We start from the raw sequence: 144,179 nt of genomic DNA, 5'->3' as shown, positions 1-144,179 counted from the left end.
CAGAATGAGCTACCCGAAGTCAAGCATCCCACCAGCATCCTAGGCCTTGTGCAGTAAATGGCGGGGTTGAGATTCTCACTGGCTTCTCAGAATCCAAGGCACAAACCCACCCCCCTCCTTCCTTCTATGGCTACATCATGTTTAATTCCAGGTGTCAGGGGCTGTGACTGGGGCTCAATTTCCTAAAGTATCTCTGGGTTGTGAAGTTTGAACTGGACTTCTCTGGAGACCCTGAGGCCGTCTCTGTTAAGTGCTTGCCTGGTAGGCCCTAAGAAAAGTTGGCTTCCCTGCTTGGACAGAATTGCTTTCTCATTGCCCCAGCATCTGGCAGGCAGACTGATGGAGAGGCAGGCCGTGAGCATGCTCTGTGAGCCAGTGTGTTGCTAGAGGCTGCCAGGATAGACTCAGCTCTCGGGGGAGAAGACTCCTAGTAGACAGTCATGCCAAAAGTCAATGCCATGCTATGCAGATGCGACACTCCAGCTAACTAGCTTAGGTTTTGGGCCCTGACTTCCTTTGTGGCTTTTGGGTGGAGCTCTTCAGAATCCGGAAACACATCTAGGAGCCCGAGGGAGGGCTGGTGTTAGCACTTGACACCAATGAGTTCAAATCCCAGTTGTCTCTACCACTGGGAAACCGTGAAGTTTTGAGCAATCACTTTACCTCCTGAGATGTTCTCAACATATAATAGGAGCTGACTCCAGCCTGAGTCCCAAGAGGGCTGGCTACAAGAGATAAATAAGGCTCCACTCGCGTCTGCGCAGCAGGTGCAGAATGCATGAATTCTCTAAGTCCCAGAAGAATGCAGAGGGGGAAGAATTTAGCCCCTGTCCCCAAGAAGAACGTGTGTTAGAAAGATGGAGGAGGACCCATGAGTGTCAACAGATTAAGGTTCTCAAAAGCTCTAGGACAGCACTCAAAGGGAGGGGTGTGGACAAATGAGGAGGAAAAGGCTTCGTCCTGGAGGAGAGGGAAAAGATATGTGAAGGAACCATTTAGAAAATGTAGACAAAGGAGGGATGTCGTGCCAACCCAACCACTTGCGTGCAGGCCCAGAAAAGAAGCTGCCAGATTGTGCAGGGGACACAGTGTGGAAGGTCCCAGAGCAAGGACGCTGGATGCATCCCTGCCCGGTGCACAGTGTAGTGGAGCAGGCTGCGGGAAATTCGGCGCGTGTGGGGTCTGATGACTTCCCGGAAGCTTTCCCCCACCACACACAAGGCCCAATGGAGCTGGGTCATGTGAGCCTTCTCCTAGCATGGAGGTCTGACTATGAAACGTTCCTCAGAGCTGAACAGCGTGAGGAGGAGGAGCTTGAGGCGCCCTCTGGGAACCGAGGCTCTGACCACCATGCTGACCATGCTCTGTGTGTTTGTTTCCAGGAGATCTGCGCTGACCCCCAGTTCATTATTGGAGGAGCCACCCGCACAGACATCTGCCAAGGAGCCCTGGGTAAGTAGTGAGATCTGGAGCAAGCTCTGCTGTGTCAGCTGCAAGTTCTGTGTCTTCTGTCCCCAAGCTGTGTGGTGACTTCCATTCCCAGAAGCTCTCTGGATTTCTTGTTTCCTGGGAATGCCCCTTGGCCAGTCATCACTTTAAAGTGGAAGATCTGTGAGGTCCAAGATGGGTCTGAGAGGAGGCAGTGACTCAGGGTGAAGGAAGGGGAATCCTTTCACTGCTGAGAGGAAGTGGGAAGCACCAGGGTCAGCTCTCTGCAGGAGCTCCCCAGGGAAATGTTATTCAAACTAACCCAAGCAACAATCAGGCCCTGTCTGAGAATTAGCGCTCTGGGGTCCCCCATTTCTGAAACTCCTCAGGCTTCTGGTGAGTCTCAGCTATGAGAATCCACCTTCACCTTTTCTTCCACACAATCAACATGACCCTATAATTATTTGGCGGCAGATTACTTGCTTTGATAAACCAGACACCTGCTATCTGCCTCAGTGGGCTTCCCAGACAAGTCCACTATAACAAAACTGGCTCTCAAGAATTCACCACCTTCCCATGCCCACTTCGTAGAGGCTCTGGTCTCATACTGATGGTGGCCACTATTTAGTAAGCCAGTCATTAAAACCATCTAAGCTACCCCTGATCACTCTCATTTTACAGACAATCATCGCTGTACCATACTCAGAGAAGAGGCCTGGTGGACAGACACATTTGTCTGACCCCAGCACTGATGGATTAAGTGCCAAGATGGCCTCCCAAGAAAGAGGCCTGTAGAAAGAGGCCTGCAAAAGTACCACCCTGTGGGGGATGCAACCTCTAGAGAGAACAGGACCCTGTTGGAACATGATTTTGCTGAGTGAGGATTCCTAAAATTCCATAGTGTTTTCTCACCTGCAGAAAACAGGCCTTCCCCCTCTGCCCTCTCTCCCCAGGAAGAGAGCAGACGAGGCATCCTAGGGTACCTAAGACCAGTGTCCTATGGGGTCAAGCCACTAGTTAGAGGAAACTGAGATGACAGGGTAGGAAGTTGATTGAGATTTTGACCAACCTGGGAGCATTTGAAGGATCTAGGAAAATGCAGCAGTTGCTGAGTGCTAAGGAAGACCTCACAGCTATCTCAAAAATCTGCCCACATCCTAAGGGCCAAGCCGCACAGAACAAGTTCCTGACTTAAGACCCACATCCATTCCACCAGGCAGTTTGGGAGGGGCCACAAGGGTTAAACTCCTGTGAGAAATTGATTGCTATATGTCCATAACCGAATGGGAAATAGAAATGTAAACCTTCCTAAACTTTCTCAGTAATTGGTCTAATGTTTAAAGTTTCTGGAAGTACCAGCTATGCCATTTTATTTTCCTTTGGCATTTTGTTCTAGAAGATTCCAGTGAGATCATGGGTGGTGAAATGTGGCTTACTGAACTCTCACCCTTACTTTGACACTTGGGCATGAGATCCTGAAGGGGAGGTACCATCACCAAGTCCCACAAGGCACAGAGGCAATAGAAGGGTTGTGGTAGAGACACAGGCTCAGTAGGGTTGGTAACGACATCCCCAAATCCCAAAAGGCTGAGAAGCAACAGAACAGGGCTGCAGTAAAGACCCAGGATTCAGTAGTTGGGAGATCTTAGCCCAGGCGTCCCTGGGGACCTCAGTTTCCCCAAACTTCAGAAGGAAGGAAGAAGGACCCACTGATAAGCGGTGTTCAGCCCTCTGAAGCTATCCTTGCTGTGGGGTGGGGTAGTGGTAGTGTTTGACCAGCGTGCGTAAATGAGGTCCTAGGTTCAATCCCTGCGGCAGCAGCTCACTCCTCAATAACCTCAAGTCTGTCCACAGCCAGCTGCTTCCCATTCCTTGGTCCTGTGGGTGAGCAGAGGTATCGCCCGAGAAACAGAGCATGACTCAGAAGGCATTTGGTTTTGTTTGGTTTGGTTGTACTGTAGCATCCCAAATCCCAAGTAGATAGTTTTATGCATACTATACAGAAAAACTGAAGCACAGAGGCAGGAGGGCCCATGTAAGGCTGCACCCTAGCCACTGTGAGAGCCCTGGTCTGATGTGAAGTCCTGCACTCATTTTATAACCCGACAAGGTCTGAATCCTCAGTGCTGAGCTGGGTGAGGATGTTTCATTTTCTCCCTTTGCACCTCCTACCCAAATGCGTTCACTGACCCAGTGAGCCTGGGCACACGGCCTCCGTGGGTTTGCACACCTCCGTGGGCTTGCACATGTTCCTGCGTCTGTCCACACCCTCCCACACCTCTCCATGCTGCCCTCAAGTGCTTTACTCAGTCCCTCACCTGCATTCCTGGAAGGCTTGGCTTCCGGCCTTCCCTCAAATGGTTCTCTCTACCTCGTGTGTGTGTGTGTGTGTGTGTGTGTGTGTGTGTGACACACAGAGGCACAGAGGTGCTGCCACCATGAGCCACCTGCATTGCAGAACGTGGTTGGGCAAGGCATGGACTCAGCAAAATGGAAAAACAAAAACAAAAACCCTGCCCTTCTTCAACAAAGGCTGGAAAGGAAAGGCTGAGGCTCCCTCAGTGAGGCCGGCCCAGAGGCTGCCACTCTGCACTCTGCAGCTGCTGATGGGGATGGATCCTGTGCCCAGCAGGCATCTGAGGGCCAGGCGAGGGCATAAGGTTTCCGGTGCTGACACAGCTGTTCAAATGGCCTGTGCTCTCCTTGCAGTGAGCCACCTTTATTTGGCTTCCAGAACACCTACCAGGAGGCCTTGGGCCACAGGGTGCCTTCTGTAAGTCTCCTCTTGTTTCTCTCATCAGAGATGCAGCAGGGAGGCAGCCCCGTGGGAACTGTGCCCCTGAAAGTGGAGTTTCTGGTCTTCCCCACTCCACACTGAGTATCCCTTGTCTTTTGTGACCCTTTGCTTTCCCTCTGTAATAGGCTTTGCTTTCTTTCTTTTTTTTTCATTTTAATAAATAAAACTTTGTGCTTTTAGAATAATTGTAGATTTACAGAAAAACCAAGGCAGTGTTGCATAGAATCAGAACAAGTTTCCAGTCTTATGACCATCGTGCATGAGTAAGGTACATTTGCTACCATAGACGAACCAGGATCAGTGCGCTCGCCTAAGGTCCACTCTTCATGGAGACTCCTCAGGTTAACCCTCTGCCTCTCAGAGTCTCTCTAGAATGTCACACTGCATCGCCATCATGGCCCCCAGGGCACCTCTTGACTGTGACAGCTTCTCAGTCCTGTCTTGCTCTTGTTAAATGAGCCAGTTTCAAAGAACACCAGCCAAGAATGGTGTATGATGCTCTTCTCTTAGGATTTGCAGGCATCACCTTTAATGTAGTATATAAAGATGTCGTGCACAGTGGTGCATGCCTGTAATCCCAGCATCAGGAGGCTGAGACAGGAGGATTGCTACCAGGCAAACCTGATCTAGGTCGCAAGACCTTATCTCAGAAACACCAAGTTTAATGATGATAATAATAGTAGACAGAAAGAGGAGGAGGGGGAGGAAGAAGAAGAAGAAGATGAGGAGGAGGAGGAGGAGGAGGAGGAGGAGGAGAAGAAGAAGAAGAAGAAGAAGAAGAAGAAGAAGAAGAAGAAGAAGAAGAAGAAGAAGAAGAAGAAGAAGAAGAAGAAGAAGAGAAAACAGCAGCAGTTACCTGGAGAGAGAGAGAGAGAGAGAGAGAGAGAGAGAGAGAGAGAATGAGAATGACAGAAACTGGTGTTTAATGAAGAAAGTGAACCCATCCTTCTCTCCTCTCGGTCCTTCTACCAGCCCCACCCCCAGCCCTATCTCTCATCCTGCCCTGCCCCATGGAGGCCCCTCCCGGAGCACTTTAGCATCTGTGAGTCATGGCTTCCGCAGCTTCCTTTCTGCTGCAAACACTTGCACAGCTGCCGTCAGCCTCCTGGCTGCTTTTCCTGCTGCAGCTAAGGCAGCAGAAACCGGACTCTGGTGAAGGGCTAAGCTGCTGGTTTGCTCAAGGCCTTGTCTTGTCCTGGCTGGCCCCAGCCTTGACCATCAGACAGCAGGCTACAGCCCTGCCTGGCCTCCAGCTCTGTGCTTGACTGTGGTAGCAGAAGTGGTGGGTAGCCACCAGAGCTTCCAGCTCCCCGTGGACTCTCCTCTGAAGCGGTGGCATGCCCAGCAGGCAGCAGCGTGACAGGGTGACAGGGCTGCAGGTCTGTGGATCAGGATGTGATCTTTGGCTTGTCTGGGTACTCCCTCGACCTTGCCACCAGCTGTCTGTGACTAGGAGCCACGCCACACCCCTGTATCGACCCAGTCACCATGTCTGAGAAGAAAAGGTTGGGTCAGATTTTCCTAAGGCCCACAACTTGCAACATTCTGTGACTTTAAAATCTGTCAGCTCAACTATGCCTAAGAGCAGAGTCCTAAGTCAGTGGAGCCTTGCTCAGCCTCAGTATTAGCTCTGTGGAAGCTCCTTTCCAGGGCTCTAGCAGTAAGGACTTCATGTCCTGTGAGGTCCTGGCCACAACACTGTGTGGATGATGAGTCCCAGGATGAGGTAACCTAGAAGGCAGGTGTCTAATGAAGCAGGCTAGACCAGCTCTGTCCCCACAGATCACTTAGCAATGATGTAAATGTCCAGGTACGCTGCTACCCAGTATGCTAACCGCCAGCCATGTCGCTGAGTGACACTCAAAGTGTGAGATATGCAACCAAGGAACTGACCTTGGTGTTTTGTTTTCTAAAGTGAAGTCTCACTCCATAGCTCACTCTCTGAATTCAAGGAGCTCTTCTTGCCTCAGTTTCCCACTTACAGGGATTATAGCTGTGCACTGCCATGACGGGTGGAGGAACTGAACTTGTAGGTTTCATTTAAATGCCACTAAATGTGACTATGGCGGTGGATAGTGCAGCAGAGGGTGGGGCTCTAGTGCCCGGTGATCAGAGGCTAGCTCCTTAGCTCCGTCACTTTGAACAGCGAGAGTGCTCTTCCTTATGCTGGGTATAACAATCCTAAGATGAAATGGAATGACTTACAGCGTACAAAAGGCTGAGGCGTGGAAAAAGTTTAATAAGATCTTTGCAGACAGAGTGTCAGAGAGGAGCATGCTCAGAAGAGGTTCCATCACCCCGCCCATCTTCCATGCCTGGGTAGGACCAGCCTCAGCACCTAGTGTGGTGGCCCCGTCCATCTTCCATGCCTGGGTAGGACCAGCCTCAGCACCTAGTGTGGTGACCATGGTGTTGTCAGAGAGAGATGTGACAGAGAGGTGTAGTACTGGGGAAAGTTCCAGATTCCTCTGCTCCTGTGCATTGGAGTTGTGATGGTCACTACTTCCAGATGTTTCCTCCGCAGAGCCAGAGGCCATCAGTGCCTCACAGCCTGGGCTCCTACACCGCACAGCCTGGGCTACTACACCACACAACCTGGGCTCCTGCATTGCACACCCTGGGCCTTGCCTCCAGCACCCAGGAATATTAGCCTTCAGATTTCAATTTCCCATCTGTGAAATGGAAACCGTGAGGACATTTGAAATCCCTTTTCCTTGTCCCACACAATAGGGCATCTTGAGACTTCTGACTCTAAGGTGCTCTTGAGACCCAGGGTCTCTGGGGGTTCTTCTCTCCCTCTGGAGATCAGAGAGAACCCCTCCCCCACTGTTCCTTGTCAAGTCAACCTTCAGCCTGGTGTTACTCCTGCTTCTAGTCGCCTCCTCTCGGTCCCTTGGCATCCCTCTGGGTCCTGCAGGAGGGGAGGAAGGATGGCTTCTAGAGAACAGAAGCCTCGGTGGACAACAAGACCCCCCCTCTTCTGTGGGTGTGGAAGGCAGTAAGCTGGGGAGGGGGTGTGAGGCCCTGCAGCCTCCCCTCACCCCACTGCCTCTTTCAGGGAGTCCCCACAGCAGGAGAAAGACAGGGGATGAATTGGGGTCTTTCTCTTGCACAAGAGACTAAAGACCTTTATGTTGTGGAGGAGGGGTTGCACTACGGTCGGTCCGGCTCCGGCCCTCCCCAAGCCAGATGGAAATGATAAGATTGCACGTAGGTTGGGAACTCCCATTAGGGGGAGCCTCTTCTGGCTGACAGGCTGTGGAATGAGTAGCAGGAGGCCAGGCCCGAGTGACTTTATCATCACCCCCTCACAGGCCTGGCTCTGGGCTGGATGTTTCCTCTGGGCTTCCCTCCCTCTCTGGGCTGCCTAGGACAGGAGATTGGCTTGTCCCCTCCCCCACAAGGCGCCAGGTGGGCTGCAGACTGAAGGTAGCGGTGAAGGCAGGATTGCAGCTAGGAGCCGCTTCCATGTTCCTTATTAGCCGCCCAGCCGTGGACCCGTGAGGGAAGGAAGGGCGCTGCACAGGCCTGAGCCTCAGAACCAGCAGGGCTGGAAGCAGGCTTTCTCCTGCGTGCCATTCTTGACATTTGGGACAGAGAATTCTTGGATGGTGAAGGAGTTGGGAGTCCCTTCAGAGTCTGTACAGGACACACCCAGCCACCAAATTCTCAGCACAAAGGAGGCTTATTACCGTGGAGGGACTTCGGTGGGAGGGGGTCTGGGGGAGGGGGCAGAGCTGCCTCTGGATTGGGAAAAAGCAGACAGCCAGAAGCATCAGGTGGCTTTTGCAGGGGTGGATTTTCAAGGAGAAAAAGGGGTAGCCTGTGCTAGGATGGACTGGTAAATCCTGATTGGACAGATTGGCCTGTGTCACCAAATAGTGATTGTTGGACTTTGGTGTTTAGTCTCTGGAATGAGTCAGTGGCTAAATAAGGGAACAGACCTTGGGGGTTAGCTTTAGGGATGTAATCTAACTGTCTAGGCAGGGAGAAGGAAAGAGGGGGGCAAGACCTGCCTTCATTGCTTAGGCCTGCTAGAGAGCCCTTCAGTGGGGGCAGGAGAGGGTGGGTGGAGGGGGGGTGTTCTTATGAAGTCAGCAGCATTATGGGCCTCTATAGGGGAGTTGCCAGGAACACTCCCTCAGATGGGTTGAGATGTTCCCAGTGTGGGGAGGATGGAAACGCCCCAGTCGGAACCACTAGCAAAGGGGAAAGGGAAAAGCTGTGGATAACTAAAGTATCACAGGGTCTCGGGCACAAGGCCGCAGAGGGTCACACTATGCTGGGGTGGCCAGCGAGGAGGAGGGTTCCCCGATGGGTGGCAGAGATCGATGGTACATGGCGGAACACAGCCCCACCCCCACCCCCATGTCCCCGCCCCCGTACTGCGGCTGTTAACTGAGGCAAGATTAAGGTTACAGCAACATTGCAGGCATGGCCAGCTTGCAGGGGCGTGGCGTTCAGCGTCGTTTGGATATTTGAGCACGTGGGAGAGGGGTTACCAGGCTTCCCACCAGCACCAGGAGGAGCTCCGGGGAGGAGGAGGGGGGCAGGACTTCTCTGAGTCAGGCCTGTCTATCTGTTCCCTCAGTTTCCCAGCTCCGGGTCCCCTTCCAAAGCACTCATTGGAAGTGTGTGGGAAAGCATCTCCAGACCAGGGTTCCCTGTGACCCGCAGAGTGCCCGGATGTCCTGGACATCCCGATAATAGCATCTTTATCTGTTTTCTGAAACCCTTAGACTGTCAGCTGGTGCAGCTAAAATATATGTGACTTTGCCGCGCCTGGAGAAGCTGACGGGCTGGGACAGGCTGGGACAGGCTGGGACCAGCTAGTATCCGAAAGCAAAACATTAAGAAAAAACCTCGGTCTCCATCCCCCCCCTCACGCCCTGCCCCCATCCGGACGGGCCGGGGCAAGTCAGATTTCAAACCTACTGACCTTTCTCCCCTGAGCTGAGCCTGTTCTCCATGCCTTTGGCCCTTCCCACTCTCCCATTCTCCTAACTCAGTCCCAGCTGCCCCTCTGCTAAGCCCACCCCATCACCCACTCTTTTTTTTTTAAAAGATTTATTTATTTATTATATGTAAGTACACTGTAGCTGTCTTCAGACACACCAGAAGAGGGTGTCAGATCTCTTTACAGATGGTTGTGAGCTACCATGTGGTTGCTGGGATTTGAACTCAGGACCTCCAGAAGAGCAGTCGGTGCTCTTAACCATTGAGCCATCTCTCCAGCCCCCCATCACCTGACTTTCCCTGTCCAGGCCAGTGTTCCCCACAACCATTGAGAATCAAGTCACCATGGCTGTCCTTACCAAGGTTTAACTAGCTGCCCAAGTGCCTTGGCATAGCCTAAGGCTACACTGGAGGGTGATAGTGCCCGCCTGTCTGAATGCCCAGGGGAGGGGGCAAAAGAACCTCAGAAAGTTAAACACAAATGAGAAAAGTAACCATCAAAACTTGCGAGGCACAGGAGGCCTTTCAGGAGTGACGGATCCGGCTGAGCTGTGCCCTGTTTCCTTTCCAAAGCTTAAACACCACCTCGGCCCAGGTGTGAAGTTTCTGAACGATGGATGATATCTTCCTCCTTTGTATTTGTAACTCACTCATAGCCACGGCAGGGCTTAGCCGCAGCAGTGCATGGTTTATCCACAGGCCCTCTGGTGTGGTAAAGCTGTCAGAGCCCAGTATGTCCTAGGTGCTTCTCCTTCTTCCTGTTTGTTGATGGCTGGAGGAAATGAAAGAGAAAACACCCAACAAATATTCCATCTTCCCCTTAGCAACCTACAAGCAGCTGCAAATATGAGTAACCCGGCCACAGACATTCCCCTGCAGTGGTACAGGTGACCCTGGCCTGGACATGGGGCTGCCACACGGGGTGCAGAGACCAGGAGCACAGCTCTGGAAATTTACCGACCTAGTCCTGAATAAATTTATCTTTTCAGAAGAGAGCCCTGAAGATGAAAGGAACCATTCATAAGGCCCGTTCTACCAAAGGCAGGGTCTGGGGTGCCAACAGGGACCTGTCTGCAGACTTGGGTGTGGTAGGAAGGCTGTGGGGTCTAGGGATGCTTACAGGGGCCAGGGCAACTGGAAATAATTAGCCTTTTCATCCAGGAACGCTAAGTGAGTCTCCAAGGCTGAGTCCAAGGTGCGGAAAAGCCCAGACTCTGGCTTTAACTGGCTTTGGCCAAGCAAATTAAAATGTGGGAAAGTCTAACTTTGTAGAGCCCCCCAGGGGCTGTGGATAAAAGGTCTCCTCAGTTACTCCAGGCAAGAGAGAATATCACTGAATAGTTGAGGAATAGATAAATCAAGAAGCAGATGCTGGTCTGTCAAGGCAGGAGTCTCTGGGAGAACCCCTCAGGGGAAGAAACCGGTACCATAGCCATAGACTCAGGAAGAGGCCAGCTCCTGGGAGCCTTGCAGCCTTCTGCTCTGCCAAGGAACCAAGCAGAGAAGGGACCCCAGAGGGCCTGTGATTCTCAGGCCCAGGGCACAGCTCTAGATGGAGAAAAGAGACACTATGATTTCCCTGAAAATTTGGTCTCGTGAAGCAGGGTGTGGGGCTTTCTCTGTGGGGGCCAAGAGTGGCTCTTAAGTAATTGTGCAAACATGGCTTTGACCTCAGTGCTGACCTTGACCTACGTATTGACCTTGACCTCCATAGTAACCTTGACCTCTGTGTTGACCTTAACCTCCATAGTGACTTTGACCTCTGTGTTGACCTTGACCTCCTTTGTTCAGAGGGCAGCACTTTCTGCAACTTTGGAAGCACTTCCAAAGGCTCAGCCTCAATCATGAGACAGAGCTAGGGGCACAGCAGTCCCCTCCCCCTCTCACTCCCACCTCAGTGACAATCCCTCCCCCTCCTCCCCAAGCCCTATGCCAGCTTCACACCTCCCAGAACAAAACTGCCAAAGGTGACTAAAGCTTTCACAGGGCGAAAAGAAAGGCAAAGTTCACCGGAAGTTAAGTGGCAGCAGCATCAGGACCAGACCTAGGTTTCTAACCACAATTGTGTGTATCTGTCTGGCCTCTGGGGGGCCTCCTGGGTCTCGCTTAGCTTCTCACCACCCAGGCTGGGCCAGTGCCCCTGCCCAAAGTGACTGCTGCCCTCCAGCCTTGGTGTCCAAGGCTCCAGGGCCACGGGCTCAATGGGCAACTGTCATGTCCGTTTTGTTTGCCTCCTGTTTAGCAGATGCAGAGGGGTGCCTGGGACAATGTAAGAAGGGTGGGTCACACCCAGGGAAGGAAAGGCCGCAGGAAGGGAGAGCCTGGGCTGAGGAACAGAGTGAACTGAAGCTACAGGGGGCTGAGAGGGTAAAGAACACAGGGTTCTTTATCCTAGAGGAGTCTGGGAGTGTGGTGTTGAGGTTTACGGTGCCTTCTGGCACTGGAAGACAAACGGGTGTGTGGAACGTGCCGGAGGAATGAAGAACTGGGTAGGCCAGGTCTCTGGAAAGAGGCATGAACTCTGCCTGCAGCAAGACACACCTTGGATGGGAACCCTGGAGGACCGCACAGAGGAAGGCAGGATTTCTCCGTGTGTCCCCAAGCAAAAGATGAAGGGGCCAGGCTGACTGCGAGACCCTCGGCCACTTCCCCCTGGCCACAGTAATGTCCTTTCAGTGCTGGCTCTAGACTCCAGAATCCTTCCTCCCCCCACCTTCCTCAACTGTCAGTCATTTTACCTCAGAGTTTTATCATCCAAAGCTTCCCTCTCTGTAGGTATGTGGAGCCCAAGTCTGGTCTCTCTATTTGGATTGAGATATTCTGTCTCTTTATTTTATCATAGAAACGAAGTCCAGTGGGAGGAGGTGACAGAGAGGGCACAGGAGGCCCCTGTGCAGTTCCTGGATGATGTTTGCTGATGTGAGACAGCCTGGGTGACAGATAGGCATTCTGTGGACAGTGGTCACAGACGGCGCAGTAACCTTTGGGCTAACCATGGGCATGTCAGCAGCTGCCAGCTCCCACCCTGGGGAGGCACAGTCTTGGGGACTCTCATGAGTGATAAGTGCGACTGTGACCCGTCTCTGACCCTTGTTCCTGCCCTTGTCCCCGGTGCTGGACAGACGCCAGTATGAGGTTCCCCAGGGAAGAAAGGCAAACTAGAGATGCTATGTCACAGTTGAACAGCAGCCAAGGCAGAATTTATATATACATGTGCCTCTCCTCATTCCCAGGGTACACGGCCAGCAGTGTAAATATAGACAGTACAAAACATGATAGCCTTTAATGAAAACCAAGCAGCTATAAAGAAGAAGCAGCCCAGAGTGACAATCATAGACACCTGTAATCTCTGCACTTGGGAGACTGAGGCAGAAGGACAGCTGTAAATCTGAGACCAGTCTGGACTATTAGTGAGTTCTAGGCCAGCCTGAGCTACAGACTTACAGACTGAGACCCTGTCTTAATAGAGAAAGAGAGATGTCCAGGAGGAAGAGGAAGCCCCAACCCAGAGAGAAAAACACAGGTACTGTCAAGGGCACTCCACTGTAGCAGACAGCCCTGGGCTGAGGGCGCAGAGGGTCTGTGGCTCCCTGGCCAGCCTGCCTAGCCTAAGTAGTCCAGTGAGAAAGACTGTGGACAGCACCTGAGGCTGAACTACACACACATACACACACACACATACACACAGGCACACTCTCCTGCTCTTGTGTATATGCACACACATGAATGCTCATGTTCTCTTGTATGCACACAGTGTACACACATACACACAAGCACAATCTCCTAGCCTTCTGTATGTCACATAACACATACACACATGCACACACGTGCACACACACAAACATACACAGAAGGCAGAGCCTTCTGCTCTCATGTATATGCACACACATGAACACCCACACATACCCAGGTGTGGATAGCTTCCTGTTCATATGTATGCACACGCAAGAACACACGAACATCAGTTTTCCCTTTTTCTATTCACTGTATCTTTATTTTTCTAGTAAGCTTGGCCTTTTTCTCTTTATATACTGAAAAAACAAATGTGACCTGTGGTCTAGGTCTGAATGACATTCATTTTTCATGTATTTTATATTCTCTTTACTTTGATTTTACTTATTGTGACTTTTACCGTGCAATTTCTTTAATGTAGCTAGATTTATTACTTTAGATTTAAACATTTTAACTTATGTTTTTTTAAAACTTCATGACTTCTAAATTACAATTAGATAGCTGATTTCCATTCTGAGATTGTAATAGACTTCTGCTTTTTCTAGAACTTTTATAGGCTCATATACCATGTCAAATATTACCCTACTATAAGATATCCAAATACATACCTAAGAGGACAGATTGTACAAATGGATAGCTTATTGTAGTTATGGGTGTACACATAGTATGTGTAAATACAAATTTAAGCTGGATAATACGATTGCTTATCTATGAATATCAAACCATTTCTCGTTCTTTTGTGTGTGACCTCCACAAGTGTGGCTTGCTGGAGTCGGTTCTCTCCTTCTGCCACGTGAGGTCTGGGGCTCAAACCCAGGTCTTAGGGGCAGGAGCCTCTGCCTGCAGAGCCATCCCACGGCCCATGGTTTTGCTCATGGTTTTAGACATTTTGATTCATGGTCACTTTGTCACTTAGCTCTGTTGTTTAGGGTGATTTGGGGGGAAGGCATCGTGAAGTGGAGCTTTTGCTAGGCGTGCATCCAAGGGCAGGGAGGGGGGGACGACTCTTCATAACTAAGTTCCAACATGCTAGACTCACAGGCTGCACCGTGACTCTTGGCCTCTTAGATATTACTCTCCAGCTGGGCCTCGTGTTTAATTTCCCTTATAAACTTAGGTGTTGACTAGATTCCAGTTTTTAAAACTCTTTTGCTGTTTTTATTGGGATCACATTGTTTATAGGCCAATTTTAAGAGGAAAAGGCATTTTTATGACAATCTTTGTAGCTGAGAATATGGCTACTTAAAAAAAAAAACAAAAACAAAAACAAAAAAACAAACCAGGGTAGACAATTGTCTCAGTCCCCACAGGCTCCTGTGCAACTTTATGGATATACGTCAACAGCCACCCAGGGGCTCTTCTCTGGGTCTCCTACTGCAGGTTGGGGGCAATTGACAGAATTCTAGGACTTGTACAGTGCCACCAAGAGAGAGCCACCATCAGAGGAACCAGGGACAACATACCCCTGGCCTTCAGTCTCCAAGTCCCCCACTGGCTAAACCACACCAGCAGCCATAGCCCCTGGGTCACCGGTCAGGGAGCTTCTAAGCAGTGACCAGGTTGGAGGCTACGAACTAAATACAAAGGCAAGCAGAGAGGACTGACCAGGCTCCTAACCTCAGCTCACCACAGCCAGAGCTCAGGCTCCGCAGACAAGTGTTTCTGGTTGAGGTAAATAATTTGGGAACCCAAAAATAGTCTGCAGAAGATGAAGCACAAAAAAGCTTAGTACCTGTGTGACAACAGTGATGACTGCCATGAGAGGAGGACGGGAGTTTGAGTAATTCAAGCTATGACACAGACAGTCCTTTCCCCCCAGAGTGGGCCAAGGTCTGAGTGACCATCTCACCCTCCCTCCCTCCCTTCTTCCCTCCTTCCCTTCCTCTCTCCCTCTCTCCTCTCCCTCACCCCCACCAGAGCTGTCCTGTCCGGAGAGCAGAGCCAAAAGCATGCGGGCCGGAAACACAGAGTTCAAATCTTGAATCTCTTACAGGCACAGGTTAAAACCTGTACATTTTGTCCCAAGCTACACCCACAAGGCCACATTCCAGAGCCTCCGCCCCTGGACCCTAAAGGCATCCTTTAGAGCTGTCTTGCTGGAGCTAAAACAGCTTAGTTGAATCCCTTTGTAATAGTTGAGAGAGTCCACATATCAGACCCTCCCAAACTAGCCAGCTGACTTATTAGCAGCCCAGGCTGTAACTGCCCCAAGCAGGTTCTGCTGAGAGGGAACCCCAGAGGCATCTCCCAACTAGGGTTCCTGCCCAGGAACAGGTCATCAACCTTATCCTGAAGGGAAGTACTCCCATAAAATGCTACAGAGGAGGTGGGGGTGGGAGTAAATCAAGGATGGGTGGGGCTGAGGGAGGAGGCCGCAGCTTATAGAGTCGTACGGCAGGTGTCATGGGAGAAGCCGTCCCATGCATATGGCTTACTGGAGGAGAGAGCACTCACTCTGCAGAGACGTCTCAGGTCACCTCTCGAAGACCCAAGTCTCCCAACACTGCTGCTCTGCGTCGGGTGAATCCAGAAGAGGCACCAACCTATCTGTAAAGCAGGGTGTGTTTAAATTAACAGACAACTGTGGTGGGTGTTCAGTAGCAGGGACTGCGCCCACGGAAACTGCTTTCTACCATGAAGTAGGCACTGTTTAGTAACCATGAGGGGACCCAGGAAAGAATGTGGTACTGTGAAGATGCATGCAGATGCTTACGCAGGCCTGGCGCATGGCAAGCCTTTGAGAGTGTCAGCTGCACCGTCACTGCGTAGAGATTGGTGCCGATACATTCTGTATGAATCGATATTTAAAAAAAAAATTGGGTAATAGCACTTCCCTACTTATCTCTAAATATTCTGCTGATTGGGGTGAGGGAAAACGTGAAGAAATCACACATGAAATGTGATTTCAAGTGGTTTCACCTTATTAAAAAACAAAATATTCTCCTGCCTCTAAGGCCTCCTGGCTGGTTCGAGAGTTCGAAGAGTTGAAGGTGTGACTGTAGATGTGAATGAATATGTGTACGGCTCGAGTGGAGTGTGTTGGGGCACACCTGGGGTCCCAGCACATGGGAGTCCTGGGTAGGAATTTTTTTTGAGTTTTTGGCTAGCCTATGCTACACAGTGGGACCTTGTTTCAACACACCAAGTCCAAAGTGCACCTAGTTCATTGCTTCCTGCCTTGGCTTTGATTGTTGTGTTGGCTTGGCTGTGCATTGCTAATGCTGTCTTGGTGAACTACCTTGCGTTGAAGAGATTATAGGCTTTAATGTTTCATAAATGTGGCAGTTTGCATACTAACGACCACCGTGGGCTCATATATGTGATTATATTGGGATGCTTAGTTGCTGTTTGAAAGGATTACAAAGACCAGGAGGTGTGGCCTTGTTAGAGGAAGTGACTCTATTGAAACTATTGAAAACGGTTGACTGTTAGTGTAGTCTTCCAAAGTGTTGAATTCAGACTTATAGTTGAGTGTTCCTACTGGGAAATGGTTACTCTTGATCAAAAGAAATTACTATCGTGGCGTTATTCTGAAACAAAACCCAAGATCTGACTGAGTACAATAGCACATGCCTTGAATTACAGCACTAGAGAGGCAGAGGCAGGCAGAAAGCTCTATGAGTTCAAAACCTGCCTGGTCTACACAGTGAGTTCCAAACCAGCCAGAGCGCCATGGTGAAACTGTATCTCAAGAAAACAAAGCAAGAAATGTCCCAGGGTTTGGACTCAGAGACTGTGTGTGAAACCTGCCAAATGTCTACCCCATGACCTCCTGACCTTTGGAGACCTAGAGTGATGGTGGGTGTGGCCTGCACGCTATGAGAAGCCTGAGAAAAATGCAGACTATTCTTTGTCAGCGTTAAAGTATTGTACAAGTGTTAGATGCCTGCTAGTTTTTAAATTCCTGATGGTAGGAAGAACGCAGACTAGAAGTGGAGATGTCTGGGCTGTGCCCCTTCCAGGACGCAGGAGCTAAGCCTAGTTTAGAGTCACTGTCCTCGCCGCCCAGGGGACTCTCTAGCATCGTGACCCTTTCAGAAGAAGCTGGACAGCAAATGGTAAGGAGAGCCGTCCTCTCCAAAGAGGCCTGAGAAGAGGCCTACGCTAATTCTTACCTGTCTAAGGTGGATATGTGCTTCTGGGACATGAGGGCAGACCACCAGAAGCTGCGAAGCATGGCCACTGATTTCCAGGACGTGGCAAGAGCACCGCAGACTGCTAGTGGTCATGTGAGACGGGTGTGGTGACCTAATAGGAACTACAAATACAGAAATACAAACAGTGTCACTTTACAAGACCAGTCCTTCGGGCACGCAGTCATTGTTCCCTGAACAATAGCGTGCTGGTCCACAGTGACATCTGAGACTGTAAAGGCCTGGCCCTGCACACATGCCTGTGCTTCCGTGTGCACACTGACGTAAAAGCACTGATCGCTGGGGCTGAGGTAATCAGAAGGGAGGGAGGACATCGGGATGGTCACCGACCGCCTCACACCGTACCAGGCATCCCCTAAGCAGATGCTCAAGATTTGATGGGACCTTACGCAGACTCCACGGAAGCTCCTGCTCGGGTCTGACTCCACACAGTGGCTCATTTTCACACCCCAGGTTCATGTCTTCCAAATGCCATGGAGCGTCTCAGATCTCCACAGTTTGCAAGAGTCCTGGAAAATGTAATAAGTTCGAAGTAATCTAGAGTCACAACCATTGCCAGGCTCCTAAAGAGGCCTAAAGGAGAGAGGAGATTAAAAAAAAAAAAAGGAGGGGGCAGTGCCCCCATCACCCCAGGAGCAGCCGGCAAACTAGTCCTTCAGTTATGGAGAGTTGGAATGGCTTGGATAGGTGAGTGGCAATCTCAGGAAACTGAAGGTCTTTCTGAACTGCATCCACAGTGGGTCCAAGGGACCACGTGGAGTTAGGGAGGAAAAGCACTCCCAGACAGGTACCCATCCATCCTTACAGATCCTCAGGACCACCTGCTATCGGGAAAGGACCACTACCAAATTTCTCCGGCTCCCTAGCCCCCATGCGTCAGTCTCCAGTTTGGGCTGTATAGTGGCCTCAGTGAACCAAAAGGTTGGAGCCTTTGGACGTCTGACAGCCAATAAAATGTGGGCCTGCGGCTGTTTGACCATGCACAGTGGACTGAGGCTTGCTAAGCTTTGTTAGTCTTTAGCGTGGAGACAGCGGGTGCACTGCATGCCTCCTGGAGCTGCTGTGAGGAGCAGTGACAAGAATTTGAATCTCCCGGAGCAGTGGGCAGCGTGCAGGAGGCCTTGCACGGCTCTTGTCCACCTTCTCCCAGCAGTAAGCCGCAGGGACTTGTAACCCAGTGAGCTGGGTCAGGAAATGGGGAAATGATCAGTTCGTGTGAGGGGAACACTTCAAGCCAGGTCTGGCTCCAGGAACGGCTCGAGTCCCGGACCTAGCTTCCGCATCTCTCAGCCCTTCTTCATCAGCACTGGCAGAGTTTCATGGAGGTAGGATGAGGTCAACCTTCAGTCTGCACACATCCTTACAGACGCAATGCAGAGGCCGCCTGCCCCCCCCCCCAGCTCAACTGGGGGTCATTACTCTTTGTTCCTGAGGTCAGGCAATGCCCCAGTGTTCCAGTCATCTGGAATTAGGGACAGTGCCATCGCTACTGAACCTTGGAGACAGAGTCCCCGGGAAGGCCCTGATGTCACATGGAGAACAAACAACAAATGGTACAGTGGAAAACTACAAACTCTGCAGTGCTTCGCCACCCACCCAATTTCAGAAGCCGCAGATTTGCTGTCTTTAGGTTGCCTGCTGGCTAATTAGGGAGGGTCTGTGTTCACTCACCACCCACTGCCACCATTTGTCACAACACCACAGGAAGAACTGAGTGCAGTCCTGTCAGAGGGATCGCCTAGCTTAGGCTCCGTCAGGATTTGCCCAGCAGCCACCAGAATTCCGAACTCCATAAATGTTTTAAGTATTCTAATTAGCCAAGCTATTCCCTGTGGTTGCCGTGGAAACTTTTACTGTAGTAAACATTTTCATTCTCTTCCTAGTTCCTTGTTGTCGGTTTTGTGTTTTGGTTTGGTTTGGTTTGGTTTGGTGTTCAGCAATATCCCTGTCTGCAAACTGTCTGGAGCTGGTGCCGACCCGGGTTATTTGTAACTGCAGGATTGACCGTGGTGCTTCCCACACGACACTCCTGCAGTGGGCACCAATGGGGACTGCATGCTTTAGACAGACACACATCCTGCTTCACAAAGAATGGGCCGGGGGATCAGAGAGCCTCTTCTGGTTGTCTTTGTCCCCATCTAGTCCTTTCCATGTCCATATCCCAGAAGTGAGCTCTTCCTCTACCCGGGAACCTCAGAGTCAGCCCAGGCTCATGCAGACTGGCTCGTGACTGTTCTGTCTGCGGTGTTGCACACTCCTGTGATCACACTGCCCCTCCGCCCTCCTTCCCCTGGCATCTCCTTGTCTCTGAATCCTCGTAAGAGTTGTAGTGTCCAGCCCCTCCCCATCTATTGCTGCATTTTCTTCTTCTCATCCAAACTCCCGTCGAAAACCTCTTTTCATTGAAGCCTCTGTTGCCCAGTCAAGTTCAGTTCGTCCATAGATGGCTGTAGCTCCTGTGTATCAGGCACACAGCTGGGCTCCAAGGACAGAGCTGAGTCACCACAGAGTTCTGAGTTTCTCAGAGAATGAACCTCTCTTGTATCCAGCCACCCACCCAACATGGCATTTCTCCTTTAGTGGGTCCATCAAAATACCCACCAGACCAGGCGACCCATCTCACCAGACCAGGTGACCCATCCCACCAGACCAGGCGACACATCCCACCAGACCAGGCGACCCATCCCACCAGACCAGGTGCCCTATCCCACCAGACCAGGTGCCCTATCCCACCAGACCAGGTGACCTATCCCACCAGACCAGGCGACCCATCCCACCAGACCAGGTGACCCATCCCACCAGACCAGGCGACCCATCCCACCAGACCAGGTGCCCTATCCCACCAGACCAGGCGACCTATCCCACCAGACCAGGCGACCCATCCCACCAGACCAGGTGACCTACCCCACCAGACCAGGTGACCCATCCCACCAGACCAGGCGACCCATCCCACCAGACCAGGTGACCTACCCCACCAGACCAGGTGACCCATCCCACCAGACCAGGCGACCTATCCCACCAGACCAGGTGACCTATCCCACCAGACCAGGCGGCCTATCCCGTAGCTGAGGAGTGTCTGAAACACCACTCCATCTACTCCAGGGTATCATTGGGTTCCAAGCACCCAGCTGCAGGATCAAGACTTCACATCCTCCGAGAGCTTAGACCTGACTGGAACTTTTTGTGTTCTCAGGGGACTGCTGGCTGCTGGCTGCCATCGCCTCCCTCACCTTGAATGAAGAAATCCTGGCTCGGGTTGTGCCTCTAGATCAGAGCTTCCAGGAAAACTATGCGGGCATCTTCCACTTCCAGGTACCTTCATAGTCGACTGAAGCACCTCCTCACCCTGGCCCGGGGGCTCAGCAGATTCCTCCGGCTTGGCTTGCCCCTGGGTTCTCGAGTCCCTGGTGGTTTGAAAGCTCCGGAGAGCAGTTCTGTTCTGCAAAGGATGCTGGGAGAGAGAGACAAGATTTTCCCAACCTGCCCACCATGTGGGGTCCCACCAGAATGTCTGGGAGTTGGGATGGGGGTGGTGCATGGAGGTAGATTGCGGTGGGCAGGGGTAGTGTGTTCAGGAAGTAACCCCCTAGGGTTTTTCTTTTAAGTTTATTATTTGAGATTTTTGAGATAAAAGGTTAAAAATTCTTTTTATGGTAGCAAATGAGAGATGATATATTTAAAAGTGTGTGTGGTTTGGAGACTCAGGTGAGCTCCGCTGGCTTCTTGCTTGGTGAGGGGCACACTTAACACAGGACTCTGAAGAGCATCATGGGAACCCAGAGCAAGCACCTGGGCCTGGGAGATCGGATGAGGCCGAGGCTCCGAGTCCCAGTGCCGCCCTCTCTTGTCCCCCTGGCCCTGCAGTTCTGGCAGTATGGCGAATGGGTGGAGGTGGTGGTGGACGACAGGCTGCCCACCAAGGACGGGGAGCTGCTCTTCGTGCATTCAGCTGAGGGGAGCGAGTTCTGGAGTGCCCTTCTGGAGAAGGCCTACGCCAAGTGAGTAACCACGCCCTCCCTCCCCCAACACCCCATCTTGCCCCTGCTGTCCCGGACTCCAAAACAGTGGGAGCTATTTCGGGGACTGTTTTGAGTAGCTGTTCTGTTCTATAAAAGGATGACTTTGGCCCCAATCGGGCTCTTTATCCAAGGAGGTAATGTGGGCCTGGTGGCTGTTCACATGATGTACTGGTATGGGACAGTCATTGCTGCTTTTGAGCAAGTGAACCGGAACATTCTGGAATGACTGTTTTGGCCCTGAGGAGAGAACTCTGCTTCTTTGGTGGGCCCCATTGCCTCTTAACTGCAAAGACCAAAAGCTTCTGCCAGTGGGCAAAGCTACCCAGAATCAATCAGGTGGCTGGGTAAGAATGGTTTCCTGGTTCTAATCCTAGCTGTGTCTCTCAATCAGCTGGCCCCGAGTTGTGCTGGGTGCACCCAGGATGTCAGCTCTCTGCAGTGGTGGGCTCACTCCATTAAGATGGGAGCTAGAGGGTTTAGGATCTCTACAACCCCAGGTCAGAAATGGGGGTGGGGGGAGCTTCATATTCTTAACCACGAGAACTTGGGGCATAGAGCTCAGGGCATGATGACAGGAACCTGCTGTGTGCTTCTCGGGGTTCATCACTGAAGTGTCTCTAGCTAACCTCTGTGTCCGGGCTAGAGTCAGCACTACAGGCTGGAGCAGAGCGACACTGGGTCCTTCCTGCTCCAGGGTTCGGTACAAATTCTAAAACATGTCATATCCACAGAGGACCAGTAACCAGTGAGATAGTGCCTTGCCTTCCTGGGCACCCCGATTTGGAGACAAAGAGGGGGATGAAAGCAGAGGACCCCCGGGGGCTCCCACGAGGGGGATCTGAGTTGGGGTAGGGTGGCATTTCCAGGGATGAAGGAAGGCTCACTGCCGCAGCGTCCAGGGCCGTGAGTGGCAGCGCGAATTCCCTCCTCCAGGATCAACGGGTGCTATGAGGCTCTCTCGGGGGGTGCCACCACGGAGGGCTTTGAAGACTTCACAGGAGGCATTGCCGAGTGGTATGAGCTAAGGAAGCCACCTCCCAACTTGTTCAAGATCATCCAGAAGGCTTTGGAGAAAGGTTCTCTGCTTGGCTGCTCTATTGATGTAAGTCTCCATCACCCGTCCCAAGCACTGCAGTCTCCCCTTGCTCAGGGGAGCCCTGACAGGGCGCAGAAGCTATTTCAGACATCCGGTGTATCCCAGGCAATAGCTCTCTAGGGGGCGCATTTGATACGGTAACAGTGCCTCCAACCCACTTTCCATTCTAAGTGTGCTGAACCACTCCATTCACAGAACACAGGTTACAGAAAGTCCACCACACCCCTTCCGCTGGTCTTGACACCTTGTCCCCACCTGCAAGGCTGTTTGAGCAGCCCCGGGAGCCTGTCCTCTCTCTGTCCCAGTGCTCGGGAGTCCTGGGAGTACCAGAAGGAATTGCTTCTTCAAAATAGCTTTGCAGGCAAACCTCACCAGGGAGATTTAAAGTGAGCCTCGTTCAGGCCCCAGAAGCTTCCCCAAGCTGTGCCCAAAGGATGGGCTTTTAGGAGTTGGCAACCCAATACATGGATTCTGAAGTGAGGGCAAAAATAAAGAACCGCTGTCATGTGCAACTGAGCTGGGCGGGGCGGGGTGCGGAATCAGAGCATCTTGCTACAGTTGCCGGTTGGGTGTCTGTCATTAGACCTCCCACAGACTCTTGTCTCGAAGGTGAATCCCTACCCGCCCTCCCCATCCAGAAGATGACTCATGGGGGGCGAGGGACGTGCGCCACCTTGCTTCCTGGTGATCAGCAACTGAAAGTTGCTCCTCCAGGATGCGGGATGGATGCGCAGAGTTCCCCAGACTGGGCCCGGCTGCCTTGTGCGTGATTCTGGGCCGTTTGTATCCGGGCTGGAGCAGCCGCTGCTTACTGTCCTTGTGTTTGCAGATCACCAGCGCTGCGGATTCTGAGGCCGTTACATACCAGAAGTTGGTGAAAGGACATGCGTACTCCGTCACCGGAGCCGAGGAGGTACGGCCCCTGCAAGCACGTGGCTGTCCCGGGTGGGGCCACCAGGCCGGCAGCTGCCCGGCGCGCGCTGCCCCCTGCTGGTCACAGCGACGGCTGCAGGCGTGCATCTGTTACCCTTTGAATCAGCTTGAAAAACAAATCCCAAACCCAGCACTTCCTGTTTTATAATCTTCAAATTACTGCTCGTGGGGCGTGGTGGCTCACACCTGAAATCCTAGCCTCTGTTTCTCAAGTGCTAGGATTTTTTTAAAAGATTCTTTTCTTTTAAATGTATATTTTAACTTGGCTAAGTTTTACTGTACATGCTGTCTCCATATAAGTGGCAGGTTTTTTTTTAAAGATTTATTTATTTTATGTATATGAGTACACTATAGCTGTCTTCAGACACACCAGAAGAGGGCATAAGATCCCATTACAGATGGTTGTGAGCCACCATGTGGTTTCTGGGAATTGAACTCGGGACCTCTGGAAGAACAGTCACTGCTCTTAACTACTGAGCCATCACTCCAGCCCAAGTGCTTGGGTTTTAATTAGGATTTTCCAAAGAGGGTCAGCAGGGATCTGAGGGTCAAGCCCTTTCCAGCTTCCAAGATCCTCCTCCACACACTTGTCTGAAGGTGGGGAGGTCCAAGCCCCTCCAAGTCTGCAGGGCTCTCAGCCCCTCCCTCCTTTCTTACTTTGGATCCTTCAGGTTGAAAGTTCAGGAAGCCTGCAGAAATTGATCCGCATCAGGAATCCCTGGGGACAAGTGGAGTGGACCGGGAAGTGGAATGACAAGTGAGAAGGGAATGGGGCTGGGGGGTGGGGGGAGTGGGGGGGGAGCGCGCATTCTTCAGGGAGGGCAGAGGAGGGCCAGGGAGTGCACATCTGCATTCCACCGGGAGGACTGAGGAAGGCTGGCTGAAGCTCAGAGAGGAGGCACTGTGGGCAGTGCCGAGAAATGAGGTTCTGAGGTCACTCACTCCTCACACCGCATGGACCCCAGGGCTGTGGCTCGCTAAAGGGTTTTGCAAACAGATCACTACTCTACAGGAATGTGCGCCTCCAGCGGGGCACATTCACGGTCTATGGTCCGTCAGTCCTTTTCCAGCTCACGCTCACTCTGCTACTGGGCCCTTTGGGGAAAATGCACCCCATAGGCTAGTGAGATGGCTTAGCAGGCAAGGTGCTTGGTGCCAAGCCTGGTGCCACGAGGTTTTGATCCCTGGGACCCCATGGGAGGAATAAAAGAACCGGCTATCCACAAGTTATCCTCTGACCTTCCCAAAGGCACTGTGGCGGAGCATACCATCACCCTGCTGGAATATTCCAGCGAGCTCACAATCACGCACTGCACGTGCGCGCGCGCGCGCGCGCGCGCGCGCACACACACAAAATAAATAAGTGTAAGCAGAAAAAGAAAGAAAGAAAAGGCATCGTCATCCTAATAAATCAAGGGCATGAACTGCGCGCCAAGAGCAGAGATCTGGAGCCTGTTGATCCCCAATGGCTGTCCGGTAGCCTGTCCTGTAGCCTTAAACTTCAACCCTCTGGGCAGATGCTCTATTGAGCCTCTCTGCTGGGTCCGCAGACTCCTTCCCAGATGCACTTCCCCTCCCTCTGCCCCTTTTCTGGCTTGTTCCAGGCAGCCCTGGCCTCAGCAGAGGAGCACTGTGGTCAGACTTCCTTCCGGGTTGCTCTGGGGGGGCGCTCCTTGGTGGATTTCCGGTTGCCCCTAAAAGAGCTGCCAGGAGCATTTCCCTGACACAGCAGTGCTCCTTCATCCCCTGATGGTGGGCCTCGCTCATTTCCTCCTCTTCTACCCGCCGTGTTCCAGGAGAGCGTGGCCCCCCTAGTTCCCCATACAAGGTTCTGTGCTTCTTAGCTTATGCTCTGTGTTTCTCCGTGGGGTCTGGATCCGGGTGGGAGAAGCCCTTCCTTTCAGAGGCCCGGGCCCTCGGGCGGTAGTAGAGGTGGGTGTGTTCCATACCTCAGCATAGGACTGTGGAGAGAAATGGTCATTACCACACACTCCTTCCTGAGGTCTCTCTTCTCGCTTTGCTTCCCAGCTGCCCCAGCTGGAACACGGTTGACCCGGAAGTAAGGGCGAATCTAACAGAACGGCAGGAGGACGGAGAATTCTGGTAAGGCAGTGGGGGCTCCAGGGAAAAGCCCCTGACCAGAGCATCAGTCAGAAATGCATTCGACACGCTGAGGGCGTGTGGTAGGACACCCTGGCTTTGCTGCTTTTTATGCCTCTAAGTCCCAAGCAGATGATGCCCCTCTGTAATCGTAGCTCTCTAGAAATTGAGGAAGAGGGCTCTTAAACTGGAAACCGAGCTGCATAGCCTCTGCTATTCAGAAAGAACCTGTTTCCAACAAAGAAAAAAAAAATTCCACATGATCCTAAACAGCTTTTAAACCTCTTCAACGTGTCCATCTCAGCTGTGGGGTTGACATTCTGAGTAATGTCACAAGGGCTGAGAGGAATTCCTTCAGAAATGTTCAGACCCCAAGAGAAAACACAGAGAAAGATGGGACCTTTCTGCCCATCAGTCTCTAAAGAGACATCCTGACTCATAAAGAAACCAACTCAAAGGAAGGGATGGCACAGTGGTGAAGGGTGCTCTCTGTTCATGCAAACCTGAGTTCAGTCCCCAACCCCACATGGTAGCTCTCAGTAACTCTAATTGCCTGCAATTCTAATTCAGACTCTGACCGTAGTGGCCACCAGTGGGTCTTAGACAGTCCCTCATCAACCAGGTAGAGGTTTAAGGCTGACCCTGTGTCTTCTGCGACTCAGGACGCCCTGTCTCTGCTCTGCTAGGATGTCCTTCAGTGACTTCCTGAGGCACTACTCCCGCCTGGAGATCTGTAACCTGACCCCAGACACCCTCACCTGTGACTCCTACAAGAAGTGGAAACTCACCAAGATGGACGGGAACTGGAGGCGAGGCTCCACCGCAGGGGGCTGCAGGAATTACCCAAGTAAGGGCTGTGACCTGTGTGGCTGCGGTCCCACAGCCTCCTACCTGCATAGATGCGTCACATCAGCCTGGAAGCCCAGGGGAGTTGGCTCCCACTCACCCAGACCCTCATTCTCTTCCATCACCACCAGCCTGTGTCTCAACATCTTTGCTGTTTTCTCAGCCTTACTACTTCCTGCCTTCGTTTGCTGTGATGCCCTTTGGACCCCACATGCCCTGGTGGCTGGGACCTTCATCCAGCGTATGGAGGCAGTGCTACGTCCTAGTTTGTGACAAGCCACCCCAGGCCTTCGTGCACTGCCTCCTGGGGCATGCCAGCCTCTCGTGGCAGTCTGCCATCCTCTTGTGTGTCAAGTTCATTTATAAAGTGTTTACATATGGGTGCTGGTAGCCCCACACCTTTAGTCCCAGCACTCGGGAGGCAGAGACAGGCAGATCTCAGAGGTGGAGGCCATTGTGCTGTACAGAGTGAGTTCTAGGACAGCCAGGGCTACACAGAGAAACGCTGTCTCAAAAAGACTGAAAGAAAGGAAGGAAGGAAGGAAGGAAGGAAGGAAGGAAGGAAGGAAGGAAGGGAGGAAGGAAAGATGGAGGAAGGAAGGAAAGAAGGAAAGAAAAAACAAATGGAAAGAAAGGAAGGAAGGAAGGAAAAGGGAAGGAAGGAAAGAAGGGAGGGAGGGAGGAAGGAAGGAGGGAAATGTTGACTGAGCCCAGCTCATGTCAGGAGAGGGCTTCTCCTCTGCTCTGCTCTGTTGATTCCTTCGCTGATCTCTTCTGTTGTCTTGACATCTCAGTCCTCTCTCCTCCTTGTCCCCGAGACACTGTCTGATCTTGATGACACTGTCAGTTATGGGGCAGAGTGTACACAGAGTACTGGGAACTGTCCCAAAGAGCTTCATCTGTGTATTAATCTTCTTGAAGAAGTCACCTATTTTCATTTCCAACTTGGGGATGACGGGGCTAGGACATGGGAAGTGGCTGGCCTGAGGCCACAGAGCCTGGGGTTCGAACCCAGGCAGTATGACTATGAAGTCACTCTTGCTCTGAAGGCAGGCCAAGGTCATTTTGACTCTCTATTCCAAATGAGGAAGCACAGGCTCTAGGTCGTATACCAGGCCAACAGAGCAAGTAGACTAGCCAGCCAGTCCCTCTAGTCCCAGCATGCAGTCACCAAGTGGCAGTTCTGGAGAAGCCCTTCTGCCACCACAGAAATACCCTGTACCCATTAGATAAAATTCTGCACAGTCTCTCAAGGACCTCAGAGTGAATGCTCTCGGCCTTGGGGATGCTCTGCCTCAACGGTACTTACTCGGTGCCACTGAGGTACCCTAGAGCTTCCTACACAAGTGAGTGTGTGCCAACACAACTGAGATTAAAGAAGCAGTTGTGACATGGCCGCCAACACTGCGAGACCGTGCTTCTAATTCTACTCCAGAGGTCACTGCGCGAGGGATGGGAGGCACGCAGATGGGGGACTCAGTGTCTTCCTGCAGATGGGCTTTGGAAGTACGGGTGGTACAGGCACCATGAGGATGAGTAAGAGACAGATGCTTTCTCGCTTTTGTATTTGCAGAGGGGTGGGGGCCAAAAGACAGGCGCCCTGTGGGAAGATGTCCTCAGGGAGCACCAAGGCAAGCCAGCATAAGGGCAAAAGAGATCAATTCCTGATTTAGGTCCTTCTGAGATTCACTGTGGCAGGAGCCCAGTGCCCCCTCCCCCATGTGCTATGACCTGGGTGATAAGCCTTTGTGAAGACTTTGTAATGAGACCAAGAACGGAACCCTGATGGACTGATCACCTAGCATGCCGGGAGCCCTGGTTTCAGTCCCTAGTACTTACAATCCCTGCACCGAGGAGGTAGAGTCAGGAGGATCAGAAACTGAAGCTCATCCTCAGAGACATAAGCAAGTTTGAGGCCAGCTTGAGCTGTAAGAACCCCGTGCCAGAGGAGAGAGCCGGAGGAAGCAGTCCCCTCGCGACAGCAGCAGACAGATCCCACCTCTGTCAGTAGCTACTCCTTCTAAGGGGTTGCCTTTGGCCTCTTCTGGGCTTCCTCGGCTCCCACTGGCTCCTTTTTTCTCATCCTTGACCGACCACCTCCAGCCACGCCCACCCCAGGTCTCAGCTCCAGGCACAAGGCCACGCCCACCCCAGTTCTCAGCTCCTGGACATTTATTCAGGGCTGGCTTCCTTTGACCCTGTTCCACAGATACCTTCTGGATGAACCCTCAGTACCTAATCAAGCTGGAGGAGGAAGATGAAGATGAGGAGGACGGGGAGAGGGGCTGTACCTTCCTGGTGGGTCTCATCCAGAAGCACCGGCGGCGGCAGAGGAAGATGGGCGAGGACATGCACACCATTGGCTTTGGCATCTATGAGGTGGGCAGAGGAGGGGATGGGCGGAGCTCTGCTTTCCCTCCCTCCCCTTGCGTCCCCTCTCCCAGCCCCAGCCACACAGACCCCAGAGGCAAGACTTGGAACAAGACAAGAGGACCGGGAACTTAGGCCAAAATAGAGATGCCAGCACAGCCAGACTTAGCAGTAGCTGACCCAGTGTCTGGACAGCTGTTTGTGTCCCCGGGGACTCCTGACCCCTCTTTGGGTTCCCATAGCTACGCTCTTGGGAGTCCGTGCTTGGAAAAGACCTCTGTGTCCCTGTTCCCATCCCCTAGTCCTGGAATTCTGGTTGGGCCAGCAAACTCAAAAGAATAGAAAAGACTTAAGCTAGAACAGAATATTCCAGAGCACACACAGTGAGGACTGGGCTAAGCCAACAGGTCCTAATGGTCAGAGACCAGCCAAGTCTTTGGCCTGGATGGGCAAGAGCCCACAACAGGATAAAGAAGGGTCACTGTGCTCCCCAGGGGCCTGCTGGCTACAGCTCTGGTCCCACAGGCCCCTTACTGCTCAAGGGGTCCTCTGTCATTTCACGCCAAAGCCCCACCTGCTCGACTGCGCCAGAGGGACAGCCTTGTCGAGGCCATCTCTCTTCTTCAAGCTAAGAGCTACAGCCAGGAGACCTGATTCCATGTGAGGGCTCAGCGGCAGAAAACAGGGCCTTGCTTGGCAGATGAGAGGAGCGTGGAAGACCTCAGGGTGGCTGCACAGGTGCCTTTTTGTTTAGTGAGTGAAATCCTGCAATTTGCTGGACTCTTCCTAGTTCTGCAAGGCCAGCATTCCCTCAGCCCCGTATTTATCAAGGTCACGTGGTAGGCTGAACACGACTTTGGGAAATGGTAAATATTACCAAGCCTGGCCTCTGCCCACATACTCCAGGTACACTCCTAGCACACTGGGAAACCAAACTAGGCATCAGGGAAGAGGTCCCGCTCCTGTGCGCATCACCTGCAACGTAGCTGCTCCTGATTGGCTGCTTATCTGAGCCCCACCCACCAACCTGAGCCATGGGGTTGGACAGAAACCATCAGTTACAAAGTATTCACAGTCCCTGGACTCTCAGCCTCTGAAACAGAAGCTGAGGACTTGGGCGGAATAGCTCAAAAATGCAAAGTCTGCTATGTACTTGGAAGTCCAGGCATGAGCTTTCAGAGTTGGGCAGGATGTTATCCATGTTTGACATGTTAGAAAACTAAGGCCAGTGAGGGAAAGTGGCTTAGTGGAGGAGATACATACAGACCGGATGGGACTGGTTTCCTTCATCTCCACCCAACCCTACTTTCCCTGAGCAAGAAGTAAGTGCGGGTTTCCACACAGCCAGCTGGTGACCAAAGCAAGTCACCACACGCATGAATGGTGGGTGGTAAGGGCCCATCCACCAGACCACTGGCCCTAGGAGGGTTTCCTTCCAATGTGGCCTACGTACTTTGAGTTGCAGTGGTGACCTAGTTAACAGCGCCGGAGCTACCTAGGAAACACTCGGTGAAGAGTGGGGGCACAGTGCTAATGTGTTCATACTCTGCTCCCCAAATCTGAACCCGGCCTCCTTTTTTTTTTTTTTGTTTTTCAGGTCCCAGAGGAGGTACGTCTGGCACATGTCATTCCCCGACCCCAGGCCTCCGCCTGCCAACAAGATTGAGGCTTAGCCAACCTGAACTTAAGGAGTAGTGGGAGCTTCGGAGGGGGCTGGCGGCTGAGGAATGAGCCCTTGGCCCTTGCAGAGGCCCCGTGGAGGCCCCGTGCAGGTGGCTTCAACTCCGGGGCCAGCGGGACCAAGCTCAGGGCTACCTATCTAGAGTTCATTAGTGCTTGCTGTTCCCTCATGACCCTAGAGCAGCCGTGAGAACGAGCAGGGTGGGGGAGGGGAGCAGAAGCAACTCCCGGACTGTGTGACCTTCCACGCATGACATATTCTCTCTGAACTTTGCTTTCTTTTCCAGTGTAAGTAATCAGCCGCCACCCCCCGGGCACTGTGGGCATGAACTGGGCTACAGAAGGCCACAGTTAACAGTAATAAAGTGCATAGCAGTCAGGTGACTCATTTAATAAATGGCCAGCCCGGTGCCCTGACCCATCCGTGGGCACTCAGATAGACAGCTGAGCGTTACTGAGTTGGGGGCTCAGCCTTGGGCTACATCTAGTTTGACAGCTGGGCTCCTTTCTCTGCCTTGTCTTTCCTTTTGCTGGCGTGTGAAACACAACACGGAACTGACCTGGACCCTTTTGTGAGGGAGGGGCCTCTGGCACCCGATTGTCACCTAGAGCGAGGTGGATGGGAAAGGGGTGTTCCTGTCACAGTTGGTCATGCCTGAGCTCCTTACCAGTCATGTGATGCTCGGGGTGGAAATTTCGATTCCCATCTAAAATGATCCAGGCATCGTCTCCATTGTCCCTCGGGGGGGGGGGGGGGGGACGAACGTGACAAGCTTGTGAGCTCCTTCCTCACTGCTTTGTTTAACCATCAGCTAACAGGCCAGACCAACATCCACCTCGGCAAGAACTTTTTCCTCACAACCCGCGCCAGGGAGCGGTCAGATACCTTCATCAACCTCCGGGAGGTCCTCAACCGCTTCAAGCTGCCCCCGGGAGAGTATGTCCTCGTTCCTTCCACCTTCGAGCCCCACAAGGATGGCGACTTCTGCATCCGAGTCTTCTCGGAGAAGAAGGCTGACTACCAGTAGGTTCCGCTCCCTCTCCCTGACCCGCCCTGGTCTGCCCTGCGCCTTTCTTTTTCTCTAATACCAGCAGCACTTGGCAGGTCAGTGTAGGGCTGGAGAGCTCTGAAGGCTCTTCTCAAGGGAAAAGCCATGCAGCACATGCTACGTTGGGACAGGGGCAGCTGGGAAGTGAGTGGCTTGCAGTCCAGTTTCACAGTCTGCCTATGAATTACCAGTTGTTAATATTATCATAATGGCCCATGTATACCCTCTAGGAGCCCACACCCAGCATAACCCTTGCTTTCCCAGGTTATGTGTAATTGACAATGTTGATGTCTGAAACCTTCCCAGTTTTAGTCAAGAAGTCTCTGGTGGAGCCTTTTAGGTAGATATCACAAGCTCCCACTATTGTCCCTGTGCCCTCAGCTCACAGAAGCATCTGCTACCCTGTCACTGTGTCAGTCATTTAACCAGCAGACAGAACCACCCCTGGACAGTGTAAGCCAAAGCAAGATCACTGAAAGGCTGGGGGGGGACCCCGGCACTGTTGGGGGGACCAGGGACAAAATGGGAAGGACAGGAACAAGGACGTTCTGGGGAACCATAGTTGGGACAACCTTTGCCAAAGACCCAAAGGTCCCATAGATTGTGTCTGAGGAGTAGGCACAGGCCAGCCTCTACCCATCACCTCCTGTGAAAGGGAAGAGATGGAGGGAGAGGGACCAGGGAACCTTTGCTTCAAGACAATACACAAGACAGAAAGAGCTTCAGTTCCCAGCTGTGAACCAATCAATGCCACTTGAGCATGGCAGTGGCTCCTGCCATGTCTGGTCCTCTTGTTTGATTGAAGCCTGCTGCGGGGAAAGGGCCTATTGGGTCATCTCACTGCGGGAATCCCAGTGTGTCCAGCTTCGTCTCCACCGATGAGATGGAGTCAGGCCCTAATATCATTGTGAAGGCACCACTCGTGGTCAAACCCTATCCTGCCCTTCTCCCAGGGAAGGGTAAGCTTCCTGCCACTCAAAGCTGCTGCCCTGAGCTAGCATAGCCAACCTACTGCAGATCCCAGCTAGCAGCTCTTCTAAGTCCCTTTACCTTCTCGTGACGCTTCAGGCCTGCAGGTGGGGTTCCTAGTAACCTAGTTTAAGATTACAGGCACCCAAGGAGAGCTCTCTGGGCTTAAGTACCCTCACCAAAGGACCCAGCTGTGTAAGAGACGGTGTGAGAGGAAGCTAACTTTGTCATCAGGTTCCACATGGCTTGCTCCAGCCCAATGAGGGATGGAGTCAGAGGTTCCCACAAGCAAATATGACAGGTTTTTCCTGGCAAAGGTTTTAGATAGAACTTCAAAGTTGTCCTTTGAGACTAGAGATGTCCCTCAGTGGTAGGGTGCTTACGCAGCATTGCGAGGCCCCCAGCACTTAAAAAAAAAACAAAGCAAAGAAACAGGTGTCAAGAAACTGCCCAGCCAGCTAAGTGAGTACCAGAGCCCTTGCTCTATACCAACCACACAGGAAGATGCTTGGTAAAGACCCCAAACCAATGAAGTATCTCTGCCCTGGCTACTGCTGCCATGGAGCCGTGTTATCACAGAAACTCGGGGTACAGAGACCCCCTCTGCCACAGCAAGCTGGGTGTGAACGCTGCTGTCCCGTCTCATAGAGCGACATCTGCAGTACTCGAGTAACACTCTAGTAACATCACGCTCCCCAGTGCTCTAGTAACAACATACCCTTCTGTTTCCAGAGCTGTTGATGATGAAATCGAGGCCAACATTGAAGAGGTATTTCTTCCTTAACTCTCTAACTCTGCGCAGTTGATGGACACACAGAATGTGATAGAGCAAAAACACTGTGGGGGGCTGGGCACCCCTTGGACTCTGTGAAGACAGTTTAAGCCAGGCTACAGCCAGTCAGTCTCTCGATCATTAAAGTCCAGGTTATTGGTGTGCGGGGGTGAAGGGTGAGGGTGAGGGGTGGGGGTGGGAGTGGGGAAGGACAGATCACCAATGCTACAGTAAACAGGCTGGGCTTTGGTCACCCCCCCCTCCTTGCTCAACCTCGCTTTTATCATCTATAAAATGGACTCAAAGGATGACAAGATTCCTCAAGTTTCTGAGAGTTCTAAGAATGGCTCAGGGTAAATCCTGAAGGGCTTTTAGGGATGTAATACAGGAATTTCACCCAAGGCCCAGTCTTAGCCAAGCTGAGTAAAAGTACCACAGGCTAGAGAAAGGAAGGGAGTCCTACTTCCTCTCTCTGAGGGAGGCCCTGAGAAGACTCTGATTGGATCATAGTTGCTGAAGTCTGGTGCTTGTCATATATACCCAGCGAGACACCAAATGGTTTGTAATTGACTAAACTGTTCCACAGTATTCCACTTGGTTCCTGTTGGAGTGACCATACAAGGTCATTTTAGTTAAATATTAAAGATTCTTGGGATTACAAGAAGTTAAAGGGTAACCTCCCTGCCCTGTGGTTTCCACTCCCTCGCATGAGCCTTAGCCAAACCAAACCAAACCAAAACAAAGCGCCTTAGGTGGGCATGGTAGCGCATACCTGTGATCTCAGCTGGGCATGGTGGTGCACACCTGTGATCTCAGCACAGAAGAGGTAGAGGCAGGAGGATGAAGAGTTCAAAGCATCGTTGGCTCTGCAGTGAGTTCAAGGCCACCCTAGACTCTTTGAGATCCTGTCTTGAGAAGGAAAAAAAATCTTAAAAGATGTGGTGACACATACCTGTAATTCTGGCATATGGGATCAGGAATTCAAGGCCATCTATCAAGTACATAAAAAGTTTGGGGCCAGCCTGTGTTATATGAGACCTTGTCTCAAAACAAAACAAAATAATCAATTCTTCACACTGCCATTCATTGTAAGCCCAGTAGCCTTAGAATTCTAGACTGAGGGACAGGAAGACTGGAAATTGGGGGGTAGAGTGGGGGCACTATAGAAGGGGAAGGGGCCCTTGCTATCAATCTCCCCTTTAGCCCATTTCCTATTTCTGTGTCTTCACCTAGATCGACGCCAATGAGGAGGACATTGATGACGGATTCAGAAGGCTCTTCGTTCAGCTGGCTGGGGAGGTAGGTGTCACCAGGGTCCGGTGACACAAAGGAGAAGTGATTTCCCAGAGGAGACTTCGTCTAAGGGGGAGGAGAGCAAACCCAGCAAAAGCTGAAGAATTGTCACCATCACTCAAACCCTTAGCTCAGCACCCTTTGCCCACATCCTCTCAAGCCCTCTGCTGGCTTCCGGGACAGCCCTGGCTCTGCTCTGCTCTCCATAAGAGTCTCACTTTGAGGTTTTTCTGTGACCTCCCTGTCCCACACCAGCGGAGACATGGAATCTGACTCCCAGTATTGACCTCCCTAAACATACCTGAGAGAGAAGGGTCCCATTCCTCCAGAATATAAGCAGTTACACCATAGCATTACTTGCCTTTTTCTTGAAATAGTTCCCTAGCTCCACAGCCCCAAGACAGAGCCAGTCTGCCCTTTCTTCCCACCAACTCCAGAAGCAAAGCGTCCTTCTCCATTGCATAGCTCTCTCCTGTGTAACCAGGAAGCACATCATGGTGCTAAGCCAGATGCCATTCACGCTGAGACACCACCTGTCTCCTTCCCCTCAGTTTCTCAAGGGAAGGGGCCTCAGAGAAACTTACCATCCCCATTGACTGAAGCACACATATCTCTACACACACACACACACACACACACACACACACACCACACTGGGCCTTATCCAGGTTACATAAATTACACAAACACATCTAAGTGAACAGGGTTAGCTGGACCATGTCTGAGGAACCTGACAAGTGACCCCAGAGAGGAGATGAACCATCTTGGAAATGGCTGATTTTTTCATTAATGTATTTATTTATTCACTTATCTGTCCCCTGTCTTCCCCAGTACCTCCTCACACAGATCCTTCCTCCATTCTCCCCTCCCCTTCTCTGATGAGGACCCCCCACCAGGTATCCACCCCCCCCCCTTGCTATTTAGCCAGTCACTGTAGGACTAGGCACATCCTCTCCCACAGAGGCCAGAAAAGGTGGCCCAGGAAATGGCTGATCTTCAGGAAGCCCAAAGTCTGAGTTGTAGAGGGTAGAGAAGGCCTGCCGGGCAGGAGGGATGGTTAGAGAGGACTAGGCTGCCACAGAGAAAGTGTGACTGACAGCCCTTGTATGTCCCCTACATTCTAATAGAATGCTAAACATGAGCCAGGGCAGTGCCCAGTGTAGGCTGGGGGCAGCCGCACCAACACCACTCAGGTTGTTAACAGTGCATTCAGGATTGCATTGCTAAGATGCTAACCACTTAAAATGTTCACGGTGGTTCACCCAGCTCCCACGGGGAGCCCATAATCATATTCTGGTCATACCTCCACAGGATGCAGAGATCTCTGCCTTTGAGCTGCAGACCATCTTGAGAAGAGTTCTAGCCAAGCGTAAGTGTCCCCTTTGCAAATCCATCGTCACACTCTTCCCGATTTGGACACGGGGGGACATGGGCCTCCCCCTGCAGGCACAAGTCAGCAGCTGTGGCTAAGCCATCGCTCTCTGCTTCTACACCAGTATGACCTCTGCAGTGTCAGCACTGGGGAGGAATAGGACGGACGGAGCAGGCTCTGGGAGGGGTAATGTTCTAGAGCAGAGGCTCCCGGGTCTGGAGAGCACAGATCAAAACCACGTTCTTCCACGTATGAGCTCTGTGATCTAAGCCAAGTGAGACCACCTGTCAGACTCCCCCCACCCCATCGGCAAACTAGGCACACTATGACTGGTTGAATACTCACGAGATAACACATAAACACATAAAATCTGCCTGCATGCTGCAAATGGAAGCTCTTATACTGACCAGCTGGTAAGAAAAGGCTAAGTCAGCCCAGAGGATCGCACCAGGGTCCTTAGTGCCTACATTCTCTGCATACCTAGGGTAGAGGTCGCCTGTCACTGATTGGCCAGAATGGCTGACGATATGCTATCTTACCCACAGGCTAAGAGAGATAGATTGCAAAGCTTCAACTCCCCACCTTAAATTAAATGAGCATCAATTCATTTGAGCCAATAGAACAAATAAATAATGTCTAGATTCTGGAAATACATGCTCAGGCCCGCGTCAGAGGCATCCATAGAGGAGGGAAGAAGGCTAGGTGGAGGCTGGGACGAGGCAGTGCCAAGTGATCGCCAGCTTTTTTCTTTTTAAGCTTATGGCTATTTTTTATTTTTTTGCTTTAAAAAAGTATAGCTATTATTTTTTTACATTACATTTTGCACTTACATTATGTATCTGCATGCATATGTATATGTGTACACATGCATGTACACACATGTATTGTGTACACATATATATGTGCATACATGTATGTGTGTACACGTGTGTATGCACATGTGTATGTGTTTACATGTGTGTGCATGTACATATGTACACATACTGTATGTATACGCATATATACGCATAAGTGTATGTACACATATGTACACATATTGTATGTATACGAATATATACACATAAGTGTGTGTACATATATGTACACATGTGTGTGTGCATGTATGTGCACATGAATGCCACAGTGCACATGTAAAGGACCATGTGCAGGAACTGTTCTTTTGCTCCACGATATGGGTTCTAGAGATTAAACTTAGGTCATCGGGCTTGCTGACAGGCACCTTTACCTGGTGGCCCATCTTGATGGCCTCTCAGGCTTTGAGATGGGGTCTCCTTCTGTAGCCTAGAATGCCCTCCTTGAACTCGGCATGTAGCCCATGCTGGTCTTGATCTCATAGCAGACCTCCTGCCTTGGGCTCGTAAGGATTGAGATTACAGGTGTGATCAACCATGCCAGCTTTTCGAGCTGTTTCTTAGATAAGAAGTTATCCAAAGACCAATGTTCCCCTCCCCTGCTGTTGCTCATCCCTAGAGAAGAGGGAAAGTATACTTCTCCCACCTCAAAGCCTTACAAATCGTGATGCTCCTGATAGGAGAGTGGAGTTATTAGCATGCAGTGCTTGAAGTCGTGCGGATCAGAAATAGACACACACATTCCGATCATCAGCTCTATCCAGTCAGCAGGGATGTCCCATAGACTCCAGGGGCTGCCTGTCCATCTGATGCCACCAGATGGCCTCCTGCTTGACCCCTCGGGATAAATGTAAATTCTTGTTTTAAAGCCAAAGAATAGCCCAAGGACCCGTAGGATCTTCCAGACTTGGTGTGTGTCCCTCACAGACACGGGAGACAATGAGTTGCAGCCTCATGAACCAAAAGCTATAGGACAGTGCCTGTGCTTAGCAGAACAGTCAGCAGTCAGAGTGGTTGGCTGGAGCCAGCACCCAGGGAGGCCAGTGCAGCATTTTCCCAGCACTGAGCTCAGCCACGCTCTCCCTCTTCCAGGACAAGAGAATAATAGTCTTTACCCTTGTGGCTGCCTGGCACAAGGATGGTCAGAGGACTCCTCAGATGTTGGCTGGACTGCACGCAGAAGACAGGGTGTCTTTGTCTCTCACAGCTGGAATGCAGGAAGCGCTAGGCCATGCTTGGTCCAGCCTGCTCTTACTTGAAGGAAAGCAAGTGTTGCTGAGCTCAGGCCCCTCCCCTGCCTGCCTGGTGACTCCGGCCTTCCGCCCAAGTGTCCCCACACAGCCTCATGGCCATCCTGGACAATGGGTTGCCGTCTAGTGGAACAAGTTTAATATCGGAACGTAGGCCCAAATATTCTACAAAGACATCACCAGAAGGGTTATCCCTTGTGGCCTGGAGAGACGGGATGGGGGTAACGTGCTTGCCATGCTGGTATGAGGGCCTGAGGTTGAATCCCTAGAACCTATGTAAAGCCAGGCACAGTAGCATCACCTGTTACCCAGTGTTCCTATGGTGAGCTGGGAGATGGTGACAAAAGTCCCCAGAATCTTGTGGGCATCCCTGTCTAGCATCCGCAGGGGCTAACAACAAAGAGACCCTGTCTCAAACACAGTCAAAGGTTAGTACTGACGCCCAAGGCTGTCCCAACTTGTATGTACCATGAGACCTAGTACATACCCATCCACACATACATGTCCATCATGCACACACATTACTATCATCCTCATTACACACACACACACACACACAGTTGTTCCTTGTGAAGTCCATGGGGAGCGTGACAAGAGTCAAACCACCTGCTGCCACCAATGGACTCACCTAGTCAAGTGCAGTAGGTTCTGGGTCCTCAGATCTCTCTGTCATCTCGGACAGAGACACAGCTGTCTGCAGATGGCCTTTGTGTCTCTGCTCAGAGCCTACAGTGGACACACGTGCTCTCTGGCTATGTGCGTGACCACAGGCAGTTTTCCACCCTGCCAGCATCTAAAGGCTCAGCCATGCCCAGGTGTGGTAGCACATGCCTATAATCCCAGCACTTGGGAGGCAGAAGAAGGGATGAGTTTGAAGCCCACCTGGGATCAATCACAAAGCTCAAAAGGTCCAGTCATTTTTTTTATTCTTTTACTTATTTTGATATTAAACCCTGACAGTCCATGGCAGTTATACAAAGAAATCAAACATGTGTAAGACCCTCTGTACTGCCCTTGTTTGGCCGCCAGTCACACATGACTAAAGTGATCCGATTGGCTGTCATAGTGGCCACCGCAGAGGAAGGACATGTTTATCTTTGTAGAAAGTTCTGGGAGACAGTGCTAGTCTGGAAGGCTCTCCCCACACATGTATTTTATCTTTTAGGCCAAGACATCAAGTCAGACGGCTTCAGCATTGAGACCTGTAAGATCATGGTGGACATGCTGGATGTATCCTTTGATGTGTTTCAGAGAACAGAGCCTACTTCCTCAGATAAGGGAAAGCAAGTCCACTCCTTCCCTGCCTTCAGAGGCTTGAGGCGTGGACAGGCAGGTCTGGAGCTAGAAACCCGGACCATACTCTTGCCATATCTGGTGGCTTCTTGGGTAACACCATTCTTTTCCTTTTCCTAAGCAGAGCTTCCCTAAACCCTAGTGGGTCTGACCTCAATCTGTGTCCTTGGCGAGATTTCCTTCTAAAACCATGTGTGGTGATATAATTCCATTAATTCCAGCACACAGCAGGAGGCAGGAGGATTTCCAGTTTGAAGTCAGCCTGGGCTACATAGAAAAACTTTCTCAAACAAACAAACAAAAAGGTTTCTAGAGCTGAAGATGAAGCTGTCTGCCTCCTCTGTTATTTGTTCTCTCTGGCCCAGTCCCTCCGGGATGCCCGCCTGACCCTGGAGCAGACTAGCCGTGCTCTGTGTCTATTTCTAATGCTTAGTGATGGAACAATCCAAGCTTCTATCACACCATGTCTACTGGCCACACGGCCTCTACCTATGACACCGCTCCCTTCACAAGATGCCTCTTCAAATACTCGACTAATGGTCAAGGGCCCAGATCTATCAACTCATAACAAACTGTTAGTGAGATCTGGGGGCCCACAGCTCCTCAGTCAGCAGACAGCGGGGCTCTATCACACCCTTCCTGCTGCTCCCTTTTGAGGAAATGCGAGAGTGTGAAAGGCAGATCCTTCTGTGAAACCTCCCTGTGTTTGTGTTGGGAAGACCAGCAGGCCTAGCCCATAGGCCCAGCAGAGGGCGTTGTACCCAGTGACTACATACTTCAGGAGCTTTCCTTAGCGGAGGGCAGGAAGACGGGAGTGGCAAGCTGGGCCTGAAGGAGTTCTACATCCTCTGGACGAAGATTCAGAAATACCAAGTAGGGCCCTGGGTACCCAGGGGCGGGTAGATGAGTGTTGGGGGACATTCTAGGTATATGCTTTAAGATGTAATGGTTCTGGAGGGTAGGGGCACATTTCCAAGGAAATTAAACTTTATCCACTGCGGAACTCAGCAGAAGTGAAGTTCGCTTGTATGACAAACAACCAAACAAAGCAAGGACTTAGCAAGCAACCTAGCCTTTCCTTTGCCTAATTAGTGACCAGAAACAAGGTCACTGTCGAGAGTTTCCTGAGAAGCCTGTATAGAAGCCCTTCAAGCCCACTCAGCACACACCTAACAGACAACTTGACATCTGTTTTGCTTTGGGTCATGGTTCTAATGAACATTTTATGTTCCAGAAAATTTACCGGGAAATCGACGTGGATAGGTCTGGAACCATGAATTCCTATGAGATGCGGAAAGCACTAGAAGAAGCAGGTAATGCTTTGTGTGTGTGTGTGTGTGTGTGTGTGTGTGTGTGTACTCCTCACACTTTTTTTTCCCTGCAAAGCTGATTTGGTAGAATCTGACTATATCAGCTCAGCCTTCAGGAAAGCCCCAGCAGAGCAGACATCAGTAACTAGGGTGTGAACCTAGCAACACAGGAAGCTTCTGTGCTTTGAGGACAAATCTGACTACAGGAGACTCCAAACAACAGTGGTTTAAACAGAGTGCATCTCCCCTCAGGCAGCCAAGGCTGAGATGGGGCCTCCTACTGTTAGCAGCCCAGGCTTCTCCTGTCTGCTGCTTAGGGATCTGGGACAACAGGTCACCACCAGCACATGCTGGCAGTCAGTCCACACACAAAGGGTTCCTTGCTTTTGAAGGAACCCTTGACTTCTGCTCACACACATTATTGGTCAGAACTTGCTCAAAGGGTCTCATACAGCAAGGGAAGCTGGAAAATACAGTCAACATGCCCAGCCAGCCACGGGCCTGTTGAAGTTCCTTTTTAGTTCACAAGGAAGATTTAATATTAATTAGTTTGCCACAGTCAGTCCTCTGTGAGAGCTAAATCTTCCTAAAACTAATCTCCAAGCTGATTTAGAACTAACTTCGCAAAAAAAAAAAAAAAAAAAAAGGGATCATGATTATCAATACAGAGTAGCAAGAGCATTGCAGAAAAGCAGACGAAAGCTTTGCTTGTTAGCGAGGAAATAGACCGGGGTTGTGGAATAGCTTAGAAAGGAAAGAAACATCGGGAGGGGCTGCATTGCAAATCCAACCAGCCACACTGCCCATGGACAAACGCAATTACAGGTGTAATTTAAAGTGTTACACCGTGCAGGGAGCTGGAAAGACGGCTCAGTGGTTCAGAGTATTTGCTGCTCCTACAAGGACTGACTGGTTCCCAACACCTACACTGGGCCACAACTCCAGCTCTCAGGGATCTAGCACCCTCTTCTGGCACCTGCAGGTACTGCATACGGGTGGTACACACATAGAAAAGCAGGTACACACATACAAATGTTAAAAATATAAAAATAAAGTACGAGAGAGAGAGAGAGAGAGAGAGAGAGAGAGAGAGAGAGAGAGAGAGATCTGATGATCCATTGTCCACTCCCCTCCAGGTTTCAAGCTGCCCTGTCAACTCCACCAAGTCATCGTTGCCCGTTTTGCAGACGACGACCTCATCATCGATTTTGACAATTTTGTCCGGTGTTTGGTTCGGCTGGAAACACTATTCAGTAGGTGGCTCCTTGCATCCACTCTTAAGTTAAGGCCTCTCTTGGTGGTTCTCAACCTCTGGGGTTCAACGACCCTTCCACAAGTTTTGCCTGAGACCGTAGGAAAACACAGATTTTTACATTATAATTCATAACAGTAGTGAATTTCTGATTGTGAAGTAGCAACAAAAATAATTTTATGGCCAGGGTCACCACACCATGAGGAGCTGTATGAAAGGGTGGCAGCGATAGGATGCTTGAGAACCACTGGCCTATCGTGTCCTTCACCAGGGGTGCAGTCACTGGATGTGCCTGTGAATAGAGAATAAATTTCCATTTTGTTAAACTGGGGCAGCAGGAAACAGTAGTAGCTTGTGGCATCCATCAGAAATCAGCTGAGCCCTGGACCCTGCTGTAGGCTGCAGCTCTACTCCCTCACGTCTCACACCCTGACCTCCCTCCGCAGAGATATTCAAGCAGCTGGACCCTGAGAACACTGGAACGATAGAGCTCAACCTTATCTCGGTAAGTCAACAGCTCACATCACCCCTGACTCCTGGGAAGGCTGCTGCAAGATGGGTCAGAACAAGCTATCTGGAGGGCTACCTCAACAGGCTGTTCCTGGGGTAACTGACCTAAACAGATTGTTCCTAGGGTGACTTGAACAGGCTGCTCCTAGGGTGACGTTCTTTTGAAATTGTGCTTCTGGATTTCTTTCTGGTCTGTTGGGGAGTGGCCTGTAAATGGTTGGGAAGTCCCAAGGTGCACTTGGAGTTGCTATTTCTGAATGACTTGCTGATTCTCCAACCTAGGAAAGCACACCTGGCTCTCTCATCCCATGAGCTTTGACTGGAGCATAAACACTGGGTTACACTAAGGTGGCCGAGTATACCAGATGGCTGGGTATACCAGATGGCTGGGTATACCAGATGGCTGGGTATATCAGATGGCTGGGTATACCAGATGGCTGGGTATACCAGATGGTCAGTATCTGAAAGAATGTGCTTGTAGAATGAAAGAAACCCTTAGGGGAGAATCCAGGCTGACTTCTGGAAAGAGCTGTCATTCATAGTACAAATCTACTTAAAGCGTTTTCTAGGACAAATACTTCTCTCTATACTCTCTGCTCTTTAAAAGGAAACTAACAACAATCACACATATCTGTCACATGCCTTGATAGGCGTACATGTCTGGAATGCAACAACACATCTCTGAGACCAATCTAAGTCAATGTGGTAGGCAGCATCACCAAAAACAAAGCATAGAACATCCCCCTTGTAATCCTGCTAAGAGAAGGCTCACACTCACTAAAGTGGCTGGGTAGTAGAGAGCCTGCTAAGCACTTACAAGGCCCCAGGTTCAAGTCCCAGCACTGCAGAAAACATTAAAATCAGCAGATAATCCAAGGCCACATGAGTCCAGTTGGTCCCAGAGCCTGGTGGGGTATAGTTCACAGAAAGATGCAGTCCTGGGTAACGAGCAGTACTTCTGTGTGCTACTTCTCCGTGTCACTCGGGAGGGAGAATGGCATGAAGACAGGGCCAACCTTTTTTTTTTCTTGAATTTTGAACTCTGACACTCAAAAAGCTGTTCACTGCTCTGCTGTGTGTGGTAAAGTACACATATCCAAGTGGAAACCTTTTAACCAGTTACAAATGACCAGTTGCTTAAAGCTATATATTTTATCACCTGGAAAGCACCCTTAGCCTAAGCCTGCAATTTAAAGGGAAGTCAATACAACTGGAACATGAAACACATCCTGCTAGGTTCCAGAGACCAGCCTATTTCTCATTTCTGCTGGACAGGCAACTCTGACACCCCATCCCACTCCCTGCTCACACATACTGGCCTGTCTGTGCTGACCAGCCTCTTCCCATCTCCTAAGGAACACGTACCCTTCAAGTCACTTACCATCCACAGGTTCCTAAAGATCCCCTAGGAGATATTGCCAAGGACTCTAGAGAGTCACTCCTCAGTTATGCAGTGGCTTCCATGATTTCAACCTCAGTTGTGGGTTACATGGCCTCAGATGTCTTTTTTGAAAACAGTGGTTTAGATATCCACATCTCAAACCATTTTTTTTTTGAGACAGGTTCTCACTATGTAGCCCTGGCTGTCCCAGAATTCTCTATGTAACCCAGGCTAGCCTCAAATTCACAGCAATCTACCTACCTCTGCCTCCCTATAACTGAAGGTATGCACCATCACACCAGCTCCCCAAACAAACCTCTGATGTGGTGTGTTGAGGCAGAGGTGTGTAAAGCTAGCTTACATGTTATTTGAGTGTCACCATTTATTCCCATGTATTTATTACCACACGGCCACCAGTTCAAATCACCCAAATCATCAAACTTCTAAAGCTAGACTCTAGAATGTAGGTAGAATAAACCATTAGGACACTGCTGTCTTAGTCCTTGGTAAGCTTTCGGGTTCAGCCATCTTCCAGAATAATTCAAAGCCACCTAGAAGGTCTTTCATTTTAATGACGTTCCCTGAATGAATGCTTTTTTCCCCCTTCTTCACACAGTGGCTGAGTTTTTCAGTACTCTGAAGTTACATGCCTGAAGACTTCCAGTGGAAGGGAACAGCCAATGTCTAAACTTAAACACTTTGTATCTGGACCTCCAATTTACGGGAACATTTACTTCATCGGATGATTATAACTGAAGAATATAACCGTCTGAGATAGATGAACTTTTCACATATCAGAGTAGCAGATTTGCATACCATTAAACCAAATGCAAACGAATTGCATAATCCTGGGTAAGGTCAAAGGAAGCTTTATGCCTGTAAATTGTATATCCTTTTCACGTCTCCACATCGTCCTGGTCATAGCAATATTAAATCAAGAAGGAATGCAGAGAGCTTTAAATAACTGGGCAAACAGTAAATCAGTCTCAGAGGCCACAAGGCCTTGATGGGAATATTTAAAGAAATTTTAAGTTTTAAAATGCAATCATGGCATCTGCCACAGCAGCCCAGAGACTGCCGCTCACCCTGAACAAACTGGGAAATACAATGATGAAGTAATTTGATGGAGGCATCTAAATAATCCAGTCTGATGGAGGTATCTAAAGAATCCAGGAGCCAGTATTGTCTGACACAAGGTCAATTTGGGCTACCTAGCAAGGCCTGATCTCAAAAAATAAATGCCAATTAAAAAAAGGGCATGCTTCCATCATTTGGTTCTAACAGAAGAAGGTTTTTATACACCTTTATCATTCTTAAACTCAAGTCCTTGACCATATTTGGCCTTAGACATTTAGGTCTATCAAGTAGTAAGTAGTGAGATCATTCTACTGACCAACTGAGCCAGGTGTGCCGTCTGCAAGAAGATCTAGATAAACCCCAGGGATTGTGCTCACAGCTGGGGAGGACAGGGCTCAGAAGATCTTCTTAAAACAACCAAGCTGGCTTCTTGATCCTGGGAAAATGCTAGCAGCCATACAGACATATTGCCTTATCTACTTCCAAACGTACTGTTGTTAATAAAGAGTTACAGCGCAGTCACACCATGCCTTGTTTTTCTTTGTAGAGCGTGGGCCCCATGGGAGGGTTCATGAGCACACAGGTAACAGCTGGGTTCTACTTAAGTGAGGTCTGCTGCTCTGAAAATTCATACACTGAGAAGGCATCTCACCTATAATTAAACTATGGAATTGCACAACATTTTAAAACTCTCGTTCAGAAGTTCTGATCATTCTGGCAGAGAGGGCAATCCTAATTTCGCCTGCTTGGTCTGGCTTAGGAAGGCTTTTGGGAAACTCTCTATACCATTGCTGGCTCCATAGCTGGGGGACCAGCATGGGAGCTGAGAAACCCACATACTAAATCACTCATCTAGGGCTAGGCCTGTCGCTGGCGATCTTTGAAGAATCACGAAATGGGAAGGAAAGAAAGGTAGCCTGAGGGGGAAATACTACCCACTACTTCATGGACAGCTTAGTGGGCAGATCCCTGGCTCCTAGGGGCAGGGGATATATAACAGGACTTCATATAGCCCAGACAGATCTGCACCTATGTAGCTAACTAAAGTTGGACATGAACTCCTGATCCTCCTGCCTCCACCTCCAGTTTGGGAATTATAGCACCAAGTAGTAGATGGGTTTCTCCAACACAGCTAAAAGTAGGCTGGGAAGGCTAAGACGTTGGAGAGTGTGTATGAACTAACCCGGGTCACTGGCATGAGCTTCCTCTGTTCATCACTGAGCGGTTTCAGGATAGGGAGGAATGGGTTGTTTCAGGACTAGGGGTGACCAGGGCAGTGTTGGTAAAGGACTGAAGACGGGATTGGATGGAGGGAGGTGATGGAAGGAAGCCTGAGGTGAGGAGACAGCAGAGAGTGTGGTTACTCCAATAAGGACAGCAGTTCTAGAGCCGGGTGGGAGGGGTGGGAGTGAGGGCAGGGGTCCTGCTTTAAGAAGCTGAGAGGAAGGTGGTCTCAGCTGAGGTGTAAACTGAGGCAGGAGAGCTGGCCCCTTCCAAGTGGCGGAGGCTTTTCTTGACATCACTCGATGGCAGCATGCAGCCGCTTCCCTGATGCCAGCTTTGCTCTTTGTTGCAATGAGGAGGACAGGGTTCAGTTCCCAGCCCCCCATGGCAGCTCACGACCTGCTGCGACTCTAGTTCCTGTGGATCCGATGCCAACCTTTGACCCCATGGGAACTGTTCTGCCTGCATCTCACCGCCACTCCTGCCCTGAATCGCTAGCCCACACCTGGCTTAGCTCTTCTGTGGACTGGATCCACTCATCTCTTCAGTCTTTCTTCTCATAGCTCCTCCTCAACAGCTCCAATCACACTCCTGCCCACCCTGACTTGTCCTTCCCTGGGATTCTGTCCTCCTAGATTCACCACTTTGTTCCCCAGATCACTGCTCCACCTGGTACCGTCTTGTTAATTAACAGCCCATCAGTGTTCTCACATGACTCAGGTCCAAGCTACCCCCTCATGGGTACTCCTAGGAACACCTCCAGCCCCCAGCCCCCCTCCCACCCCCGCCAGGCTCTGCTGCCTTTAATTCCACTCCGTACCTCACCTGTCCTGGGTCCACATTCCCCTAGTTTCCTTCTGTTCCTTGCTTTTGTCAGCTGTGACTCCAGTCACATGACACCACCTCCAGCCAGGGCTTCACTGCCTACGACATCTGAGCAGTTTATCCTCTGCTCCTTAGCATGCATGGCCCACTGCACAGCGCTTCCTTCTCCCTTTTGCAAAAATCTATAAATCCTGCCATTAGAATGGCTGCCACAGCAACACACAGAACTGAAGAACAGTTAAATCGTTTGATAAATTATGAGTTTGATATAGCCATTGAATCCTAACACAATGGCAAGCCAGCAGCAGAACACTGAATTGTTTCCAGCAAGCTCTCAATTATGTGAAAAAAATCTAAAAACAAGACTACAAAATATACAAGTCTCTTGTTGTCTCTCCAGTGTCCACTGCCTGACTCTACACATGAATTCCTGCTTTGTATATGAAATTTGTAGTGAAATTACAAATGAAATAAATTACATGTATTTAAGTAGTCTTAAAAGCAGAGAAAGTATTAGCCTGAGTCCTGATGTAACAACCACTTGTGGCTTATTTTCATCATGATTTGAAGACAGATTGACAACCCACAATTCTAAAGTCTTAGAAAATTCTGAATACCAGAAATTATTTCTGTTGAGTCACTTGCATGTAAAATCTGGCCAGAATCGATGCCTTCATTGTGTGATCTGTGTCAAAGTTGTTGGGGTTTTGTGTAAGCTCCACCCCACACCTACCTGGCAATAGCCAGGTATGCCCCGCCCCAGAGATCTGGCCCACTATAAGAGGGGCTACTTGCCCCTCCTCTCTCTCTTTGCTCACCGCTCTCCCACATACTCTCACCTCTCTGCCCCTGGGGCTCTTCCCCCCCTCCACGTGGTCATGGCTGGCCTCCACTCCCTCCTCTCTCTCTCTCTCTCTCTCTCTCTCTCTCTCTCTCCCACTAACTCCCATCCCCTATTGGCCCGGATACGAGAAACACCATGGGATATTAAGCCTCTTCCACCAATGGGTAAGTCTGGCACTTCCCGCGTTTGCCCGCAGGACGCTGGTGTTCCGTTCCCTCCCTCTTTCCCGCTGGAACTCAGCGGCGTGCAGCCTCAATGCCCCACGCAGCGAGTGCCACAGGGCTCAGCTACATCTTATTACTGGTTCCTTGTTTTCCTGCGCGCTGGCTTGGCGGCCCACGGGACTCATGGCGCGCTGGCCACGGTAGCGGTTGCTCCCGGGGCCTCAACTGCTGCGGAAGCCGCCGCCGCCGCCTTCGCTGCCGCTGCCACCAGCGCACCGCCACGGTGGAAGTGCGCCAGGCGGCGGTTAGCCGGCCGGGGGCGGTCCCCCGCCGGCCCCACCCCCCACCACCCCGCTGCGAGCCCCGCGGCCCGCGGCCCATGCCAGACCCCCTCCCTCGCCAGAACTGCTGCCGAAGCAGGAAGCAGCCGCCGCGGCAGCCCACGCCAGACCCCCTCCCGCTCCAGAACTGCTGCCGAAACTGCCGCTGCCACTTCTGCGACAGCTCCGCCCCTCCCGCGTCGTTGCTAGGATACGAAACAAACTATTTCCCAGCCACTGTGCTAACTTCCTACTTCCACTGCTGACAGGAAGTTCCGCCCTGCGCATGCGTGATCACTGATGCCTCCTCGGCTCTCAGAGACCGCTGCAGCAAGCCTGTACTAACTTTCCCTGCTACAGTTTTCTCGCTGACAGTCTACCATCAGAGCCAAACCAGGTTCTGGTAACGCAACTGTTACACATGGCACGGTCTCCAGGCTCTCAGAATCGGCTGCACTCCATCCCTGCCGAGCGATGCTGCCTCCTCGCCACAGCAAGCCTACACCCTTTCCAGTGGCTGCGCCCCACCCCCCACCACCATACTGTCCCACTCTGCTGGCTACAGTGCAGATTTCTAGGGCCTTTACCTACAAAAGTCTAGCCACAGCCCACGCCCCCATCAATTCTAACTCTACGGCTTCTCCCTACCACCCTGTCTTCCCTCTTTTACACTGCGTGGTCTCCCAATGTCCTCTACCGTTAACACAGCAGTCCATGACTGCTCTTGCAGCCACGCACAGGCAGGTGAAGCAAGGTTGGGGGACCGGGTCCCACAGCCAAGCGGTCCACACTGGCTTCCACGTTCCCTGATATCGGATTGCACTTCCTTAGCAAACACCATCGGCCTAAGAAGGTAAGGTCTTTCGGTTGGCTGGGCGGTTTCTTAAGTTCAGAAGAGACCTGGCCAGTTTTCTTCTAGAGCTAGACGCTGCCTGAGCTAACACTCGTTTTATGACGCTCAACCACAGGTGGTTTCCGTTCCAGAAGTAATCCTGATTCTCCCCCCATTGGCTTCCAGCCGTTCTCTCAAACCCTGGGCCCAGGCAGGTTACTTCTTCCGGCTTTTTGCCTCAGCTCCCAGGAGTCCGCACGACGGCCCGGACCCTCTGGCTTAGCTGCCGTTCTTTGTTATAGACACCCTCAGGGACGCCGATTGTGGTATAACAAATCCCCCCCACACCTGATAGGAAATAGAGCGTCTTCACCGGTACCCCCAGGAAGCCCTCTTGGTTGTCTCCTGGAAAATCTCAAGTCTCTGAACTAATAAACCTCTACAATAAGGTCTAGACTCAATAATTCAAAATGGCCATCTAATGGCACCCTAGATCTAATTGTTTTAAGGGATCTTAATACATACTATAAGCAATCCGGTAAATGGGACCGAATCCTATACATTCAAGCTTTTATCTATCTCTGGTCTAAGCCTTCTCTTTGTGCTGCCTGCTCCCCATCTGTGTTCCCACACCCTTAGCTCATTTACTCCTATAGGCTGTGTGCTCAAGTTGATGTTAACAAGCCTAAATCTGCCTAGACACCACAATTTTATCCATTGCTGCCAGCTTTCTTTCTGTGATCCTAGCATCTTTACTAACCAAGGCAATATACTTTCCTCTACCTATACAACCTGTCAAAGCTACTTAAGATTTCCATTCCTAGTCTCTCTTTAACTATTGTTCTCCTATCTTACACTCAATCTTGTCAGAAGTTTGTTATTAGATTTAAGACAGACAGAATTCCCAAAGGCCTGACAGCTTCTCCCAGGAGGTCTCAGAAGAAAGATGGACACCGCCACAGGATGTCTCGGAAGAAAGATGGACACCGCCACAGGATGCTGCCTGAAAGTGCAGTGGACAAAACCGGATACCTTGAGTCAAATGACTTAGCTAAACAAAGGTAAGCCATTTCTCATGTCATGGGTATCCATTCCACAGAGAAAAGCTGTGCATCTTCTGTGTTTGAAAGCCAAACTGACAGCCAAAGCCGCCATGGAGACCAGAGACCACAAAGAACTGCTGGCTACTGGAATCTGTCATTCTTTAATAATATAACTGCTAAGTTATTGTTTATTCCTCAGACTTCTGACTACATTGACAGCTAGACAGTTATCTCCTTACCTAAACTCTGTTTCCATTAAATGCTTTATATTTCCTCTTCTTGCTCTGTCACTTCCCCAACCTTCAATTCTATTCCTTCTGATAAACAAAGGCTCATCTTAAAGACTGTTCATGTGGTTAACTCATGTTGTTATCTCTTTAATAAACTTGTTAGCTACAGGAAACCTACCCAGATCTACTGCTCATGGACCAAGTAGGCTCCATCCAGATAAGTACATCTGCCCAAGTTCCCACTTTACTACCTTTCCAAAGGGTGGGATTCCTCTGGGTTTCAATTGTACATCTTAAGAAAATTTTCCTTTCTCCCAAATGTACTTAGTCTTATTCCCTAACTATACTAATGTGTTCCAACATCTTGTTAAGTCCAGGACAGCTCCAGAGAAGCAACCTTCAGATGCTCCAATCTCCTCTCAGCTTTTCCAGACGCAGACAGCTTCTACTGGACCTGTTCTCCTGACTTATCTTCAAATGGCTCTACAAACCCTGGACAGCAAAGAAGCAGCCAGTCCTCCTGAGACTGGACAATCACCCCCCATACCCCTTTCTCTAGGTTCTCCAGAGACATGCCGCCCCAATGTCAGCATGAAGCAGCCAGATCACAACAACGACCCTATTCCTGCTTTGCCATATGCGCTGTCACTTCTTTTCCTTTTTCTTTTTTCTTTTTCTTTTATTAATAAACCAAACATTGGGGACTGTTGGGGTTTTGTGTAAGCTCCACCCCACACCTACCTGGCAATAGCCAGGTATGCCCCGCCCCAGAGATCTGGCCCACTATAAGAGGGGCTACTTGCCCCTCCTCTCTCTCTTTGCTCACCGCTCTCCCACATACTCTCACCTCTCTGCCCCTGGGGCTCTTCCCCCCCTCCACGTGGTCATGGCCAGCCTCCACTCTCTCTCTCTCTCTCTCTCTCTCTCTCTCTCTCTCTCTCCCACTAACTCCCATCCCCTATTCTGAATAAACTCTATTCTATACCATGCCTGTGTGTGTGTGGTCCCTTAGGGGCAGAGGTGCCCAGGCAAGGGCCCGCCTGGACACCTTCCCCCACGCCGCCTAGCCACACTCACCTAACTCACCTATATTCTCACCTAACCCCTATATCCCCACCTTTAAGCCTCCTCATCCTTAATCATCCTTCAAAAGTCACATAGGCATTGTTTAAGGTGGTTGCATATCTGAGGTGTATGTGATAAGATCTTCATGTAATGTGAATCCCAAATACATCTCTAGTATGGATAGGCAAGGAGTTGTAGAATCGTACTGCAGAGGATTAATGTTGCTAAACACAATTTGGGGATGAACAAAAAGCTGCTACTTAGGAACCTTGAAAGAAAGAAAGAAAGAAAGAAAGAAAGAAAGAAAGAAAGAAAGAAAGAAAGAAAGAAAGAAAGAAAGAAAGGAAGGAAGGAAGGAAAGAAGGAAGGAAGGAAAGAAGGAAGGAAGGAAAGAAGGAAGGAAGGAAAGAAGGAAGGAAGGAAAGAAGGAAGGAAAGAAGGAAGGAAAGGAAGAAAAAATGAGAGAGAGAATTCCTAGACAGAAGATGCATCTACGGCTGGTTAGAACATGAGGTTGGTTAGAATGCTACAGGTCCAGGGCTTAATCACTGAATCTTGGTCTAGTTTTGGGCCCCTGAAAGCCACTTCTATATCTGACTAACATCTGGTAATTGATTAAAAGCTGGTTAGAGTCTATTAACCTAGTGTCTAACAATGTCATCACATAGCATCCTAGACCTGTAGGCCCAGACTCCCCATTTTGTGTAACTGCCTCTCTGATGTACCCACCAGTTTCTTAAGTTGCCGTGATTTATGACTTTCTTTGTTCTACTACTGTAATGCTTCAATCAACTGCTTCCCTGTGGGAACAAAGGAACCTGGAGTAGCCTGGCTATTTCCTGAGCCATGGTCATTCAAACTGACTGCATAAACTGTCTCTTACTCCCTTGAAAGCTGTGTTACTTTGAGGCAATAACCTTTGTCTACACTTTCAAGTATTACCCCCAAGGGGCTTTGGCACTTTAATAATGAAGCAGGTAAAAACCTACAAAGAGAATAAAACCCGAATGGTAAGGGGTAATGATTTGGGACCAACCGGCTTGGTTGGTTTCCTTCCCTACTTCCCACATCTGCTTTTGTAGACTTGTGAGACTCTTCAGCAGTCTCAACCACCCCTTAGGTTTCACTACATGTGTTAAGAGAACAAGTCTCCCAGAGGCCAACTGTCTTGGTAAGGTTGTACAAGTAATGACTGCAACAGTCTAGTTCTAGAACCCATGTCATATGTGTTCTAGAACTACTGTAACAGCTCACACAAATCCAATGACTTAAAAAAGTTCCATTATCTCACACATATACAGCTGGGGTCCAACAAAACTTTCATTAGGGCACCATACACCCATGGGGAGTCATGTCCAGACAGATCAGCTTCCTGGTGGGGGCACTCAGGTCCACATGGCTACGAGCCTGAGGTCTTGTTTCTTTACAGTCCTGAGTTTTTCTTCGTTTTCATACTTTCTAGTTTATGACCCCTTTCATCTTCAAAAATACTCCTCATCTCAGGCTCCTGCCTCCTCCTCCACTTTCCGAGGGCCCACCTGGGTAATCCAAGCTGATCTCCCTATGTGTCAGCTGATTAGGGAACTGGGGAAGCCCTGTTTTTGCACCTATACCTTCTATTATAGTTTCACTAAGCAAAATGGGTTTTAAAACAACTCATTACTTGATTGGTAGTAAAAATAAATAAGTAAACAAATTTATATAACTTTATAAAGGTGAAAAAATGAGGACATTAAAATAGCCCAGCAGAAGCTGGAGTCTATGTAAGCTTTCTTTCACTATGGTCTCCAGGATCTTTTTTAAAATGACAAAGTTAGGGGCTGGAGAGATGGCTCAGTGGTTAAGAGCACCAACTGCTCTATCAGAAGACCAGAGTTCAGACCCCTTCACGGACATCAGGTAGTTCACAAACCATTTTAACCCCAGCTCCAAGGGATCTGACACCTGCTTCCAGCCTCCACGATGACAGGTACACAGGTACACACCCTCACCCTCAACCTCTTAATAGCACAGTACTCTAGCCGCTCAGACTTGTAAACTGCAAAGATAGTATTTGTACTTAAGAACCGCTTCTCAAGCACATGACTGTAAGGAAGTTTTACCACAGTTCACTATTTCTCAGCTATGCAGTAGATAGTGTTGGGTGTTGGGAGTGCTCCTGGCTGGCTCGCCAGTGTTCATTTCTGTGCTCGCTCGAACGTCCTGTCTGCTCCCTGCGTTGCGGTTGCTGCTGCTTGGCCGTGCCAACAAGTGCGCACCACAGGCACCGCGCCGCGGGACGCGGTGGAACCATGAGCCGCAATGAGACACACTAGACCAGATAGTTCCACGTGGGCTTTATTTAAGATAGGGAAGGGGTAGCGGGCGGGAAGGAAAGGGGGAAGAGAGAGAGAGAGAGAGAGAGAGAGAGAGAGAGAGAGAGAGGAGGAGGAGGAGGCCGGCCATGACCACGTGGAGGGGGGGAAGAGCCCCAGGGGCAGAGAGGTGAGAGAGTGTGGGAGAGCAGAGAGCAAAGAGAGAGGAGGAGCAAGTAGCCCCTCTTTTTTTTTAATTTTTTTATTCGATATAATTTATTTACATTTCAAATGATTTCCCCTTTTCTAGCCCCCTACTCCCCGAAAGTCCCGTAGGCCCCCTTCTTTTCCCCTGTCCTCCCACCCACCCCTTCCCACTTTCCCGTTCTGGTTTTGCCGAATACTGCTTCACTGAGTCTTTCCAGAACCAGGGGCCACTCCTCCTTTCTTCTTGTACCTCATTTGATGTGTGGATTATGTTTTGGGTATTCCAGTTTTCTAGGTTAATAACCACTTATTAGTGAGTGCATACCATGATTCACCTTTTGAGTCTGGGTTACCTCACTTAGTATGATGTTCTCTAGCTCCATCCATTTGCCTAAGAATTTCATGAATTCATTGTTTCTAATGACTGAATAGTACTCCATTGTGTAGATATACCACATTTTTTGCATCCACTCTTCTGTTGAGGGATACCTGGGTTCTTTCCAGCATCTGGCAATTATAAATAGGGCTGCTATGAACATAGTAGAGCATGTATCCTTATTACATGGTGGGGGAATCCTCTGGGTATATGCCCAGGAGTGGTATAGCAGGATCTTCTGGAAGTGAGGTGCCCAGTTTTTGGAGGAACCGCCAGACTGATTTCCAGAGTGGTTGTACCAATTTGCAATCCCACCAGCAATGGAGGAGTGTTCCTCTTTCTCCACACCCTCTCCAACATCTGCTGTCTCCTGAATTTTTAATCTTAGCCATTCTGACTGGTGTAAGATGAAATCTTAGGGTTGTTTTGATTTGCATTTCCCTAATGACTAATGAAGTTGAGGATTTTTTAAGATGCTTCTCCGCCATCCGAAGTTCTTCAGGTGAGAATTCTTTGTTTAACTCTGTACCCCATTTTTTAATAGGGTTGTTCGGTTTTCTGGAGTCTAACTTCTTGAGTTCTTTATATATATTGGATATTAGCCCTCTATCTGATGTAGGATTGGTGAAGATCTTTTCCCAATTTGTTGGCAAGTAGCCCCTCTTATAGTGGGCCAGATCTCTGGGGCAGGGCATACCTGGATATTGCCAGGTAGGTGTGGGGTGGAGCTTAGACAAAACCCCAACAGATAGCCCAATGGCTTATGCCCTATAACCAAAGCTGTTTAGAACATTAAAAGGAAAACCAGTAAATGGCTTGGAGTCATAAAGTTTAATTTTATTACAATCATTTTTAAAATCAGCTATGATCTTGACAAATACATGTAAATCTATAACAAATCTCTAATTTCCAAGATACAAAAAGACAATAAATATAGATTCAAATTCAACCTAAAAACAAGATTCTAAATCTACTTTAGATTAGGTAGTGTATGTAGTTTAGTTTCAGTATTTCAAATATATGCATAATTCTTAAATGCTACAAGAACTCACACAATAGTTATTGCTCACTGACAAGCAGTTGACAGTCTTCACTGAATACACAAGGGCCCAGCAACAGCACCTGCCGGGGATCCCCAGAGCCTGCCTGTGCTAGGGGGCAGTTGGAGACGGTGCCAGATGGCACTGGTCCTCTCTGGCCGGTCAGCAGATTGGGAACAGTGCCAAAATCACCCTCCGCAGGACAAGAAATGGATTCTCCCACAGCCCAACAAATGGTCCCATTTCTTGACAACACCAGATGGCTGCTGCCTCCTCTCCCTGTGCCGCGATGAGTACTCTGCCCGCACAGGGCGGTGCAGGTCAGCGGCTCAGTTCCTCTGCTCACGTCGACGCCTTCGGTCCTTCATTTTCTCCCAGGGCACAGTCTTCATTGCTTTCAAGCTACACTGTCATTAAAATAAGTCTTTTGATTTTTTTTCCAGGACAATCATAGTATTTCTTCTAGCTCATTAATTCTTCATTAACTCAAGTTTCAGGCTAAGCTCCTCTGTCTTGGTTGAATTCGTGGGTATAGCTGCAAGAGAATTAAAAAAATACTTACACGCGGCATATATATTTCAATAAATACAAGAAGGGGGCAAGGAATGTGGCCCAGGAAATCAACTCAGGAAGGTACTGAGCTGTGGAAGCAGGCTGGCCGCCTGAGCGCACACGGCTCACAGTCTCACCGGCCGCTCTCTGAAGACCTCTGAAGGTCACAAGGGCCCAGCAGTGGAGCAGTACCACAGAGCCGTGACTCAGACAGAAACTCAACTTGCAGTTTGCTCAACTACACTGCAGCCCAGGGAAGCCAGACACTGAAGACTGCTTGTAAACTGCTGTATGCTCCAGGATTTGGAAGCCCATTATGATGGGGCAAAAGTCTCTCTCTTTTTTTTTTTTAAAGGCAGGTTCTTTCAAGGTAGCCCAGGTTAGCCTTACAATTCTCTTCCCTCACACTCCTAAGTACTGGAACCACATGTGTAAGCCACATGTTTCAACCTTATTTGCAGGGCATGACACTGTGGGTGGGACTTGAGCCTGAGTCAGCGGACCTCGGGAAGACATGAAATTCTGTCGGCCGGTGCTTTCCACAAGAGTGAGCACTGCAGGGCTATCTAGAAGCCCAGAGCAAGTCAAAGTAGAATTTCACCATCAAGCTAAACAAACCCTCCCCTTCTGTCTCCTAGGGACAAGAAAACAAAAGAGGTGGCATGTTTATTTAAGAGTCAGTTTCAGCTGAGAAAAGACATTCACCAATGCACTGTCCAGATTCAAGGCTGAGCCTGTCTAAATTTGTGAAATTTCCTTTATTTTTTTAGCACTCAAAGGATACTAAAACATGATACGTAGAGCACACTTTATAGAAGAGACTGCCAGGGAACCAAGAGTTCTAAGTGTAGGACTAAAATTACAACCTTTATTCCCGTCTGTTAATTTCAGAACTTTCTGAGCTCAACTGTCCCACCCCAGAATAATCCTCCCATCCCATTAACCATTCTTCACTAGAAAATTCAACTTAAGAGAATTCTGTTGTACAACATAGGAATTAATAGTTTAAAAACATGCATACTAATTGAAAACTCATTAACAGATTTTATTTTCATCACAAAATTAAAAGTTAGCTATATTAGTTATGCATGTTAATTAGCTCAACTGAGCCATTTTATAAATCGACCATCATTTTAAAGTTGGGTTAGGAGAGGAAAGAAAGCAGCAGGGGACGGCTCAGCAGGGACACTGGCTGCCAGGCTGCTCCAGCTGACCTCAATCTGAACTCCCAAAAATGTCTTCTGACTTCACACTATTACTGTGGCACATGAATGAAAACATCCTCCCTCCCTCCCTCCCTTCCTCCTCTCTCTCTCTCAATGTTTTAAAAATGATTAAAAGGTCAAGCTTTATGTCACAAATATGCACAATTAGTTAATAATTCCCAACAAATGAGGTACGTCGGTGAGACACACCTGTAAACCTAGCACTTGGAAGGGAGGAGGGCTCAGTCTGAGGCCAGCCTCAGCTACGTAGCAAGGCCTCTCACCTGCTCATAGAAACGGGGGTAGGGGGAAGAAGGGGAAACCATCTGAGCAGCTCCTGAGAGACTGGGGCATGATGAGGCGGAGAGAAGGCTCAGCAGTTACGTCACAATAAATGCTGCTCTCAGAAAACAGCAGTTAAGGTGTGCCAAATGCCTTACAATGGACATGTGACAGACAAGCACCGGAAGGAGGCACTGTCACAGCCCAGAAGGCCAGGTCCTGGGGCCAAGGCTCCTGGAAACAGTCAAGCAGAGAGAAGCCTGCCCCTGGTGTGATGCTGGAAATGGCTCCACAGGCTTCTATCTAGAGCTACAGGGCAGACCTTGTCTATCTGATGCTTGAGAAACACGTGCCAAGTCTTACACGGACTTCCTGCCCCACCTGCACACCAAGCTCAGGAGGCAGGCTGCTTCAGTCTTTCCCACCACCTGCTTATCCAGAACAGAAATGTTCTCAATGAGTCGGTGGGATGTGGGGCCCAGTGCCCATGACCCACATGACACACGTGTCTATCACCCCACTCTTCCTGCCCCTCCAGTGGTTTCCTACTCCAGATCCCCAGCACCCTCCCTCCCAACCTCATCTCCGTCCACCTGCACTAATTCTTGCATTCCTTCACAGTCTGGCAACTCTTTGCTGGCACAGGCTGCACACAAGAATATCCAAGTCCATCGAGGAGCTTATTTTGATCTTCCTACTTCCATCTCCCAAGTGCTGGGGACATGGGCATGGCCTAGATGGTGCCTGGGCTAAACCAATAAAGAGCCTAAGGTATAAGTTTGGAACACATTATTCCAAAATTAAGCCTATCAATACATCCCAAAGTATAATCAAGTGCACTGTAGATGTGCCTGTGAGTCTAAATTAAGGGCATCATAAATTTAAGCCTCGTGTTTTATTGAATGTGCATGAGTGCTTTGTCAGCATGTATGTATGTGTACATATATGTGCAGTGAGCAGGCATTTGGTCCCCTAGAATTAGAGTTTATAGACAATTGAGAGCAGCCATGGAGATGCTGGGAACTGAGCCTGAGTCTTCTGCAAGAGCAGCAAGTGCTCTTAACTGCTGAGCCAGATCTCTAGCCCTGCATCATGTCTTATTAACAAAGGACAATAAATTGCACTGACCCTGTCGGCAGTTCATACAAAACTCCACTCTACCACACATGAAACATGGTCATCACTGGAGTGACTTACTCCTAGCAAGTTGCGTGGAACGTATCCTTCTTTATCATTAAGGCGTGCCCACCACCACTCGATTTCATCTTCATCTTCCCTGCGGACAACAGTCATGCAATCGCCTTCTTTCATGAGCAGCTCGTCACCATGCTGGGGCTCGTAATCCCACAGTGCATAAACGACGCCTTTGTTCATTATGCCCATTTTCTCCTGAACGCCTACAAAAGACAGAAGAAAGACCGTGTGGGACCTGCCACTCAGATTACACCATTCACAAGAACTTTAAAGGCTGTGAAACAAACAGGGAAAGGATCCTCACTAGAATGTCAGAACTAAAACAGTAAGCATTCAAGAGATAAATGTCTCAGCAAGGGAGGGAAACGGAAGACCAGCAGTACTTATAGACCATAAATGAAGCCATATCTAGGAGGCCAGCAGCAAACACCCCCTAGGCTTCTCACAAAGCTTACCTTCCCCAGAGAGGAAACCTTCCGTTAGCCCCGCAGCTTAAACAAAAACTGTTTGAATCTATTACATTAAAAAAGAAGACACTTGTCATCTTCTAGCCTACTGCTACACATAATGGCCAAAAGGCTCAGCAAGTTCAGATCTCAGCCAACACACAGAGCAGACAGACAAACTCAATTCCTAGTAATTAGAAGGAAAAGTACAGTCTCATTTGTTAGAATGCAGAATAAGGGAGTTGATAAGATAGAAAAGTCTTATATATGGTCACTCTACAGAATTCTAGATGTTGAAATCTACAAACAGGGCAGGAGAAAATCCTCAGGAGGCCTTTCCCAGCAGTTCCGTCCTGTGAGCTAGGTCCAACCTCCTCCTCTGTCCCCTGAAAGTGAAGCTGGCACAGGCTGGAGAACTAGACACCCGGCGCCACAGAAGACAGCAGACGAAAGGAGACATGGACACAACAACAAAGTCTACAGAAAGCCAGTTAACTTTCATTTACCTATATGTCTTAAAAATACAGGAAAATGGGCTGGAGAGATGGCTCAGTGGGTAAGAGCACTAACTGCTCTTCGGAAGGCCCTGGGTTCAAATCCCAGCAACCACATGGTGGCTCACAACCATCTGTAACGAGATCTGATGCCCTCTTCTGGAGTGTCTGAAGACAGGTACGGTGTACTTACATATAATAAATAAATAAATCTTAAAGGAAAATATGTGCTTGGCTTTAAACATATTTTTCAACTCTAAGCAGGCAACAATTACTTTATAAAAATTAATAACCAGCATGTGCTGTACTTGCTCTGGGCAAACAAAACAAAATAAAACAAAACAAAGCAAAACAAAACAAAGAACTGAAGTTGTTCTTTTCCAAAATAAAGTTCTGCCAACCTAAGGGGTCAGGTAAATTTCTGAACTTTTAAAATAACACAAAAAACAGAACATTAGCTGGTGGCACCTCCCTCCATAGGAGAGGATTCCTGACTCACGGAGAAGGTCCAAGGTTCCCACCCAAACATCACAAACGGGACTGGACAACAGAACCTCACACAAATAGAACTGACTCCACAACATTTTAAAGCTTCCTTGTGTTTCCGTTTGCAACAGAGGTGGACAAAAATCCTAGGTGCTATAAGATGCTCAAATTAGCAATCCAAGCCACAGTTTTCAATGAAATTCCTGTTAATTGCAGGCAGGACTGTAGATTCTAGGCTGATAGCACCACTGACTGCTCTCCCAGAGGACCCAGGTTCAATTCCAAGCAACCACATGGCACCTTACAACACTCTAATCCACTTCCAGGGTATCCAGTGCCTCTTTTGGCCTCTAGGGCACTATAAACACGTAATGCACAGGCATATATAAAGACCAGCCTTCCACATGAACAGAATAAAATAAAATGGGAAAATAAATTTTACAGAGTATCCATATGGTATCAGAGAGGTCACTTTCTTCTCCCTTAGATGGGCATCTGTGCCCATTCCTGTTGTGCCAAGTCCATCACCAGTAATGAACCTTTATCCTGTGTCATCACCTTGACATCTGGGATACAGATGACATCAAAAGACTATGACCAAAAGTCCTTCATGTCTTAAAAAAAGTCATCACGTATAAATTAAATCCTTCATGTCTTTTTAAAAAGTCTATCGCATATAGATTTACAAATAATGTTAATGTCAAAATACTCAACTGATCTAAAGTTGAAAACAAAGGAAACATAATCACAGGTCTCCATGATGACACCTGCACAGCTTCAAGGGCTGGGTTCACCTGGTGGTAAAGACCTGCTACTATGTGTAAGGCCCTGGGTTCAAAACCAGCACCCAAAACAAACAGCAGACAAATAAAGAAAACACACTTAGATGGCAGGAACTTTGTGAACATCAAGAACTCTCTCTCTTCTCTCCTACAACTTGAAAAAGGCAGAAACACCCAAAGAACATGGCCTTGCAGAGAAGGCAAGGTGTCTTTAATCTCAGGAAGCTTTTTGAACAGTTGTTAAGAAAAAAACTTTGGAGAGCTTGGGTGCTCTAGACTCCTGAGACCTTCTGATTTCCTATCCTCTCAAGCCAAAATGAACAGAAAAATTAACTGTACAACTGTAGGTTAAACAAAACAACAACAACAAAAAAACCCTTACATAAAAGGCAATCAACACAAAGAGATCTCGACTTCACTTCCATTTTTCTCTAAACAGAGATCTGTATCTAGATACAGCCCTAGATAAGTACAGCATCTTTTGACAGTAATCAAAATCAAAAACTCAAAATCAAGAAAATATGAAACAAAAATCATGTGATGCTGTTTTTATATTTTAATCTTGTTTTACAACATAATGTAACTCACTAAGTGTTAAAGCCATAGAAGGGTCTTTTGAATACAAAGACTTAATTAACACAAATAGTCAGCTGTAGCTGAGGATGTCTCTGGCAACAGCTTTTCAGGCACACACTTTGAAGCAGCACTGTGTCTGTGACCTGGACTGTCCTCATTTCAGTGTCCAGTGTTATGCAAAGCAAATAATACTCACTGAGCTTTGAGCTATTCCCTCAAGAGAAAGGTTAAATAACTATGGCAGCAGCACATTAGGGTGACCGGCTACGTACCATAGAGGAACTGGGAGCACTGCGTGTAGCCTTCCTCCATCTCCTCACACTTGTCTGCAGCAGTCTGCATGTCGCTGTAGGTCATAGCAAACACGGCTGCTCCTGACTCCACCAGGAACTTACACACCTGGACGTTGTTACAGGAGGCAGCGCAGTGTAATGGGGTCCTAGGAAGTGAGGCACGAAACTGGTTAGAGATGTTTCTTCACACTCAAGGGCCTCTGCTTGGTAAGTTAGCTGTGAAGAGAGTTTCTCAGTCTCTCACCCACTAGCCTCACAAATAGTTTTTTAAAAATTAGTTCAATCAAGACAGATGACTGAACCAATAAGAGAATTTCAGCTACAACGGAACATGTCTGAAGCAATGGACCAATGGGCTGAGTGCCAGCGTGATGAATCAAGGAAATAAAGTCCTCACCGTGATCTGAAAAGAACAGAAAAAAGCAGATCCGGTTCTGTCTGGATTTCCCCAACCCTCTAATCATCTCTTTAAAGTTTAGTTTCGCATGCACATGCTCTGCCTGCATGTACTGATGTGCATCTCTTGTATCTCAAGTGGGCGTGACAGGGAGCAGCAAGGGTTCTTCCTTCTAAGCCATCTCTCTCTAGCCTGAAACCCGATCGCTTCTGTCCAAGTCTTTAAACTCCAAGCCTGCATGCCAGGATTCCTTTCAACACCAACTTTCAAGGAATCCGGCTGCACTCACAGGCTACCTATATTTTTAAAACTAAAAGTAAATTTTGGCTGAAACTGTAAATTCAATTCTAAGTAGTGACTGTAACTGAGATCATTCCTGAAAATACAGTCTTAGAATACTTACTGCAACACACATACACACATTCCTGGATCCATTTTAGGCAGTAAGTTAGTAGGAACTTAACAATAACACAGAAGAAAATCTGTGGCATCTCATATCTCTGAACTTGGAAGACTGGCTTGAGACTTGCTACGTAAGCTCTGCTTGTTTCTTCGCTTGTCTTTCCTCCCTCAGTGTGGTCCCCGTCTGCATGCTTTCTGTTTCGTCTGTTCTCCCTGTGTCTCCTCCCTCTTTTTCATTTATTCTCCCCCTTCTGCACTCCCAGTCCTAGGACTCCCTGGCTCTTCATTCCAGATAAGTGCTCTGATATTGAGCTACATCTCACCCATGGTTTGGACAAAAGGTCTGTTTATTGATTTACAAATACCTTATCACTATATAGCCTTGGCTGGCTATATGACACAAATATCTAACAAAAAGGAAACAGTCTTCAGATGATCACACAGTCACTTGGAATGATAGGTTAATTCAAATTTTTGATTTACATACACGAGCATTTGATATAGAACATTGAAAGAAAAAATGAATTAATAAAATTAAAGTCCTTAGGTAAATAGGAAATTAAATGGTAACTTTACAGTCCTTTATAGAAAAAGTTTTCAAATTCCTCCACAGAAAGGGCGTGTGTCTCTTACAGTCTCACTTTCTGAAGGATCAAGACAGAGGAGATCAATGGAGCTCTAATATTAGAGAGAGTTCCAAAATAATTTATAAGTTATAAATTATGGCTGGTTCTGAGTAGCACAGTGGAATCATTCTGTCTACCCTGTGCTTTTGCAGTGTTACTTCAGCACTTTGGAGAATTCACACTGTCCACACCACCTGCCCACTGTCCACTTGGCAGCCACCTCCACGGTCCCCATGCTCCAGTGCTTCAGTCACCGCAAGCACAGAGGAGGGATGCTGGCGATTTCATTACAGTATACTATAATTAAAAATTTTAAACTCCATTTGCTTCCTGACATTGAACAAAATGGCAGCTTCTCCAACTGTCATGGGAGCATGGGAAGGAGCATGCGGGCATGTCCTGTGCCTGCCAATACCCCACACCACCCTTCCACAATGACACGCACAACTCTTGTCCAACTGGAGCTTAAATGCACAACTTACCACCCATCACTATCTGCTGCATTTACATTCACACCAAACTGTACCAGGAACTTGACAATTTCTGTGTGGCCTGCACACACCGCATTATGAAGAGCAGTGATACCTTCATCATTGGGCAGGCTGGGGTCATCAACCTGTCACACCAATAAGAAGGGTAAGAGTCACTCCAATTTCATGTCACATCAATTGTCATTACTAACTGGCTTCTTAGGATCAAGAAAACAGAAACTTTGAGGACATTTTAAATATTGTAAGTGAAACACAGAGGAGCTAAGAAAACTGTAAAGAAAAATCCTAGAAATAGTGCCGACAGCCTAGCCGGATTTAGTACTTACTGTAAGGTTTTGTTTAAAACTCATAGCATTGAAAACTATATCCTTATAGTTAACCTGTTCTTCCTTCCAGTTCCCACCACAAACTGGTTTCTAAGGAGACATCCTATTCACGTTGGAAAGTTAGAGAAACTCAAGGAAAGCATTTAAAAGGGCCGGAAACAGTAGCACAGGCCTGTAGTTCCAGTCCTCAGGAACCTAAGGGGGGAGGATCATGAGTTTGAGGCTTATCTCAAGACCCTATCTTAAAAATATAATAACAACAACAACAACAATAATAATAAATTACAGAGTACAGGCCATAACTGTAATACAATATTATAGAGTACAAATGCATACAGAGCAACTTTCAGAGAGAAATGTTCTTGCTAACAAAGTACTCTAATGTATTTCAAGTGTAAACTCAACCCCTACATTATCAAAATCTTACAACTACATTCTTAAAATAACCCAGCCCATTTTAGAGCATGCTCAATATCCCTCTCCACAACTTTATAGAAGCCCCCAAAAAGAAAATTTTAAAATAGGATTTCTCTATAGTAGCCATTTTGAGCTTTAAAATAAAGTATAAAGTTATATTTAAGAAACTTACCTCATAAATAATTCTCTGTACAAGGTCAAACTCTCCCTCCAAAGATGAATCTAGGAGCAAAGCAAGGGGGTTGAATTTCACCCTCATCCCATGAGCAATCCGCTCTGAGCCAGTTTTCCGCAAGTTCGTCCTTTTGCCCTGTAAAGGAAGAGTGGGGGAAATTAACTCCGGCAGAGGTAACACTCACCTGAGGTAGTGAAAAGAATAACTGGTTGGGGTTTTGTTTATATACTTATTTTCCTTGACACTTAGCTTAGGCTGGCCTGAACTCACCATGTGGCCCAGACTGACTTTGAACTTACAATCTTCCTGCCTCAGTCTCTCAAACACACACACACACACACACACACACACACACACACAGAGAGAGAGAGAGAGAGAGACATCAGACTTCTTAAATTATATCTATTTGTGTGTGTGTGTGTGTAAGTGTGTGTGTGTGTGTGTGTGTGTGTGTGTGTTTGAGGTGTGCACACTCGTGTGTCACAGTGCAAGTATGGAAGTGAGGACAACTTAACTTTCAGGAGTCAGTTCTGTCCACAATGTGTGTCCCAGAAATAGAACTCAGGTTGTCAGTCTTTGTGGCAAGTGCCTTTGCCCATTTAACCATCCTACCCCCTTTTCATTTTTATTTCAGATGTGAAGAGCTGGAAATTTTAAGTAACAAATAATATACCTCGCAGATAGGAAAGACTAAGTGTTAGAGTATATAATGAGGGCTGGAGAGATGGCTCAGTGGTTAAGAGCACTGACTACTCTTCTGAAGGTCCTGAGTTCAAATCCCAGCAACCACATGGTGGCTCACAACCATCTGTTAACGAGATCTGGCCTCCCTTTCTGGTGTGTCTGAAGACAACTACAGTGTATTTATATATTCATAAAATAAATAAATAAAATCTTTTAAAAAAAGAATATATAATGAGCCTAAGACTGTGCTAACAGCCTTCAGATGCTTCAGAAGGCAAACACCTAGACACACTCTCAAAGAAACATACACAATCACAGCATCTACTTCTCCTAAGACAGGAAGAAAAGAGCAGTCACTTTTCTAGGCAAAAAATAAGAGACTCTTCCAAAGAAAATACCAACTGATATAAAATATGGGATCAGACATACAAAGCCCATTTAAACAATTATTCAAAAGTACCAGTTGATTTTTACTGTGTTTTAAAGTCACAGTTCAACATTCTATTTTGTTTGTGTTTGAAGAAGCTAGAAACTGTGGTAGTCTCCCACCTATTTCAAAGTGACACGATAAGCTTCCAAAACAATTTTATTATATGAAGAAGTATTGAAGGCATTTCCAGCCAGAAACATAGTTTTAGGAGACCTTGATTCTAGAGAAAGAAGAAACCAAGAAACCGGTGCTTGCTAGTGGTTTCCAAACACTGACTGGGAAGAAAGGCAGAAGAGCCTGTCCTGCACTGCCCTGTTCTCTCTCTCTCTGCCTCCCTCCCTCCCTCCCTCCCTCCCTCCCTCCCTCCCTCCCTCCCTCCTCTTCCCTCCCTCACCCCCCTCTTTTCCTCTCTTCCTCTTCCTCTCCCCTCTCTCCTGCCTCCTCTCTCCAATCCTCCTTCAAATTTTAACAGTTTTAAATTTGAGACTCAACCTACTATTTCATTAAAAATACATTTCAGGGGTTGGCGCGGCAGCTCAGCCATTAAGACGACTGGCTGCTCTTGCAGAAGACCCTGGTTCAATTCCCAGCACCCATGAGGTAGCTTACAGGCATCTGTACCTCCATTTCCAAAAGATCTGGCACTCTCTTCTGGACTCCTTGGGCACTATGCATGCACACAATGCATGTTAATACAGGTAGGCAAAACTAATGTACATAAAATGAAAAATAAAAATAAATCTTAACATCTCCCAGATAGAAAGGTCAAAGCTTGGAGAGCAGGGGCCCAACAATGAGAAGAGCGCTGCAGATCTCACAGCTAAGCTATATGAAACCACCTGTTTCCAATCCAGGGTGTCCATAGTGCTCCTTCAGTGAGAGAAAAGAGGTAGCCCGGACAGGTGTGAGAACAAAAATGTTTCCTCTAAAATGAACCCACACACACCAATATACCAGTGTTTTTCATAGTTTTTCATAGAAATGTTACAGCAGCTGTCACTCCCACCCTGAGGGTGATTTGGTGGTAAAGGTTTGTATCTCAGCTACTCCAGAGGAGGCACAAGGCTTGACTGGGCAACTAAATGAGACGCTCTCTTTTAAAAGGGGAGGCAGGACACTGGGATGCGCAGCTCACCATGAATGAGATCCATTGCTGTTAAAACCCAAGATTACAGAGATCCACTTCAGCCACGGGATCATAAGATAAAAAGGCAAACTGAGAACAATACAACCACCATGGGACACTGTGTTACTTACAGGAGGCAGAGACACCTGTCCGGTGATTTCAGGTGGACGCATACGTGCGGAGTCTTCTTCAGACACCTCTGGTTCCCCAGATGGGTATGGAGGGGGTGGGTACGGGGGGTATTCTTCTAGATATACTTCAAGTAAGTGGGGAGCCTCTGGGTTTGTTTCTTCTATGTTATTCTGGAGACTCGTACTGCTGTCTGTGACTCCCTCAGACACATGCTCAAGGCCTGGAGAAGCAGCTGGCACGTCATTGTTCTCTGTACTGGCACTACCCATATCCTCTGCGGACAGTGGTTCAGGGACTAAAGCGCCCACCTCCTTCTCTGGTTCCACATGTAAATATGGATTTGGGACTTCAATTGGGCTATCTGAGTTGACAGTCACTGAGCTTGGTGACTTAGATGGATACGACGGGGCTGAGATGGTCTCCATGGCAGCTATGGTGGTCCTCTGATACAAAAGTTTCTGGATATTTGGCCCATTGGGGCCTTCTGGTTCCGTAATGGAGCTACGTTTCTTTAGTGGCCTTGGTGCATTAGACAGTTTTTTCCGTAGGGCTTCTAAGTCAGCATCACTCTGGTTCCGGTAAGGGTTAGACAAGAAGGGCAGTAATTTCGTTGGGCTGAGTGGTCGAGGAATCCTTTCATTCTCATGGCTCTCATGAGCAGAAGAAACGGGCTCAGTCTCAGGCTCTGGGCTGCCAGGCTTCCCCTGGCTACACGAGTAAATGTTCTCTGGGTGCTGTGGTGGATTCTGGGCAGCAGCAATCACAGGCTTGCCATACACTAATTGGTGAAGAGAAAAAGGAAAAGCCCTGGTTAGTGCTAATTAAACAAAACTGGTAAGAAGACAAATAATGGTAAGCCAAATCTCTTCGTTTCATAGTTACTACATTATTTCCCTCACATATACTTAATTTCTTAAAATAACAATAAAGTGAGAATTTGCATCTTTGCATATTATAGAATCAAAATCTCCATTGATGGTAACATGCAGTGTGCTCTGTGAAACAGTAATAAGGAAAGCACACACCATGATGTCAAGGAAAACTGGTACCCTGTCTCCATATAGAGACTAAGCCTACACACGCACCGCCCATCTTGAACACTATTCACACGTAGAACAACGTGAGAACCACTTGTCTGTCCCAAAGACACTCCCCTGAAACATTCCAATTATGTCAAAATAATCTGATTTCCAAATTATTATATTACCAATATTTACCAAGGATTACTGAAAAGACTAAGAGGCAGAAATACACTGACACTTTAATATCTGTTGTGATAGCTTTAAACCACAATTACATGCTTATGTCATAACTACAAAGTCATTTTCAATCAACTAAATCATGGTCAATTATATTCTAGCTCTGTAATATAACCAACAAGTCAGAAAAAAAACCCTCAAATATTCAGAGTGTACATGTTTAACAAAAACTAATTTTGTTATGGTTTCATATTTACTTAATAGTAGCATCCTCATTAGAATGGCTTAGAGTACAAGAGAAAGTTGTTTTTAAAAACCCAGAGACAATGTAATTGTCCCATTCTCTAATAGTCACGCCAACAGTAAGGATGCAGGCTTCTGTGATCCTGTTCCCCACATCAGCAACCTCCTTCAGAACCAACTCCCAACTTGTCTGTCATGGCTAGTTTTTAATTATCAACTGGCCACAACCTAGACAATCACCTTTGAAAAGAGCCTCAAGCAAGGAATTAATTATCTAGATCAGCCTGGCTTGTGAGCATGTCAGTGGGGATTCTTGATTGTTAACTGAAGTAGTCAGGGCTAGCCCACTGTGCATAACATCATTCCCTAGGTCCTGAGCTACGTAATACAGAAAAGAGCTAGCTGAGATCAAACAGGCACCATGGGTTTAGTTGCTTCTCTCTGCTCTTGACTCTGACTACAACGGACCAGTTGCTTGAATTTCTGCCTCGACTTCTCCAAAATGATAATAAAATCTTTGGTTTTCTATGTTGCCTTCTGTGGGGTATTCTATCATAGTTATAACTATGGAAGTAGGCCATGAGGCAGGGTCTGCTGTGGCCACTGTAGTCGTAACACGTAGCAAGCACCACACTAAGCGACCAATAAGCCAGAGCACAGGTGAAATTCTTACAATTCTAGTTAGCTGCAGTCTAACTAGATACCTGGCACTTTCCTGTCTACCAGTAGCTTGGCATAGGACTTAAACCCAGAACAGGTAAAAATGAAGCCAAGAACCTTACCTTAAATCAAGGGCTAGGTGAGACTATCCTATATAAAAGTGCTTACCATGCAAGTCTGACAACCTGAATCCTATCCGTGGAACTCCCCATAGAAGGAGAGACCTGACTCCACCAGCTGCCCTCTGACCTGCATGTGCACTGGCACTTGTGTCTGTTCCTTCAAGTATACTCCTTCCCTACCACACACCTAAAAATACAAACAAATGGAACCTTACCACTAGAAAAGTGGGGGCCTCTGGGGTGCGTCTTGGTCAAGGCACTCTGCACAGCCTGCTGGAAGTTTTTCCCTGGTGCCTGCTGCTGGGTATACATGGAATAGATGGAGCTTGTGGCCACAGTCTGGGGTTTTCGAAATGCGGGAGGGAAGGTGTCCTTGGACGGCTGGGGTGTGAAGGGTCGGACTGCAGCAGCAGGTGGACTTTCCTGCTTGGATGCTGGAGACAGGACTTGGTCCTGCCCGCCTGACGGGGCACCCGGAGACAGCAGCACCCTGGCCTGCGGCCCTGTTGGCTTCAGCTTAGCCCCCATGGGTGTAGCCGCCATTGGCAATTGCGGAGGATTCCCATCTGGCTGCACGTCCGAAGGTGACTGAGTAGTTTGTCCAAAGTAAGGCAAGTTAATCTGTTTTGGCTTTGTAGGAACGGGAGGTGGTACTTTAGCCACATTTTTATTTATAGCCTGTAACACACACACAGCACACACAGCAAGGAAGTTAAAACACTAGACTAGTCATATCAGCAAACTCTGAGTGTTATTACTTACTGAGACCCTACCTCTAAGAATAAGGGAGAAAGGCAATTGAAGAAACATCACAACATCAACCTTGGACCTCCACACCCATGGGCACATATATGCACCTAGATATGTGAACATGCTATACATATATTCCTGCATGCCAGACATACCCATGAAAAGTAGACAAAATATAGCATCCACATTTTAAAATCATTAAAGCTTTAAATCAAATAATAAAAAAAAAAATTAAAATCCGGTTAACAAGGACTTAGAGTGACATAATACAATTCCTCCCCCAACCCCATGACTCCCTCCTGGTCTTGCTTCCTATCTGGACAAACTCTTTCCTGACATCTTTCAAATCCACAGAGGGCATCAATACATGAAAAACATTTTGTTTATCAGAATGTCATACAATCTAACTGAGCATAAAAGTGCACTTCTGCCATCCAGCTAAGGCTGCAGGACAAGTCTGAGGCCAGCCTTAGCTACAGAGCAAAAGCAAATCTCAGAAGCCCACACAAAGCACACAATTGCACAGTTGTATGCACTTGAAAATGGCTAACTCCAGCATCCATCCTCAGGTCCACTTGCCCTAAGTTAAGGTCCCCAGTCACTGAAGGTCCCCGTCACCCTAAGTTAAGATCTCCAGTCACTGAAGGTTCCCGTCACCCTAAGTTAAGGTCTCCGTCACTGAAGGTCCCCGTCACCCTAAGCTAAGGTCCCCGTCACTGAAGGTCCCCATCACCCTAAGTTAAGATCCCCAGTCACTGAAGGTCCCCATCACCCTAAGTTAAGGTCCCCGTCACTGAAGGTCCCCGTCACATCTTTGACATAACCTTAGCGACAGAGTTCGAGGGTTTCTGTTGCACTGTCATTCTTTGAGACAGAATCTCACACTGTACCCCAGACTGGCTTCCAATCTGAGGCAGCCTCCTGCCTCAGGCTCTTCAGTGTTGGAAATAAGATGTGAGCCACCATGCTCATGTAGTAGATCTCAAAGAAATAAACAATCTGGAGGAATACACTCGTCCTCAGTGTACTACACATATCAGAGAGTCGCAAAACCTGTGACCCAACAGCAAATAAGCCAGCCAGCCCCAACATGGCGGGAGTGTGCAATCATATCTAAACAGGAGAAATGGGCAGACTCCCAGGATATTTTCCAATGTTCTATATTTTTGTTCTCCCTCCCAGAAAATACTTCAACATCTTTTCTTTAACAATGTACTAGTGAAACACATCAACTGACAGACAGTACCTGAGCATCCCGCAAGATATCCTCACTGCTCTGGTTTTTCCTCAGGGTACCAAAGGCGGGTGGGGCAGCACACTGGTCCACTGTGTCAAACATGGAGAAGGGACGCACTTTCTTTTCTTTCTCCCTCACAGCAATCTCCCCATCATCAACTGAAGACAAAGAAAAAACCCAGCTTAATATTCAAACTGTTTAGAACGAACTGCTTATCATCCCTGCTTCTTCCTCCCGAATCTCTCTCAACACCAGGCCCACTAAGTGCTTTCATAAATAAACTGTCCCTGGTCCTAACAAACTAAAAAAGGAGCTAGCTAGAAAAAGTGCAAAGAATGCCTTGTAGAGAGTCAAAGCAAAATGTCCAGGGGCAGCACGATGAGCCTCACCTTGGTCCAGGGCATTTCCAGCACTCTGGGGTACAGAAGAGCCTTGGCTGGCTAAGAGGTCGGCATTGGAAGGGTTCCAGTCAGGGCTGGCTGGGTGAGCTTTCGAGCCTAGAGTGCAGAAAGGAGCCAGAGGTCACTCGCATCCAAGGACCTTTTCACGGGTTCAGGTCACCTGACTGCTAAGACCTTTAATCTCTAGAACAGCTTTACAGTTTGGGCCACAGCTTCCCAGCAAACTTACTTAGAAAACACATATGTTAGGTTTTGGTTTTGCTTTGAGATTTTCCACCTTACTCAAGCAGTTTACAAGTAGCCAAAGCAAAGAAAAAGTCAGCCTGAACCAGAAAAGCCTCAGTGTGTGAGGAAGCCTGGCCATCACCCAGAAGACAAATTCCAATACAGCAGGCTAAGGCTCCTAAGTCGGATCTCACAGGCAATGCTTTAATGGTGGGTCAGTAAATGAACGCTCTAACTCCAATCCAGCTTTCACTGTTTAGAGTGTTGATGATTTTCTACACTAGTATTTAAGTTTCAAATGCCAGCCGGGAGTGGTGTCACAGGCCTTTACACCCAGCATTCAAGAGACAGAGGCAGGTGGATCTCTGTGAGTACAAGGCCAGCCTGGTCTATATATAGAAAGAGCCTACCTCAAAAACAGCAATAACAAAACACACACACACACACACACACACACACACACACACGCCATGTTTTTTTTTAATCTTAGAAAATTAATATTATTAATGCTTCAAGTAATAGTTATGGCAAAATAACAAATACTTTAAATCAGGGTTCTTTTTCATATAACCATGGTACAAAGAAGAAAACACAATGGAGACCCTGTACTCCTCAACCTATCCTGTCACTTACCCTTCCATTATTAAAGTCTGGCTTGCACGTTACACCTCTGCACGTACCTGTTGACTACACAGAATACAAGGACAACCAAAGCAGTGAGTCTCGGCCCGCCTGCCTTTACAGCTCCCAGGTCTCTACCTTTATTCTAAAATCTGTCAGCAAGCAATGTGCATGCATACGGGCTCATGAATCCTTAACACTGTTCTAAAGAGAATGGATTCACAACTCACTTCTGCAAAGATGGTATCACTAATATGTATATACAGTCTCTTCACACAAGATAAAAAGATCTCACTTTAACATCAGACAAAACTTTCATTCATAACAAGAACTGTTCATTTTCTTTTCTGAGATAATGTCCTACTGTATAGTCCCAGGTTGTTCCCCAAACAAAATCCTCCAGCCTCAACCTCTACAGAGAGTGCTGGACTTACAGGTGAACAGAAGACCTCCTGCAAGGCCATTTCTGAAATAACTTCGATTTTATCCTGAGTTGAACTGTATTGGTTAAGGTTAAAATCACTGGCAAAGAACAAAGGAACCTCAGATTTTAACATAGGTAATATGAAAACAACTTTGAAAACACTCAAAATTGGAAAATACAGTGGGATGGGGAAGGGCTAACTGTGGAAGGACCTAGAGAGAGCCCGCTTTTACCTTTGCTTTGTGAAGCAGCCCCAGACCTCATATTGGGCAGTGTCTGCATCTTCATTGGGCCCTCTGCTGACTGCATGACCAAGGAACCATCAGGCAAGGCTGGCTTCACCAGCAGCTCGGGTCTGGAGGGCATCCGAGGCATCGTGGATGACTGGATGTAAGGGCCTACAGCAGCCACACGACTTGGGGCTGACACTGCTTGTTGGGGAAGATTTCCATCAGGTGAAACCTTAGTTAAAAAGCACAAATCTTTTAGTACGTCTTACTGGAAGACTGAGTTCATAAGACTGAACTTTCAGAATGTAGCCAGAGTCTGAAACATGTCCCCAATGGAGCCACTTCTCCTGGAGCTCTGCGACAACCTTGCTACAAGCATTAGGAAGAAAGGGAAGCAGCACAGGTAAGAACTAAACGTGCAGACCTAACAGATCATCTTCAGCAGACGCAGCACTGCACTGTCCTCTCTGAGCACAGCTGGAAGGACTGAGGACGTGGCTTCCCCTCCCCAGGCCCAAGTCCTGACAGCCCACTCGCCCACTGACCCGCCCACTCGCTCACCGGGAAATTCTCTTTCTGCTGCAGTGCTGCCTTCTTCTTCCACAGCCGGTCCCTCAGCTCATTAACGCGCTTGTCCATGACAGCCACTTCTGAGTTGCGCTTATTCAAACACTCCCTCTGTTGTTGCAGTTTGGCATTCTGCTCTTGGTTCAGTTTGTTTCTTAACTGAAAAAACAGGAAGGGGGAAAAAAAGATAACCAAGGAAAAGAAAAGCGCCTTCAGGAGGCAATCACATGGTTAACTATTACACAATATCTAAAAATGTAAGGTGCTCCCTCCTGGTTTAAACTTAAATGACATCTGTGCCAGACCACTGGCTGTGGTTATGCCTCAAGTTTCCTGTTCGAGGTCCCTAACGTTTATTCTGGACTCAGGGTCTAGGCCTCCCATTTCCACCTACCTTAAGGAACAGCAGGCAAAGTCCAAAAGTTACGGTCACTTTCTACGGACAGTTGTGTTACTAGGGAAGAGTGGCCACTGCATTCAGAAAGCAGCTGCACAGACATACCTGCAGCTCCTTGTAAAGGCGGTCTAGCTCAGCCACGGCCGACTGGTTGTCATGGTGGCCTTCGATCCTGCCGTTCTTAAGCATCTCTAGCTGCCTTGTAAGTTCCTCTACTTTAGACACAGCCAGAACTAGCTCCCTCTGCTTCTGCTGGAACAAGCTATTCATCTGTTCAATTTCCTCCACTAGAACAGAGAGAATGGCCACAGTTGAAAATAAAAACAAGAAAGAACTACTTCCCAGGCAGTCAAGCTTTATAATGAACAGTCTAATAAGTGGAGAACTCTCTGAAAATGTCCTAGGACCAACCTATTTTTAGAAGCAACTAAAATCAACACAGACATTACTAAACACCTGCACGTCTGTCTAGATACAGACCCTGAAGCATTTATATAGTGAATATAGTAAACATTAAACTCTAAATTTTGGAAATCAAATTTCTTTAGAACTTTTGCTTTCAATTTTATAATGGTAGATAGTGACTGAATCACTAAAATTTGAATTATTAATAATATGGCAATACAATAACTAGAGGTACCATATAAACAAAAATATCTTCATTATACTCTTGATCAAGAATTTAAGAAAAATATCATTTAAAAATCTTACAAAAAAAGTCAATGTTAACTTCAACCAAGAGGAACTTGCAACATCAAATTACAGCAAATCACTCTCTTCAAAATTTTCTTTAAATACAAATATTTACTCTCCCTACACAGGCACCCACTTCCTGGGCCGCCCTGTGTCTCGTGGCCCTGTGTCCCGTCGTGGCCCTGTGTCCCGAGTGCCTACCGAGCTTCCCGTTGCTCAACCTCTTCTGCTCCACGTGACCCTTGAGCGCTCTCACTTTCTTGAGCTTCGCTTCCTGACTCTCCGCTAGCTCTCTGAGCCGCTTCAGCTTTTCCTGCTCAGCGGCCTGGTGCTGTTGACGTTGATCTTGTTGTTTTAAAAACTTTAAGCGTTGCTCCTAATGAAAAATAAGAGCAGTGCTTACTGGGCCTGTCACTTTAGACAGGCAGGTCACCATCTTCAATATACCTGCAGCCGGCCCTTGCACGCCAAGAGCTCCTGTAACATGTTCTGCTCCCCACACATCCTACGTGCTCTTCCCACAAGCACCCGGGTAATATCCAAAATACACACTCCTTGGCCCACCCTAGAAGCTCTTGGAGAAGACCGAGAAATTAGTATTTTTAACCCAAGTTAACACACTAAGCAAGCAGTGATCCTGGAAGCAGTTTTATAAAGACCTGCTTATAAATAGATTGCATGTGTAGTGTTTATGTGTGTGTATATATATGTGTATATGTGTATGCGTACTGGCATGAACCACCAGAGGTCAACAATGGATGTCTCTCTTGATCACCTTTTCCCCATCATTTCTATTAATTCTTTGAGTTTTGTGTGATGAAGTTTCATTATATTCAACCCTTGCCCAGTTCTTCCCAGAGACATACCCACCCAACTTTGTGTCATTTTCCTTAAAAGGGGGTTTTATTTTTAATTACCTGTGAGTATGTGTACATAAATATAGGTGCCTACAGAGGCTGGGACTCCGATCCCCTAAACCTGGAATGATAGGCAGTTATAAGCCACCTGGCCGGAGTGTGGGAACAAAACTCAGGCTCTCTGGAAGCGCAATGTGTCCTTTAACTGCTGAGCCTTCTCCCACTTTAAAAACTCAAGTACAATTAGTGCTGCTCATGTGTTCCTGGCTGTTTGCCGTCCACTGGAGGTTGTCCAACCTACCAGGGGGCCAAACCCTTAGAGAAAACTGACTCTCCTCTTCCAGAAGCTGTCAATTGGCAGCAGCTCCTCAGCTAGGGACTGTATGTCCAACTCCTTTCTCCAGGCTGGGATTTTGTCTGGCTTGAGATCACACAGGTCTTACACATGTTGTCGTAAGTGCAATGAGTTGTCTATGTAATGCCCTGTTACATCTGGAAAGCAGTTTCCTTGTAGTCACTGTCTCTAGCTCTTAAAAGCTTTCTGTTCCCTCTTATGCATGACCCCTGAGCCTTGGGAGGAAGGGACCCTACAGATAGAGCATGAGTTCCTTACTGAACCTTGGGATCTGCAGCTCCATGAGCATTCCCACTCAGTCCTGTGGTCATGATGCTGCCCCTGTGCCCAGCTCTTACCCCGTCCTGAGGACCCAAACTCAGCTCCTCTACTTGCACAGCGAGCACCTTACCATCTGTGCTGTCTCTCCGACCTCAGATGCCATCACAGCGGGTACCTCACCACCTGCGCTGTCTCTCTGACCCAGACGCCATCTTAAGACGCTAATTTGGTGCCAGTAAGTAAAAGTATTTGCCTGAGAAACTGAGTTAAATCTCTGAAATTCACCTAGTGGAAAGAGAGCCAATTCTCAAGAGTTTTCCTCTGATCTCCACATGTGTACTGTGGTAGAGATATGTGACAAGCACACACATACATACAAATGCTAACTTTTAAAAAGAGGCTGATTTTAGGAAGAAGCCCACCTGAACTGGGAGGTAATGTAAGAAAGTAGTTAAGCGTAGAGGATATGAGTTCAAATTCAGATTCAAACCCAAACTGAACTATGAGCTCCTATGAGATCTTGAACATATTATATAGCTTCACCAAGAACAGACATTTGTTTCTTCATCTATAACATGGGAATGAGCAATAACAACCACATGTTTCTGTGGGAAGGATTGAATATAGACTATGGGTCCTTGAGGAGTATGTTATACATTATATATGCCATAAGTAGAAAAGAACCAAGGGGGTAACACCTTTAGAAAACTGTTATTATGCAATTTAAAATGCATTTTTATTACTTTATAATTTCAAATCACCAGTTACAGTATCTACTATTAAGGTAAACATCTCAGAATACACCTAAAACACGTAAATAACATGAAATTTCTAAGTGAAGGTCTTGAGATTAGAGATTCACTCTGCAATAATTGACCGTTTCTTTTTTCTTTTTTCTTTTTTTTTTTGGTTTTCCAAGACAGGGTTTCTCTGTGTAGCCCTGGCTGTCCTGGAACTCACTCTGTAGACCAGGCTGGCCTCGAACTCAGAAATCCGCTTGCCTCTGCCTCCCAAGTGCTGGGATTACAGGCATGTGCCACCACACCTGGCCAATCGACCATTTCTATGAATGTGTGCTTCACTATTCCCAGGGATGACACATGAGCTTACTTTTAGATTTAGAAAGGCAGGACCTCAGACTCCAGACTTTGATTCAGAAAGGCCCTAGATGATTATGCCCAGGTGGAGAAGCACTGCACCACAGGTTGGAAACTGTGGTGTGGGGTATTACACACAAGTAAAAATGGACGCACAAGAATGCAGGACAGTGTCACATGCAAAAGCACAGTGCATGCTGAGAATATCTACAAGGTCTCCTGGCCATCACCTCAGAGTCCCAATGGACAACCTGTCAAGTCATCATGCCACTGTCCCAGCACACCTCCACTCCCTCCCCTCCACCGCCCCTCTCATGACTAAAGGACAGGAAGTTCAGGATTCTGGGTGTATAGACTAAGGGCTGACAAGCTAGAGCTCCAAAGTAAAATAAGCTTGCCAAGTGTTTTGTTTTGTTTTATGTCAATCTCTCTTTCTCTTCTCATTACCCAGCATCATAGATGGGGCAGGGGTATCTTAGCGTAGGAATGTTGGGGTCACAGACATAAGTTACCACACCAGCTTTACATGGGTTCTGAGATCCAAACTTGGGCCCTCACACCTGGACAAGTATATTAACCACTACACCATTTCCTCAGCCCCTAAAATGTGCTGTTCCGGGCTGGAGAGATACTCAGAGGTTAAGAGCACTGGCTAGACTGACTTCTAGAGGTCCTGGGTTCAATTTCCAGCAACCACATGGTGACATATAACCATCCATAAAGAGATCTGGTGTCTACTTCTGGCCTGTAGGCATACACACAGTATCATGTATACACTGAATACATAATAAATAAATCTAAAAGGAAAGATCTATTGGCGCACAGCACACACCTGTGACTCCCCAGAAAGCCAAGCTGAATGACTGCCACGGAGGCAGAGCAGCAGGCAAAGGCTAAGGCGTTACTACAGAGCTCTGAGGAGCCATCAGAAGCAGCGACAGTGAGACTAGTTCCCATAGTGACTGAGAGGCTTCCTAGGGCATTTTTTCTTACTCAAGATCAGGACTGGGACTGTGAATAAAGCATTTTTTTCACTGAGGCCAAGTAGCAGAAATGACAGTGATGGCCTTAGTAAATGTGGTTCCTGCTGCAGCCAGGTGAGCTCCAGGGAACAAAGCCCAGTGTTCTTTATAATTCTCCCATTTCTCTGACTCCCAGCACAGCCTTTATCAAAACCATAGACCAAGTCAGGCACAGTGGTGGGAGCCTATAATCTCAGCTATTCAGGAGCCAGAGGCAGGAGGAGATCATTTGGGCCCAAAAGTCTGACACCAGCAAAGATAACAGAGACCTAACTCAAAAAGAAAAAAGAATGGTAACAAAGATTAGGGGTCAAGAAAATCTTGAACTAAAATGACACAAAGATTTCTGAAAGATATTGAAGAAAGTCACATAGCAGGTAACCTGGGGAGGGGGGTAAGTGCTGAGAGAGGCAACTGCCTAACAGCAAGGTGACTGTGAACAGTTCCAACAGCGCCACTAACAGCAGTAGGCAACGAGGTTTATGAAGACACTACCTTAGTAGCCAGCATTTGCTGCTGGGCCTCGATCTGCTGCTGCTGGCGAGATGCCATTTCCTGGAGTTCAGCAAGTGTCAGGTCCAGCCTGGGACTGTTGACCTACAAATGCAAACACAGCACCCGCTACTTTTGTACTATGTTCAGAGATCCTCTTCAGAGGCCTACTTAGAAGTTCCATCTAAACTAATCATAACAAAGTTATTCAGATACTAATTTTTACTTTAATAGTCACTGACATATTAAGATGCAAAACAGACTCATACAGGCCAATGATCTTTTAAGTTGTAAAATTTAAACTATTAGTTGTAAATTTTTAACTACTTAAATAGTTTGGTCAGAAACATAAACAGTAATGATTACTTTGTTCTGTGATTAACTTACATTATTAGGACAGTAGGCTGTGGCTGTATAAACATGCACGGTACTGGGGTGTTGACAGCACATCCAGAATGAAGTCATCAAGACATAATTTAAACATAAGTCAGCACTGGCTGGGCCTGGCAGTGCAGGCTAACAACCCACCACTCAGGTGGCTGACGCAAGAGTCTAACTTTCCAACCCCCAAAAAACAGTGTAAGGAAAGATCTAGAGCAGGAGGAGGGCCACAAGTTCAAGCCTAGCCTGATCTACAAAAGGAGGCCCTCCAGGGGCAATCTACTGTATCTCGGTTAGACTTACATAAGGCTTCTGTTAGAAAATAAACACAATTTGGGGAAACTATATGTTAGATTGTACTCAGAAATATTTTGCTATTCAAACTACTTCTGTCACCTTGCACTGGACTTATTACAGGAAGATAATGAACTGTAAATCCAAGAACAGAACCAGGAAGAACTTACAATGGAGAGCAGGTACTTTAGATATCTGAAACTGGCAAAAATTAACTATGGAATAAGATAATTCAGGAAATTCAGAAAGATATTCAAAATTTTGGGCTCTGAAAAGAACACTTGCAAAGATACGTCAATGCGTATACAACAGCAAGATCGCTAATAAATAATTTCCATTTTTCTAAAAGTGATTATAGACAGCAACATATAAAGGCATCAAGTATTTCCTGAACTTGCCAAACATCTTGGGAATTCATGATATACTCAGCAGCTAGCTTCTTAGAGTAAAAGGCATGCAGGACTCAGGGCTATGCCTATGAAACAGTTAAAGACACTTTTAAAGGGACTGAAGAGATGGATGCTCAGTGGTTAGCACCACATACTGTTCTTTGTTTTGCTTTGTTTTTTCTTCTTTTTTCCTGAGACAGGGTTTCTCTGTGTAGCCCTGGCTGTCCTGGAACTCACTCTGTAGACCAGGCTGGCCTCGAACTCAGAAATCCACCTGCCTCTGCCTCCCAAATGCTGGGATTAAAGGTGTGCGCCACCACTGCCCAGCCACATAGTGTTCTTGCAGAAGACTCAAATTCAATTCCCAGCAGCCATAGCACGCATCTCACAACTGCCTGTAACTCCAGCTCCAGGAGATCTGATATCCCTCTGACCCATTCCCCCAGAAGTAAGTAATAATTAATATTTTTATATTTAAAAGTATGTTAAGAAAAAGCCTTTAAAGGGGGTCACCACTAATCCGCTGACGAAGAAAATGGCCATGGATGAGACACAACATTTAGAACAAGATGGAAGGGAGCACTTACTCCGTTCTCCTTCCTCCGGTGCTCACCAGGAACTTTGACACCATTTCTTTTTACACTTGGATCCTGGGATCTCGGTCCACTCACTAAATAAGATTCAAAAACTACATTAACAGTAGAGTTGACAGAAGTTCTATGTAGCAGTACATTTCTGTTTTACTGATGCTTGATATGTAGGTCTCTATACTTAACAGCAATAGACGTTGGGACTCATAATTAGGCTTGTTTTGAAAATACAATTATGCGAAGCCGTGAACACCATCAGGGCAGCTCACGTCCCACTGGCTCCCTAGGAAGCTGCCTGAATCACTCAACAACATGGGAAGTCACTGCTCCTCTGCCTCCAAGCAACTCACATCATTTACTTACAGCTGTTCCTCCTCGTTCTAGGCCACGCAGTAATAAGAGCCTCAGAGGGACCTGTTGGCAAAGATCTATAGTCTCAGCTACTCAGGAGGCTCAACCAAGAGGAGCCTAGGTTCAAAGCCTGTCTGTCTCAAAATAAAAACAGGGCTGGGTACCAGTGATATCTCAACAGGTGAATAAGGTGTTTACCGCCAATGAGTTGTTTGATTTCATGGACCCACAGGATGGAAAAAGAGAACTGACTCCCAAAGTTTTCCTGACTTCCACATACATGCTACAGTACAACAATATGCACACCACGGAATGAGCATGTGTGTGTGTATGTGTGTGTGTGTGCGCGCGCGCGCACACGCGTGTGCACACACACACCAAATAAATAATAAAATCAATTTTTAAGAAAGTAAGGGGTCTGGTATGAGGAGACGAATGAGTGGTGTGTGCTTCCTTGGCGTGGGCAGGATGCTGTCAGGACTTAGCACAGGTGGGAGGTGTTCTATAAGAAGTGAGGTGCAGTCAGCCCACCTCTACTCAAGAACACTGAAAAATCGTACGCTTCAGGAAGGAAGTAAAGTAGCACAGAACCTGTGCAATTCTGATTATTTTATTTACTGGGACATTCTGTGGAATCATTAAGTATGCTATAAAGTATATACTCATTCATTTATGAAAACTATACCCATTTCTCTTGATTTGAGAAAGTCTAACTAAAACTAGTAACTTTTCTACTTTTTGACTAAAAGGAGCTTTTCAAGCCAAACCATGTATCTCAGCACTACTCAATGCTCAACAAAGGAAAGGAATAAATTTAAATACATATATGAAATATCAACCAATTATTTATTTATTTATTTATTTTTGTTTTTTTCGAGACATGGTTTCTCTGTGTAGCCCTGGCTGTCCTGGAACTCACTCTGTAGACCAGGCTGGCCTCGAACTCAGAAATCCAACTGCCTCTGCCTTCAAGTGCTGGGATTAAAGGCGTGTGCCACCACCGCCCGGCTATAAATTTTTATTTTTAAAAAATGTGTTAAACTCACACCCATAGTTTCCAAAAATTAAATAATCATTATAATTATTTGAGAGATTTTAAGTCAGACATTTCTTTGAATCATGTCTAGTATACCTATCAGGGAATTTAGAACAAATTTTGTGTCAATAAATTAATAATAATGACTAGCTAGCCTCAGAAGCAAGCATTATACTCAATATACAATTTTAATAACCATTTTAATGCGATTTAACTCTAATAAAATAACCTAAGTAATTTATCACAGTTTCTCTCTAAGAAAAGCATTTTCTACAGTATAAATAATTGCTTCCTTTTGCCTCAGGGAAAAATATTCAGTTAGCTTTTACTTATAGGCAGTTATATAATTAGAGCAAACAGCAAAAGTTTTATAAATAATTTCAAACACATTGTGGTCACAGTCACAGTTAAACAGCATGCATTAGCAGTCTCCTAACCCCCAGCAAGTCTGAGCTAAACGGGGAAGTCGAGACTTCCCTACCGCAGACCGAAAAGCCATCCTGCCCTATTACAGTCTAAGCACGCACCGGTGTTTGCAACAATGTGCAAACAGCTCCTCTGTCTTACTTAACACTTTTATTTCTCACATTATAAATACACTGAAACTGCATAACACACTATTGGGAGACTATTTAATAATTCACCCAGTGTTGCACACAGCAAGACATTTGAACTGGGAGGAGATAGCCAAAATTCAACTTATTAGGTAGAACTCAGAATGTATACAGTGATGTAAATACAGGACAAAATAAAAACATGATGCAAATGTCAGTTGAAGTGTATTCTTAAAAGAAGGCTTTGGTGGGGGGGAACCTCTATATTTAAAATAAAATTACAAACACCAGTGATACTGACACACCTCAGGTAGCCTGGTCTGGGTAAACTGGGTCTATGCTCTTGGCCCTGCCACTCTCTAGGTGTGTGGCCTGGCAAGCTACTTACCCCTGAGTCTCAGCACTTCTCACCTGCAGACAGACTGTCACACTAAGTCAATTCTGGCCCCTGACACTATTCATTGCTAATGTTCAGGTACCATGTGGATACTTGGATTAAAATAACAGCAAATAATAAAACTGGGAAGTTACACTGTCCACTAATTAAATGTTATCTACATTCTTACTCCCAAGAAAACCATCCTTAACGTTCCTTTAAGAATCCCAGCATGTTGAGGAAGACAGAGTGATCCTGTTTCAAGCTATGGCTTCCCAGACTGAAGGCAGATCCACTTGCACCTTACAGGCAAAGCCACATCTCAGTGTCTAAAGCACTAGCAGCCCACAGGTTTCCACATGCTGCATTACCTCTGTCCTTTCTGTCCTTTATCAGCTCAGGCCACTTACCATCATTCTTCTATGTCCTCCAAGTCTGCCTTTATTTTGGACCTTGAGACTCAAGAGATCACCTAAGTTCTATGGCCCAGCTATTTCTAAATCAGGCTCATTTTCAGCATCTAACCTGAAAAGGATCTACATCTGAAATGTAATATTTACTCACTCTACTTTTCAATCACTCATTTCTCCCCTCACTACATTTGTTTGTTAATCTAATTCTGAAGTTCATCACTGGATGCAATCTACTCTTTCCCTATAAACCCACCCGTTCTTCCTTCTAACCCTGTGATGGTGGCTACTATTAACTACTAATCGACTATATCCAATTCACTCATGACAAAAGCTCCAGGCCGTGCCTGTGCGGGGAGCACCTTGATCAGGTTAATTAAAGCTCGAAACTGCTTTAACTGGACTGCTCACTCTGAGTGGCCCATCCCCTAGTTAACACCCTGAGCTGTGTATAAAGGAGAAGTGACCTAAGCACAAGTATTTATTGCTCCAGCTTCCTGACTGTGGATGTGAGGTGACTAAGTTCCTACCAGTCTGACTTCCTTCCAAACACGCTGGATGAATCCTTGACCTGTAAGCCAGAATAAACCCTCCTTTCCCTTAGATGCTTCTGTCAAGGTATTTTGTCACAGCACCAGGAAACATCACTAAGACACCCCTCTGGCTTAGATGTCACCTTGTACACACCTTCACCACTTCTGAACCCCACCAACCTTAGGTCAGTCTGTCTCCTAGCACAACCTCCTGAGCTGTGGAGCACCACTCGAGGCAATCATGGCCCTCGAGCCTCTCGTCAGATGGCCTCGATGTGCCCAGCGCCCTATTCTCCAGTACGCATCCTGTCCACCCACCTCATCCCTTCACATGTCTCGCTCCACCCCAGGAAATTACATGTTTCCAGATGAGAAACACCTCAACCTACACCCACTAAATGCCCAGAGTTAAGTGTAGTTAATGTTAGGAGATCCAGAATCCTCTTTTATCTAAGAGGAGAACCTATCAGGGTGAAGAAATGCATTTTCCGGGGGATCTTGCTGTACTAGGTAAACATTCCTCTTTTCTCCATTTCAACTTCTTTCTTTAACTCCTTCCTACCACACTAGAAAACTACAGCCAGGCTTCTGCCTTCTTCAAGCAAACCACATCTCTTTGTCTCCACTGTCAGTCCCGTCTACACAGAGAACCTGCCCTGTTGCTCTAATGTCCTAGGCTTTCCCTCACCTCCCAACTCCCCAGCTTTCCCTCCCATGCCTCTCCCCAGCTATGACAATGCACAAACCAAGAAGGCTGAACACTAGTTATAATTCACAGAATATTATATACCAATATCCCTGCTAGTGGGGCGCTCATGACGAAGAAAGAAGCGAACTTCATTCCTTTGACTTCCAAACCGCTGAAGAACATCAAACATCCGTTCATTATCAGCAACTGGGCGTTCTAAAAGAAAAAAACTTACATTAGCTACAAGTAAAACAAAGACAAATATACCCTTGATGTAATCTATGTTGCAGAATCAGGACATACTTGGTATTTCACCTATTTTTTTCCATTAACAGAATTCAAAAAAATGATATAGCACTGATTTTCTACACAATCAGTATCAAGTCAGTATAAAGAAATAGAAACAATGGGTCTGTGACAGTTGTTAGGGTCTTAAGAGTCTAATTCAGTGGCTTCTTACTATCTAAAGGCATGCCATTTAACTCCTGAGGGTCTCAAAGGTTTGTGTGATCTATTCAGTCAGAGACCCACTCTCACTAATATTAATGTCCGATGAGTCCCTAAACATATGGAGGAAAAACTTAAAAGCAACTTTCTAAATGGTCTCAGGTCAAGTTTTAATTTAGTATTTGATACATGTTGTTTCCTTCTGTGAGTGGGAGTGTCATATACAGATGTGGGCACATGTGGCACATGTATCCATCTGCACACATGTAGAGGCCTGAGGCTAACATTAGGATGTCTTCCTCTACCATTTCCCATTTTCCTTATTTTCTGAGTTTGGATTTTGGCCATTCTCTCTAGCCTGGCTGGCCAGTGAGTCCTAGGATATCTCTGTCTGTAGCCTGTACCCCGATCAGTAGGGTTATAGAGCTCACAGCAATACCCACTGCATGAGTGCTGGGATGTCTCTGTCTGTAGCCTGTACTCCTGTCAGTAGGGTTATGGAGCTCACAGCAATACCCACTGCATGAGTGCTGGGATGTCTCTGTCTGTAGCCTGTACCCCGATCAGTAGGGTTATAGAGCTCACAGCAATACCCACTGCATGAGTGCTGGGATGTCTCTGTCTGTAGCCTGTACCCCGATCAGTAGGGTTATAGAGCTCACAGCAATACCCACTGCATGAGTGCTGGGATGTCTCTGTCTGTAGCCTGTACTCCTGTCAGTAGGGTTATGGAGCTCACAGCAATAACCAATTATAGGAGCGCTGGGGATGCAAACTGAAATCCACGCTATATGTAGGAATCATGTTTACCCACACAGCCAACCTCCCAGACCCAATATTTATAAACTGTGTGTAAATAATGTTAAGAATCAAACTCATTCATTTGCAAACAAAAGAATATTTCAATGGGATGATATCTGGGCCTCTTGCAGTAAGGCTGCAAACTTTAAGAATTTTTTTTAGAAAGAAAGAAGACACAGCTAAATACTTCAATAACTGAGAAGTGTTCAGTAGAAACAATGTATCCTGAGTTACAAAGAAAAAAAAAATAAACTAACAAACAATTTCCTAGTGGAGGAAAGAAAGCTGAATAGAAAAGCCCGCATACTCTTTAAGAAGGCAAGTGCATAAGCACAGAGCTCTCAGGGACAGCGACATAATGTGTATAAGGAGGCTGAAATGGCCTATGAAAACTAGACACTTTCAGTAACTAGACACCCTCTCTCAGTGCCTTAAATAAACAACATGGAGGGAGACAGGGCAGCCAGGCATTCAGCAGCCAAGTCTGGGACTGAACCCTGAACTTAATCTGCTTGGTTGGAACAAATGACATGCGGTTCTGGTTCTACTTTGGGTAACAGTGATGATATAACCACTTTCTACAAACCACACAAATTCTACAGTTCCCCCACAAAAGGGGGTAAGATTCTGAGTAGACACCCCACTTCTCCCCTAAGCACTACCAACCTGGGCGGGGAGGATGGGCACAGGCACTCATCCTTGTCCCCAATTCCCTTTCCTCTGGCAGATGGAGCACAGCCATCTACACCCTCCTGCTGCTGTCCTCACAGCACTGTAACAGGGACACACTGACCCCTGCTTCTCCTCCTGCATTGTGAGCTATCTGAAAGCAGGAAGTTTTCATCTCTGCATCCCTCAAAACCTGGTACACTGGCATCCAAGAAATGTTCTCCAAGCTAATGCATGAGCAGGTAGAAAAGATCTGAAAAAGGAAGGAGGGAAGGAGGGAGCAAGGGGAAGAAGAGAGTGAAGCAACAGGAGAGCACACTGAAAGCTTTGGGTGACAGTGGCTTTCTCTTTTTGGTTTTGTTTTCTCCAGTTCTGGGGATTATAGGTCAAGTGCTAGCACGCACTCTGCTTCTGGAGTGTGGCTACAATGTGACCAGCTCCCTCACACTCCTCCAGCTCATCAAGCTGTGATGTCCCCACCTCCATGGATGACAACCTGAACTATGGCTCAGAAGTTGTTTCAAACTATTTTATCTTTTTTATTTAAAGATTTATTTTATGTATATGAGTATACGTCGCTGTCTTTAGACACACCAAAAAAGGGTATCCATTACAGATGATACCCTTTCCTCTGGCAGAGGGAGCATATCTGTGAGCTCAAATGACTGTGAGGCACAGATGGCTGTGAGCCACCAGGTGGTTGCTGGGATTTGAAGTCAGGACCTCTGGAAGAGCAGTCGGTGCTCTTAACCACTGAGCCATCTCTCCAACCCCCTCAAACTATTTTATCACAGCAACAGGAAACGAAGACAATCCCCAACATCAAAGAAGAGAAGGAAAGTATCAAATTTCTAATGAGGGAAAGCTTTTTTTGCTGATGGTGGTTTGGTGTTTCTTGTTTGTTTCATTGGTTGGTCAGTTGACTTTTTTGAGACAGGGTTTCCCTGTGTAGCCCTTGCTGCCCTAAATCCACCTGTGTCTCCCAGATGCTGGGATTAAAGATGTGTATCACCATGGCCCAGCAAGGAAAACTTAAACATACAAAAATAAATAAACTTCTGAGACCCAAGTCCTTGACCATGACAACATCCCAAAAGCTTCTATCCAACACACTTGTCACCTGTCTTTGCTCAATGACTTTCTTCTGTCGCAGAAAAAAGAAAGAACAAAAGGTTCTTGCTCGCCGGGCAGTGGTGGCACACGCCTGTAATCCCAGTACTTGGGAGGCGGAGGCAGACAGATTTCTGAGTTCAAGGCAGCCTGGTCTACGGAGTGAGTTCCAGGACAGCCAGGGCTATACAGAGAAACCCTGTCTCGAAAACAAAACAAAACAAAAAAAAAAGGTTCTTGCTCTCCAAGAGTTGAGCAAGAATACAACCTTCTAAGGTGCAGGCTATCCTGCTGTCTGTGCGTGAACAAGAGCACCACGCCCCGTCACAGTAACAATACTAGAATCCAAAAGGACCAGAAAATAGCAGAGCTCAGACCGAAAGCCAGGTCCATACCAGAGCCACACCACACTTCAGCCAGATGGCAGTCGCTCTCCCCAGGCTCTTTGCACAGATCCACCACGTCTCTGCATATCGTCTCTGGGGTAACAGGAACTTCTGTGAAGTGCTGCTCACTGTTACTGAGGTACACTGTCAGGAACATCTGAAACAGAGGGAAACCATTACGTGTCTTGTCTGCCCAGGTGGCATTCCCCTGAGATCCTTGCCCTGAAACAAAGAGCAGAGCTTGGGTAGGCCCAAGCACTGGGTCCCGGTCCTTCCCCAGGCATTGCCTGCTGAGCTGGAAACCCCAGGACAGCCACAGGCTACCTTCAGACAGGAGGGAGAAGCAAATCTTTTTCTGCCAGTTTCATTTGTTCTGTTTGATTAGCAAAAACTGAGCTAGATTAAGATCAAACAGATCCTTTCATGAATCCTTTCATACTTGGTTAGAGAATGCCATACATGCCCAATGTGGTAGAACACACCTATAGTCCAAGCTACTCAGGAAGCTGAGGCAGGAGGATTGTTTAGTTCACGAGTTCTGGGCTACAGTGTGCTATACTAATCAGGTATCTGCACTAAGTTTGGCTTCAATATGATGACCTCAGGAATGAATCTCTCTCTCTCTCTCTCTCTCTCTCACACACACACACACACACACACACACACACACACACACACACACTTACGGACGCACCTCTCTTTAGAAGGATATATAAAAACAGAGTAAGTATAAATTCTGATGGTGGGGAACAAGAAACAGGAGCCAGAACACAGAAGGAAACCTATTTTTATATCACATGTATGCATTAACGACTCCAGAAACTTTAAACTGAAATGTTTCAATCAAATCCAATACCTACTCTAAAGTATGTGAATAAGCAGAAATTAGCTAGCATATCAAAACCTACAAGAGCCTGTATATAAATACAGTCCAATAGCTAATTAAAATACACTGTCAATCTTTCTCCTAGTAAAAATAAACATCTTTAAACGCAGTGCTACCAAAGAATTCACATTTCTATGCCTATAGAATTATTTAAAATTTTTGTTAATTCCTGAAGCTGAAGACTCAAACAAACAGCAAGCCAGTGTGATGAACACAAGAACCCTGTCCATTCAATCCCATCAACACCCACTCCATGGGAGTCAGTACCGTCAGTATGAAGAACAACACCTATTAAAAGGAATCCCACTTTGATGCTGAATGAAGAAAGAACACAGAGACTATGGGAACTTGTGGGAACTTGATAAACAACACGCCAGGATACTGTCTTTCAAAATAGCCAAATGAGACTAGGCTGACCGAGAAAGTGTGGGGTTTATAATACACACACACACCCACACACACACCCACACACACACACGAGCAGAATGTGTTGAATCTACACTCTGGTCACAGTGACACAGTAGTATTACAGAGTTAGAGGGTTTGCCAAAAGTCACGTGACCTCCCTTGCAGGCCACCATCCCAGTGAGAAAGCTGCCTAGCCTCCCTGTGAAAGGACGAGGGAGGATGGAGGAGGCCTGAGACAGAGAGCAACTCAGACATCACACTGGGGACAGAAGATCTGGAGGCACCTGGGCTGTGCTCCTCAGTGCTAAAGCCTATTTCCTTGGGATCCTTCACCTCCCCTTTTTGCAAAAGTGCCCCCAACTCATATAAACACCTATCACATACACAGTAATCCAGAAACATTAAAGTGGACTTTGTTAAAACAGTAAGTAAACCCTATAAAAGAAGCTAAAATGCTGCCAAGATTCCTAGTATGAACCGAGTGCATTCAAGCTAATTAGTTCGGGCTTTGTGCATTCTGACAACTGTACCTGTACATGCGTGACAACTGGACCCACACTTCATGTACCTGTATATGAAGTGTGGGTCCTAAAGCTCCCACTTAGCCAATAAGGCTGCATGTAAGCTCCTTACACACAGTGCCTTGACAACACTGGAAAAAGTCAAGATTAACCAAGCCCAGAGAATGCTACTCTATTGCTGCTGGGCCAGAATACCCAGCATACTTAACTACAGTATTAAGTAATACTGCTCCATATTCCTCACCCACACTAAACTTTCTCTAAAGTTTAAAGCTTCAAAAGAACTGTCTTCACTGTAAGTTAATACCAAATAGAAGAACATTTATTAAACACAGTGCATCAACAAACAAACACAGTTACACAACAGACCTCTGTACACGTCTGTCTTGCCTGTTACTTTCACAGGCTTTCTGCAGAGTCTTACAGCAACTCTCAGACTAACAGAACAGGGATTGTTTTCTCTATCAATGAAGAAAAAGGCTCAGGGCGGTGATCTCGTTGGCTACTGAAACAAGGTCAGAGTATAGCTTTTTCTGACCTCTCCTATACTCAAGATGTCTCTGCTTTTGGCAGAAAAACATTGGCAAGTCCTACACTTAGCTAGCCACTTCAAGTTTAACAGTAAGCTAGCCTTTGCCTTCTAAAGCACAATTACTCTAAGAACGTGAGAAGTGTCCTCCCTGAGTACTCGCCCCATGGAATGAACACTGGTGTGAATGGCAAGTGCCTGGGCCAATGCCCTTCTTCCCCATAAAAAGTAGCTGTGCTAGCAATGGCTTTGTGCTAGCTTCCTGGACAGATCTAATGAGAGCCCACACTTCTACAGAATGTTTCAGGAAGGGTAGGTCTTTAAAATACTCTTATCTTTACAATGAGCCCTATGTTCCCTAGGAGCTGCCATTTAATTAGGTGCAACACTAAAACCCAATTCTGGACTAGAGACCACAAGATCCATGGGTCCTGCCCATACCAACAGCACTGCCACCATAACTTTACAACTCCCTGCTTCTGTCCTAACCGGAGTCCTCCGAGTTGTTGCACAGCAGGCCAGGCCAGGCCAGGCCTGTGACTGCCTCGGGACACTGACTCGCTGCTCCTGTCCAGCAATGCTCTTAAGCAGTACAGCTTGGTCTCCTTGCCTCTGCAGCTGTCACCCTCTCAATAACATCTTCCCTGCCGCTCCCTCTAAACTTCCTACACCCGCTCCCTGACATACAAGCCACTACCTCTACGTAAGTTCTGTACAGTCATCAGCTTAGCATCCATTACAAATGCAATGCCATGCAGCCAAGGTTGTCTTTGTCAGTGTGCCTTCAGCACCTCAAGCTTCCAGGTAGATAACAAGCACACAGCATGCACCAAATGCTGTAGATGGCACTGCACTTTACAGTAACACACTGAAGCACAGACAGGACAAAGCCAAGATCCAAAGCCAAGGCTGGTTTTCTCCAGAGGCTGAACTCAACTACTGGTGTTACTTTGTGTCACCTTCATCACTGCACACATAGGGCCACACTTGTCACTATCATTAGCTCTGCCTTTCAGAGAAATGTTTTAGTCCAGAGCACACCACCTTACCCCCCAGCTTGTTTCAGTAAAGTTCTCTTCAGGCATCACAAAATGGTCTCGCAAGCTAAAAACTTGATTTCTTCAGGTGCGACCGACCACCACCATTCTAGTTCTGACTCAGTATTCTTTCTATTCATCCAGCATTTACAGATGATCTATGGCCTGTACTCCAGGTCAGCAGTGATCTCTGCTGAAACAGTTAACACTGAAATGCAGAGGGAGGGAGAAAGTAGATGACAGAACACGTAAGCGATGGAGAAAGACAGGGAGGAATGCAGGCCGGCTCCCTCTCTCCCTCCTCTTTCCCACTGGGCAACCCCAAGGAGACCCAGGTGGCTAGGGCGTTCCGGTGCACATGCAGAAGTCACCTCCTGAAGAACGAAGTGACACAGAGGAGGGCACTGTGGGGGACAAGACTGTGGGGGACCAGCTGAGGAGCCGAGCTCCTCCCTACAGTGCTGGGAGGGCTCTTGGGCAGCAGCCATATCTGAAATGAGGCACAAGTCCAGCTGAGGAGGAACAAGTATTCCACACAGAGAACAAAGGCCCAGAGAGGGAACAAACTGGTCACAGCTGGGCTGCAGAGAGAGGAAGCAGAAAAGATTACAGAAGCAAGTGGAAAGTGGCATGCATGTATTTATGGTTCTAAACTGCGGGCAAGGGCAGAGGCTGCTGAACACAGACTGCTGGCCACCCAGACAGTCGGTGTGGGAAGGGGACTGAGACTCATTTCTAGCTCATTCAAGTCCTGGATGGTGCACACAACTGGTCTAGAAACCCACCAAAACCATTGTAAAGGGCCAGAACAAGGAACTTGAATTTTAATTTATGAGGCTCCTGGAATCAAATAATAATAACAATAATAATAGTAGTAGTAGTAGTAGTAGTAGTAGATCCATGGTTGCCAAGGACCTCAGGAAGATATAGATTGCTTCTTCCTCCTCTTTTAAGACATGAGAACAAGGGGCTGGAGAGATGGTTCAGCGGGTCACTGACTGCTCTTCTGAAGGTCCTGAGTTCAAATCCCAGCAACCACATGGTGGCTCACAACCATCCAACAATGAGATCTGATGCCCTCTTCTGGTGTGTCTGAACACAGCTACAGTGTACTTACATATAATAAATAAATCTTAAAAAAAAAAAAAAAAAAAGACACGAGGACGAAATGACCAAACAAAAGTACCACACCTTTAAAATGTTCTTTTAAAGTTATGACAAACATTTCCTTATATTCATAGTTATAAGCACTCCCCCAAGTTATAAAGGTTAAATATCACTAATCAAATCTCTAAACTTAAGACCTAGTCATGATGGATTTTAATGCGAAAACATATAATTGTATTTCAAATGCTATAAAAAGAGGGAAATGCAGCTTTGTTTTCAATAAATATCGATTTTCTCCTTCCTTTCCTTGAGGAATAGAGATGGCAGCAAGTTGAACTACCTGTGACGCTGGTGTAAGAGCAAAGGCCAGGCAGGTGCTGCTACCTCCCGTTAGCTTTGTTTACAAGTGTGTTCCTGTAAAGGAACCAAGTATTCTAAAATGACAGTTTAATTCCGGTCAGCTTAATAACTGAAGCAGTTTTTGTTTTGTTTGGATCAAGCGATTTTGAATCACCATGATGAAAAAAAAATCAAACAAATTTTAAAGTCAGATATGGTAGCATTCACACTTGGGAAACTGAGGCAGGTGAATTTTAATTTCCAAGCCAATTATTATATACTAAAATTGGCTTAAGGAATCAATGACAAAACTAACAACCATAAAGTATCACTTTTATTCATGCATATTATTACTCTCACTCATCTTTGCTGTGAGATGTAAAGACATATTTAATAGTACATTTTTGACATAACCATGCTGCCTCAACTTTAGTCAAGAACCAACTGAAACAATCAGTAAACAAATTTTTAGCACCCATAATATTACAATGGAATGAAAATTAGCATAAACAATGAAGGTTTGTGACAACACAAACCTTAAAACAATCCCTTGAGTGACAAAAGCCAAGCACAAAGGCCACATAGCTTAGACTCCATTTCTTTAAAGATTTACTTTAGTTTTTATTTTACTTTTTATGCAATTAGTATTTGCTTGTGTATATATATGTGCACATGCACATGAGCACACATTTCTCTATCCACATGAATGGAGGTACCTTCTAAGGCCATAGGCATTGGATTCCCTGTAACCTGAGTTACAGGTGGTTATGAGGCACTATGAGTGCTTGCCTGGGCTATGATATTTACAAAGCTTAGAATTTTTCACTTTTAATAATTGTAAGACTCAGTGACTCTGTTATGGAACCAAAAAAAGAAAAAGAAATAAGGCTGGGCACGCCTTTAATCCCAGTACTTGGGAAGCAAAGGCAGGTGGATCTCTAAGCTTAAAGCCAACCTAGTCTACAGAACAGGTTCTAGGATAGCCAAGGCTACACAAAAGAAACCCTGTCTCAAACAAAACAAAACAACAACAAACAAACAAAAAAGTAAACCAAGTATCAAAAGTTATAAAATAGCTGTATTTTGTAACCTTATTCCTGGAATTCAAAGAAATGGCTGGAATGAAAGAAGTCTAAATGCCTAAAGATTTTCAGTACAGTGTTGCATCCGTAAACAATGAAAGGGAAAACTATCCAGCAACAAGGAAGAATTCAGTAAAAATACAAATATTAGGGGGACTGTGCTCCAGCTACTAATTACTGTCACTATGAACAGAGAATAAGACAGGTGTTAAAATAAGATACATAAGTCAGACACAGACACTGACACAGACTGACACAGACACACACAGACACACACAGACACACACAGACACACACACACACACCCCTATAATACAAGCCCTGGAGAGTCAGAGACAGGAGTGCTTAAGTTCAAAGCCAGCCTTGGATACATAAGAGAGTTCAAGGCCAGCTGGGATTCAAAATGAAATAAACTCTGACTCAAATCAAAACAAAATAGATATACAAATAATTGACTAACATAAAAATACAGAAATAAAATCAGAGAAGCACACACCAATTTCCTTTAAATTAAAATAGAAAGTCAATGCTAAATTTTTAAAAATAGTTTGCAGCTTGAAAGCATGCCTAATACAATTGCTGCTTGTTTCTGCCTCTTGAAATGATCAGATCAATCTGAGAGGGAAAACATGCAAGAAAAGATAAATGCGCCTCCAGCACAAGGCACAGTAACTTGTGCCAAAGCCATGTCTATGCAGAACTTCCAGAAACCCAAGGAAACAGATAATATTCGGTCAAAAAGAACAGGTCACAGGCCCACTGTGACAGTCCATGCAGTTACTCTAATTAATGTTCTGTCACTGACTTAACGATGCTTCGTTTTCAAAGAGAAATTAGTTCAGGTGGAAGTAGGAACAACTTTTACAAGACACACAGAACAGTGGCTATGGCACTGCAAGAGGCTTACTTTGACTCAGAGGTTTAAGTGTATTTACTCAGTACTATGTAGGTACGTATGTATCCATGGGAGGTGGTATGCACGTATCACTGTATGCGTGGAGGTCAAAGACAACCTGCAGCTACTGGTCTCTTCCCACCACACGGTTCCTTGGGATGAAACGCAGGTTGCCAGCACGGCATCCAGGACCTTTGGTCTTTAAAGCCATGTGAAGTCGAGGAGGAAGAAAACTAGAATGTGGGTCTAAGATGTTTGTTGTAACAAACAGAAAGGCTGACCACCACACCTTCCGAGTTGCCATTTGCAAAAACTCACTTACCCTAGGCTTACCTGGGAGAAATAAGGCATACAAGGAGAAAGATTTGCCCTTCAAAGAAAAATGAACCATCTATAAAAAGAACAAAAATCCTTCTCAAAATCCCCAACACATAAGAAACTTCCCACAAAGCTGCTAGGTTACTAAGCTAGTAGTGGGATTTAGGGGAAAACTGGCAGGTTTTCTATGCTTCTGTGAAACACAAATGTGAATTGTCCCTCCAGGTTTATATTTTGTTAAACTCACTCAAAGCCCCAGACTGCCCTCTGGGAACAAGACCACAAAGCTCCTTTTTACCTGGCCCTGTAAAATAACCTTTCCAAACACTTTGACCCAGCAAGGACTGTCTATGCGGCATGTGCGCACAGGCGTGTCACATGGAGGTCAGAGCTGACATCAAGTGTCTTCCTCTATTGTTCGTCAGCTTGCATTCTGAGACAAGGTCTCTCACTGAAATAGAACTGACCAAGTGGCTAGACTCGCTGGCCTGTGGGCCTCCTTCCTACCTTCACCCCTGCACCTCTCTATCTGCCCCCACTACTGGAGCTACAGTGTGCACTGCCAAGCCTGCTTTTCTGTGGGTGTTGAGGATCCGTATTCAAGTTCTACATGTTCACAGAAAGTACTTTACCCAAGGACCCATCTTCCCAGCCCCCTTAAGAAATAACAGGGCCAACGAGATACCTCAGTGGATAAGCGACAACACAAGCCTGATGTCCTGAGTTTGAGACCCAGAACATATACACTTAAAGCAGGAAAGGGAAACTGTGTCCACAAAGCTGTCATTCGTGCACGCGTCTGTACATATACATGTGGGCCTGTGTGTACATCTGTCTGTGTATCATACACAAACAATAATATTGAATTTTTTAATTAAAAAAATAACATTAAGGACCGTGGGATTACTCAGGGGCAGTGCAGGTGTGTATCATATGCTAGGGCCTGGGTGTTTCAGCCTGACCACGGCTATGCAACACTTAAAGGGGTTTCAAAAGATCAGGCCATTCCAGTCAGCCTCTGGCTCCTGTGGTCACTCTGCTGGCAGGAAATGTACCAGACAAGTCAGCTGCTTCCTCATGTGGCAATGCTCTGTCCCAGCTTCTGCATGAAGCCAGTCTAGGGTTCTCCCGGTCTCTGAGAGACAGCACATTGGGGTCTCAATGGATGTGGAACCTCCTGCGGCCCCAGGCTCACTTATCTTTGAGTCCCTTCCCAGCTTCCCTGAGGACTTCCCAGATGGAATCCAGCTCTCAAAAGCTCATCCCTCAAACAGCCTAATACGCTCACTGAGCGCTCTCCTACCTAGAGTTTATTCTGGACTGCTATGTTGAAAATTGCTATGGATTCTACCAATCTTCTATTAAGACTCAATCATATTAAAACTCTGTGCTCACTAAATATACTGCCTTTTATCCTGGCATACTATTAAGTCCATCAGTCTCTATCAGCCAAATTTGTGTTATTTAAAACAAAATCACAAAATCATAGCCAATGTTTTTTTTTGTTTTGTTTTGTTTTGTTTTTTGCATTATCAACTACTTCTTGGGCCACTTACAAGAAGTTAGAATTGGCTAGTAACACACATATCAATCTGAACAATAGTCTGTGGGAAAGTTAATCATACATAAACTATGCTGGCACTCATTCAATACCATGTACTCTATCATTTTCTAAAACAATCAACATGGAGGAGTTACACAATAAATTGTGGAGTTTTGTTGTTGTTATTGTTTTGGTTTGTTTGTTTGTTTTTTTGGTTTGGTTTGTTTTCAAGACAGGGTTTCTCTGTATAGCTCTGGCTGTCCTGGAACTTACTCTCTAGACCAGGATGGCCTCAAAACCAGAGATCCACCTGCCTCATTTCCAAAGTGCTAGGGTTAAAGGCATGCACCACCACTGCCTGGCAAAATGTGGCTATTTTAATTAAAGCAAAATAGAATTATACATGAAAAATAGTGCTTTATAAACAAGGAGTCTGCTGGTCTTTGCTGTCATGTAACAGAACCATTCTTACATCTGAGCAGATTAACAGCTGCTTCTATATTCACCTCTCAGCATGGTTCTCATCCAAGTAAGTCACTCAGAGGAAGCCCGCGTGTCCGTCCCTTAACCCCAACCCCTTGCTAACCCCAACCCCTTATCTCTGAACCATGCACTTTCTAACATGTATGGTTATCATGCAGCCACAGTTCAAGTAATAGGAATACAGTGATGAAAAACTACCTTCCTTGGGGCAGAATGGAAAGATTTATAACACACAGCTGAACTGTGGAAGGTCAAGAACAAGGAGTGTAGGACTGGAGAGATGGCAGCGATTAGAGCACTGGCTGCTCTTCCAGAACACCCTGTGTCAGTTCCCAGCACCATTCGGTGGCTCACAACCGTCTGTAACTTCAGCCCGTTTGCTCTGCACTTCCATGGGTACTGGACATGCGCATGCATGGTACACAGACATGCATGTAGGCAAAATACCCATACACCTAAAACTAATAAGTAAAAATTTTTAAGGGATAAGAAGCGCAGGCTTTATTGCTGGGGAAGTCATTACAACAATTCTGCATATTCTGATTTTAGATAATACCAATGCAATTATAGGAAATAAAGGATGAGTATTCCTTACCCAAAAGGCTTAAGACAGTTGAATATCTGGAAGGCTGAGAAAAGATGATTGTAAATGTAAGGTCTTCCTGGGCCACAGACTATGGTTAAGCAAGACTGGGGGAACTTAGGGAAAACCTATCTCAAAAGTGAGAAAAAGGCAATGAGGCTGGAGAGATGGCTCTGTTTAGAGCACTGACTGTTCTTCGGAGGGCCTGGGCTCACTATTATCTGGATCTCCAATCCCAGGGGCTCTGACACCCTCTTCTGCCCTCTACAGTCACCAGGCATGTACATGGTAAACAGACATACACAGAGACAAAATACATTTTTAAAATAAATCATCATGGGGTTTGTTGTTGTCTAAACACCGAGTGCTGTAGGCAGCATGTGCAAGCCCTAACCTGGCCCCCAATACAGAATGGGAAGTGAAGACATGAATGACAGGTAAATAGCTCAATTCCCACCTTGTTCTGAGTCCCAGCCCTAGGCAATCTACTATTTCTCCTCTTACCCCTCGGGCCTCTCAATGTCCCCACGGGCCTCTCAATGTCACCTAAAGCAAGCTAGCAGAGCAAGTGGTAAACTCCCATTCTCCAAACCAGTCTGTGCCATCAGCTAGGGCCTTGGTGTCTGCTCTCACAGTGCTTGTGGGGCCCTCTCCAACCCTTCCTCATGGCACCCCTAGAACCCTTTCTCCATGGAACCAGGCTTCCTCAACCTCAGGTCACACCAACTCTCAGTATCCTGCCCTTGCCCAGAAAAGCTCCGTGCTGCTGGCTCTCCCGTGCTCCCGGCTCTCCCGTGCTCCCCGCCGCCCTCTCCGGCCCTCAGAGCTCTGGGCTCTCTGGTTTCTAGTGCTTCATGACAGACCTTTGCCCCATGCTAGGGATTCTGCCCATCTGAACTGATCCATGGGAATCTTCAGTTGGCCCTGTTTCCTGACTCGCAGGTCCAGCAGAAATGTCAGTTCCCTGACTATACAAAGCAGCTAATTAGCCAACTTACATCCCATCTAAGGCCATTGCTTCCCTTTGAATTTGTCTCCACCTCCCCAAGCTCCATGAAAAGTAGTCTGTATCCACGAGACTCAGAAAGGAGCCCAAAATACTGCAGACATTCACATAACACATACATTCACATACTGAATAGTTGCTGTCCCCAAATGGCCATCATGAGGAAAAATGAAGAGGCCAATTAGGATTCCATAAAAATCAGACCTGACAATGGACTCACCATACAGTCCTGAGTGTGCAAAAGATGCCCCCACCCTACTACCATCTTCACACTTCTCCAGGTCCTTGTGTACCATCCAACCGACTGGAAATGGTTGTCCAATTAGCCCAGTTTTTTTGGTTTCCATACCATCCTTTGTCTGCTTGTTTTCAACACCATCTCCTTCAAACCCTGTTTACAAGTTCCACTGCAGGAGGTTTATCAGACATCCCTCATAATTATTAAGCCCCTTCTCACTGTCTATGAATAAGAAAGATCTGAGGTGCGCTCTATAGCAATAAGGGAAATTATTTTAAAGTTCACTGCAATATTTCCTTTATCTAGGAGCAGGTAACCACCTCCCTTTCACTGGAAACTTGGTAAGAAATCAACCAATTTTCTCATTTAATGTGCATTTAAATAGAAAACATCTGGCCGGGCAGTGGTAGCGCATGCCTTTAATCCCAACACCTGTGAAGCAGAGGCAGGTGGATTTCTGAGTTTGAGGACAGCCCGGTCTACAGAGTGAGTTCCAGGACAGCCAGGGCTATACAGAGAAACCCTGTCTCGAAAAACCAAAAAAAGAAAAAAAAGAAAAAAGAAAAAAGAAAGAAAGAAAGAAAAGAAGAAAGAAAGAAAGAAAGAAAGAAAGAAAGAAAGAAAGAAAGAAAGAAAGAAAGAAAGAAAGAAAGAAAGAAAGAAAAGAAAAGAAAACATCTGTTTTCTTTTTCTACTTCAAAAGTTAGTTGCATTCTGGAGAGAACTTTTAAGATTTATTTTTAATTGTGTGTGTGTGTGTGTGTGAGAGAGAGAGAGAGAGGATGCCATATGTATATAGGTGCCTGTGTGTGTGTATGTGTGTGAAAGAGAAGAGAGAGAGAGAGAGAGAGAGAGAGAGAGAGAGAGAGAAAGAAAGAGGATGCCATATGTATATAGGTGCCTGTGTGTGTGTGTGTGTGAAAGAGAGAGAGAGAGAGAGAGAGAGAGGATGCCATATGTATATAGGTGCCTTGTGTGTGTGTGTGTGTGAGAGAGAGAGAGAGAGAGAGAGGAGGATGCCATATGTATATAGGTGCCTTGTGTGTGTGTGTGAGAGAGAGAGAGAGAGAGAGGATGCCATATGTATATAGGTGCCTTTGTGTGTGGGAGAGAAGAGAGAGAGAGAGAGAGGATGCCATATGTATATAGGTGCCTGTGTGTGTGTGTGTGTGTGTGTGTGTGTGGAGAGAGAGAGAGAGAGAGAGAGAGAGAGAGAGAGAGAGAGAGAGAGAGAGGTGCCTGTGGAGGTAGAAGCTGTTCTGAACCATCTGACTTGGGTGCTAAGAAGCCAATTCCAGTCCTTTGCAAGAGCAAGTGCCCTTAATCACTGAGCCTTCTCTCTAGCCTCTAAAGAGCAATATTTGAAATTATCATTAGCTGTTAGCCAAAATAACACACCAACTGTTTGCTCTGCAATGTTCAGAAACCTCACAACCCAAGCTATGGGCTTACAAGCTTGAGCAGAGCATATACTTGCAAGTAGCTAGTTCAAATCTCACTTCAGTTAGAATGGCACTGAAACAACTTTGAGCTTCAAATTCTGTTGAATGAGAACAGAAAGATCAACTCTGCTGTGCAACAAGGAGATTAGCTGCTGAGCTCTCTCTAGGTTACTGGGATGTGTTAGTTAAGGAGCTCCAAACAGAGCCCTCTGCCTGACCTGCAGGGAGTTAGGTTCCCACTCCTCAACCCACCTCCAACTCCAGGTTTCCAAATAGTCTGTCCCACAGTGGAAGATCAATAATGTGCCCTAGCCATCTTTTTAATTATCACCAGTAGCTTAAATTGATACTTTATAATTGCTTATTGTATTTTCTATAACACTATGTTTCTATAGGGCTTTTCATTGATGTGTTTGAGATCTACCTAAATTTCTAAGCTCCAAGGGATCTGGTACCTCTGGCCTCCACAGGAACCTGCATTCATATGTATATACATACACTCTTACACACACACACACACACACACACACACACAATCTTTTCAAAACTTCCTCACAACTACTGTGTTTCAGAAGTCCAGTTGTTATGCTCAGTCTACTGGGCATTTATTTTCATTGATAATTTGGTGTTTGTATAATCTAAGCAAAACATCTTTTGAGTTATTTTTCATAGGAAAAAGCTATCACAACCCAAAAAAACCATACTTGCTATGTATCTTACCCACAACTAAGACGCTGCAATTCTCTGATAAAGCAGTATTTAGTAGTTTTGTTTTTTTCCAGACAAAGTTTCTCAGTATACCCTAGCTGTCCTGGAACTCACTCTGTACACCAAGCTGACCTCAAACTCATGGAGATCCACGTGCCTTTCTTTCTGCCTTTGAATGCTAGGATTAAAGGTGTGGGACACTGTCACCTGGCATAGTATTTAGAGTTTAATAATGCTGCCTACTTCATGCTTCCTGCTTCCCTAAAGAGCTCCTGTGACCAAAACTTCTACATTCAATATAGATGTAGGATCTTAAAAGTCTTATTTACCACTCTAAGAATACACTACATTTTCTCATTCTAACTGATTAGAGAAAAATGTACCTAACACATTATCAAACCCAGTCTTCAGTGTTTGGCTTGATTAAGTGGTGTGAGCTGAAAAGAACACTCTGGATTCCTAGGCTCTGACGTCCCATGCCTCTGATTCTTTGAGATACTTGTTAGTGGAAAAATCTAGGGAGAGGTTTATAACACATGAACGCATCAGGCCAGCATGCACTGGTGGAGCTGCAGACTTCATAAGCGCTTGGTGTTAAGACAGCTTTTAGAAATCTTTTTAAGGAGTGCCACACTGCGGTAGATCACCAAGAGATAAGGGGCAACAGTGTTCCTTAACAGCTCCAGTATAGAAAGTCCTCATTGTCCCAGGCAGAGGGGCCTGCCAGCTCTTCCTAGAAGAATAGGAATGACTCTCCAAGGCCCCTTCCAGATAAGCTAATTCACTTGAATTTTTAAAATATGGGGCAGTGCATACTTGCTTACATGTCTTTATATTAATCTTTATACTAAGTCTGACTTCCCTGAAAGGAAAAAAACAAAACAAACAAAACAGAAAATTTCAAATGTGTTTCACATGTAATATAATTGAAATCACAAAGCCACAAAACTGAAACACGTGAAATGTGAGATTTTTTTTGCACATTTTTAAAAGTAGATAATTCAACAGCCTTCAATAATTACAACTTTCTAGAGACAGGAACTCATTTTTAAGAACTTAGCCCAAACTTTGATCTGGAATGAAACCCAACAAACACACGCTACCTTCTTATATTCCTATTTAGCTGGAAGGAATTCTTTCAAAGCACAGTGTAACCGCACAGGCTTAATGCTCCACATCTGTAACTCAAAAACATTTTTTTGAAAACACAATTTCAGCTTAGAAAATCTTGGCAAATAAAACTGGACTTTTAAAAATACAGTATTTAAGCAGAACTTAGGCTTTGCACAAAGGGAAACTACAGAAACAGAAAAGCTATTGACCATGTGCCAAAGTGCTAAAGGAGTCCCTGTGACAACCATGCTGCTGCACACAAAGCCACAAGCTCAGAGGACCAGACTTCGTTTTCCAGCACTTCGAAACAGCACCAAGTAATTATGCCCCCGCAGCACTGACAGAAAACACGGCACAGATTTAAAACTAAACCATGGTCAGGTCAACTGAGCTTTTAAAATAAGCTACTGTGTCTGGAAACCATCACCTAAGGTATGATGACATCTGGTTTGCTTGCACATGCAGGCCAGTCACCACCAGGAACACACAGCCATTTAAACGTAATTAAAATGAAATCATCTTTTCACATCCGGGCTCCTCACTCACAATAGCCACACTGTGGACAAGACACTGGCAGATAATCTAGGGCAGCGCAGCCCACAGTCTCCACAAGTGTGCCAAGTGCCTGCTCCCATGCAGGCAAACTCAAGCCCTCTGGCCTTCTGCAGGGTGGGGCTCTCCACAGGTAATGTTTGCTTTTTAACTTGCCATTCAACAGCAGATATGAACAGGAATTTTCATGAAACTAATTTCTGAAAAGAGCAGCAATTGTAAGCTCTTTCATAAAAAACACATTTTTGTTGGAATGTAACACTTCACCGAGTGAAAGTAATGCATAAAAGAAATCTAGTATAATTTTCAAGTGGGTGAGAATTTTTGTTTTGGATAATTGCCTCCGTTTGAAAATCAATTACAATGAATGGAACTCTTTAAAAGCCGTTCTCTCCAAGTACAGATAACCCTTCGTAAGCGAAGGTAAGGTGCTGACTATGAAATCAGTTTCTCCTCACTGTGGAGATACCACAGAACAAGAGATGCTAGCCATGGCAGGTATCTGAAAACAAGAGTGGCCATCATTTCCCACTCGCACAGTACCCTATCATTAGCTCCACTGTGACTCTCTACCTATTTTTAGTTAGCCTACTAAAATGCATCTTCACTTCTGGGTTTGCAACCAATTATCACTTCATGTGCCACATGAAGGAACTATTTGAGTCTACACTACTTGATAACAAAATACACCAATACCATGTTTATATATATTTAATATAATTCAGTAGAACTCAAAAATGCCTTCCAAAGTAAACCAAGGAATATACTCAGTGCCACAGAACTACACTTGAAAATGGTTAGAAGCATAAAATTATAAACTATGTATATTATACATTTAAAAAGTGTATCATGGCAACTGGTCTACGTTCTGAATGCCCATCTTTTCATTAGATGATGCTTTTCCCAACAGACTGGTTAGTTCTCCAAAGTAATAACAAAACAAAACAAAACATTACTCATACTAGACTACAACTCCAAGATAGTAAATGCTAAAGAAAACCACATTTAAGAAAATGGTTTTAAGCCAGTGCTGGAATGGCCCGTGTCAGCCCAGCACTCCAGATGTTGCAGGAGGACTGCTGTGAGCTAAAGACAGCCTGGGCTGCAGAGTAGGTACCATACCAGCCAGGTACTACACAGCAAGACCCTATCTCAAAGAACCAAAATGAACGGTTAAGGGCTTTGTAGCGCAGTGACAGAGCACTTGCCTAGCATTTAAGTACCACACATGCATTAGTTTTATTGTCAAATACCCTAATATCACAAGTATAAAGGCATATACAACATGAGGCTTAGGTGCTGGAAGGACAGCTTAGCCATCAAGAGAACTTGTTATCCTTATAGAGGTTCTGGGTTCAATTCCCAACACAGACACAGTCATTCAAGACCATTCCTAACTCATTTTCCAGGGGATCTGATGATCTCTTCTGACCTCTGTGGGCACCAGGCACACACATGGTACACAGGCATACATAAAATAAATCCCTTGTAAAAAGAACATGAGGATGCTAAATGAAAATGTATCATACTTTTATCTATCACAGACTAAGAATCTCATGTTTAATCACTGTTGCTAATGCAGGAGTTCTATCTAGCACCTATTCCAAGGATTAACTAACCCCTTCTTTCATAAACAGTAACTCCAATCTTCCAAACCACCCTAAGAATTGGCATTCTATCACCCCCATACAGATGATGAAGATGAGAGCCAAATTTCTCTGAAACATCTGGATCACTAATGCTGTGCAAAATTCCAAAGGGCATCAAATGTCAGAGCTACTATGCCATGCCCACTCCTCCTCTCCTATTAAGTCTACTCTGACATCAGAAAAGCAGTCAAAGCCACCAAACTTGCCTAAGTGACTTTAGTCCCAAGATTCATATCTTTTTACAAATATTCCGATAATCTGCTATGTAGTCTGGAGAGAAACACCCCTACATAAAACAAAGGGCACCTTGATATTAAACTCTTCTTTCAGGAAGAAATCATCCTACAACTAAAAACACCCATTCTTCTCCTTTTACTGTTCAGGGAGAGCTAACAGCAATCTGCAAAGTTTCTTCACAACAGTGAAATAAAGGCACAGGAATAAAGAAGTTAACAAAACAGTCTATCATTATCATGGTATGTATTTTAAGATATTCACATCACAGCCCTAACTTAATAAACCAGAAGTTACAAACCAGACTAAAGCAGAAGTTACAAAATGCTAACAATTCCAAATTTCTCGACTCTTAGCAACAGTAACCATCCCAAGCTATGTAAACCCAAATAACCAAATTATTATGTATTATGTGTCCAACGTAGAAAAATTTAGGAACACCCTCACAACACAAATGGGAAAAGAGACAATGGTATATTCTGCGTGTGTAATTACAAAAACAAAACAAAATTGAACATTCAAACACAACTTTTAACACTGTATTCCTTGGATTTTACAAAAGCTAAAAAAAAAAGTTTTAAATTTTCATTGTTTTGTTTTCTTAAACAAATGATGCTATAAGAACGTGAGTTGAGGGGAGTTTGGGGATGGATATGACTAAAATACGTGACCTTTTCAAAGAATATATAAAAATTATTATTATTTTTAAAAAGGTCTTAAGTTGATTGTAATTAATCCTGCCTGAGAGAAGAGCAAATACAGCAGCCACGAGGAAATAAATACACAGCTGCAGAAGCCACCACAACCAGCCAGATCTTGTGCTGACCAAGGAAAGGGGGCTTTTCAGAAACACCTCCACCCAACCTACCAGTCACCTGTGATGCTGGCCAAGTCAGATGCCAAAAGAATTCACTCATCTTTCTTAGAGGTCTGGCAGAAAAAGCTGGGGGGAGCGGGGCACAGAAGTTTTCCTCCAAGCTAAAACTTTCAAGGCTGCATTTACTAAAACCTGTTTCCACAAAGAGATAGATAGGGTGACTTGGCTGCTATCGCCGACATCAGATCGAAATTCAAGTTAAAAAAAAAAAAACCTGGCAGAAAGAAAAAGAAAGGCAAGCCTTTTCAAGCGTTAAGCTTCACTTCAGTAAAAAGCTTCAAACAATTAAAAGAAATAGGCTAAGAACAAGATTCCCCAGTTCTTGACCTTCAAAACAAGACCCCCAAAGGTCTCATCCGAGAGGCAAAGTTTGGAGCAGCGGCCCGGGCTGCCGCACTGCCTGCGGGGCAGCATCGCGACCGTCGCGGGGACCGGGAAGCCCGGAGCTCCATCGGCTCCGCTGACCCGCCCCCCCACCCCCGCCCTGTACACTTCCGGGCCCCAGCACGCCCTCCCGCTTACCGGCATCATTTTGGACCCGAACCGCATGGAAGCGGGGGTCTGGCCGCGGCCTGGCCGAGCAGAAGTGGCCCGGGGGTCGCGGTCCCGGGGAAGCCGAGCGAGAACGAGGCCGCGCACCCGGCGGCCGACCTGTTGCGAGGCAGCGGCGCTCGAGTCCCCTCAGACGACCGGGACGCCACCGAGCCCAGGGCCCAATCCCCTCGCCGGTCTCCCAGACGCCGCTTTGTCCCGGTGCTCGCGACTCCCACCGCGTCCTCCTCCTAGCCGAAACCAACTAATCCCGGCCAGGTCCCCACCGAGGCGCGCTAACCCCGCCCCCACGAAGCCCCGCCCATGGCGCGCCCCGAGGCTTGAAGAAAGGAGGGGTGGAGCGCCTACCCGGGCGGCAAGGGCGCATGCGCAGATTCTGGGGGCGGTGCCAGAGGGGGCGGGAACCTTTGCTCCTGGGGAGGAAAGTGCGGGCGGCGGAGCAGCTCCAGAACGCGCCTGCAGGCGGAGCCGGGGCTCGGGGAGGCGGCGCCTCCGGAGAACAATAATCGTAAACCACTGGGATGGAGCCCAGGGCTGTGTCCCTCACCTTCTTGGCAGTCCCGAGTTGCTCAAGAGATTTGAGCCTTTGCCTTAGGAACCGTGAACCAGCCACAGGAAACCAGACGCAGAGGGGCCAGGGCGGCGCCACCTCACACACCTGACTCGGGGAGCCCTGAGGGACCGATCGCCTCACAAGATGGAGACTGGCGAGTCCTCCTGGCCCCAGCACGTCCCTGACAGAAGGCGCTCTGGGATTTGTCCTTCCTTGCACTCCTCAGGCAATTGTTCAAGTCCTCATCGAAAAGTCCTGTTACTTCTATAATGTATTAAGAAAAGAGAACTTCAGTGTTACAGAAGTGGTAGGTTTCCTGTGCTTGGAACAGGACAGTCAGAGGATTTGAAAATGGGTAAACCGGCTTTCTGGGGCGCTCCTCAGCCCATCACGCCCTATAAACACAAGGATCATCTTTTTGAGCAGTCGAAGCTCACTCACGCTGGGAAATTTGCAATGATTTGTTTTGATAGGGAAGCAGAGCTAGTTGAGTCCATTATCCCGCGAGACACAGGCTTACAAGAACACTAGCGCCACGAAGCCCATTTCACAAGAAATAGCCAGTGCAAGCTCACTTGGAATTCTATATCATTACAGATAGAGTGCCCAAAACGAAATGAAACGAAGCACCTGAATTTATATAGTTTCAAGAATGGAGCCAGCTGAACGTCGGTGGCACGCACTAGTAATCTCAATGCTTGTAAGACTGAGGCAGGAGAACTGCCATGAGTTTAAGACCAGCCTGAGCTGAAAGAGTGAGACCTTACCTCAAATAACACTTTTTTTAAAAGTAAATATAAATTGACCCGTGGCACGGATTTATATCCTCAGGTGCTTAGAAGGCTGAGGCAGGAAGATCCCAAATTTAAGGCTTTCCTGGGCAGCTTTAGGAGAAGAATAGGTCTCAAAATATAAACTGAAAGGAAAAAAAAAAGTCTAGAGACAGATATAGCTCAGTGAGAGAGCACTTGTTTAACAAGGGTAAAATTCTGGTTTTAATACGAAGTATAATAGAAAGAATGAGCACTCATTGTTTAGAGTAGTGGGACATGCTTGTCATGCCAGCCCTGGGAAGGCTGAGGCGGGATGATCAGGAGTCTGAGGTCAGCCTGGGCTACATGCTCTGTCTCCAAATAAATGTGTAACAAATAAAAGGATAATTATTTTTTTATTTTAACATATCGTTTACCGAAAATCATCAAACTCCCAATTGACGTCATCCCAGCTACTATATCTAAACATGAAATTATGATGGACACAAGTAGAATTTACTACTCTCGCAAAACCTAGTTCAAAGTCTATTTATTTTACAATTATTCTGGATTAAGTAAAGGAAGTCCCAGACCTTGATTTACTCAGTAAAATTTATCAAAATGCTATGTAGTAGGTCTTCTAAGTACTGTAGATCAATTAATGAACAAAACAAAGTTGAATAGACAATAACCAGTCTACAAACAGTCATGCAGAAAACAAACAAACTTTTTGTTGTTGTTCAGTTTTACGTAGGTTGGTTGGTTGGTTGGTTGGTTGGTTTGGGTTTTCTAGACAGAGTCACTCTGTGTAGCCTTAGCTGTCCTGGAACTCACAGACCAGGCTGTCCTCACGCTAACAGAGATCTACCTGCTTCTGCCTTCCAAGTGCTAGGATCAAAGGTGTGTGCCATCACTGACCAGCTCAGTAAAAGAATTCCTGTTGGTTGCTAAAGCTCCAGTTCTCAGTCAGTCAAGAAATGGAGCATTTATATCTCATTACTACCAGAAAACTGACTGCATGCAACAGTACATCATTTTTAATATAAGCACTGGCGTATATTGGGTTGGTTAAATAATAATAATAATAATAATTTTTTAAAAACTAGGGCTAGAGAGATGACTTAGTGCTTAAGAACACTGGCTCCTCTTCCAGAGGCCCTGGGTTCAATCCTCAGCACCCACATGGCAGCTAACAACCATTACTCCAAAGGCTCTGACACCCTCACACAGACATATGTGCGGGCAAAACACCAACTCACACGAAATAAGCATAAATAAGTCATTAAAAGTTAACTAAAACCTATTTCAGTGAAAATGGAAGCAAGGAGAGAAGAATGCGACTAATAAACTCCAGCTGTTTGTCTTTACTGCTCTTTGCACAAATGCCCTGCCCAAGGGAAGGGAGAGAGAGAGAGAGAGAGGGACTGTCCTTGGCAGTTTGTCCTGAAACTCACTTCCAGCCAACTGAGAATTCCCAGCTGCCAAATGGCAGCAATGTTTGTAGTTGAGGGATTTTTTTTTTTTAAATCATAGTAGCATGAAATGGAAGAAACCTTGACTGTGCCTCCACTCGCTCCCTTTAATTCTGTGTAAGCCACACATAGCTGTGAGGTGAGTCGGGCAGAGGAGCTGCCTTCCAAGCTTCTCACTTTTTCCATATTCCCACCTCCACATTCCTACTCCTCCAAGAGCCTCAACTGGGTTCTCCCCACCCCACAATTCTGTATTTGACTCCAAGAAAGATAAATGAAATTACCCCAAGCTGGTTGGGGAGGAGCTGCCTTCTCTCTTGACCTCACCCCACCCTTAGGCACAGTGCAATTACCTATCTGTTTGGCTTGTGTCTTCACCAGGCTACTCTGGCCCATTTCCCACAGATGTTCCCAACCTGGACTCCTCTCCTCCCTCAGAAGATGCATTTCCATGGTACTTCATCAATAAGATAGAGATGACAGACCTTGAACCTTCTCAATTTCCTTCTCCCCTCTACCCCTCAGTTGCCTTCCTCTTCCTCCTTCTCTCATTGATTTGATTATTTACAACCATTTCTCTGTATCCGTGGAAGACCATCGATGCTAACATTTTCAAATAGTCCCTGGCATAATGAGTACACAGGTGCATGCTTATAATCACGACACTGGGAGTGTGATGCCAAAGGATCAGGGGTTTGAGGCCAGCCTGGGCAAGACCCAATCAGTCCATCAAATTGCATACAACCTGTACCTATCTTCCAGTTCACCTGAAATCAGCTATGTATCAGTCATTCCATGTGATACAATGTAAATTCCTTACAAATACTTACTATCCTATAAAGACAATAAGGACAAGGAAAAAAGAAAGTTTATACAAGTTCGGGTCTGACACAATTTTTTCCCTGAAAATATTCAAGCTGAGGTTGGTTGACTTTGTATCCGCAGGGCCTGTAGATACAGAGAACAAACTGTACTCTTGCGTGCCAATATCTTGCCAGGTGCTATTCCAGGTTTTAAAGGTGACAAGGCCCTTCTTGAAGCTGATATTCTGAGCAGAGAAGCTGGACAATAGGCACATGAATGATGTAATCATAAACGCTGCAGGGAGGAGAAAGCAACCAAGTGAACTGAATGGCACAGTGTGTTTCAGATCAGGTGACCAGAGAGGTCTCAGGGGAATACGCGGATAAAGAGACAGACTGGGTAGTGGGAACAGCCAGGCAAAGGGCCCCAGACTGTCTTGTGTTTGGCATCTTAAAGTAGTGAGAGGGGCATGGAGCTGTATCAGATGGAGACAGGTATGAACCAGGAGATAGGGTGAGGGCCTAGAGCAGCCAGGACAATGTAACGCTCCAATTGTCCTCCCCAGACACTCCATCTGTCCAACCTTTTAATGCATTTTTAATGTATGCATAATGATTGTGTACAGTTATGGGTACAGTATATATTTCAACATATGTATATGGCATCTAATGATCCAATGAGAGTAGCTATAATATCTTCTCCCTAGACATTTACCATTACTTTGTGCTGGAAACAGTCAAAATCTCTCCAAAATGAAATACACAACTACTTGTTGTCAACCACAGCTATTTTTACAGGTTCCTTGACCTATAAACTTATGCAATCTTTTCCTGCATTCTTCTTAATTAGCGATATTCAAAGGCAAGGAGATGAGGCTGAAGTTCACATTCCCTGCTTTAAGTATAGCACTTAACAGTGTGACAAGGCTTCTTTGCATCTTTGAAGTTCCTACCTAAATGTGACTCTTGAAAGTGCCGTTTGATGTTTCTCAAAAGGAACTGACCTTTCCATTCCATGGGGCCACGTAGCCCTGGCCACATGACACAAACAAAAGCTCACATCCAACTAGATTTAATGGCAAGAAATACTTACACCTTAGGTGGCTTCAGCCTTAACATTGCACCTAGAGCACAGTAGGAACTTCAATAAATGGAAAATTGTTGGTATTTAGCACATCTCCGTCTCCCTCCCTCCCGGCCCCTGTGCGGCTGCCTCCTAGGTCTATGGACTCTTCTGACTCTTGCCTTGGGCAGGTCTTCCTGCATTTGCACCCCGATCATTCTCTAGCCCAGTGCTTCTCAAGCATCCTGACACTGGGACCCTTTAATACAGTTCTTCATGCTGTGGTGACCCCCAACCTCAAAATTATGTTTGTTGCTACTTCATAACTATAATTTTGCTACTATAGGAATCGTGATGTGAATATTTTTGAAGCTAGAGGTTTGTCAAAGGGGTCTCAATCCACAAGGTGAAAACTACTTCTCTAACCTAACGAACTGCAAACTACAGGCCATATCTGCTCTCCATCTGATTTAATATTGCTTATTGAGCAAAAGATTGTTTTGTTTTGTTTCCTAATTTGTTTGTCTAGCAGTGCTGATGACTGAATATAAGAAAGGACCACTGAACTGTATCTTCAGGATTCTTTTCACTTTTTAAAGTTTATTTTGATGCAGAACTGGCTAAGTCGCCCAGAGTGGTTCGAACTTGCCATTCTCCTAACTCTACCTCTACCTCCCAAGAAATTGGGATGATATCCCTATGCCTGTGTCACCAGCCTCTGGTCCCCTAGCTGCCTTCCCAAATGTTTTTTGGTTGGTTTGTTGGTTTGTTTCTGCATTTTTAAATCATGAAGGAGGGGATCCAAAGATTTGTGCCACATTAAAAGGGCATGAAAAATATAAGTACTATTTTATTGGAACACAGACACACATTTATTACTCTACAGTCTAGGGCTGCTTTCAGAGAGGGACAGCAGAGCCCAGCAGTTGCAACAAAACCTGTACAGCCTGCAAGGCTTTAAGTGTTTGTTTTCTAGCATGGAGAAGTGACCTATAGTTCCAGCTCTTCCGGTGACTAGGACAGAAGGATGGTTTGAGCCTGAGATATAGTGTGTGTGTGTGTGTGTGTGTGTGTGTGTGTGTACTAAGCTGAATGATTTCTTTTTCAACACCAGTGTCATCATGTCGCTCTCAGACTTAAAACCTTTCCATTCCTGTGGGTAGGGGATGGGTGGGGAGGGGCCGAAGGAGGAAGGGTTGAACCATGTGCATGGTACACAGAGGTCTATACGTTTCTGTCTCCTTGAGTGCTCTCTAAATTCTACATAGCAGGAAAGACAGAAACACCTCTGTCACATTCTGTGGTTGTAAGGCCAAATGATAGTCCTTAACATGGCCTCCTCTGAGCCCTTGCATGGCCTGCCTCCAGGGTAGTCAGGATAAGAGAGCAGTACATTATGTGCACCTTATCATATTCATAACAATATACTCAAAAATTGGTAACCCAGAGGGTTAGAAGTGATTGCTTGAAGACGTGTTTGTAATATGAGCTCTGTTTTACCTGACTAAATGGTAAATGGAATTGTACTGACGACTTGTGGGATGAGGACTTTATCTTGTGTTGTCAGTTCACTCTCCATGACCTCACCCTCCACATCTAAACTGCTTCTTGTCCACTAAAACAGCTCTTGCTGGAGAGGCCAGGAATCTCTCCCTAATGGATAAGCCTGTTCTGTGTTCATCCCCCTGACGCGCCTTACAGCGCGTGCAGCTGTTGCTCCTCCCCTCTCCTCTGTACACACTTTTCTGCTGACTTTTTAAGGATGTTCTTCTCTTCTTTCTGCCTCTGCCTGCACCTTCTCTGTGCCCTTTGAAACAGTTTGTTCTTCTCTGGCCTTTGCATGAGGAAGGTAACTGCTCTCAGCCCTTCTGTTTCCTCATTTCACTGACCCCGCCTCCCCCTACCCTATTAAACCTCCACACAGGCACCAATTTTTGTATGCCCAACCCCACACTGCTTCTCTGAGTTCTAGAACTGGGCTGTTAAAAATATAAATTGCTAGCTACAAAGAGCTGTAATTTTCCTGTACTGAGGATAGACCCCCAAACCCTCCTTCTTGTCAAGGCCATTTTCTACCCATGAGCTCCACCCAAACCCCTACACAGAGCTCTTGACTACTTAAAATGTGACTAGTAGACTAGAGAGACTAAATATTTTAAAAACTTGTTTTCTCTCTCTCTCTCTCTCTCTCTCTCTCTCTCTCTCTCTCTCTCTCTCTCTCTCTCTCTCTCCCCCCCCCCCCCCGCCCCGTGTGAGTGTGTGTGTGTGTGTGTGTGTGTGTGTGTGTGTGTGTGTACAGACGTCTGCAGAGGCCAGTGCTGTCAGATCCTCTGGAGCCACTGTTATGAGCCACCCAACATGGATGATGTATGCTAGGAATTGAACCCAAGCATTCTGGAAAAGCATCTCTCCAGTCCTCTAATGCTTTTATTTTAATTAAAGTTAAATGGTCAGGTGTATGTAATATATAAAGCCCTAGACAGTTGGTGGAGAATGTGTCTGTCATCACAGGGCTAGCTGTCTGTATTTTGTCAAATCCAGCTGCCTGCTTGATGGCTTTCTCTTGCAAGCTTAACACGTCTAAAAGCAAACCCATGGTCTTTCTCTCCCATCCTGATCCTTTCCTATTTCCTGTCACAGTAAATGGCACCGAGTTCATTTCCTCAAACCACATACCTGGAAGTCACGCTAGAGTTTATCTCTCAGTCTATTCTGTCTCCTAAATAGCTCAAATTCCCCTGCATCTACCACCACAGCACACTGTCTAAACTGCCGTCACCTCCCATAGATGTGATCATCAGATAGCCCTTCCTTAGCTCAAATTCCCCTGCATCTACCACACAGCACACTGTCTAAACTGCCGTCACCTCCCATCGCTGTGACCATCAGATAGCCCTTCTTAGTTATTCCTCCAGGTCCCTGCTTGTCTCTCTGGGCCTGCCCTCTAACCTAATTGCATACCACAGTCCTCTCCCTCTCTGAGACTCAGCCCCATCAACTTCTCTCAGTCTCCATTGCCGGCCGTGCTTCCTCCAGCACACACTATATCACACGCCTAAAGGCCTCATCTTCACTGTATTGCCACTGAGGATTCAGAAACTCAGTCTTGGTTACAGGCGCTCTCCAGTTAAGTTCCGTCTCTCCCACGAGACTGCCAGCCATAGGATCGGGATGTTTTTACTCATCTTTACGTAGCATGGATTCTTTAGTACTTCAGACAGGGCTCCCGATACAGTGGCATGAAGGATGAACAAACAAAATAATGACCAACTAATGAGTTATTTGTCCGCATCCTGTGAGATTCAAGTTGGTGTTTTGTACATTTCCCAACATTATGGCCATAGATATTCTGTACCCCCAAATGGTAAATTGGTGAATGTCTATAAGAAGTTCAAGTAGAATAAGATCTGTGGGGGACTCAACCCCTTCCTGGAAACAACCCTAAAATGTTCCCCATTCTGATGATATTCAGAGATCATATAACTATGATGCAGTATTTGAAAGACCCGAGCACTGCTTATGCTAGGGCCTCCAAAGGTCCACTGGGCACCAGTAGAGTCAGCTGCAGTTCCCATTTTCCCTGGTGCAGAGGAATCTCATTCCACTGTGAGGAATAGACATGAGTTTTTTTTTTTTCTCCCCATCTCTATCAAAATACACACCAAATAAGAGTGAACATTGTCGTGGTCATTTTGAAACCGTTTTCAAAGTTTATGTGTCAGGGCAGGGGTTACCCATCTTTCTTTTTTTCAACAATGCTACCATAGATGAGATCTGTGGTGTGGCTTATGTGTTGAAGGCTCCCCAGCCTGTAGTACTGTCGGAAGGTGGGAGAGTCTTCAGGAGGTGGAACGTAATAGAAAGAACTTTTATCATGGAGGCAGGCTGTGCATAGGATATTGAGACCCCAGCTTTCTTCTGCTCTACATCCTGGTTAGCAGGAGGTGAACAGCTTCCTTCACAATAGACTTCAGCCATAATGGGCTGCTGCCTTAACCTAGACTCAAAAGCAATGAAGCCCATCAACCAGGAACTAAGACCTGCGAGACTGCAAACCAAAACAAATCTTTCCTCCTTTCTAAAGATGTATTTATATGTGTATGTATGTGTGTCTACATGAGTTTATGTATATCATATGAATACAGGTGCCACAAGAGGCCAAAAGAGGCCATAAGCTAAAAGAATCCAGAGGCTACCTCTGATTCGGTGCAACTGGAGATACAGACAGTTGTGAGTTGCCTGATATGGGTACTGGGAATGGAACTCAAGTGCACTGTAAAAGAACCAAGAGCTCTTAACCACCAAGCTCTCTCTCTAGCCCTGACTCTCCTCCTTCGCAGAAGATTACCCAAGGTATATTATCACAGAGACCGGAGCCACATACACGTAAAGTACTTTGCCTGAATTTTTACATTAGGTCTGTGCAGAAGCTGGAAGCTGACCTCGGATGCCTCAGGCCTGGAATCTTGATTGCTACCCCCACTGTTTTTCTCCCGTCACAATCATTCCTTCAGCGCCTCTCTCCTGAGTGCCTGTCCAGGTCCAGGCCTGCCAGTGGGGACACAGTAGGGAAGATTCAAAGCATGTGCAGTCGAGGAGAAGAAGATCTACCTGCAAGTGATGAATGGAATCAGATGTCTAAGTTCTCTGGTCAACGTCACCTAACTCCCTGACCTTCCCACTATGAACAGTTGGGGGAAAACTTCACGGAGCAGAGAATCACAAGCTGAGAGTGAAAAAAGAACAATCATTAGGTTTGCATTAAAAAAAGAAGACAAAATCTTATTTTGACTAAATTTAAACAGGCACAATGGTGTGTACCTGCAGTCGCAGCTTCTCTGGAGGCTGAGTTGATAGCCTGGACCACAAGTGAGACTCCTCTCTTAAATTAATTATAAACCAAGATTATAAACCAAGATAAACCAAGTTTCACTGAGTTTCTCCTATGAAGACAGCACTATGATGTGCACAAAGTTCTTAGAGGTGAGAAAAGTAGGCAGACATAGCTGTACTTAGATCTGCCCTTCATAGCACGTGTAACATTTGTTCATAAACGTTAAACCTTCGCTAACCCTAAAAGAAAAGTCTATGGTCTGTATTTCACAAAGGAACGAAACCTTAGAGATGTTGACCTGCTGATACTTCCACAAATACTTCTAAAGTATTTACCTTGTTTGGGCTGGGTAGGTACAATTCAAAGAACTAGAAATTAGACGCGGTGGTGGAAAAGACAGCCAAGGGCCCGTTCTGCTCATGAAAACTATGTGTTCCACTTGGGATGACCAGATAAGTAAAGAGGAGCAACGAGAAAAGAAAAGTGAAGCAAGATAACATCAGAGCGACTGGAGTTGGGTGGCTTGGAAACTGGTCAGGAAAGTCATATAAACTGATACCTGAAGGACAAGGACTACTCTCAGAAGACCTAGAAAGGAAGGTAGCAGGCAGGGGGACAGCAAGCGCAGAAATGCTGAGATACTGGCATGTTGAATGAGCAAAGGCAGACCCAGGATGAGATCGGAGAGCTCGCCTCTGAACCAGAGCACCAATAAACAGCAGAGCTGAGCCTCAGATCCTCATCTGCCCGAGATGAAAGCCGGGACTCCATACCACGCAGCACTACCTAAACGGACAGGAAGGAAGTTCCGAGCACTGCTATCACAGAGTGTGCAGTTAACAGGAGAACATCCGAAGACAGCCAGAAATACGAATTTAAATGGAAGAAACTCTTGTGAGCAGAAAGGCTTCCTCTAAGAACCTATGCAGACAGTAAAGAATGGTATTGCGCCAACGGTTACAAAATGCGACTTCATCTGACTATGATGCTAAACTCAAACATGTCCATTTACATTTCTTATCTTAGACTGGAATCCCTTGCAAGGATGCAGGAATGTAGCTTCGCTGCTTCAGCTTACGTTCAGATAAGCTGCCTGCCAAAAATTCTTGTACTTCTCACAGGTGTGAGAGGAGAGTCATGCAGCCTGAAGAGGTCATGCTTCTGATGGCTCCAAGGGAGGCATGGGCAGCAGGCAGCAGCCGTCTGGGCCACCAGGTTTACAGGAGACATGCGGCATCTGCTAGCCCGATTATGGTAGATCTGTGAGAGGCTGGGAAGTTGAGTCGGGAGTTACTGTTGAGATAGAATCATGAGGTTAGTGGCAGATGATCAAGTCATGGGCAGGGCAGGCTCAAGCTGCCAGACAAGATGTCATAAACCAGAAAGGCAGAAACTAGAGGGAAATGTGATACTGAGACAAGTATACCTCATGTCCGAGAGACGTGATGTTCTGACACCTAGCCGAATCAAGTGAGTCCATTTGAACTCAGGTCGGCAGGAATATAAACTGGACAGCTGGTCCCCGAGAGATGAGATCTTTCTCTCAAAGAGCCAGAACCTTCCCTTCTTCATCTAGAAGCAAAATTTAGGAAAGGGAATCAGTCCAATTTCGCCTTGCTACTTGTTTTCATGTTGGAAGATGCTTTCCCAGAGACTAATGCCATAGTTTGAACCTGAAATGTCTCCCAAAGTGTCTACATATTAAGGACTTGGCCTCCAGAGGGATTCTTTCCAGAGGCGATGGAATGTTTCAGAGTGGAGCCAACTGAAAGTTCGGTCACTGGCAGTGTGCCCTGCGAAGGGGGTTGTGGGTGTCTGGCTTTGTCTCTCCTTTTACTTCCTGGATACCGTGAAACGGGCAACTCTCTCCACCACACATTCTCATCAAAATATCCCGCCTCACCACATGCCCAACACAGCCATGGGCCAGCCAGCTGTACAGAGAAATCGACAGAGCCAAGCTGAAACAAACCTTCATCGCTCTGCGTTGATTGTCTCAGGTGTGCATGTTGGGTTTGCGTGTTTTGCCTGTGTGACATGAAGATGATTGGCTGACTGAAGAACATGTTCCCCAAGATCTATGGGGGGGGGCAGCTTCTAAAAACGACAAGGGATTATGAACAATTTTATTTCTTGACATGATCAGAAAAAAAAAAAAAACCTCTTGACCTTTGATTTTAAGGCCCATGCCAAACACTGAAAAGGCACAACTCTGGATCCTATTAAATCCTCATAATCCCTAATTTACAGATAAATAAGTTTGAACTTAAGTAAGGATCGTGTTCAAGATCATATATTACTGAGAAGTACTGACAGCCTGGTTACCCTGACAAATATATATGAGGTCTTTGTTTTAATAATCTTTATTGACATCTGACTTACATACATATAATGCAGATATTTTAGGATATACATTTTTAAGCAAATATATAAACCCTTGAATGTACAGCAGGGTAAAGCTACAGGACACTTCCATTCTCCTTCTGTGCCTTCACATTGATTACGACTACCCTGGCCGTGAGAGATCTGCCTTCTAACAGGAGTCACTGTTTGTCTATCCTAGAATATCTTGGAAACAGTCTGTTCAGCGTTTACTCCTTTCCGCGTGACTTCCGCCCCACATCTGTAGTTGCTGTCTTCTTGGTGTTATTTGACAATCCCGGCACATAATCCCTCAGTACAAAATCAAACATCCCTTCCTTGACGAGAACTTTCGATTTTCAGGTTCATTCTTGGACACGATTTTTAAAGCAATATTAAGATGGCATCTTACTTGTGCAAAGCAAAGTTCTGTTGACATTTTCCACTGTCTTCTTTAAAATCCACAAGTTTCTTTCCATATTATTCAGGTTCCTCTCCATTTACTGTGGTATAACCAACAAAACCATATATATTTAAGATGGACAACACAGTATGTTCGCCTACGTACAGACAGTAAAACTATTACCATGATCTACTTATTTAATGCATTGATCCCCACGCATAGCTACTGTTGTATGTGTTTGGTAATAATATTGAAGATCTACTCTTTAAACAAACATCATGTAATTTGCACAATGCGCTTGAGACCTGTTCACTTTATTAAATACATCAGTTCCTTGTTACTGCTGAATCAGGCTCCATTGTCCACATGCAGCCGATGTTCCTGCCCATTCACCTGCTCATAGACACGGAGCACTTCCCCGCTATTATGAATGTCCTTTCTATGAACGTGTATGTGCAAGTCATTTCATAAATGTACATTTCTTTTCCCTTTGGCAAATATCAGGAAGTAGAGCTGCTGGAACTCTTGCTTGATGGACATGGTCTGTTTCTCAAAACTCTTAGTGCTTTTTAAAGATTAAAGATTTTTAAAGATTAAAGTGCTTAAAGATTTTTGGGATGCAGAGATGGTTTAGCCATTGAAGGCCAAGCTCACCACCAAAAAAATATAAAAGATTATTTTTATTTTGTGTGCATGAGTGTTTGTATGTTTGTCTATGTACCACATGCGCTCTGGTGCCTACAGAATCAGAAGGGGGGTTGGATCCCCTGGAACTGGAGGTATGGACTACTGTAAACTAACACTTGGGTGCTGGAAACCAAACCCGCAAGGTTCTCCCAAGAAGAGCATGCGCACTCGATCGCTGAGCTAGCTCTCCATTTTGTACTCACCAGCAATGGATGAATGTTACTTCATGTATTCAAAAAACAGTTGTTATCTTCTGTTTGCTTGACTGCCTGATTGATTGAATGATTGATTCAGGTTCTCATCATATATCCCTACTTTGTATAGAACTTGCCACGTAGACCAGGTTAGTCTTAAACTCACAGAGACCAGGTGACATTTTCTAAGGATTTGTGGTAGAGCATCTTTGTACTTCCTGGTCATTGCTGTGTTCCCGTTCATGAAGCCCATCTGTGAGTTATGTGCCTTAAGCTGTAAGCGTTTTTAAATATAGTTTGGGGAAATGTCATTTGGTACACATGTGTACTGAGAATTTTTTTTGTCTTAGGCCTCTTGTCTTTTCATTTCCCTTACACAAATTAAAAATCTGAAATCTGAAAGGCTCCAGCATTTAAAACTTTTTGGTACTGACTTACCAGAAGTCGAAAATTCCACACCTGGTCTCTTGTAACAGGTCACTGTCAAACCATGAGTGAACTAAACATATAAAAATAACATTCCAGGTTATGAGTATGGGATATACATGACACATAATTCCATACATAGACTTGGATTCTATATCCAAGATATCGCATTGTACATATTAAAACATTCTCAGATTTTAAAAAAATCTGCAACTCAAAACACTCTTGAGACTTGTGCTGTAAGTTATGAGGCACGTTAACTTATAGTAGGGCTTCTCAAAAGGAAACAGCAAAGACTAGTAAGTACAAATTACAAAGATGTTTATCATAGATCATTACAAAATACTGACTGGTCTCTGTGAGTCTGAGACTAACCTTGTCTACATGGTAAGTTCTACACAAACTAGGACTATATAATTCCAGATAAGGATATTAACTTGTAGTGTCTTTCCAAAAATTTTTATTTTGATTAAGTTAAATTTGTAGGGTTTTTCGTAGGTTCTTGTATCCTATTCAAGGAATCTTGTTTAAACTAAAGTTTATAAGATTTCCCCCTATCTTTCTTCTAGCACTTCCATAATTTTATACCTGTGATCCATTTTTAGTAACTCTGTGTATATATAATGAAAGAAAGGGTCCAATTTCATTTTTCTTATATTAATATCTAGCTTCCCAAGAAAAATTTATGGACTAGAGAGCTGCCTTTCTCCCCATTTAGTTAACTTGGCCTCTTCCATCTCATTAGATTTTCTGTCTAGTAATAATCACCTTCTGTTCCTTGCCAAATGCCCCTCATCTCTACTGTCTGGTCCCATAGAACAAAGCCAGGTCAACACCCCCAACTCCAGCCTCTGAGTTCTCACATCTGTCCTGTGCTCTGCCAGGGCTCTCCCTACTGACGCCATGCTCTAAGGGGTTCTCCCCCACCCCCATAAGAGCATCCTTGCTCCGGCAGCTTTCTTCCCTAAAGCATTCCAATCCGTCTTCTGCCGAGCTCCAGGGATCAGTTCCCTCATCTAGTTTGTCCGGTTTTCTGATTGCCTACAGCAAAGGCAGCTCCGGTTCCAACTACCTCATCAGGCTTGAACTAGGCATGAGGGCTTCTGATCCCAACCCTGAGCTACAGTGCCCTCTAATGCTGGGAGAAACCCCCAAGGAGAACTGTAGCAGCAATGGAGGCAGCAGTAGCAGCAAATAGTAAGAGTGTGACTTCCGTTAGCATGCTCAAGGCTGCAGTATTCAAAGTATGTCATGAAGATATAGTAGCTGCAACCACCACCAATTCCTGAAAGGGCTCTTACCATTTTTATAAATGTTACCAAAATTATAAGGTCTGGGAGAGGTTTCTTATAGTCATTTTACCTGATTCTTATATATGGACACAAATGTCCACTAAAGGTCACTAGGCAGCCAATTTCTTCTACTATATTCAAGCTTATCAAAAAATCTTAGGTCACCATAGAAAGGGCTATAATTTACTATGTCCTAAGATGAGCCCATGTACATTATATGGATCTAAATGTCCCAACAAGGACACATGTCACATGCAACTATCAAGAAGCACCTTCCTGGACTTGAGGTTAACTGGAAGAACCTGTTGGCCCATAAAGCAGCCTGAGAACTCCCAACAGGCAAGGCTGAGTTGAGCAGAGGCCTTGTAGCTGGATAAGCAGCAGCATCCAGGTGAGCACAACCCCCTCTGGGGATGAACATGTTTGGGTTTTGTGTTTAGAGAGGCAATCTTTACAAGCAGTGTGTGGGAAGGAAAGATGAAGATGGGTTGTGCTAAGTTAAACCTTGAACCCAAAACTGGTTGAGCCTAAAGATGATGAGAGACGCTTGCGGGTCCTGGTGGACAGTAGTAAGGTAGCTGGTTCCTTTCAGAGAATGCCAGATACCTAACTATGACTTTTAAGTAAGTCCAGGCAAGAGAACGTACAGGTGTCAATATCCAGAAGGAAATTTCCAACAGGCTGGGGAAAATGGCACATTTAATCTATCAGTTCTTGGGCAGCAAGATATGTAGAACAGACACTTATTTAATCAAGAGATCAGAGAGCATTGCAACTGCCTAAACAGGAACTGAACAAGAACAACAACAGACATGCTGAATAAAGTGGACAGCAAAAGCCCACAGAGCATCAGCCCTAGACAAAGAACCACAGGCACCCAAGGGATGCTGGGAGAGAGGGAAATGGTCTTCCCCAGGGAGAAGCATTCCAATCAGTTTCTAGATACCAAGTGCTCAGCCCAGAAAACATACATACAAGTAACATTATACAGACTGAGCAGTTTGTATCTATGTATTTAGGAATATATACACACATACATACATATGTTTGTATGCATAATATATGTATATATACACATATGTGTATAGCTATATGCCGTATATGAAATGTATATACATATTGTATATGTGTATACATATATGTGTGTGTATAGATATACACAGACATATAGATAATGACTGTAACAACAGTTAAGGAAAGAAGAAACCATGAATTTTAAGGAGAACAAGAAGTATATGGAAGGGTCTGGGGGGAGGAAAGGAAAGAGAGAAATGATGTAATTTTTCAAAAAAAAAAGAAATTTTTCAAAAGAGAACAAATACTAGCTGATTCTTCATGAACAAATATTTTTCACACATAGCAGAAGAAAGCTATTTTCTATTTTTAATCACCTTATTTATTTCTGGGATTGTAACAGGGCTTCACACCTGCTTGGTAAGTGCTCTACCATTGAGCTAACTCTCTAACACTCAAATTAGTTTGTTTACAGAAAACTTGAGCCCATCTACCACATTTCTCCCTGAAATAAATCCATTTGGTGTTTCAGAACTTCAGTCTTGCAAAGAAATATGTGGAGTGGCTAAAATCATGGTCTGAGTGTCACGCAGATCTATAACAGAAACTACCTTGCTACTTTATGCATATGTGACATTAGACAATTTATTTGGTTGCTAGGAGACTGTTGCATTATCTATAGAAGAGGTGAGTTCCTAAATTTAGAGTTCCTGTGAAAATAAGAGGAGTCACCTGTGCTAGTTTCTATGGATCAACTAGCTCACAAGGATGAGGCCAGACGGTCTGAGTCTTAGGCAGCCTAGGTTGGCCTCGTGAGGCATGGCAGCACACCCATGCAGTTCCTGAAGGTGGACGCAGGAGGGTTACTTACGCCTAAGTTCTGGGCTCTAGTGCATGCTATGCTGACCAGATGTCCACACTAAATTTGGCATCAATTTGGTCACCTCCCAGGACAGCTAAAGGAGGTTACATATACAAAACGTTCAGCCCGTAGCCTGGCTCACACTCAGCTTCCACAGGAGTAGCTACCATTATTATCCCATTGACAATGTCATTTTCCTCACTAGGGACCACTATTATCAGCGTTGACAAGGTTGTAAGCAAATCTTCTGGACAATTCAGACTCTATCATCAGGATCCTAGCTTCAGGACTAGGAGGCCCAGGACTTCTTTAGGAGTGTGTGTGTGTGTGTGTGTGTGTATGATGTGTGTGGTATGTATATATGTGTATGTATATGTGTGGTGTGGTGTGTGTAAATGTGTGTTTAGGTGTATGTGTGGTGTGGAATATGTAAGTTTGTCTATAGGTGTATATGCGGTGTATGTGAATGTGGTGTATGTGTAGAAAGAGTATATGATGGACGTGTGGTGTGAATGTGTAAAATGTGTGTGTGTAATGTATATGGTGTGTATATATGTGTATGTGTGGTGTGGCGTGTGTAAGTGTGTATATCAGTTTATGTGTGGTGTATATGTGTAAAGTGTGTGTGTGTAATGTGTATGGTGTGTGTATATGTGTATGTATGGTGTTGTGTGTGTAAGTGTGTATATCAGTTTATTTATGGTGTGTATGTGTAAAGTGTGTGTGTGTGTGTAATGTGTATGGTGTGTGTATATGTGTATGTGTGGTGTGGTGTGTGTAAGTGTGTATATCAGTTTATGTGTGATGTGTATGTGTGGTGTGGTGTGTGTAAGTGTGTATATCGGTTTATGTATGGTGTGTATGTGTAAAGTGTGTTCATGTGTGTGTATGTGTGTGTAATGTGTATGTTGTATGTATATGTGTATGTGTGGTGTGGTGTGTGTAAGTGTGTATGTCGGTTTATGTGTGGTGTGTATATTTGTGGTATGTATGTACATCTGTATATAAGCCACAAAACTGGAAACATAAATTTAGCAAGTAGCCAAAACAACATTTAAACAAAAGTATTACTTTGAAGCACAACCTCAAAGACCATACTCTAATCAAAGAGACAGTCTGAAGGAGCAGCACACGTAGAGTCCGACCTTGCTACAGGCTGGAAAAGGCTACGCTCTGGCGCAGCAAACATCAGATTCCAACAGGGAGGAATTCACAGGTGGAAAAAGAGAAAAGCAAATTCTCCCAAATAACAACTTTCCCACCCCAACACTCTCATTGAAATATTAAAAAGGATGAACAAAATTAAACCTACATGACGCAAAGACTAAAAGTAAACAAGTTAGTATTAGATAGCAATATATCTAAATATCAAACATGTTGACCTTTGATGGTAAATTAGTAATAATAATACTGGATTTTTTCCCCGTGCTTAAAACAACCTAAAATAAAATCAATATCAGACTAAGCATGGGAGTTAGACATGGAAGGAAACTGAAATAACGTGCTGGTTAACTTTAAATTTTGCTGGGGACAAAAATTATGTCACATATGTCAAAAATTATGAGGGCCTCCAAATATCACACCTAAAATCATAATAAAAAAAGACACTAGCATTGTAATAGAGCAACAAGAAGATAAAGGGGTAGTGTCTTCTAATATCTAACAAGGTTGTCCACATGTATAACCCCAACTTTTGACAGGTAAAGATAGGATCAAGGTCTCAGGGTCATCCTTGGCTACACTGCAAGTTTGAGTCAAGCCTTGGCTACACAAGATCTGTCTTAACAGAGAAAACCAAGCAAGACAATTCTCCAACCACACACATTTTACTATCACAAAATGAGATAGTAAGACAAGTCTAAATACATTAGCTCTCACACTACATAAATAATAAAGTATATCAATTGAAAGATGGACTATTAGGGTGAATTTTAAAATTCCAATTAAATGAAAGCTTTTGTTTTTGTTTTTTGTTTTTGGTAAGATGTACACCTTATCACCTGTTAAAAATTTAGTTCCACAATAAAAACATTACAGGGTTTAAGAAAATAGCAATAAAATAAATAATATTTTATATTTAATTCACCAAAAAGATGAGAATTTTAAAAAGGCCATGAAAAAAAAACATGCCTGCAAAAATTATATTCAGGCTGGGTACGGTGATGTTCCCTTATCTTAACACTCAGTGTGAAAAGGACCTTGGAGTGCCACAAATTCTGCATTGCTAAGATACCCTGAGAACAATCCCAGCCAATAGAAAATAAGAACGCAGAGCCCTCCTTTCTACAGCCACTTAGAGCCCAGTCTGGCTGAAAGCCTGGAGGAGACCAGAATCTGAAGCTTCCCAGGAATCTCCAGGTTACCACCAGGCAGGCTAATGGCTTGACTTCTCCCAGCTGAGCCTCCCTGGCCTCCGGTCTCCTTAGTTTGAGGCAGCAAATGGCTGTTTGTGTGCTGAGTCCGAACACATTAACAAACAAATGTATTCATTCAGTTTTGGAAATGGGAAAATAAAGTCAGAACAGTGGCAGGTTCTCTTCTTCCAAGCTGGCATCTTGCATGCTATAGTTTTCTCAGCACTTGAAGGCAGAGGCAGGTGCATCTCTGAGTTTGAGGCCAACCAGGTCTACAGAGTGAGTTCCAGGACAGCCAGGGCTACACAGAGAAACCCTGTCTTGGAGAGAGAGGGGGAAAGGGAGGAGGAGAGAGGAGATAAATGAGAGAGAGAGAGAGACAGAGAGAGAGAGACAGAGAGAGAGAGACAGAGAGAGAGACAGAGAGAGAGAGACAGAGAGAGAGACAGAGAGAGAGAGACAGAAAGAGAGAGGAGAGGGAGGGGAGACAGGGAGATTTAGAGGAAGACGGGGGATGGGGACAGAAAGGGAGGGAGGAAGAGGAGAAGACAAGAAAAGACAAGATGATATTAAAGATTTCCAAGCCAAGGGACCCTTGATAAGAGCTATTTGTTAGGAAGAGTCAGGTGCCATTGGGTTTAGGATAGTTTGGAGGCAGACATATAGAGACAGGAAGGTTAGGTAGAGTGCTATCTCAGGTGCCCAGTCACCAGCCGCTGGGAAGAAGGCTGTTCTGCATCACATCAGACCACCTGTGACTTGAGGTGACAAACACTAGTCTTTCCACTGATGGCCAATGTTCTCTAGGACTCTGGTTGCCTATTCTTGTACAGGGAAAATGAAGACCACAGAGCTCTCCTCAACCAGTAGAAATTAGGGTTGAGTGAATGCCTGTCCTCTCCCCCTCGGCAGGGCTTTCCTGGAAGGCCTTCTCTATCTTTCCTTCATGATTCCCATGAGACCACATCTCTACGGCCCAAGTATTGTGCCCACCATTATGCATCCTTATGCTGGCTTTCTCCCTCCCCTCCCCTTGCTTTCTCCACTCCCCTCACTTTGATTCCCTGTCATCCACTCTCTAGAATCAGCTTCTGCTTTGGGGAATCATTCCAGGATGGAAGATCCAGCCCAGACTGCAAGTATCAATGGGCGGCAGAAAGGCTGCACAGACAAACTGTGCAGGAGATAGCACCAAAGGAAGCCTAAGAGGACGCCAAGGTTTCAACCGCCGCTGTAACATTGAGACCAACATTTATAATGCTAATCATAGAGGTATGTGGCATGCTTAGGATGGGTAATCCTCGATGTAGCTTGACTGGGTTTAGAATCGCCATGAACACATACTGCTAGGTGTGTCTGTGAAGATGTTTACAGAGAGATGTAACTGAGGAAGGGCAAATACACCCTGAATGTGGATGGCACCATTCTGTCAGCTTGGATCTGAGACTGAATATGGAAGATAAAGGGAGCTAAGCACTGGCATGGCATCCATCTCTCTGTTTTCTGATTATAGAAGTCATGTGACCAACCACCTCCCACTCCTGATGCTGTGGGTTTGTTTGTTTTTTTCAACCATGTTAGACTATTGAAGTGGAAACTTTAAGGGTTTTTTCTGGAAACTCAGTTTTGTTGGATGGTGTTTTGCTGGGGCAAACATGTGAAGGAGGGTTTTCGTGAAGTGGACTCAGGTGAAAGGTTAAGACAGACTCGTGAAGGAACGTTTAGCCGAAGCAGACACAGGAGGGAGGATGTTCTGCTAAAGCAAGCACGTGAAATGACTCGTGATGAAGGATTCTCTGCTAACAACACACATGTACCAGTGCACTTTATGTTGCATTGTTCAGCCCCATTTGTCGGGACTCCATAGAAAGAAACACACCAAAAAACTTCTGGTGGTGTGCTGTAGTTTCTTGCCGCTTCTGTGGACTCGGGCTGATGGGCAAAGTGACGTCAGCTGAGACAGACGATCATGCTGAGGTGAGACCCACGGAGGACACGTGATGTTGGAGACAGTATAAATAGGGCTCGATGGACGGTGACAGAGGCTGACCTAGGCTTGCCGATACAGCTAGCTGGGCAACACTTGTGGGTCTAACGTATTTGCTGATCTTCGCTTTGCTGAGAGAGGCACAGCCAAGAGCTTTTCCTGGCATCCTCTGGCTCCCTCCTGTTGACTCACACCAAGGCTGAGGCCTGGCTGTCTCTGCTGGGTAGCGCCACCGCTGCTGATTCCTGTTTGCCATCCTGACTCTATTGAACCCGTCTGCTGTGTATCCTTGAAGTGTTTGTGAGTGGATCGAGCCGCTGCTGCTGACCTGTGAACTGAACTGCTGATTTCCAGACAACACAGATGAGTTGCTCCAAAGAATCATTTCTAAACAGGTCCACTTCCCCCTACACACACACCCTATATCCTTTCTTTTCCATTACCTTTGGCAGGTTGTGGGCTAGAAGGGAGGTTAAAGAGTTTAAGAGTCATCATTAAAACTAAAGTTAAAAAAAATTAAGATTATAGATCATACCTGCAAACTATAAGTCAAAATAAACCTTTTTCTTCCTTAAGTTCGTAAGCCGTTTTTTTGTTTTTTGTTTGTTTGTTGTTTTGGTTTTTTTTTTGTCCTTCATTTGGTCAAAGCAATGAGATAAGTAACTAGTAGACTAATAATTCCTATTCTGTGCTTCTTATCTCCTGTCCTTTGTCATAAACTATTAAGTTATAGTTGTCAATCACTCTTGGTGTATAGGAAAGAGGAGCACAAAATACAGCCATTTTGTTGGTTGAAGCACAATATCTTTTAGAATTTCATATATGGAAACAATGTATTTTGTAATGTCTGCCTAGTCCTCCCTCTAACTCTTCCCAGCTTCACCTCCCACCCCATTCCAACTCGTACCCCCCCTTAGCTCACTGATGCCAGCCTATGCTACCCACTTTTCATAAGTGTGGGGCCATCTACAGGGTGTGGTCAGCTTACTCTCAGTGCCCTAGAAGTTATCGGCTGTTCATAGGTCCCAGCTAGAAGCAGGGCTCATGCGCACTAGCTCGGTGTGTGCAGTTCCTGTACAGACAACCTCAGCTGCTGTGGGCTTGTGAGTGGAGCAGTCCCACGGTGTCCTGAAGATATGCTTTCACTCTGGCCATCCCCAACCTCTGGCTCTTAGTCTCTCTGTCCCAGCTTCTGAGATGGTCTCCTGAGCCTTGGAGTGGGGAGTACATACAGATGTCCCGTGTGTGCTGAGCACTCCATGGGCACTCTTTCTGTCTCTGTCTCTCTGTCTCTCTGTCTCTCTGTCTCTCTGTCTCTCTGTCTCTCTCTCTCTCTCTCTCTCTCTCTCTCTCTCTCTCTCTGCTTTGACAAGATATGAGTTTCTGTTATTAGCCACTGTTCACTGCCCAAAAGAAACTTAGGCCCTAACCTACGGGTATAGAAGCTGGAATTTAGAAGGCAGTTTGAGACTTTGTCCATTTAGTAGAATGACAGTTGTAAGGTTCGTCCCTGGAATTTGTGAGCTTCCCAACCCTGGCTTCTAGGCCTGAGGCACAGTAGGTATGTATTTCCTCCTGTGTGGCAGGCCTTAAATCCAACTGGAGAGCATTGGTTAGCCTCATAACCTTCATGCCACTGGTGCTTCCCTGGGCATGTCTTACCATGCCGGTCACTCTGGTGAATCACACAGGGCTTACACTTGGGTGAGACTGTGCGTGACTTTTTAGTTCCAGCTGCTGACTAACACCTTCTGGTACTCTGAGAGCTAAGGATCAGGGAGGAGGCTGCTGCTGGTAGGTGACAACTTGATCTCTCTGTGTCCCGTGGCCAAAGTGTGTGGTGTCTTTAGCAATGGGGCCTTACCATCAGGTGGACAACCAATGGCAATAGCCTGTATCATTGGGGGAGGGGTTGTATCCAGGATACTCTTGTCCCACAACTCAAGGGGGCGTATCCCACACCTGACACTGGGCTTTCATTTGGCAACCTACGTATTCTGAGACAAGCATTATTGTCTATGTAGTATTCATTTTATGCAGATGGATGTTTTGCCTACATCTGTGTAGGCTCACCATGTGCATGTCTGGTGCTCATAGGTGTCAGAAGATGGTGTCAGATCCCTTGGATCTAGAGTGGCAGACAGTTATAAGCTCCTGTGTGGGTGCTGGGAATTGAACCTAGGTCCTCTGCAAGAGCAACAACCACTTTAGCCCTCATATGGTGTTTCCAAACCCCCTCAGTGTTACTTATCCCCCTTCCGACTTCTTCCTCAACCCTTCTCTCCCATCCCTCCCTGACCTAAACCTCCCTCCTTAAACCTTTCCCTCCCTCCATATCACTGTGTCTTTCTTCCCCTCCCCACTAGTGCCCCTTTCTAGTTTCCTGTATTGTATAGTTCCTCCGAGTTAACACACAGATCTCGGAGCCACATGAGAGGCAGAAAGAACATGGAGCTTTTGTCCTTCTAGGTTGAGGTTACCCTACTCTGTATAATGTTTTCCAGATTACCTACTTACCTCCAAACTTCATTTACAGATCAGTAAAACTCCATTGAATATGGGTACCACATCAGCTGATTGACATCTTTAATCCACAGTTCTTAAAATAGTTCATACTCATGTAGACCTAATGGGGACTTGTGTTTGGTGGTCATATCACTGCTCAGGTCTTTACCCAGAGGGCCCCAGGTCCCATGCCTGCTAACACTGCTCACAGCTAACGTGCTCAGTCTACTAGAACTAAAGCAACTTCCCTTTCTTGTAGAGACGTGCGTGCGTGCATGGCCTACCCTATACTCTCCTCTCTACAACAGCAGCAAGAGCAGGGCCATGCTTTCTGCGTTTGCAGTAGCGCCACAGTACTGTGATAAAACGAATAGCACCAAAGTGAAAACATATCCGGGACCCAAGACTCCAAAAGGCCGAGCTGAAAGGGGGCCTTGAGACTCGTCAGCTGCTAACCCACTGAAAAGTAGCAAGGCCACTCAGTCTTCCAAGTAGCATGGGCTTCGGTTACTGACCACTTGGGAATTATCACGCACATGCATATTATTAAATTCTCACAGCTCCATGAAGTCATTTTATGTCTGTTTTACAGAGGGGGAGGAAAAAACCCCAAAGTTTTAAAAAGTAAAGAAACCGGAGCTAAGTAAATGGAAAATGGAAAAGCTGTAATTAAACCCAGTCTGATTAACTCCAAATCCCACTGTTTCCCTCTGTTTAATCCTGACCTACTTGGGGGCTCACAGCTGAAGGACAATGCGCATCAGAGCCTAGCACAGTGTTCTTCCCTCAGGGTCAACAGGCCTATTCTCCTATCCTCAGGATACCGTGGGGGTTCCATGCTTGTTTATGGGAAGAACAGCCATGAGGTTTGCTGCAACCTGTGTGGATCAATACCAAGGTAATTATAAAATGAGAGCACGCAGTGCGACACTGCCGCCCAATTCTGCCTGGTATTACATTTCCTAAGATGACTCATCCTGTCTGGTCCTCATCCTTGTGCCAACCTAACAACCCTGAAGGCTTCATTTGCCCTGAGTGGTGTCTGTTTCCACCCTCTGGGATTTCCACTTGAAAGACGGCCTGCCTCACTGTCATCACAGGCTCGGTTTCTGCTGCCTGTGAGGATCTGAAAGGAGGGCTTCACTGTGTAGCTTATATAAAATGTTGTAAGAAAACATACAATGCAGAGGCACACACACACACACACACACACACACGCACACGTGCACACACACATACACACAGGCATGCACACAGACACACAAACACACATGTTCATGCACACACACACATGTACACACACAAACACATGTGCACACACATGCACACAGGTACACACACAAACACATGCACATACACATGCACACACGTAAGCACATATACATGCACACACATGTACACACACACAAACATGCACATGGTCATGTATACTAAACCTGGTGTGATGGGAAAGAAGTTTCAGAAGCTAGCAGCTAATTTTTGACATTGGAAGCTGTGATCAAGGGAATATTCTAGCCCATTCCATGTTCCTTCTGTGAAAAGAGAAACTGGAAAAAAACTGCAGAATGGAACACGCAGTATATTATGGGAGTCTACAGCTCCAGAATGTTCCATCCTTGTAACTTCCCCCATTTTATTGAAGCTGCAAGTAACAGCCTGGGGCCATGGAGCAAAGGAATCTAATTGACTTCCCAACATATGTAACTGACTAGTCAACTTGAAAAAACTCAAAGCGGAAGTCCTTCTCGGACTCTTGAATTGATCATTGGGAGCAGCTGAGACAGTGATCTGCTCCTCAAGTCCTTAACATTTTGACTCTGTCATCTGCCAGGCTAACAGAAATCACCCTTGACGGTGACATTAATCAGTGATGGCAAAGCCATGGAAAGGAAGAATGCGCCTGTTGTGTGGCTTTCCTGGGAAGACATGAAGAAATCTCTGTGCTAGGGCATGGGTGACAGACTAGAGAAACAAGTCCTCCCAAGTCTAGGTGGGTCCCTGAGCTGACAGGGGTTACCCCCAAGAGCATGGGTGACTTAAAGGTGCGGCATCACCAGATAGTGACCGCAAGCTGCATCCCTGGACCTTCCGGCCTGCACGCCTTGCAGGCGCGTCTGCTGCCACAGATTCCTCTCCTCTGCTTTTACAGGCTCAGGAGAAGGGGCTTCTGGGAAGTTTCCTTAGCTTTCTCAGTCTTAGGGGCTCCTTCCTGCCTTCTTCCCTACAAAAGGAAGTGTTTCGGTTTGGCAAAAAGGAACACAAGTGTCAGAGGTAGGTCCTGGGTTAGGAGATTGGGGCAAGGAGGCAGAAGTGGCCCATATCTTATAGCCCCATCCAAGTGCCCCGGCCCACGGGGGTTTTTGACAGGGGACCCTAGAAGAGAAGGGCAGAGAAACAGAGATAGGAGACACAGAAGAACGTGGCCAAGACTAATTAACTGTTCAAGACCTCCTAAACTGTATTTTCTCAGGGAACTTATACAGGCAGGGGAAGAAGCGAGCAAGTGGGATTCTTCATGTAGCCCAGGCATTCAGCCAAGGTGAATCTCTGGCAGCTGCAAGATGTTTTCTTCTTCTGGGAGGGCACAGTGACCATTGACCACCCGATCTCTCCAAGGTCTGTAGCTGAGGAGAAGTCAAAACCTAAGCCTATCTTTAACATGAACTCTAAACATAAAGTAAGGTCAGTTTGGCTCCTGGCATCCAAGATCCAAGACCGTTCCCTAAGATCATCAGACAGAGTAGCCGCTGGAGAAGCATCTTCTGGTGAGAAGGGAGCCTTCATCCGGCTTCACAGGAGCTTGGGTGATGTCTACTTCCCATCACGGTGCTCTCTCCATCGGGGCTCTGTGCTTAGGGAAGGAATGATTAGACCAGTCAGCCTTCATGCTAGAAATGATGGCAGTATATCTCCAAGGGCTATGGGCTAGAGGTCTAAATGTTCCAGTCCCTGGACAGAGAAACCTTTTCTGTAAACTATTTTTCTGAAATGTTTGTAATACTCGAGTCTGTTGTCAGCACGGCAGGCATGAATCTATCACCAGATATGAACACAATCCAGGCCTTAAACCAGCAAATTCAAAGGTCATGGGCCTGAAGAAGTAGTTCGGCAGTTAAGAGTACTGACTGCTCTTCCAGACGACCCACGTTCAATTCCCAGCGCCCACATGGTAGCTCTCAACCATCTGTTACTCTAGTTCCAGGGGATCTGTGTCCTCTTCTGACCTCTGCAGGCACTGCATGCATGTGGGACACAGACAGCCATCTAGGCACATGCTCACTCACGTAAAAAGCAAAATCTCAAGAAAGTGTTTTAAAGTCTCAAAGGCTGACCTAGGTCCTTAACTCAAAGGCCACGCTGAGGTGCTAAATACATAACCCACTGGGTTCCCATCAATGACAACACCTTCAAAAGGCCCTTTATCTATCAGGCATGATTAGAAATCACACATGTGTTAGTCTGTAAAGGCCTTACTTAGAAACAATTTTTAGGTATATCGTTGCCTATGATTTTTTTTCTGCTGCCAACAATGAAACGAGTACATAGATGGCAGAGAACGTGCATAGTTCCTTTCTTCCCCCTGCTCTATCTTCCATTTTCTTCTCTGCACCAGGCCCCAGATGTGGGAGCTCAGGCTATCAGCTGCAGATAAATGCAACACCTTATAGAGAGCTCAGGCTGCTCAAGACAACCTTGTGGAGGCTTGTCTGCATCTCAAGCCTGAAGACCCCTGGCATCTGGACCAGGCTCCTGTCTCCTCAAAGTCTCCTCAAAGAGACAGCTCAAAGAGAGCTTCCCAGCTCTGCACTTACAGCTGTTGTACACCCATTTGCTTCCTGATCGTAAGTTTGCTTCCTCTATGGGGCAAGCCTGCTTACTCTAGTCAAAAGGTCTAGTGTCTCATAGTTCAACCAGGATGTGGCGCAGTCCATTCTCGGCTGGATCCCTGTTTCCTGGGCCTGAATAATCCACATTCCTTCCTCTTTCTCCCAGTAGCCTTGCGGGGAACTGAGGGGCTCACAAAGACTGAGGACCTGTAAATGTGGATTCTGTCCCTTCTAAGAGGGTGATTGCAATTCATACTGACTACAATATGTAGTATTGTCTTGAAGGAATTCTGTACGCAACTGAAAATATGGGATCAATGCTCATTTCTACATAGCTTCCAGAATGACCTTACTGGCACAGACTGGTTATGCCTTTGGAGGAACCATGCCATCTTCAGGAAGAGTTGTGGGTGACGCACTGCCTGCTTGGTGTCATGCTTGCTTGTCATCCGCTCTGGTGTTTCCTGGTTCCCATCTTTACTGTTGTCATCAAACTAGCTACTCACTAACCTCTACACAGATCAACTACACACAACGCACACTGGTTTTTGTTGTTGTTTTGGTTTTTTGTGTTTTTTGGGTGTTTTTTTTTTTTTTCCCAAGGCAGGGTTTCTCTTTGTAGCCCTGTCTGTCCTGGAACTCACTCTATAGACCAGGCTGGCCTCAAACTCAGAAATCCACCTGCCTCTGCCTCCCAAGTGCTACACACTAATGCTAAGTTGTAAGCTTTCTCACAACAGATCAAACCAGAGAACTATCTAGAGCTTCCTCTTAGTAGACGCCAGCTGCAAGTTTAAACACTATACACCAATTGAAGTCATATAAGTGATCATATAAGTGATACAGGTCTTATGCTCATTTTTGAAGAGTCCTTGAAGAAGAAGATGCTCTGTCTAATGAGTAATAGTGAAAGGAGAAGTCCATTTTAATGGCTGTCTTCCAGGCCCCTGTAACAGCAACAGTGATCTCCAAAATAATGTGGTAGGCAAAGAACTGTCAATCTCAGAGACGCCTTCCCGCCAGCATGTGCAACTCCATGGATGATTTCCAGCTTGTGGGTCTGGAGGCCAATGCTGATGTCGCTATGGAAGGCTTTTCAAGATTGAGAAAGTCGGGACCTCATCTTTGCTAAGTTAGATAGATTTCTGTCATAGTGTGAGAGTTTTAATGCCAATGACACCCCCCTCAGGTCCACGGTAAGTGACACTATTGGAAAGTATGGCCTTGTTGGAGGAAATTGTCACTGGGAGGTAGACTTTGAGGTTTCACATGCTTAAGCCAAACCCAGCGTCTCTCTCTTTTCCTGCTGACTTCAGATGTAGAACTCTCAGCTATTTCTCCAGCACCATGTCTGCCTGTGTGCTGCCATGCTTCCCACCATGGTGATAATGGACTAAACCTCTGAACTGTAAGTCATCCCCAGTTAAATGTTTTCCTTTATAAGAGTTCCTTCGGTCATAGTGTCTCTTCCTAGCAATAAAAACCAAAACCAAGATACATAGCAAGTAGTCTTTATTGCTGAAAATTAGTCTTTTTACTTTTTGTCTGTGTGACTGGCTACATGGGACTGCATGTTGCTAGCCTTCACCAAACTCACAAAAAGAGAAGGCAAACTTCTGATTTTAAGAGAAGGGGTAAGACTGACAACCAATGCTAAATCCAAACTTAAATTGTGTTTGGATGAGTGTGTGTGTGTGTGTGTGTGTGTGTAAGTGTACATTTATGGTGTTGGTGCATTTGAGGCAGATATCAAACTCAGATATTGTCCTTAAGGAGTAATATTTTTGAGACAAGATCTTTTGCCTGAAGCTCGTTGGTTATAACAGGCTGGCTGTCTACTAAGCCCCAGGAATCTACCCATCTCTAACTGCCAGCATTGGGATTGCAAGCGTGTACCATCATGCCTGGCTTCTTGCCTTCTTGTTTGTTACATGGGACCTGGAGATCAAGCTCAGGTCTTGGGCTTCCACGGCAAGAACTTTATTGACTGAGTCATCTCAACAGCCAACCCCGCCCACTCCCAACTTAAACTTCTTAATAGATGAAACATTCAGTTTTAAATGGAGACTCCTCTACTGGTGATAAACCAACTTAACAGCACGCAGAAAATTGGAAACCTGAGAGCCGTGCTGAGGTGACTTTCATCTGGGCATTGTTCTAGGTCTCCTGTAGAGCATTTGGTCTCGAGGAAAGGTTTCAGAGCATTCGTGAGCATCGCTAGGAAGAAACATCTGTGTCTGTTGCCAACAGTGACCTTGGAAACTGGCAATTTCTTCCACATCTGAACATCTACCTGTCCAAGAATGGAGCGACCCACATGGTAATGTGCACAATAGCAATGCAAATCTACATTCACAAAAGCCATATACAGGAATATTTCCAGCTACACTATTTATAGTCAAAAATTGGAAGGAACCCAAACTCCCAGCACTGACAGAAGGAAAGAGAAAAACTAGAACCTAGGAATGAGCAAGGCCTTCTGCTGCACACCTCACAGAACGCCGTGAGTAAAGTCAAACCGGGCATGCCTAATCCCAAGCCTTGGAGGTTGGGGTCTGTGGTCACTCCTGTTGGGCAGGAAGAGTCAGAAGAATCAAACGGAAAGGGGCTTCAGAGACTGGTGACACGTGACACTTTCTTTTATTCTGTACATGCACATGCATTTATGTGAAGTACATGTGCATGTCAGTGTGCATGTGTGTGCATGTGTGTGTGCAGACATATGTGCTCTTGGGGGGGGGGGGGCAGCGGCCAGCACCGAGTGTCACCCTCATTCAACCCTCTGATCTCTCTCCATGGCCTGGGGTAGCTGGACTGGCGGGCAAGTCCAGGGGTCCTCCAACATGGGGAAACTCCCTGATCTCCTGAGTCCAGAGCCAGTTCCAGCAACTTACCAGTGGTTACACCACCGAAGAAAACATTTCCTTCTTGCCCCCAACAACCATTGACTGCCTGTAACTCCTCAGGGAGGGGTGGGGCTTCATGAGTCTCTTCCTCTCCCATAATGGAATATTGACAGTAGCTATGTCATGCCCAGAGAGCAGAGTCACACAGGACACTCCACCCACCTTCCCTCCCTCCTTCCTTCCCTCCTCCCTCCCTCCTTCCTTCCCTCCTCCCTCCCTCCTTTCCTCCTCCTTCCTTCCTTCCCTCCTCCCTCCTTTCTTCCCTCCTCCTTCCTTTCTTCTTCCCTCCTTCCTTTCCTCCTTCCTTCCCTCCTTCCCTCTTTCCCTCCTTCCCTCCTTCCTTCCCTCCTCCCTCCCTCCTTCCTCCTGCTCTTCCATTCTTTCCACTTCCTCTTCCCTGAACCTTATCAGGGTCCTGTTTACTGTTGATCATTCTACGGTTATTTAACCTCAGCACTTTGGCGGAGTCTCAGCCTCTGCACATACCTCTACCCACTACAAAAAGAAGCTTCCGAGACCAAGCCTGTCGGCAGCTCTAACCTATGAGTTCAACTATCAACACTTAGAGGGCAAATCAGCAGGTGCATCGTGTTCCTTTAGCAATATAACACCAGCGCCTGCTCCGGCTGGTGACCTTCCCGAGCAGACTGCTGACAGGGTTTAGAGTATCTGATGGGAATTCTTGCCGTGGAGTGGACCTCGCATCCAGTCAGGATGTGACTGCTCACCCTGTGATTACCTTAAAGAAAGGAAACTGGGAGGCAGACGTGGGGGCGTTAACTTACTTTTCATTTCTACTCCTTCAAACTTCTTAAACCTCTCTCGCTACCTACTTTGAAATAATTATTTACTTTCAAAGTGGCTGCTTCAGATGAGAACTACAACTTAAAGTTCTAAGTAAACATTTTGAAAATTAAAGAAATAAGGATGAAAAATATAACTTAGCAGTGTAATAAAAACTGCTAAAAGCTGGTGCTCAGATCTTCGCCCGTGCATGGCATGAGCCAGCTTCCCAGCAGTAAATACCTAGATAACCAAATAAAAGAGAGAAGGGACATTTGGCTCTCAGTGTGGAGGCTTCTGTTACCAATGGGCCCTGCTGCCTTTGCACCAGCAGAGAGATAAGTCCACCGTAGTGGGCAAACCGTGGTAGAGAAAGCTGCTCACCTCATAGCCAGGATACGGGTTCGCAATCTTTTTGAAGGTGTGCCTAGCCTCCTCAATAACCGAGATCTTGCCTCTGTGCAGGTTTGTATTTCTACAGAAATACATTAAAATATAATCAGAAAATACAATCTGTCCTCTCGGGAGGAACAAGTTCATGCACGGAATCATTTTTCAGGAAATAGTAAGCAGGAGGAAAGAAATAGAAGACTTCAGTGGGGGTGGAGATCAGCAAAACGTAAGGCTATGTATCTAGGAAAGGGTCACAGCGATGCTCCCTATTCTGTATATTAACCAAAAAAAAAAAAATCAATTTAAAACAAAAAGAAAAGGTGTTGGCTTGAGGATCACTTTCCAGGGCAGGAGATCCCACAGCAAGGACGTCTTTGTTATTACATTTTACTGTGTGAGCAAGTGCCACGGCCCAGGCGTGGTCAGAGGACAACTTGCAGGAGTCTGTTCTCCCTGTCCATCTTGTGGCTCCTGGGAAATGAACTCAGGTGCGCTGCCAGCTAAGCCGCCCAGCCATCCTCCTCACAACATAGTCAATCAAGATTTAGAGGTTTCAGGCAAAGGTGCCAATCAAAAAGCATTTTTATAACAGGCGTAACAGGAACTATGAAAATTTCCCTCTTATTTCCCTTTGAGATACAATGTTCTTATCGGTGTTCTTTATAGACACAACATAACACGAAGTACATTGAAACATTATTTTCTAAAATAAAGCTGTACAGATTGTAGTAATTCTATCATGAGACATAACATTCTATTACAACCAGAACATTAAGTATTAGACGTATCACCGTTTTATAATCTACTCAGAGAGCTTATTGAAGGCAGGAAATGAACCTGAGCGATAGAGTTTATGCTCAGCACTCATTAGGTTTGTGCAAACGGTTGTTTAAATTCCCAAAGGGAGGTCTGTCCATCTGGCAGGCACGACAGCTGAGCGAGGAGGACCAGATGGGCTCTGAAATGGGTCGTTCCTGACAGAACAAAGAATTCTTACAGTAGGATGGATTTCTGATGCACCACCTGAGGTGTCCCAGGACAGACCATCCACAGCCCCAATGGACTTGTCCCCCCTGTGCAAGGCTTAAAGAATTAAAGGCCACCTAGTGGCTAAATGGGGGAATGACAGTTTAGATGATTCTGAGTGTATGGAACAATAAACAGGCTCTTTAACTTGGTCAGTTTCACTTGTACACAAAAGCATCTTAAGTGGCTCTGGGTTGGCGATAAATATCTCCTACAAATTCTGTTACTTTCCCATCATCATTGCCAGGGTCCTCGGTCATGCTGTCTCTTGTCATCAATGTAATTTCTCTCTATATCTCCCTGAAAATGTTATGTGCAGAATACAACATTACTGTGGGTAAGCAAATGATCAAAAATAGGCACTCAGAGGGCCAGGGGAGCAGTCTCTGGGTACAGTGCTTTCTTCACAGCATGAAGACCTGAGTTCAGAGATGAAGCTGGCTGTGGTGGTGTGGGCCTGAAATCCCCGCATCAGGAGACAGAGACAGGAGGAATCTTAGGGCTCTTTGCCAGCTGGTCTAGCCAATCAGTGAGCTCCTGTCCAGTGAGGGGCGTGTCTCAGAAAATATAGTATACAATGATAAAGGAAGATACCCACTGGCCTTTGACCTCCAATAGAAGATGGACATGCACACCTATACATGCTCACACGTGCATGCACACATGTCTATATTTCATACCAAAAAGATTTGGTCGTTAGTGAAAATTATCCCTTCGCTCCAGTGCCTTCTCGCATTCTTCTGCAGAAATGCAGCAGTGTGCTACAGAATTAAACAGTGGCGATGAGCCGTTTGACACAAAGGCAAATATGCATTATGCTTCATGTCGGCTGTTCGTGAGAAGTTCATTCATTAGTTCATTCATTACGGAACACCATTCACCAGCGAGTCTTCTTGATTAGCTTTTGGAATAGTTTGGATGATTAAATAGCAGCATTTAAATTCAAATCTGTTTTTTCCATAGAATTGTAATTAGGGCCATCTGTGGAGAGACCTATCAGACTTCTGCGTGACAAGTCCTAGTGTGACATTAACAGGGCATTCAAAAGAGTAGGGAAGTCTCTCCAAGAAAGAATTTCTGGGTGACAACACCTCTCACCCTTGCCTGGGTTTGCTTTCTATTCTGACTCCCCTTTCTGCTGACTCGGGGACCATCTTTCAGATATCTGTCACTAAAGTGAGCAGTTTGTAGCAAGAGTTCTGAGACATGGCTTTCATCTTTTCCCATTCATTTAGGTCAGCATGTTTGTGTAAAGCAGGGTTGAAAGTAACCGTTTGTCCAGAGAAACTGTGGGACGGGAACTGGGGAATGGTTTCTAAGAAGGTCCCATCTTTGGGTCTGTCCATAACCTTGGAAAGTCCCAGGATGGAACACACCCACTCCCTCTTCCATAGCACTGCTAAGTGACGGGGAGTCCATTGGTCCTTAGCCTGTTTCTCCAAGCTAGCCCGTCCGGACCTAACTAGGAATCTCTTTCCCTAGGTCCATTTGTCACAGTGCTACACATGTTCACTTCTCTAAAGTAGTTGAAACTTGTAAAGCATACATAAAAGGACTGTTAAGAAGTAGCATTGCACTCCACACCCCCACACACACACCCACCTCCACAAAAACATCTCCAGAAAAAGAAATCCTCCTACCTAACTGATTCCTGACACTTAGTAATTCTACCTAACTGGTTCCTGACACTTAGTAATTCTTTGCTTCTGTGTTTCTTCCTCTGCTTGTCAGTGATGAAGCACCAGAAAATTGTAACATTCCCAGGAATGGGACACACTAACAATGAGACTCATCAGGAAGTATATACCAGGATACAGTGTTTCAGAAAGGAAACATGCCACTTCTGGTATGCATCATCATAATCCCGATGGGGTGGTGCACACCTGTGACCCCCGCACTTGGGAGGCAGAGGAAAGATTATCAGAGTTCCGGAGCAGCCTGGCTATACAGCAAGACCTTGTCTAAAAAAAAAAAAATCGAAATCAGATCTTCCACATCTATCTTCAATAGATTTTTTTATGTACATGAGAAAAAGACATGTGCCTCTGATGTCAGTTGTAGCTTTAAAGAAAGTCTGTGTACAGTGCGTGTATGCAAACATCGTGTCGTGTTGATGTCAAAAGACAACCCCTCGTCAGTCCTTGTCTTCCACCTCCCAGGAGGGCTTCTCCACCATCATTGCACATCCAGGCTAACTGGAACACAGGCTTCCAGGGCTCTTGTCTCCCCTCCCATCTCAGCATTTGAATACCGAGATCACAGGTGTGCTCGCTAATATGCGGTTTGTTTCAGCTCAGCAGCGGGAACTTAAAGGAGGTGTTTATAACACATCCACGAACAGGAATGGAGACCGTGGAGGGATGCGTGCTGATCCCGATGGGGTGGCCAGCAGCCATGATCAGGGACAGAGACAGAGGAGGGATACCTGCTGGGACCCAACAGCCATGATGAGGGACAGAGGCAGAGGAGGGATACCTGCTGGTACTTAGCTCATTCTTTATTCTTAATTCAGTCCAGGGCTCAGCCTATGAAATCATGACACCCATGTTCATGTCTTCCCACTTCACTTAGCCCAGTTTAAAAAATCCTTCACAGGAATGCCTGAAGACCAACAATAATCTAGACATTTCCTCCCTGAGACTCCCTTCCACGTCAAGTCAACGATTAAACCTAACACTAATTTTCACTTGAAATTTTTTTAAATAGTTCATTTATTTTTATTTTATGTGCATTGGTGCTTTGTCTGCATGCATGTCTGCTTGAGTGTGTTGCATTCCCTGGAACTGGAGCTACAGACCATTGAAACTGCCGTGTGGGTGCTGGGAACTGAATCCAGGTCCCTCTGGAAGAACAGTCAATGCGCTAACTACAGAGCTATCTCTCCAGTCCTGCACTTGAATTTTCACAAATATTTATAAAACATCTATTACATAGTAGGTTTGCAGAAAAGACCAAATACAAAGAAGAAATTTTGTTTGGTTTTAGACAGCTCTCACATAGCACAAGCTGGCCTTGAACTCACCATAAAAAGAAGGACGGATCTGAACTCTTGTTCCTCCCGTCTACACCACCCAAGTGCGTGTGAATCCGAGATGTGAGAGAGCAGAAAGCTCAGAACACTATGCACGCACAGACAACCGAGACCAAACCACATCAGCCAAGCCTGCTACGCCTGTACATTCTGAGCTAAATCATTTTGAAGAGTCATTCTGTGAAGAGCTTGACACATAACCAGGGAAGCAAAGGTAGGACTGAAATCAAGAAGAGAAAAGGGATGGACCAAGGACCCCAGGTCCCTGGATAAATCGATTATGGCCGAGTTGGACCCACTCAGGGGAGGGAGATTTTCCTGGGCACCTCCCTGTGTTAACTAAAGCCTTCCTTTTTATATCTAATCTCGAGAACCTGTATCTGATTCAGGAGACAAATTCACTGCCATCATAGTTAATTTATGAGCTGTGAGGACTGCATTCCTTGACTGTTACATAGCTTTATATGAAGCTATACAAATGTTGCTCAGTTATGAGAAATAGGAAATTAGATCTTTTGGTTTTGATACAAGAATCTTATTGCAGGCTATACCATCATACCAACCTGTAACTCATCATGTAGCCTGGGCTGGCCTTGAACTCACAGCAATCTTCCTGCCTCAGTTTCCTGAGTGCCAGCTACATCATAGGTCTGAACCACGCCTAGGCTAATCTTTGTTTTAATTTTATTTTATTTCATGTTTTATTATCATGCGTGTGAAAGCCAGCAGACAACTCTCAGGACTGGACCTACTCCTTCCTCAGTAGATGCAAGGGATGGACCTCCAGTGGTCAGGCTTGTGTGACAGGAGCTTTTACCACTGAATTACCTTGGTGGACCCTCTTTTTTTTTTTTTTAGAAGGCAAGTTTAAGCTGCAAAGAGTCAGGTTTGTTTTGTGGTTTAGTTCAGGGTTTTTGCAAGTATTGTAGTCATGGGACTGTGGTACTTTAACTGTGGGGGGAGGCGGAGGACCCCAGATTTCAAACCCCAATTGTTATTGAGTACTCCTCGCTACGAAGGAACTTAGGGAAAAGGTTAGGGAAATGAGCTGTGAGTCCCATCTGTTTGACAAACAGAGGAGGCTGATGTCTTTCTTCCTGCTGCCCAGCAGATGCTGAATCGAGTCACTAAGATGACGGGCATGGCTGTGGTGCTTGGTTTATGAGAGTGTGCTGGACACATCTGAGGCCAGCACCCGCAGAGCCTGTCTGCTATTCTGAGTAGTAATTTACCATGTCAACAACAAACACAAGGAAGGGATTTTATAGGGTCGATAATGTGCTGGGCAGACATGAACTAAGACAAAAAGATTGGTAAATCTTGACTCATAAAGTGCAAAATGGGAGCGGCCAAACAAAATGGGAGTGGCTAAAAATGGGAGTGGCTAAATGGGAGCGGCTAAACAAAATAGGAGTGGCTAAACAAAATGGGAGCGGTTAAACAAAGTGGGAGTGGCTAAACAAAATAGGAATGGCTAAACAAAATGGGAGTGGTTAAACAAAATGGGAGTGGCTAAACAAAAGCCCACCGAAGAGGACATGAGACAGTCTGCCAGGTGTGGTGGCTCAGACCTATAATCCCAGTACCTGGGTGGCTGAGGCTGGAGCATTGTGGCACGTTTAATTCCAGCCTGAGTTAGACAGTAAGTTCCAGGCAGGCTGACGCTGCTATGGTGTGTGAAATGCTGTTCCAAAACGAAAGCAAAGAAGGGGAAGAAGGGGAGAGGATCCTAGAGGACGTCGATTGCCTTCTGCCAAAACACACGGTGACAACTCACAGTGAGTGTGTTATCGCTGCCCAGGTGGCCCTGACACGCCACCCCCTGGCAGGCTCCTGTGTGCTGGAAAAGAAAGGAAACTGCATCCTAAGCAAACTGCTGAACGCCTCCCCAGGCCCCACGCAGACGGCGGATAAAGGAGGATAACTCCACAGGCTTTCATTGGTCCCAGTCCTCCCCCAGCCCCCACCAGAAGACGGCTTTTCTTGGAGCAGCAGCAAGACTAAACTGAAGTGGGCATGTTCGGACCTTTCTGGCTTCATGAGGTCAGTTCCTGCTCCCCTTGCTGTGAACTGCATGAGACACACAGTAATACAGGTTCATATCAGTCTGGGACAGCACAGGCTTTGAAATGTTCTTGGTGGCTGGGGAACCTGCTATATATGCCCATCCTTCCATCCATCTATGCATCCATCTGTATGTCCATCCATCCACCTTTCTGCATGTCCATCCATCCATTATCCATCCTTCCATCCACCCATCTATCCATATGTCCATCCATCCATCTATCCATCTGTCCATCCATCTTCCATCCATCCATCCATATGTCCTTCATCCATCCATCCATCTATCCATCTATCTGTCCATCCATTCTCCCACACTTACCTCTATCAAATGCAGAGCTAGGTAAGTGCTCTAGCTAGCACCGAGGTACATCCTGGCTTGTGCAAAACTTTTCACTAGCCTTTTTCCTAGAGAAAATGTTCGATATAATTCAGGCAGTTACACGTGGTACAGACCCCTTCTGACATCACCATTACGTCATCTTAAAGTGTGAACCAAAGAGCAATGCAGTCAGTTTTAGAGGATCTCTGTTCGTTTATTTTTACCTAATGCCTTTCGAATTCAGGTATGAACCCCCACAGTTGCCTGTGTCAGGCCCTACAGCTCACCACCAGCTTCACACGTTGGATTCTGAGGATGTGGATTAAAGGAAAGGCTGTGGGCGCTCCAGGAACTCTTCCCTGCCCACAGAAACCACAGCCTGGATACATCTTTACCCAGAGAGGAAGCATCAACTTTTTCTGAAAAACAGCATGGCCTAATAGCGTGAGAGAGCTCTCTAAGTCCAACTTCCTCTGTAATTGCAAAACACAGCTTTCCATGTTTCCTAGAACTGGCTTTAGAATGGTATGGCCAGCAAGCCCAGCTCTGGAGTCAGGAGGATTGTTTGAGCCAGGGTTTGAGGCCAGCCTGAACAGCAAACTGATTCCCTACTTCCAAATGTGTACTTCTGATATCGAGATGAAGCCAACAGAAGGTGTGATTGATGTGCTTTCCTGTGGGATACATAAAACCACAAGAGCTCTCGGGGGTCATTGCTGTTTCTCAATCCTTCCTAGAAAGAAGTAGGAAGCACACCGGAAACCTGGTTCCCACAAGCTTGTCTATGGGGCTGAGTTGGTAGGATTTCTTCTACGGGCATCTCCAAGA

General features: G+C 46.3%; 2 protein-coding genes across 3 annotated transcripts in view; one reads left to right on the top strand and one right to left on the bottom strand.

Annotated features, from left to right (window-relative positions):
* Capn2 (calpain 2) overlaps positions 1-45,012 on the top strand; it is a 48,831-nt gene extending 3,819 nt beyond the window's left edge. The window contains exons 2-21 of the mRNA XM_052200195.1: positions 1,383-1,452; positions 20,261-20,379; positions 20,932-21,065; positions 22,020-22,188; positions 23,012-23,095; positions 23,787-23,872; positions 25,144-25,218; positions 25,902-26,062; positions 28,271-28,440; positions 30,029-30,040; positions 30,924-31,135; positions 32,862-32,898; positions 34,135-34,200; positions 35,506-35,563; positions 38,833-38,897; positions 39,765-39,833; positions 40,195-40,273; positions 41,407-41,523; positions 41,969-42,027; positions 44,030-45,012. Coding sequence (XP_052056155.1) covers positions 1,383-1,452; positions 20,261-20,379; positions 20,932-21,065; positions 22,020-22,188; positions 23,012-23,095; positions 23,787-23,872; positions 25,144-25,218; positions 25,902-26,062; positions 28,271-28,440; positions 30,029-30,040; positions 30,924-31,135; positions 32,862-32,898; positions 34,135-34,200; positions 35,506-35,563; positions 38,833-38,897; positions 39,765-39,833; positions 40,195-40,273; positions 41,407-41,523; positions 41,969-42,027; positions 44,030-44,053 — 1,866 coding nt within the window. The 3' untranslated portion in view covers positions 44,054-45,012. The remainder of the gene's footprint in view (positions 1-1,382; positions 1,453-20,260; positions 20,380-20,931; positions 21,066-22,019; positions 22,189-23,011; positions 23,096-23,786; positions 23,873-25,143; positions 25,219-25,901; positions 26,063-28,270; positions 28,441-30,028; positions 30,041-30,923; positions 31,136-32,861; positions 32,899-34,134; positions 34,201-35,505; positions 35,564-38,832; positions 38,898-39,764; positions 39,834-40,194; positions 40,274-41,406; positions 41,524-41,968; positions 42,028-44,029) is intronic.
* Positions 45,013-54,751: 9,739 nt separating this feature from the next.
* Tp53bp2 (tumor protein p53 binding protein 2) lies at positions 54,752-105,716 on the bottom strand. Of its 2 annotated transcripts, XM_052200319.1 has the most exons (18): positions 105,411-105,559; positions 87,348-87,495; positions 84,028-84,141; positions 79,975-80,057; positions 78,327-78,428; positions 74,441-74,615; positions 73,652-73,833; positions 73,144-73,308; positions 72,586-72,814; positions 71,071-71,178; positions 70,691-70,839; positions 68,910-69,372; positions 66,470-67,248; positions 64,096-64,233; positions 63,172-63,305; positions 61,244-61,410; positions 58,191-58,390; positions 54,752-55,489 (listed from the first exon to the last, which is right to left on the bottom strand). In XM_052200319.1, exons 1-18 carry the CDS (start codon positions 105,435-105,437, stop codon positions 55,448-55,450), a joined length of 3,405 nt encoding a protein of 1,134 aa, XP_052056279.1. In that variant the 5' UTR covers positions 105,438-105,559; the 3' UTR covers positions 54,752-55,447. The 2 variants fall into 2 exon arrangements, with proteins under 2 accessions (XP_052056279.1, XP_052056278.1); XM_052200318.1 differs by lacking the exon at positions 78,327-78,428 and having other exon boundaries at positions 105,411-105,716.
* Between the last annotated feature and the right edge of the window lie 38,463 nt (positions 105,717-144,179).

The sequence above is a fragment of the Apodemus sylvaticus genome, chromosome 12 (genome assembly GCF_947179515.1).
Source record: "Apodemus sylvaticus chromosome 12, mApoSyl1.1, whole genome shotgun sequence".
Classification (NCBI taxonomy): Eukaryota; Metazoa; Chordata; class Mammalia; order Rodentia; family Muridae; genus Apodemus; species Apodemus sylvaticus.
Note: the sequence above shows the minus strand (reverse complement) of the source record. Positions and strands in the feature narration are given on the sequence as shown.

What these genes read in the sequence shown, in the direction of transcription:
- Tp53bp2 (XM_052200319.1), bottom strand. Translation starts at nt 105,437, where the DNA reads ATGCGGTTCGGGTCCAAAATGATGCCG. An exon ending in CCCCACTAGCAGGGATATTG is followed by an intron (nt 80,058 to 84,027) that starts GTATATAATATT and finishes AATCTTATTTAG; the next exon opens with TGAGTGGACCGAGATCCCAG. An exon ending in ATATCTTGCGGGATGCTCAG is followed by an intron (nt 69,373 to 70,690) that starts GTACTGTCTGTC and finishes TGTGTGTTACAG; the next exon opens with GCTATAAATAAAAATGTGGC.